The following is a 128867-nucleotide window of genomic DNA, read 5'->3' on the forward strand; positions in this document are numbered from 1 at the left end:
TAAATAATAAATATATAAATCATAAAGAGTAGCCAAATATCAATTGCCATGTCATTTGATATGTATATAAATTTCATATGTTTCCTAGGGACTGATCACATGTGTAGTTTGATTATCAGTCTTAACTAAATTCATAAAAGATCTTCAAACGATAATTAAATGAAATAATTTTGGCACACTAACATAAATGCTTTATAAAAAAATCCTTTTTTTGCCTTGGAAGTGGTAAATATTATAACATATATACGCAATATATTAATAATATTGCGTATATTATACGCAAATGTCAAATCATAATTGAAACCAATTAAACTATTTATTATGTTATTAAAACTAAATTGATATATGATGAACATTGTGCCTTTCAGCTTTCTTAAAAACTATAGATAGATGGTAATAATTAGATTAGCATTATTTAGCTATTTTGCTACCAACATAAAAAAAAATTCAAACCAGAAGCGTAGAATATAGGTTAAGAATTCAAACAATAAAAAGTACCAGTGAAAATCATTTATTTTGATTAAAAATATAATGAGTTCATTTAAATCAACGATATGGACAAACATACATCGATACTAACAATCACTCGCTGTGTTTATTTATAACTAATTTGCAAATTGTTGCAAATAAAATTATAATTCTTACAATTCGATTACTACTTATTTGCTAGAACTTTTTGGTTTTGTCTTAGGTAAACAAATATAAAACATATTTTAAATAAGCCACATAATTTTCGTAAAACCATTAGGGTGTGCAATGGTGTATAGTTCCAAAACAAATAAATAATTCGGAATAGAAGCTCCGAATTTTACACACTGCTAATAAAGTACAGCTTAGTCTATCCTTTGCGTTGGTTTTTTCCGACATCATTGTTACAAAATAATGTTTGTGAAAAAAAATTGACACCAACAACCGTCCATAGAGTATTAAGTGTCAACTGTTATCTGTCTAATGTCAAATCGACTCTAATGCGAGACGTTACTATTCACTTTTTAGTATATTTTATTACCATAGGCATTTAATCATTAGGTCATTTCTCAGTTAGTGAAGTATACGAAAAGCGTAGAACGAAGAAATTTTAAATATCACATAAAATATTTGGTATTCATATGTTAAGACAGCACTAAAAAAAGAAGATGCAGTATCATATAAATAATATAAACATCGAATGTTTTTTTTAAACAAAAGATTTCTAGTTTTAGTTCTAATATTATTAAATAATTGAGGATTAAACAAACTCAGTCTAATAATTATCTACCTCTTATATTCAATATACAATAATTGTTCCCTAACTAGAAGACACGAAATAGGCACCACGTTTGATATTTCTTTAGTATAAATAATTTACTAGAACCTATATAAACGACCAGTAATATATTTATTATATTTTAAGCAAACTCTATTAACAAGACATTTTTTACATTGTTAAAATAATTTTGTACAGTTATACAAAATGATTTGAACAGAGAAGGTCCTTCAACATGAAACTTTATTAACTGGCAATTCATGAAACGAGTTACTATTTATAATAGCATTTAACAATTGTAATAAGAATATGACCTATATTTAACAACAATTTAACTAAATCGTGTTGATAAAATAGATCCGTCGCGTCCACAAAGTACTGGAAGCAAATAGAGTTGGCAACAGTAAAGAATCTAATGTGAAAGTTGCAACATAACAGAACTTTTCCGTGTCTTCAGTTTGAGAACAACACAATAGGAAAGTTTCAATTAATATCACAGTTGTATTTAAAAGTAGGACAATATGTTCTACACGATCTAGAAACAGTAAGTCCTCGATACATCCGAACACTGGCCGATATCTTGATGTCACCCGAAATAATATTGCGCATTGGAATAGCGATATAAACTCCTCGTATTAGGATCTGTTTCTGTTTGCACTTGAACTCTTGGGAGAGTTTTGACCGCAACTCCACGACCTAATGTGCCATGTGGCATAGTTCTTAGGGGCATTTCAATAGGGAATTCTGCGACCTGTCCATACATGTTACTGCTTACGTGCGGGTACGTGTTAGGTACCGGACGACCGACGTACCTATTGATTTTTGGACTAAGGGCTAGGTTGGTGATTTGGATGTCTTGCTTTATTGAATCGGTCATATCGATTGGCCCAGATAGACTGGTTATATTAATGTCATTGTCTACTTCTGATATGCTGTCGTTGAAGCCGTTGGGGATGTCAGTTGTAGCTGACACGTCTGGGCCCTTGGGCTGGTCTGCGTTTTGTTTATGAATGATGCAGCGTATTACACCAATGATTCCACATAGTAAAATGATGGCAGCTACTCCACCGATTATGTATAAATACATAATGTCGAATTCACTTGCTGAAAAGTTACAAAAATAATTAAATTTAATGTTAGGCATCAAAATGAAAAGATGACTTTTTTGTGTGTCTAGCCTCTATACATATTTTATAGGTATATTTTATTGATCAAATACTACGCAATCTCAAACATTACTGTTCAACTATCTGTAGCAAAACAAACAGAAACGCAGAAAATCTCCAGTCTATTTTACGATATTCAATTATGTTGTAAATTCAATGAAATCTTCAAAGCGGAATTACAAATAGATGGACTTTTTCGGAGATACGGCGCAAGGTAAACGATTTTATTAAAGCCATTAAAGGTAAAAATAATTTAAACATTTACGGGCAATTTGTTAAAAATAAACAAAATCCTATAAATTCAAGTCGGACGTTTTTTGGGTAACTTTGTAAATTTAACAGGCACGTTTGCGGTTCTGTTTGGGATCAGATTCGTCATTTTATCCCCAAAATCGAGGCACGTAAATCTATATTACTTGTATCGATTAACAACTTTGCGTATTTGGGATAGAACCCCTATAACTTCGACAATCTGTTTGTGATATCTTTAGCCGTCAGCAATAAAAATATATGTGCAAATTCTAGTTACTTTCTAGAGCATGAGATATTACAGATATTTAGGATGTTTTAAAAAGTGAATAGCATTGATTCAATACGTGTTTTCTTATAAATATTCACAGGCTATTTTCCTTAAAATGATCAAGATCTAGAAAATATATAAGGCTTAGAGACAAGGGCAGTACGCAGTGACAATTGAATTAGTGATTTTGGTAGATTAATTAAGACATTATTTTTTAAATACATTTGCCTTTTATTTATTAATTCGTGGTGCGAGTGAAATCATATCATTTCTGATTTTTATTATAACATAAGTATTTTATGTGAATTTTTTTATATTGAAACTCAAATTGCTTTATAAATAAAATAAAATAATTTCTTGTCCCGCTTTTGGAATTTAAGCTTGCTTCAAATTTCATAATCTGAATTATTAAACGTCATGACATACTGTTCTTAGTCAAATGTTGTCCAGGGGGTGATGGGGATGTTTCCTCTCTGGTGATGTTAGGGGAGTGCGGCCTCTGTGGTGGAACTGCTGCAACAGCGGGCGCTGGAGGCACAGCTGATTCTCCCCACCATCTATCTCCCGGTTCATCTGTTGACAAAGAACAAATACAATTCATGATAAAGCTAGCATCCGTAACATTCATAAAAACATTCGTCCCATAGTACCTATGAAAAATAATTTTCAATGAAATTTCTGAGAATTTCCAAAATCATACAAGAAGTCAATGGATACTGATCTAGTACCAAAACTTGGAATTTTAAACGTAACGTAACGTAAAACGTAATGTATAAGTATAGTTATTGTAAAGTCTTATTAATTTATGTTATAGGGAAATGTTTGCCAAATTTTAACTAAAAAATATTTACTTCCAGCGTTACTTATACTTACACAGATTATAATATATCATTAGAAATTACACCAATCATTTAAAACAAAATATGTTGTTATAAATTTTATATAAAATACCAAATCATTACGTGGTTATTTAAATAACCTACAGATTCATGATTAATCCTTAATTTAATGGAAATGATCAAATATATTATGTCATTATTAACTAAATGGTAATCCGGCTACTAACGGATAACAATACAACGATTCTATTTAAAAAATATAATTATAAAATATATTTCAATAATTATTTAAAAATATTTACCGCCCGAGGTGATTGTAACATATTTGCTCTTCTAAACAGTGAAAAACCTAGTTGATTAAACAAAACATGTCTATGAAATTTCCTTTGAAAGTAAAATGTTATGATATCCGGGCGTTGAGTATCTAGTATGATTTGGTTAGGTTGGACAGACTGCGTAGTGGAGAAATTTTTCCATCTCGGTCGTTTTTGTAAAAGAAAACTGCCTTTGCGAAACATTGGCCAGTTTATTTGCCGGGAATTATTAACGTGTGACCAAATTACTTCATTCTTTTGTTTTATTGTTATCACTATAATTCTAGCCGTAGTATTAGTCATTTTAGCAATCAGTTTGTAAGGGAATTCAAACATTACTCAAAATGTATATAAGTTTTTAAGCCGAGTATTTTTCAATATTGACTGTGGTGGATAACATGTATTAAATTTGACTTTATTTTTTTTTACTGAGGTTAGACACATTTTTTTACCATCTATGAAACCCGTGAAATAAAATTACGTTTTAACAATAAGGAGAGAATGCGTTTCGCGTTTTAAAAACCCTTTATTTTAGTCGTGGATTATTTTTTAACAGTAACGTTTTCATAAAAAGTTTTTGATGGATTTTTTCATTAAACACTTACTAACGAATATCCAGATTCAAATACAAACTCAAAATAATTTATTCATATAGGTAACCAAGTACACTTATGAACGTTAATAGAAAAAATGTTAAATTAATTCTAAATTACCACCAGTTCGCAAATCTAGGGCGTAGAACAGGCAAGAACAAGGAAGAAACTCTTCGCCACTGTTTTTAATCGCCAATTCTTAAACTGAATCAAATTAGTATTACGATCACTTAAATAGTTTAGAAGTTTCATTGATTAATCTACGTTTAACTCAACTAAAATTACTTTTATCTTTAGAGATTTAAAAGCTATTTAATCCCTATTCAGTGAACAGTATTTCAAATACAAGTGTTCAATAATAATTTTCGTTTCAACCATAGAGTAGGAAACACCTTTATTAAAACGTTATCATAACTTCGAAATTTAATATCCCCAACGAAGAGATTAACAAAAAGCAATTATTTTTGTATTATTCAAAGCAATGGCGATATAAAAGTTGTTTACGTCATAAATTTTAATTAAAACTATTTTTTAAATAATTATATCGAACAGAACGGTTTGTTTATTTTATTAATTCCAAAGATAAAAATGTAGCTCTCTTATACAGGAGAAAATGATTTTTCTAAGAGCATTGAGATTTGATCCCTTAATCCATTTTCACGCAGACGTAATCCAGAGGAGGTAAGCAAGGAAATCAATAAGACTACTGAAACAAATTATGAGAGGATTAAAGCGAGCTTTGAAAATATAAGCTTCTATCGACGTGTTAGAGTAAAATATTTATATGAGAAATTTTAATATTGAAGGATTAAATTGTGTGTGATTTTTCTCTTGAAGATTTCGTTGTTTTGCTTAACTAATAAGGTACTTTTCATAGTCCACTCATCTCAACTTAAAATAACTTTATTCATATAGGTAACCAAGTACACTTATAAACGTCAACAGAAAAGATGTTAAATTGATTCTTAATGTACATTTCCTACCAGTTCGCAAGTTTATGGCGTAAGGAGAACAAGAAATTTTCCGCCACTCCTTTTAATCGCCAAGATTTGAGTTACCCAAATTGTTTGAGCTGGAGCAAATCAATCCCACGTTTTATAGGTAAACAAATGTCTTGCGAATATTACTAAAAATAAAATATATCAGTGGCGCTACAACCTCTTTAGGTCTTGGCCTCAGATTTTTGAATCTATTTCATGATCATTTTTAAATCTAATAGGCAAGTAGGTGATCAGCCTCCAGTGCCTGACACACGTCGTCGACTTTTTGGGTCTAAGAGGTGTCGGTTTCCTCACGATTTTTTCCTTCACCTTTCGAGCAAATGTTAAATGCGCACATAGAAAGAAAATCCATACTCGCTTAAGAAAATTACTACATATACTAAATTCAAGCCGTACGTACACGAAGGAAGCCCACAAAAATATTAAATTCTTTTATGTTGGAATCTCATTCGTCAATAGTTTTTCGGGATGCTCGTATCGATAAGGGGAATCTCGGAAACCTCGCCCTAGAGTGTTGTTAAGCAAATGGAGTTAGCTTTTTACTCATACATCAGACATTGCCAGACTGTTGTTTTTGTAATCGAATCAAACAAACAATATGAATATAATGTATTTCGTATAGATATTCTGAGCGGTTTAATTTTATTTAGAGCATATAAAACATTATATATTACACAATGTATAATTACTTCTAATATAAATATTATATACACTGCAATATAAAATGGGTTCTAGCAATGAACATAAGCTAGAGAACTCTTTTATATTCTTTATAACATTTTGGAATTTATAAGAGTAAACTTGATTAAAAGCAATGTTCAAGATGAGAAAACTATCAAAAGATATAAAATATAATATCTGAACCATAATTTTAATAAGAGCGTGACATCTAATTCTATTTTTTTATTTTAGCCTATCTTTAGAGTTTAAACGCACCTGTACTTTAATATATAATGACTGAAAAATATAAATAATATTTACATTAATACAAACTGCATAGATGAAGGGGATTACCGATATATACCTAAAGAATGTATTTTTACATTTGCGCGAGCATAAAATATAATATTGTATGCAAATCTTAAGTAACACTGAGTATTGTTTGCACAAGTTTTCTGTAATCCTTGTGTTGTGAATGCAAAATTCAGCTTTTATTTTAAAACATTAAATAAAACTTTTTCATAAATATTTTTATTCTTATAGAGGTATTGCTTTTAAATGATTAATAGTTCCTATAAAACAATGTTGTTTGCCATGCTCAGGAGATTTTTTTGTACAATCGTAAACTGTCACAAATTACATTACATTACTGTGTTTAATTTCTGGAAGTTAAGATGTTACGGCTTGGAATATGATCTTGTGTGATTTGTTCCATGAAAATTGTTTCTATCACAAAGCATTCCATACTACAAATAACAATGTTCGATGGAATTTTGTCTCCTTTATGAAACTCAGTTGATCGATTCAAACTCTTCTTTGTTTTGACCCGCCAAGATAATAAACCCTATAGAGAGAATTATTTAACGTTTAATAAATTAACTATAACTACTTTCTCTATTATTTTTGTGTAGTATAGGTGTCATAATTAATATCAAAATATTAATTATGACACCTTTACAAAAAAACAGATACAACAGTATATACTTTATTATAGACAAGAGCATATAACGCTTTTTTATTAAAAAATAATACATCATAATTGGAATTGCTGAAAAAGTAATGTAAAATAAAATAGACGAATATAGTCCCATACATAACTTTCTTTACAGAAATGCCGTGTTCTGATTGGGGTGTAAACCAATTTTACATATTAATAATCACGATTTCACCTAATTGCCTGCTTATCATCATCGAACTTTTGAAGTTAGTACAAAACAGTTCCGTTCACTCATATCTTTAAAATCTTGTTTTGAATGTTTAAATACACTTACCTAGTTCTTCGTGCTCAAGTGGGTAGGCAGCATGGGCTACCTCATCCTCTTCAGGGGCACTTTCATATCTCTCCTTCAAGACTGTCCGAGGCACTGAGAACAGATTATAGTCCTTAAAACCACTTAATAGAGCTTCAAATTGGCCGAAGGCCATTAGCAGCAAAAAAGGGACTTTAATTTTAGATGTTGGGCGATTTGGGTTTTAGGGTGCTCGGTTTAAGTGGCTTTTATTTTTACAGTATTAAGTGATGTTGCTGCGTACGTGACTTAGCTGATATCGGTTTCAATCTGTCCGTGAAAACAGATTAATCCGCTATCAATGTTAAATAACAGGACTTGAAGGATTTGTGTAATTTTGATGGTTGTAAAAAAAATATGTCTGTACACCGTCAAAGTATGTGAATATTATTAATAACGTATTGATAATTTATACAATTAGCAAATATGGCTTTAAGATTTAAATTGCTCAAAAATACACAGGTCGCATTTTAGTTGGGGAGCCCACGATGCTAAATTGGGATTTATTCGACCGTCATAAAGCAATAGATCTCTTTCAAGACCGCGAACATTAGTGCGTATTTTCATGTTCATTCTGTCGTTGATATGAAATATAAATATAAATGAATTACTGAACTATCTACTACTACCAACGAAAAATAGTTACTTCCCAAAATTGAATAAAAATCAAGTAAAAAAAAGTAAAACAATGAATTTACAACTCTAAATAAAAAAAATATAGATAAAAAGTTTTCGGTACGCTAAATGTAAATTTTCCTATGAACAGTTTAGTCCGTCCGACAAAAACGCTCGTTTAGTGGAGTTCAACTGTGAACAGTGGGCATTTTGATAATTTCATAACGACGTATCACTTTTTGAAAATTACAGTTTGTGTCGACAAATTTTCATACACATTTAATTTAATTTTCGACTTACATACACTACTGTTAAGGCATCATGATTAAGCGCCCAGGTTACAGAACTTATAAACGTTACTAAACGCCCAAACGTTTTGGCCAAGAAAAGCGGAAAAAAATATTTGATATAATATGATAGTAGGAGAGCCCACGGTGCTAAAGGGAAATAGAGCGTCATACATACCGGTGGGTGGGTGGCGAAGCTTAGATAATTATAAGAAAAAAAATTAATGTAATGTATACCTTTTCTTGACTTTCAAAAATGTAAAAAAAACTGTGCCATGGACAAACTCGAGCGCGTCAGTTATTGATAGCATCTATGACCAACGTATTTTTAATAATGTTTGTTAATCTGATTGTTTGAGTGGTTGTTATTGACATCATATTAATCACTTAAAACTACATATGAATCAACTGATTCAAAAACAAACCCACGTCTAGACAAATTATCAAATCAATGAACATTTACCAACCAAGTTTTCAAATCAAATATCTGAAGTATTGATTTTTTTATGATTCTAAGACCAAATACATATGTTTTCACATCTCGAAAACCAGCAAACCAAACCCTATCCCCCCTATTAAATTACACTCATGTCTGAACCCTTGCAACAAATGTAACTGTCCTCTCCTGGAGCCCACGAAAACAACCAAATACCTGGGATTAATTATAGATTCAAGGCTTTGTTGGAGCCCTCAAATAAACTATCTATGTTCACGAGTTCGCAAACTTATAAATGTTTTCAAACGCCTTAGAAAACCTTCTGACCCACATACAACCAAGATAGTGTATACTGCATTATGCCAGTCGATATTATCTTACTGCATATCGGTATGGGGTGGAGCGGCATTGTCCTCGATGCTGAAAATTGAGCGCACCCAACGGGCCATTCTTAAAATATCCTTCAGTAAACCTTTCCGATACTCAACCTCAAAATTGTACAGCGAAGCAGGGCTCCTAACTGTAAGACAACTTTATTTAATGGCAATATGCAGGCTTTTTTGGAAACAAACACCCCCTACACCAAATCTAACCAAACGCAAACCTTTATATAAGCATCCTAAAAAACGCACTTTCTTCGCTCAACGCTTTTTCTCCTTCCGAGGTCCATTCATCTTTAACCACCTTATCAAAAATAAAATTATTACTAACTTTTCAAAAATCACACTTCACACTTTCACTAAAAAACTCAAAAAATATCTTATTAAGCTGTCATATACTAACACAGAAAACATTCTTATCGTAAAAAAATAGAAAAGGTATAAATTTGTTAAGTAGAATTAATTAATTAAGTAACGTTTAGATGTAAAAGGAAGAGACTGGCTGCCCACAACACAGGGAATCCTAGTGTGGGGGCCAGAGCACTCTACTTTATAGAAACAATTATTGTATTTTGTGTCTAATAAAGTTATTTCTTTCTTTCTTTCTTTCTTTGGAAAAGGATTATTTATAGTCCTTGAATTTTGAATAAATTAGACAGCAGCATTATTTTAACAAATGTTTCAATTATTTACGAGTTTCAAGTACTTTCTGTCGCGTTTCTGAACTTCCGTAGCTTAGTTAAAACTCTGCAGTTGGTGCATCTATATAAAATGTGTAATGTGCTGAGTCTATTGTGAATATTCAACGAATTTACAAAACCTGATTGGGATCAAATCCCATTGGTCAGTAAGGCACAAAGCCGAGAGGAACAATGCTCAGTTAATTCACCTCAGCATACCGCTTAACCAATCCGATGTAATTTGGCTGGTGCCGGTACAGATATATCGTTATGGCTCCATTATATGCTTGAAATTATATAGGTGATATTAAGAGCTTGCAAAGCTAGTGCCGAATTTGATCGAAATGTAAATGCAAATCTATAGAGATGGATTTTAATTGAGAATTTTATTTATTTTCAGCGGCCAACTGAAGTGCTTCCGAACCAATTCGACTTAGGTCCTAGGACTATAATAATAATATAATAAAAAAGTCTTTATTCATTTTAAGTACATCTTCCTTTCAAAGTGTATATGGAAACCCTTTTAAGTAAAAAATACCTGTGTTAGGGTTCCGAACTGTTCCATAAACAAACTTAATTACTTAAAATAATGTAAAAATCAAGAAAATATCGTACCAATTCTCGATGTGAGGCATTCCATTTAAGGCTTAAAGTGCAAGGGAGAGCGAGGAACGAGCGACAAAGCGGCACAATCGGCACTCGGCAGCGGTCGTTCGTTAAAAAATTGACATAATTGTATTAATGCGTACAAATAAATGTAACTTGATCAATTCAATTGTGATTTCCATTTACCTCCTCTATATCCATTCAAAATATCTATAAAACAAATTAAATTAAATTTTTCTTTTGAAATATGCAACTATTCCATCAGTATTTTCTTATGACGTCACGTTCAACTGCCGTCAGGAAACCAACTTTACAGACAACCGATTTTTTTGCTTGATTGTACGCTTCGAATTTAGTTCGGAAATACTTAAGTGGGCAGCTGGTACCACATAGTGGTGGCAAAAAACGCTCGTTATGATAAGACGGATGTATACTTGATGGACGTCTGATGATGATATAATTAAATTCATCCGAATATTTAATAATTTGAGAATAGTAAGTTTAACCACTAAGTAACTTGTATATTTATATATAATTCATTTGTATATTTACATTTATGAGACATCAAAACAATTTCGGAGTCGTATATTTGCACCGAAATTCATATTAAAATACATATATTGTATTTTCTTAGTAACCCATACGTTTCTATCAACTATTACGCACTGACTTGCAACTCTATACATCTATTCTTGTTCGCCAGCTCAATTATCGCGGACGTTCGGAGTCTCAAATAACCAGTCACTTAGCGAAGAGAATGATATATTGTATTCACTGAGAAAGGGTTTCTGTTTATTTTATACGTTATATTTACTCGACCTTTCATGGTGTCGTAAGTATTAGGAAAGCTCAATAATCATATTGACCAAAGTTGTGCTTTATATTTATTAGATTTTCGACATACACATAACATTTATTATTGACAAAACACACACAGAAACATACAAAATAACAATAATCACAGATTTTTGTATACAAGCGAGTCTCTTTATGTTCTCTGGGATTTTAATGGAACATGTTTCATTGTTTATATACGTACGTATTTTGGATGAATTATATTCGTATAGGAGTTTTGTGAGAAACATATTCTAGAAATTTTTCCACAAGTAAAATCGATAGCTTAACTAGATAACTGAGAGCTGAGAAGTCTGAACAAGACTAGAACACGATTCTTGAGGAGGTTTTTATGTCACGTATTACGGCGCCCGGCGGACTGGATTTTTACAATTGCGTTACCTACGGGTTTTCATCTAATTTTTTCAATCATAAATTCTACTACTAAGAGTTTTAGTTTTACACTGGAAAGATGTTAGATAGTCGCTTCAGCATGCCATTCTCATGACGTAGGTCGTAGGTTCGAACCCCGGACCTCTATTTAAGGAAACGGGCATGCCATAAACCAAGCTTTCAATAATGTATTATTACTGACATACGCCCAAACCCAATAACATATCTCAATCCCTTTTTGTCCATCTGAGATAGACATCTGATAAAAGTGTAACAATAACCGATCGATGTCAGTAATAGACCTGTGTATGAAAATAACAGTTCAACTGTGCCAATATCCTATCTAAAGATTGTAACCTACACTAAGTTTAAAAATATTTATAAAGCCATTTGATATAATTTAAACATATACATTTATATTTTATTATTATTTGTACGGTTTTATTTTATTTATATTGATAATCAAATATGAGTGTAAAGAGCATTTGCATTCTATACGTCGCCAAAAATGGTTTACTTATTGGTTGCAGATAGGAGATCGATGGACTGTCACGGTCTGAGATCGTGGATTAATTATTGGGTTCGGGCGTACAACATATTAACAGGGTAGAAAAATCCGATATTTAAGCTTGAAAAGACAAAACTAATATTTAAATTTGAACGTCATAAACATAATTATTGAGAGGCACTTTTCGCTCGAAGCGCGAAGCAAAAAATTGTTTTACTGCTAAAGTTCAGTCTGGTTGTTAATGACGTCGTAAACTACAAAATATTTAACAACTGGGTATTACCATAAAATGTGTTTAACTTTCAGTATTATTTTACGATTCGCCTAAATATCTTTGTTACAAAAACGATTCAGTTGCAAGCAATCTCTTAACAGTTTTATTTAACGTAATAAAATTTACTTATTTAATGTTGCGGGATGAAGGATATTATTACATAGCATTATAAATGCATATATGTTACATATAAGACGCCCAAAAAGGTCATCGCAGCCCATGGACACACACTTTAGTGCGTTGCCAGCATTTGAAGGAGTAAACTCTTTCTTTAAAGAATTGGTTGGTTGTATCTCCCAGGAAAGACCCCCAGCTGGGGGTGATTAAAGACACACAGCTGACTAGGTCGCAAAAGAAAATGTCTCGTGAAGCGGACCGTGGAGGACATCCAGTCATGAAATATAGGTGAAGTTGTACTACATAACATCAGGTGAGCCTCCTGCCCGTTTGCCTGCTGTTCTTTAGAAAATAAAGAAGGTTCACTTAAAAAAACAAAACAAACTTGTCATGATCGTGGAACAATGTCGGATTTGAAAAATACAACATCGACTTTTTATCATACTGTGATACAACTTTTGATATGACTAAATTTTAGGCCTACATTAAAAAATGCATGTGTTTCAAATTTACACATAAATCAGTTGGTAAAGTGTTTTTTTATAGAAACATGTGATTCTAGAAAATTATGTAATTTAATGTTATTATTATTATTATTTTTTCAAAACCATCCCTTTTGTTTGTTAGTATGCCAATTTTCATAATAACAGAATATAAATTAACAGTTTTGACAAAAACTGACATGATTATATTATTTTGAAATGGCTGCCGTGTAACGTTTACAATTTGTCAGATCCGTCCACTATTCTACGACTATGACGGACTGAATGTTTCTCAAACGCCTCCATGGCTTAATTTTAGTTCACACTGTCGGCAAAAATATTCGAGTTTAAGATTTGGTAGTGTGTGCAGCAGTGTGGGGAAAGATTTATCTAACACAGTGATCAATAAACAAAGTTATCTTTTCTATGGGCGTTAACCGAACTTTAAACATAACCTTATACCAATATTTCATTTATACAAAACTATCTCGATAACCTATGAATATGTCGGGTATTTATTATAAGCCGGGGAATTTCCAATAAAGTTTCTAGTTATTTTTGTCATAAAAAGAACAGCTAACCAGTTTTCACCCCTGTGTTGCCTTGAGTTGATGATTCATTCGGTTAACGTTTCATATAAATAGACTATATAAGGACAAGGGAAGATATTAAAAAAGGATATTTTCGTCTCAATTATTGGTTTAGTTGAAATTGCTTCATATCTGTTTGCAAGCGAAAATTAAACATAATAAATCGCATATGAAAGTAAGAAATAAATAAAGTAAATAAATGCGACAACACACAAGAATATTTAGAAATATCCAATCTTAGACTGGTCTCAAACGCTGGAATTTAATTATTTTGTATTTGTTTGTATCCTATGTATTATAGTTTACATCATGCATAGGATAACGATAAATAATTCATATATGAATAATTTCCATATAGGTACGTTACATAGATAGAACATAATATAATTTTAATACGCTAGCAGACTGTCTCATTGATATTAATTTTATTTATTAATTTTGGAATGAAATATAGGCTATATTACTAAGGGATTGTGTAAGGGAGATGCATTCTAATATAATTTTTATTCATTCTAATTAGTATCTAAAGTTTAAAAAGCAAAAAGCCCACTGCACCAAGTCTGCAGTCTTAATAAACAGCAGCTTATAAACAGATGGAGAAAAAGTTTGAACACACTCTGCAAGTTTAAAAGTATTATAACATAGTTTAAGTTGGAGAACATTGTGCGATTTATTGAAAGTTGTGCTACGTTAAGTGCTTTTGTATACAAGACTACTTCAAGACGGATAAACTTTGATTTTTATATTGATATCGCGAAACTAGGTCATATTATCAATATTTTTGCGAATTTATTTGAAATTCAAAGATATATTTAAATTATTAAAGGTCGGCAAATATGATGGGATATTGCGTTGGTGTATAAGTCTAGACAATGTTTGTTATCATTTAAATTACTCGTAGTAATGTTTTTGAGTATTTGTTGACGTAGTTGATAGAAATGAAGATACTTATTATTTTTATATTTAAACTGTTATTGGCCACATATGTTTCAAAACATCCAATAACTGGCATCGGAATTTAAGATTCCTATTGGCTTATTTTTCGATGTCTAACAACGTGTGATTGATTTTTATCGAGTGACGGACCCGATAGACGTTGTCCTTTTCTGGCCTGGGGGTCTAGTCAAGACAGCGTAACAGTAGTGTATGTAGAAAGTCGAAAACTAAATTTGTATGAAAATGATAGCTAGTGTCGACAGTTGGTAGCTGTCATTTTCATACAAATTTAGTTTTCGACTTTCTACATACACTACTGTTAAGCCCTCTTGACTAGAACCCCTGTCCCGTCTTAACTATGAATTCAACAATTCATTTTAACTATGAATGTTTCGAATTGGTATAATTATCTGAAACAATATTTCAGAGGAAATGTTTATGATGTACAACATTTTTTTCCTGGACATCTGTAAATTTAATAAAACTGTTGTTTTCTTCTTTATAACCAAGTGTTATGTTAGTAACGTCTATCGTAACCTGCCAAAACTCTATATTTAATTGAAGTTTAAATATGTCGTGATAGCTCTGAACTAATGGTGATGTGCACTAAAAAAATATTTTTTTATTTTTTTATATCATAGGAACCGTCTCCTGACTATAACAAATACAAAAAAAAGAATTAGCTAAATCGGTCCGACCAAAATGCCGTGACCAAGGGATATAGGGATTCATTTATATATGTATAGATTTTTACATCCACAGTGGTAACAATATTAATTGAATTATTTCGACGACATTATCATTTCATCTAAAAAGTACTCAGCCAATATCTTAAAAACAAAGAAATTCATATCATCTTACAAATTTTACATACATACACGTGAATTACATTACAACATATAAATAATACGTAACAGACAAGGAAAAGAACAAATTGGGCTTCTGCTTTTATATATAAATTCCAAAACAACTTATGAGGTGTTTTATTTGCTACCGCTACTTTTCTCTCTACACTATAATATCATACGTATCATCTAAACTTTCAAAAGTCAATCAATAAATCGTAAAAACTCTTTTTACAAAATTTTTTTTTTTCAGAGCGGTGGTCGCTCGTTTTCAACTGAGCATATCAAATTCTTCCCTTATATTTGACGTAAACTCGTGTCGAAGTGTTGTAAACAACAATTTATTTCAGGCTTGTGTACTTTAAGGCTTCGAGAGCATTTCTGTATCGAACTTCCTTTATCCGGTGATATTAAACAGACATGGGTCAAGAGAAAAACAAGCGAAAATAGCAATAAAAATTCCTAAACACTTGTTCGGTTTAATCTATATTCCGTTAAGTCTAATACTTTGCGATGTTTTGTGTTCTTAATTTAAAATTTTCAATTAATCGCTACGTATCTCCCGCGATTTTTATTGTGCTATTAAAAAGTATTTTAATGGTAATAACGCTACCATGATGAATTTAACCGAATTTTTTTGGAAATCGTAAAACTTTTAGCAACATCTCACAGTGCGTTTCGATACCGAAACGACTGACAACTTCAATAAAAAAATTCTTATAATTTTTTTAAAATCATTTTATAAAAATCCTTTTTCTCGTTCAGCACAATCTTCATACTTTCATACCTAAGTGGTGAGCGCACACATTTAGGCTTATCAACTTGTAACATATCTGATAACTTTATTTATATTGCTTTAACAGGTAATTATTAACCAAATATGATTTTACTATTTATATTCTAAAAGAAATACTCACCGCATGTATAAACAACTTTCAAATATGTCCTGCTTCCCGTCCTGCAAGGTTTTCCAAACATTTTGCTGTCTGCTGATAGCACGCAGCGTCTTTTCCCGTGACATTCCCTCATTGCTGTCTCAGTTGCGTAAGGCTCCATACAGGCTGCAACAAATAATAAAATAAAATACGTTTCATTTGGAACATATTATGATCATCAAGGTATCACTTATTCCGCGTCATTAAATTTGAACAAGAAATTAACAATATTACTAGTCTTACTTAAAAATATGATAATTTAATCTTATATATAAAATTCTTGTGTCGCGGTGTTGGTGGTTAAACCTCTACGTAACGGCTTTCCCGATTCTTATGAAATTTTGTGTCCATATTGGGTATGTCTGAGAATCAGACAACATCTATTTTTCATCCCCCTCAATGTTAAGGGTAGTCCACCCCTAAATATTTTTTTAAATTTTTAGATTAATTTTTATGTTTTTATCAACTGTACACAGCATTAAAAATACATATAACCCTAAATTTTCAACCCTCTACGATCAACCCCTATTTTTTATTATAAATGCTATACATGACAAAAAGACGTTTTCCAGGTCAGCTAGTAATTAAATAAAATACGTTTCATTTGGAACCAATCATCAAAGTATCACTTATTCCACGTCATTAAATTTTTAACAATAATACTAGTCTTACATAGAAATATGATAATTTAATATTACATATATAATTCAACGTACAGGAAGATGTATAAGGATTTTATCTTCATGATTGGTAAAGGATCGGAAAAGAGTTGCTTTGATGATATCGTCAAGTTCCTTTTAACCTAAAAAGTTCCGTGTACTTACGTAAATTATGCACGGAAAACTTGTTGAGCCATTACTTTGAATTACTTTATTTATCAAGATCCTGAGTGTTTCAAGGATAATATTAGCCGGTATTTTTGCAAAACTGATTTGTTTCTTGATGTTTTACCGCTTGAGAAAATATTTTATTATGCCTAATTAGAGTATTATTTAACAGGCGTCTTTGAATATAACACTTTTATTTTAATTTGAGAATAAATTTACTTGTAACTTTGTAAGTCAATTATGGTTGCTTTATTTTGGTAATTTTGACAATATTAATAGACAAGTGGGTAAACGTGCGATTGCTCAATTCTAAGGCGCTGAGATCTAATTGATAACACAAATTGATATTTTTTTTGTGCTACTAACACAATATATTAAAATAACACAAAATAACTTGTGCATTAAACCAAATTAGTTTTTCAACTTTTTAATATAATAATACTAGCAATGGCTCGCGGTTACACCAGCGTAGATACCAATGTCGTGGATAGTCTACTAATATGGACTAGACATTTATTGTTGTTAACAAGAAAGTTTTATTTACTTACATTTTAAATTACTTCTTTTCAGGTTATAAGTTCCGCAATTACATTCATAATCTAATCAATACACATATTTTACTTTACAAAGAATATTTATATAATACTGTTTTTAATTCGTAACATAATTTACGTCCGACATTAGTTGATTTATAAATACTCTACATGTATTGAAATCAAGTTTTGAGCTCACATTTAAACATTTTTTTGAACAAATTAATAGGTTCTATAATATTGTACAAAATTTTTTCATTTAATCATCAATAGTTTCGCCAGCACACACGTTAACAGATCTTGTATGGAAAAAAAATCCCACCTTGGGTCATATTGTTGCATTACGGAGCGCTTTTTTATATACCTATATTATTCAGTAAAATGCAGCTTTTTAATGGTGATGTAATTTTTGCAATCGTTCCAGTAGTCTCTGTGTGATAACAAAATTTTCCTCTTAATAATATTAGAATATAAGTATAGATAACAATAAGTAGTAAAAAATGTAGTTGATACTAACGAAATTAAGAATTTTTTTAGCATTAAAAAAATAATTTAATCTCGTTGACCGTAAATTTGAATTTAATTTCTTTTATTTTATTTTTACAGTTCGTTTGTTTCTTGCAAATCATATTTACGCTGTTGAAAAAGCAATACAATATAATTTTTTATTTCCAAGTAAACAGATTTAGAAGTATAACATAATATATATATACGATATATCATGTTTAACAAATACGAAATAATCCATTAAGAATTCCCGCTTAGTAAATAAATACTCACTTTCCTCCTTCATCCCTCGAGGTTGAGGGCATTGTATCGAGTCGTATTCCGTCCTTCCATACTGTGCGGAGTATATCGCCACCCGGGAGTGTGGGTTACAGCTCAAATGAAGCACGTCGTTTTCACAGCCCACTTTGCTCCGGAATTCGTCTGCGGGATTTGCAATCGTAATGAGTGGTAATAGAGATGAATTTTAAGCAGCGACTATAGCCTATTTATATTCTCTATTTGATCTAGTGGATTGCATTTTAAAAATTTTACTCGGTTATATAAGTATTATTTTTTCAATTGATTCATCGACGTTTTCTTTATATAACTCAGGTGTGTTTTACGTAGATAAAAATAATGATGGGTTTTTATTCATGGAAGGAATAGTAATAGAATAATAATAAAATAATACCCGAATTCTGCCTTTTCTTTCAGCATATATATATTTTTCTTAAATAAATCAGTGGTGCTACATTCATTTTAGGTCTAGGCCTTAGATTTCTGTAGCTGTTTCATGATCAGTTGTTAATCTGATAGCAAGTGCCTGACGCACGCCGTCGACTTTTTGGGTCTGGGACAAGCCGGTTTTCTCACGATGTTTTCCTTTACCGTTCAAGGGAATGATAAATGCGTACGTAGAAAGTCCATTGGCGCACAGCCGGGGATCAAACCTACGATCTCAGGCATTAGAGTCGCACGCTGAACTAAGCCTACACTGCTCAAACAAACGAAAGGGATGCCCAAAAGAAGGGGGAGTCATCGCACCCGTTTTTGTGGACACGTTGACAGGCTTTTGTTTAACTTATCTACGATCTACGGCTAAAAGCACGATGACGTCATATCCTGATACAAGATAACCAAGTTATTCCGACCGTTACTCTTAATCTTAGACAGTGTGGCCTTCGGGCTAATCAGTGATTAGACAGGTCAAAGATTCCCCTTGAAGAAAGACTACACATTCATTTGAAGGTTTACCACATATTACACTCTTCTTTGTCAACTTACATGGTCGGCATTTGTAGGCAACTTCGACGAATCTTCTAGAACCAGGGCATGGATCCACGCCAAACGCCTTCGGACTTGTATGGAACTTGCACTGGCGTTTCTTTTGGCAAGCTTCCACCACCGTCTGCAACAAGGAGTACTGCAAATATAAGTTAGTATGCCGATTCTGAGCAAACATAATCATATTCGATATAGATTAATGCATTTTCATGGGCTTTTATAGAACAAATGGGCAGGTGTTAAGTGATATGCCCATGGACATTCTCAATGCCGAGAGCTTGCGAGTGCGTTGCCGGTCTTTAACTTAATATTTGTAATCATTTCGTGCTACTTCCGATTCTTATTTTGCGTTTCTTCTTTACACTCTTAACTCTTTTAGCACGCGTTGTCTAATATAATAAGAAACCAATAAGAAACAACCCTGCCTGTTCCATTTTCAGATTTATTTGTTATTATTGTTTATGTGTAAATAAATAAAAAAATTTTTTTTTAAAGATCTTGCTTTCCATATTTATTTAATGTAACTTTATTTAGTTAGATTTTATAACAAAAGAAAATTCAATTTCAATACAACACACACAGCACACACACAAGCACACATACACACACCAAAACTATTATTTTTAGAATTTGTATAGATAAGGGAAGAACCGAGTCAACCCCAACACAAATGTCTCTTGACTACTTACGGGGCTTGTCTCATACTCATTTATTGATGTAAAAATTTGAGAGACAATAAAAGTTTTAATTTTTAATTTTTTTTTAAACTAAAATTAATTTTTGTTTAAAAAAAATTGTAGTAGCAACTCCCGATTGCTCTGTAAATAATATTTATAATTCGTTGTTCAACAGTGTACTGTGTTTGACATTTACCAACAAAATTAAATAGCATATTTAATGTTGACGATATGTAAAGCTTATTAGTTGGTGGCTTTATATGAAGTAATTAACACAGCTTTAGTCAAAGTAACATTCAATTAGTTACAATCACAAAGGACAAATGCTAATTTAACAATACAGGTTGCAACTTTATGCGACATTCAAATTCAAATCATAAAAAATAATGTTAATTTACACATGACGACATGAAGTGTGAAATTAAAAATAACTAAAACAGACAATGTTCAAAATAATTTAGAAAATACTTTTCGCATAATCTTATTTTTTTTAAATATATGTTGTTTACATTAACTATGTAGGTACCATTTTGTTTGATAATTATTTGCCATCTTGTAGGTAGGGACATGATCCCTGATCGAAATACCGCGACTATTGGATTTGGCAGTTTGATGTTAACCTGACACTGCCTAAAGGATTCTGAAGAGACCGATACAGGTGGAAATCTAAACAGATACTTGTAAACTGATTTTTATTTATATGTGACTAGATCTGATCTAATTTGTTTGATTATTTTTATAAAAGTCTATCTGTCGAGATCTGATCAAACATCAAGCTTCTGCTTCTAGATCACAGGAATACAATCTAATCGATATACTACTCGCTATCGTTATATTTTAGCGTATCGTAGATACGCACTTAAAATGTACATACTATATTGTGTAGTATTTTCTATAAGATTTTGATGTATGTGGCAATATCAATACAGGACACTAAGAAAAGAAGAAAACACACGTCACTCAGAACAGACTTTAAGACGAGTGAACATGTATTTTTTCCTTGAGCATTTTTCTAGACATTTTCTATAAGAATATAATTTAATTAGTGTTGTTTGTAAAGAATAAACTAATTAACAAAGATAAAAATGGGTTGTGCTTTATAACAAGATAGAATATCCCATAATATTTAAAAAAGCTAATCACATTTGAGTTGTGAAAATCTAGTTTGCTAAGCTTAACTAAATAGCACTAATTGAAATCCAATTTCTCTAATAATATGAACGAGAAAGTTTGGGGATTTTCACGCTTTAGTTCCTAATTTAATTTAAATTTAGTTATAGTTTTAGTTAAAGTTACGCATAATACTCTTTTGACTTTAACAATTATCCACATATACACGGCAATTTTAAATACATATTGAATTGTTTCCTTGAAACCTACAAATAAAAATACGGGGGCGACATTAATTCGACGTTTTAAAAATTTGAAAAATTTCAAGGATTTTTTCAAGCCAATTTTCCAATCAACCCTATTAGAGAAAAAGAAGAAAAACATCTGTATGCATATAATAGTTACAAAAGGGCTAAACTTAAATAATAAAAGTAATATAAATCAATTAAAAATGTATACAAAATATAATAAAGACAAAATTTCATAATATATGTTAGGAGAAGAATTCGATAGTGATCGATAAGTTATTTACTATTTTAGTGAAACAATACTGATTAAACATTATTTACATTTTATCATATTTACATTATATATAGGGGTAGAAGCAATTATCAAAATAATAATTCATAGCTGTCTAAATTTGTAGATCTAATAAACACTCGTATTCACCGCAAATATATCCATCCCATTTACGTTCGTATAAATTTTGTTGTTTTGTACTGCGTTTTGCGGTCAGGACATAACGCCCGCTATTTCATGTGGATTAATTTTCTATGAAATTGTAAAATGTATATCAGATTGCATATTGAGGTCCGATTAGTAATTGCTGATTAACGCACAAAAGCTGTCAATCATAGGATTAATACATGAATTTCTAGAAGCTTATTTGTCTAATGGTATCTCGCTGTAAAGGCCCAAGTCAGAAGCTCACTGGAGCGAGCGAAGCACGAATTAAAGATCCATGACTTACCGGTGAAGGCGGTTTTTTACCCTAATCTGATTTTGACTTTTCATTGCCGCGGGTGGCTTTTAATTTGTCATTAGCTATCGTGATTGGATCATCCGGATCCGTTAGGACATGTCGGGGCCTCCCTCAAGAATTCTAAAAATACTCCATTTAAGTAATAATAATTGGTCACACCTGCAAAGCGCTTGGCCAAGTGCAGCTGGTATCTCCCAGAACCTCGACAGCCACAGGCTGGTACTCCGTGAGTTCTGGGGAGCAGGAGCTCTGTGATGCTGCGGCACCATATTGCGCGACTTGGATGCTGATCGTGGTGCCTCTCGGACAAATCAGCGTCACCATGTCTTCATCGCACGCCGCTTTTTGGTGGGTTCTAAGTGTGTCCAAGAGCAGTTCTGAAAAATAAAGAAGTAATAATTATAAGATTATAGCCAATGATTAAATATTAGTTGGTAGTTGTTGTTGGTGTAGTTGTATGGTTTCTTTTTTTATAATAGGGGGGGTTGAGTAAGCCCACAATGAAAGTCACGATAAATCTTTGTATTTGTGTTATTGTCCGAAAATTTTCTCTTGTTAGGTTAATTTTCATGTCTAACAAGAGTTTTAGATTTGCCGCCAATTCACAAAAGCAAATGACAAATGACAAATATACTGCATTAGGTTACCAAAGTGTCCTTATATTGAAATTGAAAAAGTTTTTATTAGCAATGTTTCTAACTGGCCAGTTTTAAAGATTTTCAGTGTTACCCACGTACATATCATAAAATACTTTTGTAGAGAACACATATCGCACACGTTCAAGCACTTGTTTTAATTCTGCTTACAAGTTTAAATACGCTTACTCGCTCTGAATGGAGTAAATGGTGAGTGCACCTCTTAAAATTTTACAGTGTAATAAATAGAATACAGCATTTGTGCAGTGCAGATTATTCGCGAATTAATTTGTGATATGCACTCTCACACAGCTTTAATAAATTATTTTCATTAATCAGTGCGTAGTCTCTGATAAGACTCTGCTACATTTATCTAAATTATTAAACCTAATTTTGAAAAAAAAAGAAGTCTACACCGCAAGATGCGCGTAGATGAGAAAAAAATATGTAGGCCAGTGTTTATATTAATCTAGCATTTGAATAGCCTTGTCAACCCAGGCTCATTTTTTATTAGGCTTCTTTTTTTCCGCGATTTTTTTCATTTTATTACGTATGAAAAATCGGTTTATAAATCCAAAGTAATCTTTACAAATTGTGTTAACACTGCAAGTTAGATAACTTTAGTGAGATATGAAATTGAGTTTTAATATGAAGTATAAATGTCTAAATATCCGTCGGAAGTTTCCGCTTAAGTTTATCTAGCGTTCGAGCAGTTTACCCAATCAGAGCAATTGATTAAGTCTACTATCAGTGCAAACAGCTATCAGCTAGAGCAGGCTAATGCGATGTCAATATATTATTATGCCCTAATCGTGCGAGGGCTTCTACAAACAAATTTATCGATAACTAGGTATTGTATTCTATGATTTGGTCTAGACTTTCTACGAGTATGATTTTTCCAAGGCCCTGTCATAAGTTTGATGAAGTATTTTTTATGGTTTAATGTTTTATTTTACGTATTATAACTGTTTGTGATCAATTTATATCGATACAATTTTTAGCCGCCTTTATCTTACAATTTTGAACATCGTAATTTGGCGCACAGATAGAACATTATTGTTTCAAATTGGTTACTAGGTAAAATTACGAACGATTAAAATCAATAGAATCGAAATTATTTACGTATACTTAGTATATTAGTTCACAGATCAAGGGCGTTGAGCGGACGAAAAAAACTGGCAAGAAAATCTCCACTAGTTTTTAGTCACGTACAATAGTTAACGTTTTTCTTATTGAGCACCACGCTTCGGTTGGCATATTGTTAAACAAATTGCTTCGACACTAGAGGTTAGAACAACATCAATGTTGACAATCGCACCTCTATGAGCCATTGTTCTCACACATTCATCAAACTTGTTCGTCAAACCTTTACGCAGCTTTGTGATGTTAAATAAAAATATAAAAGTTTGAAAACTCATGAAATCAAAATAATACAAAAAGTTTTTAACAGAAATATATAATACATAATATGTCCCGCGAACTTCGTTTCTCCTTAATGTGATTTTACTTTTTAGTACTGTATGCCAACATGGAACATATTGCTATGCCGTCCCAGACAATGTTAGGTTAGGTTAGGTTGGTTCAAGTTAAATTAAAATAAGTTAATAAAAAAATAATTTAAATAAGGGTATATCGTAGAGGGTAAATGAATATTGAGGGTTGTATGTATTTTTGTATGATGTATCATAAAAATAGCAAAAAACATTGTATACAAAATAATAAAAAAACCTTGGTGTGGTGGTGAAACCTAGGGGTTTTGAAATAAAGATAGTAGCCGAATCTCAGACTAACTAAATATACATTTAAAAAATCATAAGAATCAGTCGAGCCGTTTCAAAGGAGTATGGAATATTGTGACACGAGAATTTTATAGATATAAGATTAATATTTTTACGGATAAATTACTCAATATGTCTACAAAAACATCTTATGCAAAATATATATATCTATAAAAAATTTACACTTCAATTAAATACATATATTGCTAGCGAAAGTTAAACGATACATTGAGCGCGTCTTTAAAAATATTATTTAACCGTTTGGCACGTTCAATATTAAAAATACGAGGATGTTAATCATCAAAAAGAGAAAACAAAATTGCGTTGAGATTTTACGATTGATCAATTTAGATTTACGAGCTTTGAGACTTCCTTATAGCCGATTCACATTTTTCGATATTGACAAATCGCTTTTCAAAATAATTACACCGTGGGTTCGGATCTCATTCTAAGCTTTTTCAGTTAATTATAAGTGTCTCGACGCTGATACGAATTGAAGAACCTCCTATTATAGGCGAATCCCGTTTTACATTTTGCGTTAATGTGGGTACAATAATTAGTTAGTGTACCGTTCCTTATAATTACGTAGTACCTACCCGAAATTTTGTGAACCCTTTTATTCATGGAATCACTAACAAGGGCATTTGCTGCATACGAGTTGGTAAAACCTTAATGAGTTTACGCTTTATTAAAAGGTTATTTATTGATACAGCCAAGTACACTACCTACATCATATGAAATAAATATTCTTTAGCATAAGTCTATCTATTTCAAAATACGTCATGTTATAGTGACCATACATTTATAAAAAAATAAAAGAATAGAATAAATTACACTTTCAATATGAGTATTGAGTAATAAACAATGCGGATTTGGTAACAGTTAGGCGCCCACCAACGCTTAGTTTTAAATTCATAAGTCCACTACAAAATATTATATCCACGAAGAATTTGAATGATCTGCCTGAACTACTAATTTGATATAATACAGACGGGTTTTGGAAACTTCAGCTGATTTTGAACCTTGGAATGAATTTTAATATTCTATAAGAGGTTTCTGCTCGGTATTTGACGATTTAACAATTTATATATGTAACAACGGTTAGAGACGATACAGTGACATCGTTTAATTTTTCCAAGTCGCTGGTGGTCCCGTGCGATAAAAAAAACCAATAAAGTTTGGAGATTAATGATTTCTTTTGTTTCAAAAAACTACATGCACCTTGGTGAACTATTTAGTCCATGAATGCCATGTTCTTTGTTGATATTTTGGATAGTGAATAAATGTCGTCTTAAATATAATGAATAGGAATGAATACAAAGCATGTCCAATATTAATAATTATTTATTTTACAAATGCCCCATTCGATTAATATGTAGGTAATACAATACAAAACTGACAAAGAGAGTAAGAAAAACAAAAATAATTAAATTAGAATGTTTTGGTAAATTTTTAATTACGATTGTTAGTTTTAACAAGATAAGTTCTAGGATCAAAAGGTAATTATTTGTTTGCAGAAAACGTAACCTAACATTTGAGACTAGTACGAGGCACATACTGACTATATACAGGTTACTATAATCATACAGGTTAAAACTTTGGAGACAAGGTAAACCAACCAAAACCCAGTGATTTCGATGCTTTATGGAGTTTGTCGTTAAATCGATGGACGTTACATCATCATCATCAATGGTTATACAGCCCCTTGTGGGCATTAGCCTCCTCATTTACACTTCGCCATCGCGATCTATCTAGTGCTTCCCGCGTCCAATTGTGAAGCCCTATTGCTTCTAGGTCCTTGATAACTCCATCCCACCAACGCAGCCTCGGTCTACCAAGATTTGGATTTAAATTAATAAATACTTAGTTGGACTCAATCACTTCTACCACGGCTTTGGCGCTCATACAGAAATGTTGATACATTCTATAATAGTTCCAGGCAATCCCACCAACGCAGCCTCGGTCTACCGGGATTTGGATTTAAATTAATAAACACTTAGTTGGGCTCAATCACTTCTACCACGGCTATGCGCTCATACAGAAATGTTGATACATTCTATAACAGTTCCAGGCAATCCCACCAACGCAGCCTCGGTCTACCGGGATTTGGATTTAAATTAATAAACACTTAGTTGGGCTCAATCACTTCTACCACGGCTATGCGCTCATACAGAAATGTTGATACATTCTATAACAGTTCCAGGCAATCCCACCAACGCAGCCTCGGTCTACCGGGATTTGGATTTAAATTAATAAACACTTAGTTGGGCTCAATCACTTCTACCACGGCTATGCGCTCATACAGAAATGTTGATACATTCTATAACAGTTAAAAGTTTACTTGAAAAGTTTCAGTCTCTGGTAGCTGGGGTTAAATATCGAGCTTCATTATCATTATTAAGACGAGGCTCATCGTAATAACACCGGAACGTAATGACCCGTGCAATAACACGTGACTGCACAGTGCGCTAACTATTTCTGATCACCGTTATATAACTATAAACTATTGAATAAATAAACAGTAAAACAAACGTAGGTATCGACAGAAACAGACGAAGATAACGATATAAACGACAATCGAAAGAAACAATTAGGATAATTCAGCGTAACTGGTGTAAGAGAAATATGTTGTATATTTTATACTCTGTACCCAGATTTTGCAGATCAAGTTCATTTGTACCATAATATGAAATCTTTTAGTAACTCGGGTAACTGAAACGAGTCTCGGTCTCAGGACAAGTCCACCTGGTAGTTTTGCGAACGGATAGCCTAGTCTTGCTCTTTCGCGAATTTTATAAACGTTTTCGACTTAAGCATACGCTAAGACGCATCCAAACTGAATAAATGTAATTTGATTGATTGAGTGACTGTCGCCGGAGTTGTTCAGAAAGAAACGCACGTAGCGTCGAATGTTTGCAGTGTGATTCTTTTAATAGTGTGGTCAAAGAAAAGAACAAAGTTTAAAGAACTTTATGGCTCATTACAAAATGTATTTAATAATTTGTAACTTAATATGTATATACGAGCGAGATACACGTCACCATTAGCCGTACCAATTTTAGTCTACTATGTTCACTTTAATGCCTTTTTGAATTTGTTAAACACGCTAATATTGCAAATGTTAGCCGGTGATAGATTAAATAATTGAACACCCTCATACCTAATACCTCAGTGGCTACAACCGACTTCTTCAAATAAATTGTACGCGGCTCCGGCAAGATATTATCATACAATATAATAACATGTCGAATAGAAAATTTCTCCGTTGAACGCCTAATAAAAATACCGGGTTTGGGTTTAATAAAATTGTGATTCAACTCAACACACGTCACACAAGTGGATAGGCATACACTCCGAAGAGATTCCAATTATATCCCCAAGCAGGCGCTTGATTAGAACCCGCAAGAAAAGCAGAAGCGTGGCCGTCCCAAGCAAACCTGGCGTCATACAGATGGGGCATAGAGACCTTGAAAGACTTGGAACCAGGTGAAATACATCTCATGTCTGAACGAGATGAAGACTCACTGTGGACGCACTCAAATTATAGGACATTAAGTCATATCAAAGAAGTCCACGTGTCACAATCGGTAATGTGTAACGACTATGATGGTTTTACTATAATAATATAAAAATGTACGAACGTACACATTGTAAAGTTAAAACTCATATTCACCGTAAGTAAAACAATAGCGTACCACAATCTACAAACATGGCCGCGAAATATGTGCTTGTATTAAGTTGATAACGAATTTCCCCAGTCATTTAAATACCTTTAACATCGCATTATTGTGTCATAAATTTTCCGTGCGATTCCATGCATTCCAAACGCATTATCCTGACAATTTAAATATATCCCCGGTGTTAAGGTGCGTTCCCGTATTCCTCTATACGTGACAGAGACAGATGGCGTGTTAACTATGTCGTTCCTATTCAGATTTAATTATCTGAGCGCTTAAGTAGGATGCATGTTAACCGCATATGCTATCCCGTACAAGAGCGATGACTCTGCTATTTTTGAAACTTGCCCTCTTGAAAAATACTTGAGATATTTATATCCCGCTTTCAATGTGGATCTGTAGTTCTTTGAATTATAAGTGTGTTATTGGTTTTGGCTTTAGGTACAAAATATGGAATTAATAATTCTAAGTTGTGATTGTATTAATATGAACTGTTACTAGCTGATATCGACTTTTTATTTGATATAAATTTTTATATTGAAGCAAAAAGTTTAGTTCGTGGAAACTGTCGTTGATATTTATTACACATTTTATATTTATTTTATTTTTAGTTTTAAACAGTAAAGGTTGTTTGGATACCCAGCAGTATCCAAAACCTTTAGTGCTTTTGAACTTATTGTTTCATCGAAAATTTAGCCAACTACTGAGCAATGGATGACTTATAAGTTATTTTACCTTTACAGATTTATAATTAAACGTAGATTCCATAAAGAGGCCATAAAAGAAACAGAGCTATTTAAAAGGCCGATGGATAGCAATGGCTGGAAAGACTATGACGTGGACGAGATTGGTATACAATAAGAGGAAAATGGAGGATAATGGGCCTTCCCCCTTTGCCCGGAACTACAAAGAATCTGATACCATACATTAAGAAAAACAATAACTATAATGTTTATACATATTTTGCATTCTGATGAGGCTATAAATAAACAAATAAATTAAACGTAGATTACATGCTTGAACCGTGTTTGTTACCATGGTAACGATAGTAACTGTTAACTGGTAGTAAATGTAAATTTACAAAATTTTTTTGACGTTCATAAGTTTACTTGTTTACGTAGATGAATAAAGATGTTTTTTGTTGTTGTTGTTGTTATTATTTCCATATAGTAGCAATGGTTACCATACAATGCGACCATACCTTGATACACATGATGCCGTCAAAGTTTAAAAATTTAAGCCGATTTTAATATGAGGGCTAAACTATTAGTTTAGATGAAGGATTCACTATCATTAGAATAAAAGAAAGTCAGTTGTTTATGTCACTTTAGATCTGGGCCTTATTTCTGAATGACTATCATTATACAATCTACAAACGAATTAATACCAAGCACATCCATCAAAATGCAAAGAGATTACGTCTGTCAGTACCCAATTATGTTTTTTTTTGTCATATCTTGAAGGATGGGTGCACGTGCGTCTTATTACGATCCATACGCTTGCGTGTAAAAATAGCAGCCCCTTAATGAGCCGTTGTTCAGTTCAACAGTTGGCTTTTGAATTTTATTATCAGTGGTGTGTGGTCATGTGAGGATAAAAATTTTATCTCTATTTTGAGTTTCCCAATCCGATGTTTAGATTTATATCTTGTGTAATAGCTTTCACGTGTTTATCAGATTTTATTGCTACATGTATACGGACGGCTTAAAAGGGTTCTCAGACTTTGGGAATTATTATCGGGACGTGACGTCACTTTATATCCACAAATATTAGCAGTAATAATAATACCATAAAAAGTGTTTATTTATTTTAAATACATTTGCATTCCTAGGTGTAAGATTTGGTTATACCTATAGGGTTCCCAGGTCTTCCATATACAAACTTAATTCTGAATTCCTTAAAATTTCAACTGTTATCAACACGCGTAAGTGTGTGGGTGCAAAATTAGCACTATATACAGATATTAAATGAACTTAATTTCATTAGAAAATCAGTGAAATGATTAATAAGGATGAAGACGGCGGCCTTCCTATCCTCTGGACAAATATAGCATATGGAAGCATGTATAAAACTTGTACAATTTGGTCAGGTAATGTTATTAATAATTTAAAAAAATGCTGTAATTTTTTTTTAATATTACAGGAGCCTCGCCTGATGTTAAGTGATACCGCCGCCCGTGGACACACACTCACACTGGTAGAGGGCTCGCAAGCGCGCTGTTGGCTTTTTAATAATTAGTACACCCTTTTCTTGAAGGACCCTTAGTCGAATTGATTTAGAATTACTTCAGTGGGAAGCTGGTTCCGCGTACATAGTGTGCGGCCAAAATTGGCTAAAGAAATACTCAGTTATGGAACAAAGACCGAAGGTACTATCTGGTGGTATATGGTAGGTACGGTATTACGTATTGTGCCCTGAAATCCAATGATAAAACTAAGCTGCAGGTATTTGCCCAAACAACTACTCTTCAAACCGTCGTAAATATTGATCGTTATAAAAATGTTAAACCTTTTATAACCTATGAATATCCATCTGTTTCGTATATTAACGGCACTGGTTTGGTGCTTGAAATATATACAGTATTTGTATACATATGTGTATTTGCAACTATATATATACTGTTTCTCCATGTGACACTTGGAATTCCACAGGTTATACAAGGCCGAACGTTACCTGTAACTTTAATTGGACAGTCGAAACAGGTCCCAGCCCCCAGGGCCTCGACTTGGCTAAAACTGCTTAAAAACTCTTTTTGTGTTTCGTGCGTTGATCTCACACACATATACTTACACATAGTTTAGTACCTATGAATTTGTAAAAATCTTTATCAAAAACTACTGGTTCCATTTCCAAATTTCATTCTTACACTGATTCTATGTGACCATTCTTACAATTATTACATATGTAATAAAACTACTATTACTAATATTAGTATAAATATAGTAACAGCATTTTGATTACTAAGGCTCGGCTAGTAAGTAATATGGGCAATATTTATTTCAAAAATATTGAAAAAATTACAACAATGTCCAAATTCGAACCGTGACATACTTTCTACATCTTTGAAGTAAGTTCATATAATTTTATATATTTGTTTAAAAAACAATTACAAAAAGTTCAGTCACTTTCCATGCGAAACAATAGAACAATATGTACGAGATCAAAGCTAATACGGGAATAAATGGACGCCACAAAATCATAAACGAACAATACATCGTTTGAAGTGGAGCACAACGGACTAAATTCCCAGGAATCACTCGAAGCTTTATGGCTGTCAAGAAAAAGGAGGGATGACTTGACATTTATGGCACAGCGTTCGGCTATTAACATTTTACGATTGAAACATACATGTTCAATGAATGGAAGATTCAAGCTGTTGAAATGCGTTCTGTAATAACAAGACTTTTGAGTCAAGTGTATACTAACATAAAGAATTTGTGTGCCTGGCCTATACAAAAAAGTTCTGTGAATCAAGTTCAATACTCAAAAATAAATAACTAAATTATTAAAATATATTAGTACATTTATTAATAATAAAGCCACTTTAATTCCACACTGGTGACAAAAAATATATTTAAAATGGGTGTTAGTTTTTTTATTACACCTACTCTTAATGTACGTTATTGTTATTCCGGAACTTTCCATTTCGATCTGTCTTCTAGATTGATTAACGCTCGAACCCAATAATTAATCCATAATCTCAGATTGAAAACAAACTGAGATCCTACCGTGACAGTTGATCGATCTCCTATCTGCATCCAATAACCAAACCCTACGAAGACAATCTATTTTTGGCGATAGATAGAATGCAATCTCTTCGCTCTTTACACTCATATTTAATAATCAAAATAAACCAAATAAAGTTAATAAAACTGTACAAATAATATTAAAATAAACATGTCTATGTTGAAAACATATCAAATAGCATTTTAATTATTTTAAAAACTGGTGTAAGTTAATATCTTAAGAAAGGATATTGACAAAGTTGAACTGTCATTTTCATACAAAGGTCTATCCACATACACCGAACCATGCATAGCTTGTATCGACAGATGGCTATTGCAATCCGTCGATTGGTTATTGGCACACTTTTATCAATATATAAGGTGATATCTCAGATGGTAAAAAATGGATTGAGATAGGTTATTGGGTTTGTGCGTTAACAAAACTATTGGCAGTAAACTATTATTAGCAACCGCGATGTTAATTACCAAGTGTAGCCCCGTACTAATTTTCCGTAATTTTTATAAATTTCTCCTATTAATCCGTTAACATTTTAAGTAACTAGATAACTTAGCACTGCATACATAAAATGAATACATGCCTATTTTACTTAAGTTTCAAAATAAATTTAAATTCACATTCATCTAAACTTTAAACAGTTGCCTCGTCTTCACTTCTGATACATTAAGAAAGAATTATGTGTTTCCAAGTAAAGCGAACTTTCTCTACAAAAGTTAGAATTAATTGGCCTGTGAGTTTGCAACTTGAATCTTTCCATCACTTCCACACAGTTAAAGGAAACTTTCGTAGACCCAAGTAAACAACGTGTTAAACTTATGATCATCAAATAAAGTGCTTTTGACATATGCTATAAAGTTAAAACGAGTCCATTGTTGCTTATCCCACCAGTTGCTAAGTACTTTAATTTTTGATTACATACATATATTCCTTATCGTACGTACCTCGAAGAAATACACCTTTTTCTCTAATGTCCAATATTATCAGAGATAAATATGATAAGCACAATATGTATGTTAAAATTAAAATAATATAAGAAGCGTCTTTATTTTACTTTGAACGGATCATTCTTATTTTAAATAAATACACCACTTTCTTTGCAAATAAAAGATTTATTTATTTCTTATGTATTTTATTGTAAATTTTGTTTATCTAATTTTTATTGTTTCCTAATATACTACTACGTATACTGTACTCGTTAGTGGTCCTAATGCCATAAAAATAATTATGTAAGAAGCGGAGTAACTTAGAGAAATTTCAAGGCATGTCAGCGATTTGACTAATCGAGGATCTTTTCTTTTCACACTGAACTTTCCTCCACAAGGTTTATACTTTAATCGAATCTAAAGTGAAGTAAACTTTACCACACTATAATTAATTGGAAGGGTTGAGATGACCTCTAACTTGTCTATAATTTGATTAAAAAAGCAATTGAAGACCCAAGACATCACTGAAGTACAATTATTTCTATAATGCCGTTCTTTATCTAGAACTATCCAGAACGAGCTGTTATCGAATAGTATCAAACAACAATAGGTACGATTTATAAGACTATCTTGATTATCACTTATGAATTTACATAGTGTAGCTGAAACCACGATTAGTTCTTGTATTAAGGCCACTTCATATTCATATCGTGCTTACACATAATGCGAGAGGTTGGGTGGCATATGGAGGGGTTCTCGGCAAAATGTCTTTATTAGCCTTTAGATGTAGCTTTCTTATAGTTCTCTTATTGTGTATCTGACTGTACAAATGTATGTATGCTTAAGACGGCGTGAAGAAGCATGAGCTCTAAGTGACCAAACCAAAGCCTAACTCACAACGGTTCTTTGCGCTAGGATGCGATTTAAGAACAAAATTAATTTGCAAATTGCTTTCAATGTAGACAAATGGGGAAAATAATTTTAAATTTATCCGATGTTTCGCGTGACTGTGACTGAAGACAAAAGGTATTGATTGTCAAAAAAGTATCACAGCTGTAGAAAAAGTTGTATTATCTGTATTTATTTCCCCGGAGTTGGTATCGACTAAAAGAAGAACGGTTTCTGCAGAAATTGCTCACGGTGTCCACCATTTAATACATAGCTTCAATTATATATAATAATAATTATAAATATATATATATATATATATGTATATATAATTTGTTAATAACACAATCAGATTTTCAAGTCTCTGCGTTAAGTCAAACATAAGCCACCTTATAAATATATACTTAGACCAATAAATCGGACTTGTTAAAATGCAAACTATAACTTATAACTAACTTATAACTCGCGCTTAAATAAAAAAAAATGCATAATTCTGTCTCTCGTTCGTTTTACTTATTATATAATATGTAATTTCAAGTCCAATACCAACCACAATAACTAGTAACAAGGAATGACAACTGAAACATTAGCCAAGTTGTTTGCCACTTTAGTTTATTACTTGAATGTAAGTGGGGATCAATGTCCCCGTCAATTTCAACTAAAATAGGTTACATATTAAATTCACTTACTTAACAATAGTCTCATGCGGATAAGTTCATTGTCAACTGTCAAGATGAAACAATAATTTACTAACTTCACACAGCACTCGAAATATGAACAGATTAGCATTAAACAATTTTTATAATTGTATACTAAATTACATCATTAATATCCCAAAATCCAAAATTAGTCTGGAAAATTTTAATACCCTCATAAATACAAAATGAGTCTTATTACACATTTTCTAAGTATCTTTGCATTGAGCTATGATGTAAGATAACTCAGCTATTTATTACCTAGTTTTTTTGGTTGGTTCTTCTAAAATCTCATTACATACATATATAAGTTAAAAATAATCAACATAATTGTCAAAACTTGAAAGTGCATTTGACTTGGCGAGAATATTTAGTGCAATGCTTTCAAAACTCTTTCATGCGAGTGACATGAAGTTATGGGTCACAATAACGACTTTCTGTCACATTTTAATTACGGTATTGAACTGAATCATTTCAATTTAATTATGTTTTTTATTCTTTAAGAATCGTTCGAAATTAAAACATAATTAAATAAACTATAGTTTTCTCTTTTTTTCCCACTTTAAAACTATATTCTTTCTATGAATTAGACTATTTCCACAGTTTAACGACCCGCCGATTATTCTGACGTTCAAATTCTGTATTGTGTATTGAACTGTACTAACTGTGGAATTCCTTGGAGGAGGCTTTTACCATTACATACTATAAATGTCTGTGTATGAGTCTGTATTTCTTTATAGAACTGAATAAAGTTATATTATTGAATTATCTGTTATGTTTGACTTTTACTTAGTTTTTACACACATTTGACGTTTTGGGTAAAATCTTAAGTCAACATTTACGCGATTTCACAACTTCTTTCTCGTTTTTCGCGAAATTCGTACTATCAACAAAAATTGATTTAGCAAATTCAGGCCAAAGTTTTCTTAAGAATTGACAAAAGAAAGTAATTTCACGCATACTACGAATACTGAGTGAATAATAGTATAATAAAAATAGTATATTTTTTAATATAGAAAAGTTTGTGCGGTTGAATCATGGCTGTGCACCAATTGATCTTTCTTTTCATGTAATCGACTTTTCCCTACAGTTAAGGGAAATAGCAATTCGATATAATATGCTGACCGATGATCAGCTACGAAACATGGTCAAAGAAAAAATGCAATCTAAGGTCTATATCGGACCCAGTAGAGTCGCTGGGTTATTTCTGCTTTTACTAATGCACAAAATACATTTAATATAATACTGTAACATAATATAGAATATGAACAATATATAATATAATACTGAATTAAAATGGTGGGTACTTTACGATTGATATTAATAAGTTTTACAAAATAAATGGCTGTAGTAAATGTAAAAATGTAGATAAATATTTTCTTGTTTTATCCGACTACTAGAAGAAACTATTTCCTATTTACAAACCTTTCACTAATATTAACATCAGCACAGGTAAATTTAACGTACTTTAGTGTTTGAGGTACACAAATGAAAACTGAAATATTCATTGTCTTTATTGTAAGCACTGTATTACATGGCGGTTTTACGTCGTTTGCTCCACGTGCTTAATAGGATTGCAAAATAACGATAGATTGATATAATTACACCGCTACAGTACTGTCAGAGATCAAACCTTTTAAATTTGTTTTAATTTTCTATTTATGATTTATTAATAATTATTCCTATGGGGGTTAAAAGTATTGTAAACACCTACTAGTATGTGTGTTGTTAATTATATAGGGGAGCGACGCACGCTAACATTAAATTCAAAATATTAATATACATATCCCTTTAGCAATCCTAATCGGAGTGGATTTTATACTCCACAAAACTTGTTCACTTCAATGAATATCGACAATTGTTATTTGTGTTCAAATGATGAAGGATTTCGAAGGTTTCCACCTCAAGTGTTCGTTTATTTTACCAAATGTATAAATTTGTATAAACGCGACTATATATGTGAAAAATGTTCTTTGTTCACACAATAGTTGATTTATTGTCTTAGAAAAGGTATAAGACCGTTTCGTTTTGTTTGTTTACCGTTTTAGCCAAATTTTAAGAAACAATGCAGTTGTTTGTTAAATTTTGGTTAGGTGAGTTTGTGTATTTTTGTGTTTTTTAGTAATTAAACCTTACTTGACTTACAAAGTGAATAAATATAAAGTATCATTAGACACACGTTTTTCCGACTGCTGTTATACTCTGTAGTCGAATCGGGTTCGGTTGCGAAACGAGTACACAAAATGTTAGGAAATTCGGGTTGCTAATATTTATTAACAAAAATTTTTGTATTTACGAGCACTGGTTGGTCGATTATCACTCATTCGCGACAAAAAAGAACCGATACGTCTAAACGGATCCCTATGATCCGAATTTCATAATTTTTGATTTGTATTTGTATTTTCAAATAACAGAATAACGTAAAACATTCAATACAAATGAGTCTCGTAACTGTCAAACATTTAATGTCCTCTACTCTACTATATATCTCTATGTCCTCTGTCCTACCCTCGGTATGGTAAAATCTCCCCTCAAATCAAAGAATATATTTAAATAAAGGTTACGAATCGTCAAGATATATCCACAATATTTAAATAATGGTATATTTTAGATTTTAAAAATGCATAATATCTGTAACGAAAGGGACTGCCAAAAATTTTGGTGGTCAAAATGCGTGTGTTCTGATGTTTACTTCTTTTGTTATTTTTTTTAATAACTTAGTTAAATTTTGTTTTGTATTCATTGTATTAGTGTGATAAAATTATAAATAAGTTTATAAGGCCTTTTTGGAGCTTTGATGTTCGCCATGTAAGCTGGTATAAAATAGAAAAGATTTTTTTATTTCTTACTAAGACTAGGATCTAGGACTAAGATCAGGATTCACCCGTTCCACCGCATCAGAAACGCCCGTGCTGTCATAATGGATTGGTAAATCCACCGTATTGTATAAATATGAACATAATAGAATGGGTTCAATTAAAAAATATAGCGACCAAATTTTCTATAAATAGCTTAAGACATAAATGAAATAACAAACCCACAGTAATAACTGTAGAATATTCATGTGTCACATTTTTTAATAGAAAAAAAGACTAATTAATACTTAAATGCTAACGTCTGAAGTCTAATGAATAAAAAAATGTGTCCCGAGGCTTCATTTCTAGGAATCAGGTCAAGATGGAACGAATAAAAATCTAAGCAAAGAATTAGGTTCAAATCAGACTGTGCTAGATGTTAACCTTTGTTAGGAAATATAAAATACAATAAACAAAAGAGTAAAATTGTTTCCGGGTGGCATTTTGATGGATATCACGCCACCGGAAGTGAACATTGAAAAAGTTTTAACATGACTGGTAAATGATTTGCCTTTAAAATTTATTAAAATGTTTTTATGTTACTTCTAATAAAACAAATCCGTACGATAAAAATGTATTATGACATACGGGAGTCACCGCGATAAGTCACGTAAGATAAGTAAGATGGCTGGCCATGCGTCATACTCGTGAACGGGTGCTACTTGTGGTGACTGGTCGTACTTAAATTCGTGTATGCGGTGATCTTAGTTGTTTATACTACGTAATTGCGTGTTGTTCTCACGACTATGTAAGTGCGTGCTCCTATTTCACCATGCCTCCTGCTGATAGAGGACAAATCTTTGTTTTTAATTTATTTTTTTATTCTTTATTACTCAATATGTCATAATATGAGACATGGTGTAGTGGTTGCAGCTCCTTACAAACATTGTGTAAAAAAAAAACTTTGCGATTAAAAAGAGTGGCGGAGAGTTTATTGCCAGTTCTTCTCTTCCATTCTACGCCCTTGATTTGAGAACTGGCAGTAAATGTAAAATTAAATTCATTTAATATTTCTTTTTTTGACGTTCATAAGTGTACATTGTTACCTACATGAATAAATAAATTTTGAATTTTGAAATGTTGTTTCTGAATCTCACCCTTAAAGAGACTTCAGGTACTTCAAATTTTCCTGCAATTGTGGCAGCGTCTTCCCGTATTAAAGACACGTAACACATTTAACACACACACACACTTAACACACACACACACTTAACGGGTCATTGAAACGCAACTAGCATATCAGTATATATATACATTCGACTTAGGGTCCTTCAAGAAAAGAGCGAAAAAAATCTTAAAAGGCACTTGTGAGCCCTCTAGCATCGAGTGTCCATGGGCGTCGGTATCACTTAACATCAGATGAGCCTCCTGCCCGTTTGCCCCCTATTCTACAAAAAAAAAATCAAAATACAGTACAATTTTACTTTGACAAATGTTTGTTCTCGCACATACAGTAATTTGATTTTTTTATTTTGTTCAACAAATTTGTGTTGTGAAAGTCTATACGTATACAAAAATATAAATAGACACGGGGAAAGGCCCAGTGGGAAGAAAATAGAGAAGTCGACCTCCAGAATTCTGGTAAGATAGAATAAAAGGAAAAACGGGGAAGGATTAAAAAAATGGTGACAAGAATAAGAGACAGAAGAATTTGGTGGAGGCCTTCATTAACCATGGTAGTACCATGGACTCGATTTAATCCTAATTGTGTAGTACTCGAATACAGGCTATTTTTATTAAATAATTAACGTTTCCATATTTCAGATATACTGTTTGTATTATTCATATTTTGTTCATAGGTTAAATTATAATTTGTCGCAATTTATTGTGCAAAACGCGGACTTTCCATCCAGTAAGTTCTTAATTAGTTCATTGATTTTGAAGCATTCAATACTGAAACATTCGTTAGGTTTAAATGTATTAAATTCATAAATGTATAAGCAGTACTACCACACTGAATAAAGTTTTACAAAGACTCATTCTTTCAGTTCATCTGGTTGGTGAAAGGTTATCTTTTGCCTTCTGTGTTACCACGATTATTTTCTCCAAGATCTTATCGTTTCTGCGTATTGTATGGCCGAAATAATAAAAAATCACCGACGGCATATGGCAGTCAGACGAGCCCATTTGCGGTATATACTTGAGTGTAATATATAAATGTAATTATTATAACTAATATTTAAAAATAAATGCTAGATGTACCTATTGTGATAAATGACATAATTATTATCTGTTTAATATTTTATACTCTATGGTTAAAACTAATAATTCTAAACAAACTTATTTTGTCCTACCCTCATTTGTGAATCATATTTGTTTGTTAACGGGTATAAAAGAGCGGAGCTACGGTGGCGTAGTTCAGTGACTGGTTGACTTCCAAAGTGGTAATACCTAAAGTGGCTCATTGACATTCAAAGGTGATAATATCTAAGGTACGATATATTTGATTATTTTGTATATTGTCTATTTATGTCATATTGAGGAATCATATAATCTTATTATGTAACGTCATTATATACTGATGACTGGCGTATTTAATAAATATGGTTAATACAAACAGTTGTTGTAGTTGATTATGATTAGGCATATTGTTATATACACTATTGCGATAAACACTGGTTATGTACTACGAGATAATTAAAATATGATTACGAATTTAACCCTTTTATTTATATTTCCCCTTAATAACTAATAATAATAAGATTCTAGTTATATATAATATCTTTTAAAATAAAATTTATAACATCAGAAGTGGGATAGACTTACTTCACCCCTAGTAATACATTTATATCTAAGTTTCAGAATGGATCCTACTATCTTGGAAGGTCTGCTCAAGGCAATAACTGATGCTGTCTCTGGTCGTCGTCATGCCGATGACGACGTGGCACTCCCGGTCTTCGACCCAGCAACTAGTGACAGCGGTGCGGAAGGCTGGTGTAAGAGCATCGAGGAGTTATCAAAAGAATTTGGATGGAGCAGTATCACAACAGTCGCAAGAGCCGGTAAGGCTTTAAAAGGTTCCGCTTTGTTGTGGTTTGAGTCTTGGATACCGTCAGAAGGTCGAACATGGGAAAATTTCCGTACAGACCTCACAGACTTGTATCCTGAAAAACGGAACCTGTCTGAAAAACTATCCAAGGCCGTGTCATACAATTCCGATTCTGCAGATTCCTATTGCGAATACGCTAGGGAAAAGCTTAGATTGCTACGTAGTACGAAAATATCATTCACTGAAGACCAATTAATCGAACTAATCTGCGGTAGCGTAATCGATGTGAACGTCAGGATGGCTGCTTTCAACAGTAATGTTAAAACCACTTCTCAGCTAATATCCTTGTTCTCCAGTTATATAAAACCCAAGAAACGTCCAATAGAACAAAATGATTATTACAGTATAACAGGACAAAGTAAAGCCAAACGTCCAAAGTTAGAGATCCAAAATAATACTTCAGAAGGAAAAAAATGTTATTTATGTGGTAAATCGGGTCACATCAAAACTCACTGCCATTTAAACCGAAATCCGCCAACTGAAACATTGATTAGTACTCCAAAAAGTAAGGTTTCTGATAAGGTTACATGTAACTTCTGCAAAAAAATCGGTCACACTGACTCAGTGTGCTGGTATAAAGCACGTTCTGATTCAGAGAAAACCGACCCTAATAAAAGTGAGGTTAATTTTTTAGGCAAAGCGAATTAAAGCTAACAGTCGTATTTATCCACGACATTCCAATTGAATCCCTAATAGACACAGGTGCTAATTGTAGCCTAATCAGACAATCCATAGCTAAACAGCTTAAATGTAATATACTACCTTGTTTCAAATACCTTACGGGAATAGGACACGTTAGATTTGAAGTCTCGGGTAAAATAACTGTCCCTGTAAGATTCGATGATATATATATCGAACTTGATTTATTTGTCGTTAATGATCAAAAAATTCATTATAATCTATTAATCGGTAGAAATGCTGTTGAATACCCTGACATTGAGATAATAACAGATTGTGATGGAAGTAGAATTCGGAGGAAAACTCCTAACAATGTAGACTTACACGTAAATACCTTGCTCCAGCCAGATTTTTGTAATATCCAAATGGCCGAGTTAAAATCAAAATTAATTCACTTAGAAGAAAAATTGCAACACCAAATTATAGATATTTTTGAGAGACATATTGCTATATTAAACAAAACTGGGTCAGTCACAACAGGAGAATTAAAGATAAGGTTAAAAAGTGACAAAGTAGTAAATTATCGTCCCTATCGTTTGGCACCTTGTGAAAGAGATAAAGTAAAACTCATTATCCAGGAATTAATGGATAGCCATATAATTCGTGAAAGCGAATCACCGTTTTCAAGTCCTGTGATTTTAGTAAAAAAAAAAGATGGTAGTGACAGACTTTGCGTCGATTATAGGTCCCTAAATAAAATCATTGAAAGAGACACATACCCTCTCCCTCTTATTGAGGATCAGATCGACAAATTAGGGAAAGCCAAGTTTTATATCTCAATTGATATGAAAAACGGATTTTATCAAATTCCAGTATCTGAACACTCTTCTAAATATACAGCCTTCTCAACCCCTGACGGACATTATGAATTTATAAAAATGCCTTTTGGCATCTGTAATGGGCCATCCGTATTTCAACGGGCAATTTCCAAAGCCGTTTCACATTTAGATTTCCTACTTGTCTATATGGATGACATTCTTATTCCATTTTCAACTATTAATGAAGGTTTAAAATACCTAGAACTAACAGTATCAGCTCTCACCACTTCTGGTTTTAAAATTAACCCTAAAAAGTGTCAATTCTTTGTTAACTGTATCGAGTATTTGGGTAGACAAATATCTGAAGAAGGTGTTAGGCCATGTACATCTAAAGTTTCGGCCCTAATAAATTCACCAATTCCTCGTAACATTAAACAAGTACGACAATTTATGGGCCTGGCCTCTTATTTTAGGAAATTTATCCCAAATTTTGCAACACGTACTGCTTGTATTAGTAAATTAACACAGAAAAATCAAAAATGGGAATGGGGTTCTGAACAGGACATTGCGAGGAACTATGTACTGAATTACTTAGTATCCAGACCATTGTTGTCAATCTTTGATCCTACTTTAAAAACCGAGTTATATACTGATGCTAGTGCTATAGGATATGGTGCTATTTTAACCCAGAAAAAAGATAGAGATTCTAAAGTTATCGCTTATTTTAGTAAAAGAACTACACCTGCAGAGTCAAAATATAGTTCTTATGATTTAGAAACTCTAGCTATTTACAATGCCTTGAAACATTTCCGAGTATATTTACTAGGAATCAACTTTACAATTATCACAGATTGTAACGCTATTAAATCAACAATGAATAAGAAAGATTTATCACCACGTGTAGCTCGCTGGTGGACATATATGCAGGATTTCCAATTTGAAATTACTTACAAAAAAGGACAGTATATAAGCCATGTCGATTTTCTCAGTCGCAATCCTGTTGGGGACCCCATGTCTGCTGATATCACAGTAAATTTAATAAATGACCCGCAATCTTGGCTAGAACTTGCACAACAAAGAGACCCCGAAATACTATCAATTATTCATGGTGTACAAACGGGAGAGTATGATTCAAACCAATATGTAGTTCGTAATAATTTATTATATTACAAAGTTAATCCAAATGGGGAATTAAAGTTGTACATTCCAAAGGGTACAAGATTAAGTATTTTGCGTCTCTACCATGATGAAAATTGTCACGTTGGCTTCGAAAAAACTGTCTCTAAAATACGTGAGCATTTCTGGTTTCCTGCTATGACAAGTTTTGTAAAAAAATATCTGTCTCATTGTTTGGTTTGCATCAAACGCAAAAGTCACCATGGCCCTAAGCAAGGCTTCTTACACCCAATACAAAAAACCGCACTGCCTTTCCATACAATACACTTAGACTGTACAGGGCCTTTTACCCAGTCAAATGAAGGTTTTAAACATATTTTATTAATAGTAGATGGGTTTACCAAGTTTTGTTTGCTTAAACCACTCAAAACCCTTAACGCTCAAGAATTAGTACCAGTTTTACGTGATATCATTACCTTATTTGGAACTCCATCTATAGTAATTTCTGATAGGGGAACTAATTTTAATAGTGGTCCAATTAGGTTATTTTTTGATGACCTAAATATAGAACATCACTTGATTTCCACGGGTACTCCCAGAAGTAATGGTCAAGTAGAACGTTACGTGTCTACTATAACTGATATGCTTAACACTATGTGCAATGAACAGTCAGATTGGCCGAACGTTCTGTGGAAAGTACAACAATCAATTAACACAACTGTACAAAAATCCACAGGCTTTACCCCTTTGCGACTACTTATCGGTGTAGACGCAAATATTCCATCTGTCCAAGCTCGTTTAGACGACGTACTTGACGAAAATGATAGACAAAGTTCAAATAATTTAGAGAGCGACCGAGAAATAGCTAGGCTACGCCTATTACAAATAGCAGAAAAATTCAAAAAACGTTTCGACACCACTCGTCGTAACAATGTGAATTTTAACGTAGGAGATATAGTGTATGTCTCTCAAAATCATAGGCGTAATGATAAATTGGCACCTAAATTTAAAGGGCCTTATGAAATATCTTCTATCCTTCCTAATGATCGTTTTGCTCTACAAGGTATAGGTAGTTTACGAAATATTTCAGTAGCAAAAGAAAAGTTAAGATTATGGCCAGGTGAATTAATTGATGAAAATATAAATGTCGAAAATGATATGGCACATTAACTCCAAGTTATTATAATTATTAAGTACTTTACCTAATTACGTTTACATTATTGTACTGACTGTTGATTGTATAGATATTTACTTTATCTAATTAGATAGACATGTATTATTGTTCTGTTGATTGTAGAGATATATTATAAAAAATACTTTAGGTACCTAATATATGTGATTATATAATATATGTGATAATATGTGATTTTATTTATAAATTAAAAAAGATCCACTGGACAATCGTTTACTTGGTGCTTGTCTATCTCACCAGCAGTGGGTGAATGGGACTTGCATGACGAGGTAAACGGTAAAAATTTGTTTCCGCTGGTCGGTCATTTGCTTGGTGCAAGTCTATCCCACTAGCAGCGGGTGGAGGGGACTTGACACGTCTAGGCACTTGGCAAAACAAAAGTAAAATGTAATGTACTTCGAGAGCGAAGTACAGGGTAAAATTTGTTTCCGCTGGTCGGTCATTTGCTTGGTGCAAGTCTATCCCACTAGCAGCGGGTGGAGGGGACTTGACACGTCTAGGCACTTGGCAAAACAAAAGTAAAATGTAATGTACTTCGAGAGCGAAGTACTTGTCAGTATGGCCGTAATATATAAATGTAATTATTATAACTAATATTTAAAAATAAATGCTAGATGTACCTATTGTGATAAATGACATAATTATTATCTGTTTAATATTTTATACTCTATGGTTAAAACTAATAATTCTAAACAAACTTATTTTGTCCTACCCTCATTTGTGAATCATATTTGTTTGTTAACGGGTATAAAAGAGCGGAGCTACGGTGGCGTAGTTCAGTGACTGGTTGACTTCCAAAGTGGTAATACCTAAAGTGGCTCATTGACATTCAAAGGTGATAATATCTAAGGTACGATATATTTGATTATTTTGTATATTGTCTATTTATGTCATATTGAGGAATCATATAATCTTATTATGTAACGTCATTATATACTGATGACTGGCGTATTTAATAAATATGGTTAATACAAACAGTTGTTGTAGTTGATTATGATTAGGCATATTGTTATATACACTATTGCGATAAACACTGGTTATGTACTACGAGATAATTAAAATATGATTACGAATTTAACCCTTTTATTTATATTTCCCCTTAATAACTAATAATAATAAGATTCTAGTTATATATAATATCTTTTAAAATAAAATTTATAACAAGTGCATTTACTCGTGCATATATTTTAATTTTCTTTTGTACGCCGTACAAAAGCAATGGGGCCTTTACTCTTTGTAAATACGAGCAAACAAATATGAATATTTGTTTTTATTCTTATATCGTTAGATCCCGCATTGAACGTCCTAAGAGACTGTATTTGTTTTGTATAGTTATAGCTTAATGTGCTTTGATTATAATCCTACTAATAAACGCGAAAGTTTGTAAGTACGAATGGATGTTTGTAAGTACGAATGGATGTTTGTTACTCTTTCACGTACTGGATTGAAATCAAACTTTACCAAAAATTAGCTTATACATCAGAATAACAGATACGCTACAATTTATCAAAATATTGTGTGAACTATCCAAAATATCAAGTAAGTAGGAAAAAAATCGACCATCTGCGACCCAAGTTACAAATATGTAATGTACGATGCAACTGCAACTATTAGTAGTCAATATCTTTGGTAGTTTTTTCTTCCCCACGCTAATACAAGCTAATCAAAATACTAATCCTGTGTAGACACCGCGGGCACCAGTTAGGTAAAGTTAGTGCAGTCTAGTAAGTTAAAAACTTTTGGTAAATTTTTTATAGTTGAATCTACTAAAAACATTACTAAAATTCCTTGAACATTACCTCTGTACGAAGATATCATTTCAGCTGAATGTCGTTTGGGGTTTATCGACGCGTCTTGTCACGTAACTTGGTGAATCAAATACTCGATTTCGAGTGTCCGGAAGTGTGTTACGAGTGGCTGAGAGTATTATTTCTCACATGAAAAGAAATCAGTAGGCTCTGGCTCCGTTTAAGGCAATACTTGAAGCGTGTGGAGCCGCTTAAGTTACCCTTTTGACGTCTTAACAGCCCGTTTTGTGGGCTGTTTACTTACAAATAATGCATTGAGTTTCTTTATTTAACTGTTAGTTATATTTACACAAGGATTTTGGATCTATCACGAATGGTTTCAAATCCAAATCTTTCTCAAGGATGTAGATCAACAACTACTACGTATTGAAATTCTTGAGAGGTGTTGTTTGCACACATGCAACCCAACTAACCAACCCAAACCAACCCAACTATACTCCTGGGTATCTTAGTACTTATAGGATATGTGCGACGGTAAAGGCCTAGGTTATTTGCGATACCAAGGGAAAGAACCAGTCTGTTGCACAGATCCCCGTTATCCAGGATGTTGCGCCTACTGAATTCTGTCTCCGACACTATCGACATATTTATATGTTCGCAGAGTGAATTCACAGTAGCAATACTGAGTATATTATGTAGTTATTATTATTAATATAATATTATATATGAATAAACAACGAGCAGTGTTGACCAAGTCAGCGTGTGACTATCATCACGTAGGTTTGATCTCCGGCTGTGCACCAATGTACTTTCATTGTGCACATTTAACTATCATTCTTTATTATAGGCCATAGCTTATCATGTATCTCAAAGCGCAATTAGTGAAAAGTGTCGTTTGTTATTTAATAGTAATTTCACCTACCTATTTCAACTAGCTAAAATCGTAAAAATAAAATGAAAAAAATGTGTAATACGTAACTAAGGAAAGTAAAATTATAGATTAAGTTTTTTTTATAAAAAAATGTTTAACGGTGTCAATTATATTATATTATCCGGTTAAATTATATAAGTCTGGATTTGTTCTGTTGGACATTACGTTGCTTCAAACGATCTACGTTCTCGTATGGCGGACTTATGTTGGAGACTAAACACGTCATCAACATCATTCCTTTCGTATTGGGTCTTATGTAGAAGGACTATCGACTGAGAGCGTTAGGATAACAAGCTTTTCAGTATGTGTAAAATTAGATTTTATATGTCAAATCAAATCATTTATTTAAATTAGACCACCTAAAATAGCACTTTTGAACGTTATATAAAATATAAAGATGATTAATTTAGCCCCTTTCAAGGGTAGTTTCGTGTGTAGAAGAATGGCCAAGAAATTCCACACTTAGGTACTCTTTTAAACTAATGTGTACAAATATTGTAAATAGAATGTACAATATTTGTACACATTAGTTTAATAATTATATGAGAAGACAATGTACTTCTAGAATAAAATTACTATACAGGTCTATTAATGTATTGAACATCAATAAATTGTATATTTGTTAGTACTGTTAATATGAATAAAAGTGCAAATATGACTGCTGACTTTCACGAAATAAATGGCATGGAGAAGTTTATTAAGATGCTAAGCTAAGAAGGCTTGACAGGAAATTACTTTCAAGCAGTGAAAAATGTAGTCATGATACTTTAACGAAGCTGTCTAGACAAAATTAAGTAGTGCTTTTTAGATTTATACTATGTATCTTTTAAAGAACAAGCTCAATGTTTCATGGAGAAAGCATTGTGGATAAGTCAATCGTGAATGAATGTAGCATTTATTTCAAACAACCAAGTTGTTTTATATTATATTACTTGATTTGATTTACTTCCGATATATGTCTACTCCAGATCTTTCCACTGTAGTCCATCCTGGTTGGGGTTTCTTCATAAGGCGCATCCACACAGTGCGAGCAGTCTCGCGAAGCATTTGCCACGCGAAGTACGTGTGCCTCGGCCGAGACAAGCGCTGAAGAGGGCGAGCGACCGAGCGCGCGAGTCGCCGACTGTCGGCGTTTTGATTTGCTCAAAGGCACCTCATTCGTTTGCTGTGCGCACTCTGGAGGCTCGGGCTTGCGCGCGACCGCGCGATAAGATTCCTTGCGCGGCAAATGCCTCGCGATGCTACTCGCTCTGTGTGGACCCGCCTATAGGATAGCCCAGGATAATCGTGCATAAACCTGAAGTTCGTTCGGACACAGTGCGCATTCAAAAATTACGGTGTAGCAGGCACAGGACAGCTGATCCCTATTTAAAATAATATCAAGAGACAGATACAGAAATTTGAGGCGAAGACTAAGGGTTGAAACTTTTTTTCCTTTTTACCCCTTTTTTCAGCTTTTTCATTATTTTGAATTTGGAACATGTATTTAAGAAACTGATTTGATTTTGCGTCATTTCACATATTTTTGGAGTTCATTACTAAATTACAATATGAAATGGGGTGTAAAAGAAAAGGAATACAGCAATCGCCTTGCACAAAGTGCTTATGGAGCCATCGGTCATACGCTTCAAAAGTTTGGTCAGCCGTATGTTCCTATATCGTACTAACAACGGGAAGACCAACAGTTCGTCTGTCGAAGAGCAGAAAAGATAGGGGCGCCCGCGTGCTGCAGAACTACAGAATTTTTTTCTAACTGATAATTTTTTTTATTCTCCACTGAGTCTTTAATAAATATGTTGGTATAGATAATAACAAAAAACTGTAATAAAAAGACAGTGTTATTTTAATTTTAAATATATGTAGGTAATTAGGTACAGACATACAATTACGTACATAAAAAGCTGGGAAGCTATCAGCTATTTTTATTAGATTAAATATCTTTATTTTTTATTTTTTGGTAAATACATTTTCACCTGTTCACAAAATCTCACTAACTCGTCATTTAATTCAAAGTTAGTAAGTTATTTAAGGAAATATGAAAGGGAAAATTAAGCTTTCAAAGTGTTTGGCTCTAAATTTACATTTCCTTTAATTCAGTCTGAAGTATTAACATTAATTAATATCGCTAATTCTTAAGTCAAATTACAGATTTACACGGAATTTTCACAGTTTTCATTGAAAAATATTTACTAAAACTACAGGTTTAATTAAAAACTTAAAAGATGCTCCCTATACTAACCAATAAGAGTATTTTTTTGTAATCATAATATTTTATATCACCGTTTTTTAGGTTTCATGTTAAATCATTGAATATCATGTAAATAATTTTCTCTTTTCTTTTTCATCTAAAATTTTATCTCTGATTCCGCACCAGAATCTGTTACAGGTGAATATATTTTTAAGCCTTTGCTTATAAGAAGCCTGTGTGCAGAATTGTAAGCCTCAAATAACTATTAATTACCCCCATAGAAATAAATCCATCTAATTAAACTATTTTAACTTAAGTACTATAACATTCAAGAGCTTACTATTTCTTAGAAAGCCGGCAACGCACTGGGCCTTCTCGCAGTGTATGTATTAATGGATGGGCGGTACTCCTGTTAGTTGACCAAATAAATAATAGCATACCAGGACGAACTCGGGGCGTCATACCACAGCGCAGTCTATGGTTAGATAAAACACGTGCGGTATTTCTCGCTATTTGTTTTTGTCGTTGTTTTGTTAATTACCTACTATCAGGAGACTTTAGCAAATAAACATAACATTAAATAATTCATATTTTACGTAAGGGTAAATTTCTATTAAGATTGATAATACCCTATTCCTCCTTATAGAATATAAGTAATTACGTTTTGACTAACTATAGCCTTCACCGTACTAAATTTTCTTTGTAACATTATTGAAGGATCCAGTGCATGGAGACACCTCTATTACATTCTACATATTACTAGTATATGTAACTCCCAAGCGAAATTAGAGAACTATCACTAAATAAATTCAAAGCCCTTGTTAAAAGATAATTAATTAATATATAAATAAATAAAATAAATAAAATAGCCTTTATTGCTGAACTTATTTTTACAGTAATTTTTCTTACAAATACGTTTATAACTTTTAACAGTTTCTTTTCTTTCCATAAATCAGGTATCGGTAAACGGTCGTTTCTACATTTCAGCTTGTCTTTCGACATAGGCCTCCTCTAAAGATTTCCACTCTGTTCTATTTTTCGCTATGCGCGTATAGTTGCTATGTGGATGTCATTTACTTTGTTTTTCATGTTAGTGTTATTTTTTCCTTTAGAGGGTCGTGGTCATTTTTCCCCACGATGACCAGTCGGCTTGGGGAAGTATTTTGTTTTGTTATTTTATGTTGGTTCATGTTGAGCTGTTTATTTTTCCGTTTACCTACAGTTAATTGTTATTCTTTGTTAGTTGTTGTCTTAGCGGGAAGAGACGAAAGAGAATTAGCTCTAATCCTCATTACGTCGAAAGCATTTGGTCTATTGTTAATCGGCGGCATTAGAGTTTGTTGTTTCCTTGGTTGAGCATTGTTTTGTGGGGATGATGATGTTTCTCTTTTGCGCTTTTCCTTATTTATGTTAGTATTTTTTCCTTTTACTACTAGTTTGTCAAATTTCAGGTACGCGATATTTCCCTTTTCTCTCTCCTCTTTTAGCTGCGCCTGCAACGTTTTCCTTTCCTCTATTACTTCCTTTGTGTAGTCTTCTGTAACATATACATTTTTGAAGTTTTTCTTCTTTCCCATAACTTCATTCTTCTTCCATTCGCTCGTAAAGGAAATCAGAATTGGTCTTGGTTTTCCAGAAGACTTTCCCTTTCCTAGACGATATATTTTGTTTATCTCATGTTCTTGTAATTGTATGTCAAGGTCAGTTTTGAAAATATGTATTGTATTTTGTATTAATTCTTGTGTAGACCTTTCGCCTTCATTTACTCCAAACATTATCAAATTGTTTTGCTTCTTTCCTCTTTTTAAACTTTCTACTTCCTTTTCGAGATTTTCTACTTTTATTTTTAAGTTTCTATTTTCTGTTATAATAGGTTGAAGTTTTTCGTCTAATCTCTCCATTATATTATTTGTTATCGAATCTTTCAATTCTATTGTTTGGTTCAAGATTTCATTCTTCATTTTATCAAACAATAGTTGAAACTGATCCTCCATTCTTGTAAACTAAATCTGCGTGTTATGGAACGTAATTAGTGGTAGTTTTTATTTACTTGCTCTGGCAACACTAGTTAGCTGTTACTGTGACAAGTGTCAATGTCATTGATCTTTTGTCTATGCTCAATATGATTGGTGGATTTCTAACCTCTAATTATCACTTTTGGAGATACTTTTGTTGAAATTCAAGAACTTACGTGATATTGTGTGAAATCGGTAGTTCCACTACACGGACGACACTTCAATTTGTGTTTTGTGACGTCGCAGTCTCAAGAACAGTGTACGAAATTATTTTTTAGCACTCAATAATACGGAGCTACACAATTACGATGCTTACAGTATGACAGCCCATCCTCAAGATGTCGGCTATCAAATATTCGCAACAATGTCCTCTTTCTACGTACCAGTGCTCGTTATATTAATTTTGTACTGGCGGATATATCAAACAGCCTGTATCAATAATTAATTAATATAGCCCTTTATAAATGTGACGAATACTTAAATGATCATAATCCTTGGGATTGATTTGCTCTAGTTCAAACAATTTGTATTAAAAACTTGGCGATTGAAAAAGTGGCGGAACGTTTCTTGTCAGTTCGGTTGTAAATGTTAATTTACAATTAATTTAATTTGTTTTACTTGACGTTCATAAGTGTACCTGTTTATCTATATGAATAAAGATATTTTGATTTGATTTATTCCACTATGGTCAGTGATAGTTTTGGTCTGAACAATTATTGGAATACTTTCCTTTTCGCGACAAACGAACAGTATTATTCGAGCGTCTGATGGTTTGATAACTCTTCTCCTATGTTATTACAAGAGTCCTATGTATTAACATATAAATTAGTAATAGTAGTATATTAATTAGTAATTATCAAAGGACTCTTGTATTCAAGCTAATATGCAAACACATCAAATTGTCGGTGCCAACAGTCGCGTCGCGAACACGAATCTTACAGCGCATAGTAATTTACCGAGGGAAGAGATCATCCTTGATATAGTAACTAGATATCCAGATTCAGAATCTTTATTACTTACCTAAATTATCAGCACGATGTAATGGTATAATTGCCACCCAAAGGACAAGAAGAAGGCTGGTTCTTCTTTCCATTTTTATATCACAGTCCAAACATATTAAAGTTCACATAAGCTGTACCGTGTCATGTTTTATATGATTTGTCTTCCATCTCCAAATTCTGTAACAAAATAAAAATGTTTTAAACAAAATCATTTCTAGGTTTGCTACTGTTCAAAAAAATTATATTTTTTTCTTATCCTAAAAAAGTAACAATAAAACATTTAAAGAAAAACACTTTTTTACAGATTAAAGTTATGTATTATTGTATTTAAACTTATAATTATTTTAATATAATTTTAAATTTAACCGACGTTTCGCGTGCTTTACAGCGTGCGTGGTCACGGTGACTGAAGACAAAGGAGTTAAATGTCAAAAAGTATCACAGCTGTAGAAAATGTTGTTTTTTGTGTATTTATTTCCCCGGAGTTGGTATCGACTAAAAGATGTAGGGTTTCTGCAGAAATTGCTCACGGTGTCCTCCATTTTCGATTATTGTTTCATTTCAAAGTACTATTAAACCAAGACTTGTGCTTATAATTTGTCTAAATACGCCATACTATACATATAAACTACCGAACCCATATCAATCAAATCAGCTTACATCTCAATTAATACCCTTATTATTATTTTATTGCAAATATTTGATACAATTCCAACAGATGGCGCTGTGTTAAAACGTTGGTTTCACATAAGCTATACCTTTCACATAAATTCTCCTACCGTTTTCCTTGACTAGTTTACTACTATGTAATCGAGCCTGCTAGTTAGATTATATAATGTGATTTAAAGCTGCCTAGTGACATGTACTTCATTAAATTATTTAATCAACAAATATTTGAAGTTATTGGTCTAAGTCAGTTCTGCTAAATTGTCAAAATCACACAAATGCCACAACATTTAATTATCCTGGTACGAAGATCGTTCAAAACTGATATAATTAAAAGCGGTGGACCCAAGAATTAATAGCCCAAAAGGTTTAGATTTAGTATAGGGCAATTACGTATTCAATTACATTGAAATTTTATGCTGGTAAAGGTAAAATAACGAACAGAATTCAAAATGAAGCATTATTAAAGAGTTCCATTGTGCGCACTTGCTTAATTAGTTATAATTGGTTAATATCAGCTAATTCCATATTGCTATGTATACATTTTCTAATCGGACGCTAAAGTTTACATTTATTTTTCGTTTGCTAACAGAGTTGTCTAATACTGGTCGGTCTTGAACATTCTATAAAATTTTTTGCTTTCACTTTTATTTATTTATTAACTCTTTGTTACAATATAAAAACTGAACATAGTTTAATGGTGGCCTTATCGCTTCGAGCGATCTTTTCCAGGCAACCACTGTAAGTGAACAAAAAATATATTAAATTACATAGAGTAGGCAAACAGTGCTAAAATATATATTACATATAGCTATTAAGAAAAAACTAAACAGGAAAAAAAACTAAATAAACTAAACTGATATTACCTACATACAAAGAGTAAAAAGTGCACATGAATCACGAAAATCTAAATGAAGATCAGTTAGTAGTTAGTACGAATGTTAGGGATATGATGTGGACAGGTAATGTTTGTACAAAAGAAATTTAAAGGAAGATAGAGAAGAAGCTAAGCGAATAGGGACGGGAAGTGAATTTCATAGCCTAACTGCAGATACTTTAAAGGAATCGCCAAGAAAGGAGGAGAGTTATGAGATCGGATTTCAAGGGTATAGTTTTTGGAAGAGCGTAAGCTATAGTTATGGGCTCCCAAAAATTTGAAATCATTTTTGAGCTAAGAAGGAGTTTTAGGGATGTTTGTTAACACACACAGAATATTATCTGTATTTTAAAATTAAACTTACTCTACTTTATGCATAAGTGTAAATTTGACGATTGGAAGGATGATTGGAACATTTCTATTTACGGGACTTTACATAACGACCCACATTTCTGGCCATGCAGCCAATTGAATCTAAATGTATAGCTTAAAATAGAGTATGCAAAATGTCTGAGGATGTTGTATTATTTAAATTAAAATAATAAATACTTAAAATTAAGATATTTCATTAATTCAGGATAAAACTCAGATATAAAAAATACTTAAGGCCATCTGTTATTTCAATTCCTTCTACTTTCTTTGAACCCATACTTTATAAATCGAATAGGTTACTTTTATACTAGCTACAAAGAAACGATAAATACTCTTCAAAGTAGATAGATCCCTTAGGATTACTTAGGAGCTCAAGGGGAGTTTTGTTAAAGTGTGATAGATTTAAAAAAATATCTATTTGAAAAGATTATTATGTTATAAGTAAAACGATTCAACCAATTAATTTAATTCCCATTTTTTTCATAGTAATTATATAAAATTGATTTAGAATATTAATTCTTTACTAGAAAGCTTATAAGTAATTTAGGAAATATATTAGGATTCATATTTGTAATAAAAACTTTTTTGCCGATTGAAGATTAAAAAATCTCTACAAAAACAAAATTCATGCGCTGATATGAAAAGAAAACAGTCTAAGCCTATCCACACACATATTTAGAGTCTGATTTATCTGACATGACAATGACATACATTTTAGAGTCTGCTTTATCTATTTGTACCACAAGGAACGGTTCGGTAGCCGTCGATAAACAATTCATACTAAAATAATTACTCCTGAGTACACACCTCGTTATAATGTCTCCTTGCCAGGAAGAAAAGCACACTATAATATCAGCCGTATTGATTTGAATAAATTCTATTAGTTTGGGAACAAAGAGATATTAGACTGGTGCTGATTGATACCTTGCCTCGCAATAGTTCTTAGACACGCAGTAAACACTCACTATAAAATTATAAATGTGGACAAAACTATTGACAAATTAAAAAGTATGTATAAAATGGATCTATCGTAACGCGAGTAAATTTTAACAATGACTTAACAAAAAAATGTGAGGATCGGCCGGGTAAAAATTTAAAATTATGTGTTTCGAACAGTGTGTTTAACTAATTTTTTCTAACTTAATTTTTTATTAAAGTCTAGACACACAACGATCTTGAAAGGTCTGTCATCTGGAATATACATGAAGTTCTTACATTTAGTGAATTTCTACATCGTTTCAATAGTTACAATCACTTTTGAATCAGACCGAATTCTATAGAGAATTAAAAATGTGTCTTGTTAACTATAGAAATTAAATTTTTTAATAGGCATATAATTTTTTTTATATTATTTACCGCTTTTATTAGCCTTAATACTTATTATAATATAGTGAACGTTTTATCCCATTGGTGATGAAGGACCCAAAAAAAACAATTCGTCGTATAGATGGACGCTTTTATTGAAGTCCGTTGAATATGAAAATAAAGCACTAACGAAGTGCAAGCTTCTGCGTAATTCAAGTCAATATTGAGATTTTGACTTCGTTTTACGTGATTCAGCGGTTATTAAAAGAACTGCTCCCAATTTGAGCGTCGTCGTAATGACATCATTAGGGATCTTAATAAGCACATGCCAATTATTGAAATTATTACTCAGTGAAATCTAATTTAATCAAATCTAATTCGACGGGCCTTATAAAACTACGAGCAGAAACCCGTACAATTTGTAAACGGCGTTTTTTAAAAATGGAACGAAATTATTTTGCAAAAAACCTCCATACATTTTCCCTTTTCCGGTTCGGCGATATTATTTAAAAATGGAAACAAAAATCACTGTTTCCCTCTTGTCTTAAAAACAAGATATCTAATTACTCCTCAAGGAAGGACTTTAATTTCTTTCCTCTTAATGAAAACGTGTTTTTGGTGAAAAATGTAGCTGTTGGTTTGAGACGCGGTTGTAATAGCCTTGTGCTTAATTTTCATTTGAGGGACTTAGTCTCATCTTCCTTGTATTTTTTACGGAAATCTGTTGTAACTTACCATTGTATAAAGGCAAAAATGTTTAAAATGAATTTATAAGTACACAACTTTTATTCACATTATTAATAGTTGAATAAATTAATAGTTACTCTATATCTGTTAGTTTGTTTGGTTGATTTTTACTCCAGCCAAATGAATTAATGAAACATTTTAACACCAAGGTTTTACCACATATTTACACCATTATTTGCCTCGCCATTTAAATCCTTATATATATAATCCTTATATATTGATCACCTCAGAGACGGCTATTAAGGTGTATACGGTGAGCGCCTGAATCCAAACCCCAGGACTTCACAATAAAATATTTTTTAGACACATGAAACTAATTAATAACTCATTGATAGAACGAATACAATCAGGTCGATTGTTTAAGTACGACAATTTTAAACAATGTTAACATTTCACATTTGCAATTTCTATTCATTGGAAAATATTTAGCTACATTTTTGTCCGAAGTCTGTATTTACGAATAGGATTGATTTATACAAAACTATTTTAGTTATAAATAAAGTAATTCCATAATAAGTAAATCGCGTGTTCAAAGCGATAATTATGCAGTAGTTTTGATAAAATAAAGTAAAACGATTCCATTTATATAAACGAATGGAAAGACATTTTCTTGCTTTGGTGACTTGGCATAACCTATTTATTGCTTCTATTTTCATTTATTCGTTCGCACTTAGAGAATTTATTTTATATTTACATTTTATGATTCAGTATTAGGCTTCCACTAAAGCTACAAAAACCCTTTATATAAATAAAAGTAATAATTATTTTAGAAGAAAACATAAAATATCCTTAGTACTCACCTATTTCATACATTCTGATACACACCATTACACCCACACTTACACCCACCATTCACACACTATCAATGTTTTATTTCAAGTCCTTTTTTACTGTATGTTTGGAGTATTTCCGTTGGTTCAGCTTTCTTCTATATATTACACATTTTTTATAATGAATGCAGCAATGTTAGCCTAGTGGATTATGCGTGCGACTTTCATCTCTGAGGTCGTAGGTTCGATTCCTGGCTGTGCAACAATGAACTTTCTTTCTGTGGGCATTTACCATTCGCTCAAATGGAGAAGGAAAATATCGTAAGGAAACCGGCTTGACTTAGACCAAAAAAGTTGAAGTGTGTCAAGCACAGGAGTCTGATCTTGCCTATTAGATTGACTAATGATCATGAATCAGATCAGATATCTGAGGCCCAGCCCTAAAAAGGTTTTAGCGCCACTGATTTTTTAATGAATATGAATGTTTACGGTAAATTGTATTATTATATTTCCAGCGCATTCGTAAAATGGTGAAATAAATTATTTTGAGTAGTTTTTCATTATAGTTATATCAAACAATGTTAAGAAAAAAACAGATATAAGCAAATAATAATAACTGGACTTACTGCTGAATTCTGAAGCATATTACCGAAAAACTAAGTATAGCGTATATTAAAATGACTGATCGCGAAGTCAAGGATATTCATTGTACTGTATACAGAGTGTTCATAGTTATATTTCTATATGATTAATTAGTTTAGCACATTCGACTCTTATTGGGGTCGGAAAGAGTGAGTGCTTTATACAATATTAACATAAATTGTATTACATAACGCAACTACAAATGCTTTAGATAAAATAATAATAATAAAAATACAATTTAATATCTTGATAAAAGAAGTAAAATAGATATGTATTCACTGTTCTTCATTTAAATTAGATAATTTGTATCCGCATTAACATGAACAAAACAATATCTTTTTGCTAATTATTGACATAATATCCCTAAAAAGACAGAACCTTTTTGCCCTCTCAACGCTCATAGTAAATTCATACAACCTGTATAGTCTTGGACAAAGTATAGGGGTGGCTCGAGAATGATTAATCACTGTTCACCGCCAACAAGCGGAGCGTATTATGTAAATGCTGTATTACCATATTACCAAAATTACGAGCGCAGACCCTTGTACATAAGTGATAAAGTGTACCGAAACTAATGCCAAAACACTTTAGACAGAAACGCTGAAACATAGCTTTAAGGAAGTAATTGACATTTTCTGTTAAGCCCACTCATAACATTACCTACCCTACATTTTATATTATGTATTTAAGCAAGGCCGTAGCAACGTATACATACATTCGATTTTCAAATTTATGTATACGTAAGGCCTTGCTTAGTATGTTATACATATAACGCGTTGAATTTGAACAATTATTTTAGAGAATTCTCAGTTTACTGCTTTGAATTAAATGGGATTGAAACCTTCGAACCGATCGAATCTTTAAAACTGAAACCGATTAAATTTTACAAATAATGAACAACATTTAATAAGATAAACAAATACATTAATTAATTCAAATAAGATTTTGAAATATATATAACATTTGTATGACAACATTTATTTCTGTAATTCGCACCTTCCGCTTTTATTCATTTAACTACCGTTGAATGAATAATAACTGAAACAAAATCTTTAGATAATACTGAAAGCTTTAAGCTCAAGCTTTTATTTTATCTTTTGCATCAAAGCGTGTTGAAAGTATGAATAGCTTTGAGTTCCTCAAGTATAAAATGATTAACAGCTTCATACAACAGTGTTTATAAACGTAAAGATTTATAAAATATCTCTAGGTATATCTTTTAATTTATATAATTGTTGAATAATAATTTGAAACATTATGAACCAACCTTTAAGAATTTTATTATCTTAATATATATAAATCTCCTGTCACGATGTTTGTCCGCGATGGACTCCTAAACTACCAAACAAATATGAATCAAATTTGCACACCGTGTGCAGTTTGATCTAACTTAAAAGATAGGATAGCTTACATCTCAATTTATTCCCGCAATATTATTTTTTTGCAAATATTTGTTTATTATTTGATACAATTCTAACAGATGGCGCTGTGTTAAAAGTACCAACGTTTTAAATAAGCTATCTACCTTTCACATAAGTTCCCGTAGTTTCCCTTGAATAGTATACTAATATAACAAAAACCTTAGCCACAGCAAAGCTTGGCCGAGTATGATATATAAAGAAGCAGTGTTCACGGAGTAATTAAGAGTGAATTTGTCGCTTCTAGGATCCGCCTTGGAACCTTAGCAACAAACTATTTGCGTTTTTAGATGCACAATTATGCTCGTACGTTAAACGGGTACTTAAAACATCGTTAACTATCTGCATTTGTCTAGCTACCACAGAAGGTTTATAAACTACTTACATGTAAAGACGTGTGAAACGCTATTGAATTTCACGTTTTACATAAGTCCTAAAAGTCAATTTTTTTATTAGTAAAGAATAGATGACATATGTCACAAGCTGTTCGAGCTATAAAAAATATCAGTGAATTTCGAAGAACATTGTGTGGTAGAACCAATCTATAAAGTTGTTTAATCATATCTGTTCATAGTCCAATCGGCACGCTTGTGATACATAGGTAATCGTTTTAATATTTATCTTTAGGATAATCTAACAAATAGTTATATTGCAGGATTTCAAAGATGATATTAACAGGAATGCGATCACAATATTAGTACAATTGCAAATTCAAAATCAAATTACTGGATTGTGTACAGTCATGATTGAAATTACATACATTATATTCAATTGTTGATATTGGAATTATAACATCATTATTGACAACACAAATAAATCATCATGTATATTTTTCACAAGCACTTTTTACTGTAAATCAAACGAAGGTTGCATTACGTTTCTAATGCCTATTCATTATAAATAAGTAAGAAATAAACCCTAATATATAATAAACCTTTAAAAAAATAATCACGTAAATGTTAAATTAGATTTTTAAATTATCACGGCCATGATTACTTACAAATTGCCTATTTCATAATTTATCTTATTTATTTACCGATATCAGAGCATATTTTCAAATTTTATTTAAAGTTTTAATGTAAACTTGTTATTTCATATACTTCCAGAACACAATTGTAAAGTTTTAAAAATATTTTAAAGTAGCTAAGACATTTGAAACAATTTTTGCTACAGAGGTTTTCTGGTACGACTCGTAGAGGCCTACGCCGAAGGCACTAAATGATTATCGTAGCTAGTAGCATGCATGATTTACTTTCAGAAGTTAGTTAATCCGTTGAAAGGGGCTAACACAAATTTACACTTCAACAGCTTTATTATAAAAAATCAATACTTCTAAAAATTTTCCAGGTGACCTAGGATAGTTATAATTATAGTATTATAAAAAATTGTATAAAAAAAAAAATATTAAAAACTCGAATTTTTTTAATGCCCGTAAATTATAATAAATCTATTAAAATTGAACACACAACTTACATTGATTATAAATCAATCCATATTTAACGAATGGATTACACAGAAAATCCTTTACGATCACTGTCACTTCACTTATCGTAAGTTCACTTTAGGTACACCAACGCACACGACTGTCACAGACGGCGGCGCGCAGACGACTACGAACTGACCCATACAAATATTCCTAAGCTCTGAGAGACATCTCGCTTCAACTGCGCAGCCACCCGATAGCAAGGCATTACCGGCGGCATTGTTTACGCAAAATTTTATTTCTAAATCCCATGGTTTCATAAAACGCGTTGGTTCATAAAATCTATTACAAAATGTATACGTTTTTATAATTTTTGCTTACATTTAATTTCTCATAATTTTATTAAGCCCCGAGAAACTTAATGTATATTAGAAATATTTTTCTTGTCAGTGTTTTTTTTATGTTACAGGAGCCGGACGAGCAGGAGGCTCACCTGATGTTAAGTGACACCGCCGCCAATGGACACTCGTACCGCCAGAAGGCTCGTAAGCGCGCTGCCGGCCTTTTAAGAATCGGTACGATCTTTCCTTGAAGGACCTTAAGTCAAATTAGTTCGGAAATACTTCAGTGGGCAGCTGGTTCCGCATCGTGGTGGTGCGTGACAGAAATTGCCTTAAGAATCGCTTAGTTCTGGAACGATGGACGTCAAGGTGATACGGATGGTATTTTGTATTCTGCCTTGACGTCCGATGATGAAACTCAGCTGCAAGTATCAGTCCGAACAGCTCCTTCGAACAGTCTCCAGGGTAAATGCAAAATGAAAAAATGTTAGTATATTTTACTAAACTCTTAGAAGATGGCGAAAGGTTATTAAGAAAAATCAGAACGTCTTAATATTTTCTCTTATTTGATGCTAGGATCATGTTGTCTTCATCTTAATTAGAGTTTCGCTTGCGGCGATATTTTTCGTTATATCAACGTAAAGGACAAAAACGATGCTGGTTGCCACAACCAATACAATGTCAAAGCAAATTAAAAGTAACTTTTTAAATTTCTCTATACCGTCCCTGCCTACTAAATTTACATTCAAGAAACAATTGTTAACATTGTACCGTTAGACATTTTGATATTTTTACCTATGTATTTGTTTTATATTGAGTAGTTTAGTGTAGATTTTTTTTCAATTTTAATATTATGTATCTTTAGTATAAGAATTTCTCTTCTTTTAGCAGTAAACTGACTTTCATTTGTTATTTTTGTAACATATTGTGATGTTAATAAAGTGTAATAATTTAATATGATGTAATATTATTACAGTAATAAAGAAGACAAGATTTATATATTTAAAAAAAATACGGGTCACATATTATTATATATACATTATATTCATGTACATTTTTTTACAAGTGCACGCCAGAAATTATCGCAAAAGGGAGAATTTTTTCCGACTCTCTTGATACTTGATACATATTTTAACCTGATGTATTGGATAATAATGGTAAAAAATGATAAAAAAATAATATGGATATATTATTGTAAAGTCATTAAAATAATTTTAGAAGTTTTCGCTTGGAAGAGTTACAAACAACAATTGAACAATTATTTTCAAACTTTTGAGATTATTTTGTTAGGATACAGTTTAGTTAGAATTTTAATATAAACAAGTTATAATTAAAGATCATTTAATCCATATCAACTAGTTTTTATCATGTTAAACGTAAATTGGAGATTTTTAGAACATTCCCTTTCATTAAAAATATTTTCCAACTATTCAATCACGGCGTTGCCAAATCGCAATTAGTAAATTTGAACTCGTTCAAATGCAAAATTCAAATTAGATTAATAATTAAATCCATCTATTGACTACAAAATCAACGTAGTACTAATGGACAGGATTCCTAATTTATTACCTCGTTAAAGTTCAAATAATTATTTATGACTGGCACCGCCCAGGGTAATTTTAATCGATGGACGGAACGAAGGCGCGTTTCGTTTGATTGTGATTGGTCAACACGCGACATGAAGTACGTATCTCTTATTCAAACATTCTTTCTGGCCTCACTGAAAATTAGAGGTGTTGTCTGAGTGAGGCCAAATTAACACTGTTAATTTTTTTTTGTTATATCGTTCACTGTTAGTGTTTTGTGTGCAATAAATAATAATTAATAAATAATTCTTTCTGTGTTTAATTGTGTTTACAATCAAACAGACGCATTAGCCGCCTTACATTCTCGCAATCTAGATATCAGGCATCTTATCCTAGACTGGCTCAAAACTTGTATAAAGATAAGCACGCTATTTGTAAACATTCTTTTTTTATGTAATTGACGTCGTTGCTATGGTAACTAATTCGTTTAGTTAAAGATGACTTAATTTTACAAGTCTATTTAATCTGTAGTAGGTACTTAATCTAAGATTAACGAAATTCCAAAGAATTACGCAACGAGTTATCGTATTAAAATACGTATAAGCATATGGATCAAAATAAGTGCACCACAGCCGTTTATAAAATTGTTATAAAGATTATCGTTGCCAACAGTTAAGGCGTGGCAAAGTGTCTCCGATGCATTTATATTTTCATAGCAGGCGCGAAATTTGTATAACATGTAGCAAATTACTATTTTTAGTATTCTGTATCTCTATCTATCTGTTCTTATACGTCACATTACTTGACATGTCATCAAACTTAAATGCATTTTGTGTTAAATATGGTATTAAACAATCGATTCTTTTTAAAATTTCACTCGCTTGATATTAAACTTTTCATAATCTGTATGCAACAGCAAATTTAAAAAAAATATGGTTGATAGAACAGTTTCATTTCACACATAAGTATGTTTTAGCTAAAATGTTCAACTAGAAACTGTATTTATTTCTTAAAGTATATTATATGAACGTATATCATAAGTAAATTAATTTTAGGCACACGAAATTATTCTATGTAAAACTTGTTACAACAATAAAGGTTTTATTATTATTATTATATATATGAACATTTGATACTGTAAATAAATCGGTATGTTATTTTCAAGTAAAACCGATCTACTGCCTTAAAGCCTTGCATCCATTGACTAAATTGGTGTCTATGGACTGTAGTTTACCTTTAAAAGACTCGTTTACTACTAAGACAATTTTGCTATTACAATAAATACTACAATGAATTATTGTTTGTATTTACTCATTTGTTTCTTACTTTCTCCGGTCATTATAAATGAAATAATAACGTGCCATTCCAGTTGTAATAGCGTACATTAACTACCTAGATATAATTCCACGCAGTTGGCACAAGACAACAGCGAATGCTGAATTTACATATAAGATAACACTATCTGCAGCGATTGTGAATGCCAACATTTTAATATTACAAATTGTTTATTATCTTGGCTTAGATTTATTTCGGTAGTCGGCTTACTACGTTATTTATAGTAAAACTCCACAAGTAAATACCATCTGCATCACCTTGACATCCATCATTCCACAACGTTTCTTGAGGCAGTTGTCAGTGCGCGCCATTACTATGTGGAAACTGACAAGATTTCAAGAGGTCCTCTGTTATAAATTAAAAAAAAGTTTTTTTCTAGTGATTTAAGAGTGCAACTGTCATCACTGAGATCGTCACCTGGTTTGAGGAGGATCTAGGTGGAGCCTCCAAGGACCAAGCGCAGAGGAGGAAGCAAGGAAGAGAGTGCTATTGGAATATAAGATTTTGCTGTCCTTGTTTGAGTGGAGGCAGAACCTACATAGAAACGGGCGCAGTAATGTTGTTCAATAAAACAGTACTTGCTGTTCTCACTTTGAGTCGTAGTGTAGTTTAATACCATATATATCGCTCGATGAATGCACTAAATAACTTTTCAAATCGAACCAGTTGTTTCTGGAATTAGCGCGTTGAAAAAAGCTTCCATGATTGTTGAAAGGAATTATTTTACGCTGTAACAATATTTGTAGTATTTTAGTATTTTTTTTAGTTTTAATTTTAATATTGTATTTTGAAGTTATACTTCTTTAGGCGCGTTATGAAAAATTGATGAGAGTGCAATTTCACGATGCGCGCGCACCGTGACACCAAAATTAACAGAATGAAGTTGCCCACTAATTCGCTCATTAAGTTGAGGAAAAAATGCTACCAACAAAACAGAAATGGAACCTCTGTTTGTGGCGCTTGTTGGCACGCACGCCGCCGCTGTTCACTGTGTATTTATATTTATAATATTTAAAAATGATCGTGAATCAGATTCAGAAATCTGAGGCCAAGACCTAAAGAGGTTGTAGCGCCACTGATTTTTTTTATATTCGTACATAAGGTTAGTAGTATAATATTGTTGTGTTGTTGTGAAATAGTGTGAGCTTATTAAGCAGGCGATGTATTTATTTATTAAAATATAATCTAGATTCAGAATTCGAGATCAATTATCTGTCGTATGAATATTTCAATGAGTAATGAATACGCATGCGTTAATTGATGTCATGATTCAAGGGTTAATTGTACTTGAATACATGTCATTAAAATTTCATAATATTTTTTATATTAAATGAACTTTGAATGAAATATGTATTTACGAAACATCATAAGGGCATTTCTAGCATTTATTTATATCTCAAAATCAAAAATCTTTTATTCATATAGGTAACATAATGTACACTTATGAACGTCAAAAAAAGAAATATACATTAAATGATTCTAATTTTACATTTACTGCCAGTTCTCAAGTCAAGGGCGGAGAAGAACTGGCAATAAACTCTCCGCCACTCTTTTTAATCGCCAATTTTTTTTACACAATGTTTTTAAGGAGCTGCCATTGAACCATTACACCATGTTCCATATTGATATGACATCTTGAGTAATAAAGTCACATAATGCATGTTGTAACATCAATGCGAGCTACCTGCACTTTTTTAAATAATATTATACAAGTTGTTAAAAACTAATTTACTTAATTAACTTATCTTTAAATAATTTCATAACACATTTACATAACTTACCTACTCTAATTTTTCTCGCTAAGTGAATGTATTTATTTGAGAAATAAAGTGTCATTGAACCGAAACGCCGTATCTTATATGTTAGGACTTAGGAGTCAACTCAGTACTACTGATTTTACTTTTTAAAGTACAAACAAGAATGGTGGGATTTGTAGGATGTCGCCAAGAAAGGATCACAGGTACCTAAAAATAATGAGATGATAGGAATATAAATGTGTTTAAGTATCCAAAATAAAAGACTATTATTATTATCAAAGTCGTAATTCCTTAGAAAGATCATCCACTGGAAGACATTATTCACTATTTACTGTTAAAGCGACCTGTGAAAGAACCTTTAAGATAATTTGGGTAAAAACTAGAGTTTGACCCAACTAGGTGTTTGTGTCCAACACACCCTTATTTGTTGAAGTAGGTTAAAAGTATTCAGTATTAATGAAACACGCCTTTAAAACTCAAATAAACTTAAGTAATTGATGTAATTTATTAAATTAATGTCAATAATGAAACAAATATACGTACAATTCATCCGTGGCACTCACGAGTGGAAATGAAACCGTTTAATCGAAATAACCGGATATTAATTCAGCTCACACGGACCGTTTCCGGTTCATAAAAGTGGCTACGTGTGTGAGGCACTCAGGTAGGCTTCGTTCCGTTGTATTTTATAAAGATACTTATATTCTTTAAAATTTTATTTAATTAATTTTAATCGAATTCTTAACAAAAATATTAGTCTATTGTCTATCTTTGTTAGATTTGTAAAAGAGACACATTTATATATATATTTGTTTCATAAATTCTATACTTAATCTTAGATGGATTAATTATAGAATTATATAATTAAGTTTTTAATTCTTCTTCCACAATCCAGATCCATTTTATAAGAACAAGTGAACTTGTTCAAGTTGTGTCATAACATGTTTTTAGATAAACTACCTTTGAAACATTTCACAAGAACAAGCTTCTATCTTGATTTATATAAAGAATTATAATAACTAAAAAAGACCTGGTTATTGTTTATTTTGCTTTATTTTTCGAATGCATATTTCAAAGGACGTTTTGAATAGTCAATAGCTCTCAATATTTACGAAACATTTGTTCTTTTGCCTCTTAAGTGCGTAGATTGTTTGATATTTCGAAACAATATTTTCAGTACGTTTAGAATGGAAAATAAAACAGCATAGACAACTTAAGCAGCGCTCCGTGGGCATATTTAGAACTAACAAAAACATCGTATTAAATTAATAACTGGCTTAAGCTTTCATTGAAATTAGAAGCATTCAAGGTATATTTCTTTTTTGACCTCATAAGTGTACATTATTGTACTACATGAAAAAATGATTTTGATTGTATATATAATGTATTTCTGCGGAACAAAAACAATTGTTTACATATTGTTTTTTCTCTATATTTTCAAACGTTTTTTAACTGTTAACTTATTTGTCTGGCTTCAGTAACTGAAGTCAAACTATTTAATACACATACACAAAGCAAATACATTTGTCTCCGTCACTCTAATATATGTCTATATTTCGCTCACACGTCTTACTCTCGAATTATTTAAGGCCCAATCTACTACGTACATCATCTAAGTGTCGTTTATTTCAAGTTAATGTCTCTTCAGTTTCCCAACCGATCCCCAAAACTGTTCGTGCCTTATCGAGTGACAGAATATCTGATAGAGGCATATTTGTTAAAGTCGAGTTGCATTGTTACCCATTATAGTTATGGGAATGAATCGTGCGTATTCGTATTTGAAAGCGGAAAATTTACAAATAATCGCGGAACAAGTAGAAAATGTTCTAATTGACTTTACTCTTATGACAAACATAGAAATAACATCTCATATATAAAGTAGTTTACATACACTCTCTATCTTGTATGTGAATAATACTTTTTCAAATTTTTCCTAACATCGAACGAAATTAAACGAAACGAAACGAAACAACGAAATGAATTTCGTAATTTAGTATCTATTTATTATATTTACATAAAAAAAGTATGTTTAAAGTAAACAATAACAACAAAAAACTAATAGGGTAAGAAAATAATATATACGTAAACTTTTACATGTTTTCAATGTATATCACAAGTTTATAACTAATTTTAAATTCTAAAACTGTCCTGACGTTAAATAAAAAAAATAACCTGTATTCGGATACTACATAATCAGGATTAGATTAAATACATGTTATTCTGTTTAGCAATATTTTCCAAATTCTTTCACTCTCATCCTCGCCAACATTTTCTAACCCTTCCTCGCTACCGCTATTCCATCACCCCAGGTTTCTGGTGAGCGTCTTCTGTTTTTTGTTTTTCACTGGACTATTAAGGGTACGTCTTCTACTTCACCCAACTGTCATTGAATACGCTGGTAACGTGACGATGTTTCCCTTCACCGTTCGTACGAATGTTAAATGCGATGTAGACAGAAAGTCTATTGGTGCACAACCGGGAATCGAACCTACGACCTCAAGGACGGGAGTCGCACGTTGAAGCCACTAGGGCAACACTTCTCGATTCCAATAAATATATTTTATTGTATCACATAATATACACACTTTATAACACATTTAAATTTTTAACCGATATACGATTTTCTTTTAAGAATGATTTTATATCAAAACCAACAATATTATGAATAATAAATTGTGTAAATACGGTTAGCAAAAAATCTCAATCCGGAAATCCAAATCATACATACCTACCCGTCCAATTAACTCATTTTAACTTTGTGCCGCAAAACAAGCGGAATGTGCGCTGTTTTTATTTCACAAAAGATTGATCGTGATCCATTACCGTGAAATTGTATCGCGGAAACACGAAAGCTTTGCTAATAGACACAACATTTCAAGCAAAAACGACAAAAATGTCGGTTAATTTGTACGATACAAGCTTGTGTGTTGCTTGGGAAATGTTTATTTTCAAATTGTGTTTGGGGACGTTGTCTAAACAATTTTAATGACGTTATATTTGAAGGACATCAGATGATATATTTATTTTATACTTCCGTTATAAATTGTATGGTTTTTTGAAATCCTATCTCATGATTCTTGGCGAATCCTTTAAGGTATTAGCAGTGATGCTATAGTATTCAGTTCCAGTCCCTATTAGCTTAGCTCCTTCTCCAACTCCCTCTAATTTTCTTCTGTACAAACATTACCTGTCCACATCGTATCTGTGAACTTTCGTTCTAACTCATGTGACATTTGATACTTTTTATTTTTTATGAAAAAACGGTATGTCGTTAGTATCGTTACTTAGTATACACTATGTACTTTTGCACTTCTTGTTTTTCTTATATAATTAAATATATATTTTTCACAGTGGTTGGTTAGAAGAGATCGCTAGAAAGCGATAAGGCCGCCAGTTGCCCTCATTTTAATTTAATTATGTTTAATTTATATTAAGTTAATGATAAGTGTTAATAAATAAATATTAAATTTAACTGTATAGAATCTAGTATCAAAATTTAATCGCCCAGTTTAATGATAATATGTGCAAAGTCGGTTTGATTCTAAAATCGAATTTGTGAACAAACCTAGAACACAATTTTCAATAAATCGCACCATTCTACATAGTAACTAAGGTAACATTTAGTGAGATATTTGTGGTATGATCATAATCTAATATCGGCTACTGGATATTCCACTCAATGATAAGGATGGGTTGTGTGGAATGAAACCTCATTTTGCATTTGTATGAAATGGCGCAAAAAAATTCGGGTTCTGGCACTATATTCAGGGTATCGTGTGTCGGGAATTTATTTGAAATATTTCATACAGAAATTTAATTCTTAGGAATCTTTGTTAAATTTTTCAGAAATTTTTCGAGTGATCGATTGCATATAGTTTTAAACGTATAACCAACTCTATATGATTTATCATCATCATTCAACCAAAACTGTATGAAAGTATAACATACGAATAGACTGACGCGTATAACTACTACTTAGAATATTACAAGGTTTAAAATTCAAATTAATCATTCATAAGTTCTCCGGCAAAACGTTTCTTAAGCAAGCTGGCGTCGCACCACCTTACACGACGTACCTTGCTAACAAGCATGTAATACACGTCAATAATTTAAGTTGTAATAATAATTATGATTTCTTAACAAACCTGTATTTTGATTAAAAACACTGTCTCTTACAAACAAAGTTTTTTGTAAAAGGTTTGGTATACCAAAATAGAAGAAAACTATTTTAAATCCAGAATATTTTCAAAGAGATGCCTAGTTTAATATTGCTGTTCGAATATGGCTCGTATCTAGCCAAAGGCTGAGTTTACCAGCCTTTCCCAATACTTTATCAAAAGAGCAAAAAATTCGGTTGAAATATTTTTATGAAACTTAAATCTCTGTTGAACGATGAATTCTTCAGTAAATTTAACGAAAAAGGTAACTAAACTTATAAGATAAGAGGCAGATAAACGCGAAGATGATGACCATGGACTATCAGGTATTGATGTTACGCCTTTATTATCAAAACTCTTATTCTTTGTGGTCTAAGAGATGGATTAAACCTGGTTGTTTAACATTAATCGCCTTGTCGAAATGAAATATGAAAAGTGTTTGTTATACTATCCATGTAAAAATAGAATTTAGTCACCAACTTTTTAAAGAATAAAAATATCCGATGTAAGGTGTTGGAACGAATTTTCGTTTTTATTGTTGGGTATTGTGTGTTATACGAATAAAACATTGATTTTTAATTATTCGTTTTCCTATTGCAATGTGTGATAATTGGCTTAACAATGTGCTAACAGAACTAAAAGTTAGCAAATAATTATTTGTAACTGAAGCTCATAAAAATGGGACACGTCCGAAAAATATCGAAAAATGTTTGTACGTGAAATATATATATCTCTCTCTCTCTATTTATCTTATTATTTCGTACCCAAAACTTGGAATTTAATTTACTTTGTAAATGTAATATGAACTTTAAAAAACACGACACATAAAGGACTAAAAAGTGATGAATTTGGAATGAGCTTATATTTATTTATTTTATTTTATATAATTTAGATAATCAAAAAAGCTGGGTGGCCGCTGATACGACGGAAAATAATTCACGGCTCAAGTATTAGAGTTTTTCCTCGAAGTTCGATTTTGTTCGCTGTGGAGAAGAGACTCTTGGGTCGTGGGGTTCAAATGCACAGGCGATAATTAAAGAGTTAAGATGGCGCCTAGTAGAAAGTATCGGTGACCCAAGAGCTAGTGCTTTCCTCGCTCAACGTATATATTATAGCAATACTCAAAGAAAATGCTGCCAGATGCGACCAAAGTTTTTAAATTTGTTTCTATTTTATTTTTATTGATTTTTTATTATGACTAATTAGGTTAAGAAAATTATAAATTTGTTTATTATGTTTAGTAACATGAATAAAGTTCAGATAATAAATTAAATTACATATAAACTTAAGAAGATCCCATAGGACGAATGGATTATGGCTGGAAGAATTATTATGCTTCAACATAACTCTATATGATTCAGTTGCATTTAATTGATTAAATATAAATTCTTTCAATGTTGGCACATGTAGTATTGTAAACAAAATGTGCGCAAAATAAATCTAAAATTTACTGAATCGTACCCCGATCCATCTCACTCAAAAGCGACCAGGAATTTATAGGAACACCGATAAGGCTGAGGTCAGAGGCAATTCAACTGGAAGACGGAACGATAACGTGTCATTCACTACCCTTGTCAAGGTGCCTTAAATGTTTAAACGATTCATAACACAAAACAAAATCTAGTTACGAGCTAATATAGTACGTACTAGCTAGTACTAATAAATACTTGATACATACTGAGTATCTTACAGTTTAAATATATCATGTAGTAGGATTTAGTTAACAATGTTCTCTTTCGTAATATTTGTGTAATTTGATTTATAGTTTTAAATTATGTAAACGAACTAAACAGGGTCGTAGAGTTTCAATAGTTATTTTTAAGCTAACATCATCACTGAACAAATACTTTTGGCCAGAACTCGCATTAATTATGTTGTATGCCTTAATTAGAATGTATTATCATCTAGAGCAATGTTTCCCAACGTGAGGCCCACGCCCCAATTTGATTGTTAAGAGGGGCTATTTGAAAATTATTAGAAAAATATTGTAATTTTAATATGACATTTTCATTTGATATTTTTTTTAATATTAATGTGTTTCGTTAACAAATTCCAAATTATTTTTTTCACATTTTTTGTTCTAAAAATGAGGGGCATGGTACAAAAAAGATAAGGAAGCATTGGTTTTGAGTCAGTAACAGGACTTAATAAACACAGGTTCTTGCTTTAGATATTTCACATATTATGATTAAAATAAATAATAGGTAAGATTAATTTATTTATTACACATCATATTCTATCTTAACAATTATTACTAATGCGATAGAATGTCACGATAATACCCACAAGGATTAACCTACATAAAAAACATTGAAAACGTGCCTAAATCTAACTAACAATATAGCAAGCAACTCTTGAACTTGAACTCAGCCAGTGTAAAAACAAATAGGTCTCTATAGAAATGTATGGTTTGTATTGCTCATTTTCAAAAATCAGTAACTTCTTAGAAGGCGTACTGAATTTACGCTCATACTACTTAAACTGTTTTGAAGGTACATCACTATACTCAAAAGTCCAATATGCAGTAATTAATGGCTCTTGTTTGTTTGAAATCAAATAAAATGTTCATTCATGATAATAATAATAAAGCATTTATATTTCGGAACTCTGTGATCTGTGATCTTTAATAAATTTTCACTACAATATATCTCGGAGTTCGGTGTGCCTCTTGGCAAAGGCCTCCTCTACTCTATCCACTGTTCACTATCATTTGCGTCTCTCCTTCAGTTGTAGCATGCTGTTACTTTAAGTTCGTACTACCATCTATTGCTCTGTCGGCCTCTTTTTCGTTTTTACTAAGGTACCATTTCGTCAATATTTTGCTCCATTTATCATGGCAGCTTCGTAGCATATGATCTCCAATTCATTTGAAAAAACCAATATAGTTATTTTAATTAATAAAATGTTCAGTCATAGTTAATTATAAAAGTCTTTGTTAAATGATAATAATAATAATATAATATTTTTCCAAATTTAGAATAATCTGGGGATTTACAATTTTGTTGAGATGCTACATTTAATTATATTTGAATAAAATTTGTTTCATTTGCACATTTTATATTATTATTCAATCGTGTTATTATAAAATTAAACAAATTACTTTATTAAATTAGAGTTCCTTGTTTTTGCATAGTTAATTATCGTTACCTATAACGCGGTCCGGGACTACCGCGGGGGATTAATTTACACGTTAATACTACCATCAGTTGGATAGTTAAAGATAATGTTTCGAAATGCAAGCGACTTATTAAGTCGCATACATATTGCAGTATGCTCTAACTTAACACGCCCAAACAGTAATTCCGGAGCCTTAAAAGCCCATTACCAACCGTATGTTGAACCTAATGAGTAAAAATATTAATAGCCACGCTATTAATTACGATAGCTAAAATTTATTACAGCGCTAAGGCCAGCTTAATCGCCTGTTCTCGTATAACGCTGTATGTTATTTTGATAACAGGTAACATTTGCGGTTTTAATTATCTTTATATTTTAGGATCTAAAGTCTCAGTGTAGATAATACGTAGTTACTGTTACTATCTGCATTTCAAAATAAGAATTGTATGTGAAAAGGCAAATAAAGATTGATTAAGACTAATAATATATCGCCCAAACCCAATAACCTATCTCAATTCATTTTTGACCATCTGAGATAGATATCTTAATCTAAATATTGATAAAAGTATGCTAGTAACCAATCGACGGAATGTAATAGCCATCTGTCGATACAAGATATCCATGGCTCCATGGATTACATTGATCGACTGTCACGGTCTGATTTGATTGTGGATTAATTATTGGGTTCGGACGAATATAGATAATGAAGAACATTTTATTAAATTCCAATAATTTTATATTATTAAACTTTGAAATAACTCCACACGTTGTAATCCTATTATATTCGAAAAGTATATTGATAAATTATTTCAATACAATTCCTTATTCAAGTCTCATTCCGTCTGAGCGATAACAGTATGCAAATATATTTTATTATATTGTTGACACAAATTTAATACTAAAAAATCCAAACATTAAACTTTAAAGCCTCGTAAAATAAAATATTGTATGGTTTTTATTTCGCACGGAGTTAAATGTTGAATATTCATAGATGGTTTGATGCGTCGTTTCACAATTTCATATTTCTGCAGTAATTTTTTATTGGAATTAAAATAATATTCCTGTGACGTCATGCATGTACGTATTGTGAATTTTCGATTTTCCATATTAATGAAATGAAGTTGTTAATACACTCACGTAGTATAGAGAATTACTTATAGTAAGTGAATGTGGCACTACAACCTTTTATGAGTTCAGCTGCTTCATATAAGAAATATAAATACAACAGTTTTACAGCTTGCAACACCAACAGGTTCGCCCTCCCATTAAATATATAGTAAATGGAATTTCATACATGTCTATAATATATCTTCCATGTTAGGGATATAGATTGTAATAGATAAAAAATACCTTTTATGAGTTGTAGCCGTAGGTATTGATCGCTGTGTATCGAAAACACAGTGCATAGCCGAGGGTCGAATGTGTGACCTCAGAGTTAAGTTGAATGCCCTTAACTGCGAACTGCTCATAGAAAAAACTTTCAGGTTAAGAGATATGATTGCCCCATAAAAGTATATTTTTGAATTTTTAACTGTATAGTTAGTCATAATCAAATATATATCAGTGTTGTCAATTTTAAATTTCTATATGTTATGCAATACCCAAACAACATATAAAACTAGTACTAGTAATAATTATTATATATATGAGATTTATTTTTATATAAATCAAAATATTTTCACTTATTTATATAAGTGATAAGTCGTATACATACCTGTTAAATGTTTCTGAATCTCACCTACAAGTACATTTCAGCATCCAACCATCATATTGCTCACAGCATACATAGCAAATGCCGTAAGACTAAACAGCCTATTTCAAATGCTCGACGGGTTCAAGTCGGACTTCAACCTCCAAGGACAACTCCACGTTGGCAAAGACTACGCTATATTCCTAAGAAAACCGCAAGCACACGACAAGTACCTAACATACGAATTATATCGAACGAAGAACGTTGATGATGTCGATTCACAACCAAAACTATTAGCAATATCCAAAATACCCGTTTCGTACATTCGAGAACAATTGAGAATATTCCGGGATGAGTTGTATAGAACGAAGTATATAGACAATAATGTTGTACCGGGCACTCAAGTGAAAACATTGAGAGAGTGGCAAATAGAGAGGGCATTGAACTCACAGAATAAAGCCTTAATGGTCGGAGAGCCGTCGGTATTGCGAACTCTGGTTCTGTAATGATTCGGTTCAATTGTTTTAATATACTGTATATTTCTTAATATCAAAATAATATTGAATAGTATAATTTATATATTTAATTACAAAAAGATCTTCCATAAATGTGTTTTATTGTTCTTCTGGATAGCTATTTACTCCTTTCCACTTCTCCTTAGCGTAGCGTCATCAAGTGCGCATTGAACATAGGACAAAACTTTCTACATCAGTTTTGTGATCATTTGGAAGGGAAAACTAAATTAGCTTCTAAGAAGCTTGGTGTACTCAGCAAAATGAGACATCTTTTCGCGAATTCAGCACCACATGAAGTACTGTTACCGCCTATCGACTGGAGCTCCTGAGTGCCTGCTCTTTCTGTTCGTGTTCTCAGCTCAAGCCATATGATCTTGATATCCAACATTCCAACATTCCAACTTCCATTTTAATATTATTTAAATTATTTGATCTAACATTTTATCAAATTTAATCAAATTTAATCGAAATAGAAAATCGCTATACTTTAAAAGTTTAATTTGGTTTTAAAATTGGTTATATATTTGCATTTTTCAAAATTATACCCATACTAGAGAAAGTGCAGCTAGTATTAGTAAATAAAACTACTTTACAGAAAATTATCTTAAAACAATTAAAACTCACTACCACTATTCAACACGTAGAAAATTAAAAAATGCATTTCTATTACCCAAATACAATAATTTATACGGGAAAAAAACATGAGACAATATTATTCCAAATTTAATAAACTCGCTACCAGCTACACTATTTACTAATATAACTAGAATCAATATTAAATTTAAATTAAAAAATTATTACATAAACAAACAATTATAAATTACGCATAATAAAAATCAGACATCGTCATTTAATTCATATTTGAATATTACACATCCTGTAGTCGATTGAGAATTCTCGTCAAGAACAGGTTTCTTGCACCGGCTAGGTATGAAGCGGCGGTGTTTCGATTGGTTTAGTGCGTTGTTTGTGCAATTTTTGAGGGTAAAGGTGTTTTGTTGTATATTATGTCACTTTATTAAGTTAATTATAATTAACTAATTATTTTCGACGTCCTGGTTGACAGAAAAACTGTGTCCAGTTTATGTTTCCACCACACCAACTTCTACTATTTAAGATTATTTATACAATAAATAAATAAAAAAAATTACAGTATTAATCAAGCCTTGTGACCCTTCCACGTGGAGAATAAATATAAGTATTTGTTAAATAGATTTTCAATGTCCAAGACCAAACATTTTCTATATGTGGCTAGTACAACATGAAAACAGTTATTGTTACGCCAAAATCGTCTTGTTGCTTCTAAACCTATAAACCATGTTATCACATTTCCGTGAGTGATATTTTATATAGCTAGACGAATACATGCCTATATTGACTTCTATATTAAAACTTTATGGTAAAGGAATAGATTTTCATAATATTGGTATTATTCAATTATATTTGAATTGGTAAAAGAACATATTTTTATTTAAATCAAGTAAAATATTATATTCGTAACTTAAATATAAAGTGCTTTTAATCAAAAATAATTTTAAAATCACCGAAGCGTAAATAATTAAATGTATCCATAATGACGCCTTTTAACAGCGAGAAACTGAACCCGCATTCATTAAATTCACTCGGCAAATTAATCAGATTTCATAACAAAGCTATACAATATATATTTTTTAGAAAATATACGTTTGTTGTATGAAAATAATAGTCATTCTTCTTTTGAGGGATAGTTATTGATTATGTGAGACTGATGCCTGCTAAAAGCACCTGTGTTATAGGTCATCAGGCCTCCACCACTTCGGATCGACAAATAAGGAAGCCACATGGGGTATGTGTATGAGTTTGTGTGTGTACTGAATTATTAATAAAGTCTTAAGGTAATTTATACAACATTGTAAGATGGATCGCACATAAAAATCCTATAAAGCTAATATTTGTTCACCGCTCTGTTGCTTGTAAATAACATAATTGTTTGATATATTTTCAATGTTTAATAAAAGATTTGCTACAATATATTTCATATGTACTTCAATATCAAGGGTTTTATTGACTTTCATATATATTTTTCCTTAAAAGAAAGTTGAATCTGCATATGTGTCGCCAGAGACAGTCGAAGATCCCTTTTCATACAAAAAATCCTTTGTTTACTTGCTCTTAATAATTATGAAGTATATTATAATATACGGAAACTAATTTGAGACAATCTTGTATGTACAAAGGCGCTAAAAAGTGGATTTTTTTAACCGAGACGTTGCTGATAGCACGTAGCCTTCATCCTCAGAAGTCTTGCCATAAAATATAATTTAAAGCACCGCATTTTCCGAGGCATTGCCGATAAATATTCCGCGATACAGCATATTTCCGTCGCAGCATCCATCATCCCTCCCTGTACTTGCTGACAGGGAGTACAAAATCCTTCTATATCAGGCTGAATTTACATTTTTTAAAGATTCCATTTGCTTACTACATTTATATTTTTGAATATAAGAAAATATTTTTTTATTTAATGTATGCTATCATGATTGAGATGATAAAAGTTTGGAGTTTAAAACAAACTACATATAAAATTGTTACTGATAGAAAATATATAGCCACTGCAGGAGTTATGTAGTCTAAAGTACAGTGATTATTATTATTAAGTAAATTATATATATATACTACATAGATACTATACTATATTTATCATGACCAAAAATAGTATCATCTTCTTCGGAGGTCATTGACATGGCGTTTGCGGTATCGCCCATATTCAATAATTGTTTTAAAAGAATAAACATCCAAATCATAAACACTTAATATCCAGTGAGCCTCCTGCCCGTTTGGCCCCTGTTCTATAAAAAAAGAAAAAATATTAAACATAATAAATATGTTGAGGTAATGTACTCTTCCGAGTTTCAAACTTGTGTCTTTTTTTGTTTGTCTCAACTCTCAACCCTACTAAGTAATTTGTAGTTAATTTTCGATTTTTAAAGTCCCATTAATGCTTCAAGCCAACTAGTTTCAATTTAAAACTATGCTCCATAAATGGTATCATTTAAGTATTTAAATCGATAAAATTATATTAAAAAATCTAAAAAAAAATTTGACATAATATATAAACGGACTTCATTATAATGTATATATATATGTACAATAGATTTTCTCAGGTTTTTGATTCATAGATCAATAGATTTTATTGGTAATATTTTTTGTTCAGTTGGCAAGTGTTTTTATTCGCTGCTTTAAAAAAATTGCATGTTGCCTGAAATAAATGGTTCATTTACCTCTTAAAAATTGCTAGAACAAAGTTCTCTTAATAATATAAGTTCAGAGCTCCGGTGTGAATCTGGGCGAAAGTGCTCTAATGCGTTCAGAACTGCAAGTTTCTAAGTTTCTGGTATTAAATATAATATTTCACAAATAAACTAACGTAGAAACTTTTATTTTCTTTTACTGAAGATTATAATTTAAGCAAGGCGAATTTTGCTTTTGCCTAAACAATAATTAATCTGTCTTATTTCACTTTTAATAGAAACATATTTTTTTATGATAGCGATTTTTATTTGTTTGTACATTGTTCTTTAAATTGAGAGATCGGGTGGGTTTCACCCCAAAAAAAGTGACACCCGGTGCGGACTGACCCCCCTTTGCTACGCCACTGCGTACTTTGCGTATTATAGGTATGCAGAGTAGTCCGTTTGTTGGTTCTTTAATAATTTTTATTTATTAGCCTTGTGTCATTCATGTCCGAGATGAATAGATTTTTAAGATATAGTTTCCCCTTAGTAACAAAGTACGCTCATGGATTCGAATGCACAATAGGGTAGAGAGGGACACCCTACAGCCATTGAGCCAACACTGCTTTTAATTTAACACAGTTCTTTTGTGGGTTGTTCGTTTTTGGGTTGCCTTGATGTTAGCGATAAATTCGCACAAATTGTTTACATTACCAGTCGTTTCAATATATAAATTTTATGTTTATTATTATAGTTTTCTTAACCTATATAGGTAGTAATATTAAAAATAAATTATAAATTTATAAAAAAAAATTAATATGTCTGGTGCCCGTGGCAGGCCCTGGCCTCACCGGTACTATCTACACGGCACCAACTTAAATCATTAATTAGCGCCCGTGCACTTGAACCCTACGGTAAAAGTCTCTTACTCTCCTCTCTCTCTTACTCCAGAGGGACATAATCGAAGTGGAACGACAAGGCATTTATTATTTTTCGCCAGATCTGCGACCGCCCATGATTTTTTGCTTCTCCGAGGGATGTAAGACGGAGCAAACGTACCCACACAAGTAGCATCCCATACCAAAACCCGTCTTTCCAAAATGGCTGGATCATTGATGGAGGCAATGGATTACCAACCGAGTGCAAGTCGTTTTTCTGGCCAGGCTGTGGTGTCCACGGCTTAATTACTTCGACTTTAGTACTTATTTCAAAGCCTTAGACACAAATAGGGAGTGCAAAAAAGAATACGTAAGCACTATTATTTCAATAAAAAATATTTATAAATTGATATTTGAACTAATTGTCTATTATATAGACTAATATATGTGATATAATTCGTGTTTGTACTATTGTATCGATAGTAATGTGGTGAAGTTGAACAAATAAACAGTTAACGTGTTATTTAACTACGGCATTTATAAAATATTCATTCGTTTTTATTCCATCGTTGTTTTCATCGCGAATCGTCGGAAAAGGAGACAAATAACATTCCCAATAAATTTTTCTTTTGTTTTTGATGAGTTCCATTTCTTTGAGATTGTTGGATTTTCTTTAAAACCGAAGTCGCACTTAAAAGTTCATGGATTATTTATGATCCTGGGATTTTATTTGTTTGTATCTCATAAAAATATTTTTTAAGTTATTGATTTTTATTTTTTGCGTGAAATTAATTGAGAAGATTGACATTTAAATTTAAATGTCAATCTTCTCTACCTGGGTTTTGTTACTTTTTCTATGACGCAGTAGCCTTAGTTTTTGTATTTCATTATTGCATCTCAGCATAATATGATTCTGAGTAGGTAGATATCTGTGTGCTTGACACGCGTCGTTGATTTTTTAATGTAAGACAACTGCTTTCTCATGTATTTCTTACTTATATACGAACAAGTGGTACTTACGCACAAAGTATTATTATTATAATCTATTTTTTTTATGTTACAGGAGGCTAACAGGCAGGGGCCTCACCATGTTAAGTTATACCACCGCTCATGAAGATTTCGATCAGAAGACCAGCAAGCGCGCTGCCGGCCTTTTAATAATTGGTACGCTCTTTGGTACAGAACCGTAATGAGATCTCGGAGCTTCACCAAACCAACAGCTGCCAGATTCGGAAATACTTTATAAAACCATCATCCAAACTTTACATAAAAGGTGATGAATGAATTTTTTATATATACGACAGTTACAACTATGAGGCTTTTTTTTATTCTTGGAAAACGGTCGATTTCACGCTGACAAAGTTAATTGGTGTGTTACTCGCGGCGCGGTTTTTGTAGATTTTATATAAATATTTTACGAGTTTTCATGTTAACAGTGAATAGGTGTGATTTTTGTATACAAAAAACATTTGTATACAGAAAAGTTATTTCTGTATGCGAACAAAAACGCGGGTATTTTTTTTAAGATTCAAAGTTCAAATTAATACTGTATACAGAAAATACTGTAAACCACAGAGACAGTCACGTATATGTTATTTTTATTTCCACAAGAGCAACATATATATGACTATGACGACACGAAACAAAATCTAAAAATATTTCCTAATATATCTGCAACGACTATTAATTCCAGCTGTACTGTAAATACCTTGCAGAGAGTTTTCAGTTGGATTTTCTATTCAAAGGCTAGATATCCATTTATCTTCAATTTGCTGTAGCTATATGTTTATCTGTTTCACTTTATCTTTTCCTGTTCGAGCTGAGATCCCGGATCTAGCATTTGTACCGGGATGAAGCTGTATTTGCCAGAAATGCTCGCGATATTGCAATTCTTTTAGCCCGGAGATATGTATCATATAAGTTTATTTAATTTATATCGTCGATAATTTTGTATTTACTCGAGTACAAACAGTCAAGTTCTTTCCTCTCTTGGGGATCAAATAAAGTATACCTTAAATTGTTTGCATCGTAAATTGAACCTTAATACAAAGCAATAAAAATGCAACTTCAGTTCGACATAATTAATCGATAGTGTATGAAATAAACAACATTCTAACAGCAATGGCTATTACAATACATTTTAAAATAAGAACATCACAGACAGCCTTATAGAATGAGGTAATAAAGTACTCAGTGGACGGACATTCTCGTCAACGAGAGGAGCTTGCAATCGCCACAGAAGGCAAAGCTGGCGTAAGGCGGTGGACAGAATTGGCCGCAACAATAAAAGCATATTAATATATCGTCTTCGATTATAAGTAGTGTTATAAGATATATTTTTTTAAGAAAAGGGGGTAAACTAGCAACAGACCTTAAAATTCTTCATGAGGCAGCCGGTTCCATACACGTGGTGCGCAGCAAAAAGTGCCTTAATTATCGAATTTAAATTACTTATCAACCTTAATTGTAACGTTCAAAAATATTTCAGATTCGTCAAAACCGTCTATATAAACCATTATAAATTTACTAAAAATGTCGTACCCACGTCAGAATAAAAACAGGAAACTATTTAAGCGAGTGAAGATATAGAAGCTTAAAAATAATAAAAAAGATGTTTAACTATTTTAAGTAACTACATTTTCAGTCCTAGGTATAAGATTTGTAAACCCTTTTAAATAAAAAAATACCTGTGTCAGGGTTCCCAGCTCTTCCATAAACAAACATAATTCTTAATTACTTAAGATAATTACATTATTTAACCTTATTTTATTTATCTTTTTTCAACCATTATCAACACGCCTGAGTGAGTGAATAAGTAAAGTGTGTAATAACATATTAGGTCTCAGAAGCAGCTCTAACACTGCATAGAGCGTATTTATAAAGCCTTAAGTTAACGGCGCTTGATTCTTTTTAGATTTGCGAAAAGTAAGTAAACCTTTAAGCTTTTTTAAAGCTTTTAAGCGTGTATTTATACTCGTAACGTGCTACTTTCGCAGGTGATGTTGTGGTTGGGCTTGAACTTCAATCACATATTTTAAATGTATATTAAGTGTGTTCATAATCATGGTTGAGAGGAATTATTACGACCCGGCAACGCGAATATCAAAGAGGTGTTCCCCCCGAGATGGTTTCATCTCAAGATTGAAATCGAAAATTGTTTAAATGTAAAAGTATCAGAATTAAAACGCTATAGTTCTATTCAATAAAGTCTACTATTGATATTATATATTTAAACAACGGTAAGGTGATTAAAAATTTCGACTATTGTTTAATTTGATGATGCATTCATCGTTGGGAAAATACATACTTAAGAAGTGTTTAATATGTTTTTCAATGTCTGTGGTGGTTAGTATATTATTTTTTATCCGGAAACGCTTAGTATTGTTTTAGGCAAAAGCTACAGATAGATATATATACAATATACATAAATGCCGTATATTTTTAAGATGATTGTACTTTTCGGATTGAAAACATGATTTGATATTTGTAAGCCACAAAGAGGACCTCGATTTGTCCAAGATTTCAATATTACCTAAAACTAGTTCATCGTTTCTATAGAATGGAAATTACGACCGTCGAATATAAATGTTGTATTGAACGGGGATGTCTGTACCGAAATATTCAATATCAACAGCACCTGCATTGTTTTCATAAACGTTTTATTTGATTCCATTTAGCTATGAGCTTAGAGTTTTGTTAAGCAATATTATTTCAGATTTCATATTATCTATTTCGGTGTTTGTTATTTTTTAAATAATTATGTGGGCGTTTAGTCTAGCTTGGGAATAAATTACTCCGCCCCATCTAAATATAACGGGACGTTATCCATATTTAGAATAGCTAAGGACAATTTTCTTTATTAACGATTGGTATATAGGCCATTCGATACTATTACAAATAAAAGTTATTGAGAGTTATCAGTCTAAAATAAGTAGCAAATAATTTTTGTAATTTCCAACAAATTCAGAATTTTTTATTTATTTTTATATTTATTTTTACAAGTCAATCACGTGATACAAAACAGTCACACATGTAGTATAGTCGTAGATGACATAGCATGTGTGTAAATAATATGTCGACACCTGTCTAATCCGAATACCATGATACTTTAATAATATATGTGCTTATGTGTAATTTAGGAATTATAATTAGGTCGTAGGTAACTTGACACCTGTTTACGTGTTTATAGGCATGGTACGACATAGAGACATGCGACGCCATCTTGCGTAGAAATCTTTTCTACTTTCTATTTTTCGATTTGGCGGATTCTTGAAATTATAATGTTTAATTTGAATTTGTAAAGCCTTTAGATTTAAATTACATGTATAGGTTCTACTTTCACTAGTAAATTATTAAAAAAAGTATTAACTTATTACATTTGTATAAAATCTTTTGTCAATTGGCGCAATCATAAAAATCACAAAAATGATTAAAGACTTGAACTAAGTTTAATAAGAAAGCAAGTCTCCTTATTTGTAGGTTTATTTAGAAACTGGGTACGGCCCATTACGTCTTACTAGATGTTTTGTAGCCTAGAATTACTCGGTAAATGCACTAATTAACAAAAAATATTCGAGTGGATAAGTAGACCCAAACTGGGAGTCGATTCTACATGTATGAAATGTATCCTGTATGCAAATCAAATATAGTTAATCTGTTAATGGGCTGATTTCTCAATATGACTTATTATCAAGATATTGTTTGATGAAACATCTTTTTTTTTTCAGAAAAGTTTTAATTCTATAGAAGTAATAATTCCTAATATATTGAATAGTAAAAATTAACAAACATTAAAATATATTTTAAAATCTTTTTAAACTGAAATAAAAAATATTTCATAGGCACTCGACATATCGCGCTAAAAACGCAGCACCAATTTTTAGCATTCCTCAATTTAGAGAAGTGTTTTTAGTTATTTTCACCGTTCCACTTGATACATTCGAGAAGTTCAACATCGAGAGCCTAGGTTCGATTCGTAGCAAATTAATATTATACTTCAGGAAAGATGATTATTTGCATTCTAAAAAACTGTGATACTGCTTTTATATAGCAGCTCTTTCTTCTTCTCGTCTTACTCTGGTTAGCCAAATGATTTTTTTCCGAACCAATTCGACTTAGGGTCCTTCAATAAAAGAGCGTACAAATTCTTAAAAGGCCGGCAACGCACTCGCGAGCTCTCTAGCATCGAGTGTCCATGAGCGGCGGTATCACTTAACATCAGGTAGGCCTACTGCCCGTTTGTCCCCTGTTCTATAAAAAAAAGTCGAATTCGTAACAATCAAACGAAACGTTGGACGTTGAGGCCCAGGTTGGAAGCATGACTCCTGTATTATATAAACGTATTGTACTAAAGCCTCTTTATCAATATAACAGTATCGAAATCCTACAATAATATAAATCCAACCCAGTCGATTACCATTAAGGTGAAATGGCTAAAATAATTTATAGTTTAACAAGAATTTAGTTCGAGGCGTGATACCAAGCGATTTGTCTTCCTCGTGTACCTGTTACTTGTTAATTCAGTTAGCGGCGAGGAAAACATTTCTGTTGGTTTATTTGTGGAATATCTAATTGATTAGGGCTGAATACAGGTCCTTTGATAACAAGGTTTATATACTAAATAATATAATGTTAATTTCAGTAGATAATGTGGAAATTATGGACCGCTATCTTATTTAATTGAATGGCTTTTGGCGTAATATCTTGGATTGGATTACTGGCAAAAAGTGTTACAATTTAATAGGCACTAACGGCGTAAAAATGTCAAGGAGTGTGAACAGGAAAGGATGGAAGGATGGTGAACAGGTCGTCAAACCTAAAGTGAGGATCCCTACCAGTTTTACCACAGAGTGGCCCGATGGAACCCGTGGGTAAGGTCGAGAAGTTGTGTATAACCTTAGTGGCCGGAATAATTACGTATCAGGGTATGTCGTAGTGAGTTGTACCCATGAATTATAGGTGTCACTACTAGAAGTTATTGTACTGGTCCATGTTATCTGGTACCTACGATTAATGGAACTCATCGAAACTAGACATATTTTATATATTACGGATAAGTATTATATAATGTACAAACTATGCATATGTACAATATCATAAACAACTTTCCATAAATTCGGGATTGAACCCGATAAATAAGGCGAACGAATACGAATGAATGGCGCCAAACGTTCAAAGCGAGCGCGACCATAGATAAGTAACACTAAGATGTATGCCATAGACAACAAACATTTTCCGTCTCAAACTACATGAGAAGTGGTTTAAGTGATCCAAACAATATGGAATTTAAATATAATCAAAATATTTTTTTTTATTATAATGCTTTTTTTTCGATATTTTATTTAAATTTGTAAATTAATCATCACGCGTCTCTGATCTCTATTGAGTACTGTAACATGCAATTTTTTTATCTAATTATAGTTTTAGTTAATTATAGTTTATAATTCTGAAGTTTACTTGGGTAATTGAGACATTTGAAATTTTATTAGGCAACCCTGATTCGCTCATGAATTCAAAGTAGCTTCAACCTCTAATCGAGCTGTTATTGCCTACAATTTTATCGCAGCCATGTGGCTTGTAGAATTTAGAATATTATTTTTAATTTAAAAAAGGTTCTAACGTAATTTATAATTTATTAAAAATTATCTTACAAATACTTTTTTGTTCTTATGCATATTACAAATATACTTTTAATTAAATAATGCCTTTTAACTTTGCAGTGGAATATTAGTCGATGGATTTCTGAAACTTAAACTTTAAACACCAAGAAGGAAGTGCACAATTCTTTTAGCAAACCAATTTTTTATAAACTGACCTCGGCTATTTTTTACTAACAATGTTAATAATATTTTACATGTATGTATTTAAATAAATAAAACATATTTACAAGGAGTTTGCCGGTATCTTTACCGATATAGTTGTAAAGAAAAAAAATATTTTTTAATTATAGCATTGCATAAAACAAAATCTTCAAGTGATAATGTTTAATTGTTTATAATTTATTAATATATTTATTGATGCTCTTATTTAATTATTAACTTAATAACAAACACGGTTATGGTTGTTCAGTACTTGTTACAGCTGTAACAAAAACCACAGAATTAATAATTTAATTAAACATGGCCGACGTTTTCCGTAACATGATATTTGAATATTTGTGCTATACATTTTATTCATTTATGTTAAGTGTTCTTGGTGTCAAAAGTATCCTAAAGAACCGCACTACGAGTAGAAGATAAATACTAGACGATGACGGATCGTTTATTTTCGGGTCTTTGCACAAATGGTTGCAGGTTGCAATGCTTCTGAAACTAAAAGGAAAAAATGGATAGAATTCTCAAACTTATTTTTACAATAATATATTTTCTTAATATAATAAGAGGGCGAAAGAGCATACGGGACGCCCAAAAATGGCAGTCATCGCAGGCCATGGACGCCAATTTTCGGGGGTGGATTGATGGCCTTTGAGGGAGGACTATACACCAACACCAACTGGGAGTCGATTCTACATGTATGAAATGAATCCTGTAAGCAGTTTGAAAATAATACTACCCACTTTGTATCTTACAAATTTAAACGTATACAGAGGAAATATTTAAAAAATTCTTACACTATTATATTTCATATTTGGCGATGACGACAACACTATTTTTTACCTTTTTACACACACACATTCTCTATGCCTGAAAACGAAACGCATTTTTGACGATTCCTACAAAAAATTTACGTATTATTATTTTTGAAAGCGTTGCTTTCTTTTGCTGACAAGAGGAAAGGGGGCGGGGATAAATGGCAAAAGATCTTGAAAAAATCAAGAAAGTCATACATATTTAATATCCAGTGTTAAGTCGGGACTGGAATTCAGTCACTTAAAGCAAAACGCATCCCCAACTATTTTGTATTTAGAATATAGTATAAATAACAAGACTACACCCTAAACTCAGAAGAAAACGAGATACAGAAGCCATCAATTGTTCTCTAATGCGGGGAAGGCAGCTATTAATTTTATTAGCGCGATAAAATAATAATTCAGCCTGATAGCATGACCGGAAATAATATCTAAGCGTGAAACAGAGGGGAATAATGACTTCGGCATGAAGAAAAATCAGTAGGACAGTTGTGTAATTAATAACAGAAGTATATTGATTATAATATTTAACTAAAGTGATATTTAATTCAAGTTATTTATAAGCAGTGACGAAACCGACATGAGACATTAGACCCAAAAAGTCGACGATGTGTGTCAGGCACTGGAGGCCGATCACCTACTTGCCTATTAGATTTAAAAAATGATCATTAATCAGATTAAAAAAATCTGAACCAAGACCTAAAGAGGTTTTAGCGCCACTGAATTATTTATTGGAGAAAGAAAGCCATTAATAGAGTCCGTTGGAAAAAGCTGAAGGTTTAACCGCGTAGGGGTTCCGATGCACGGTAGAATATTTAACTAGGATAGGTATAGGATAAAGATAAAGATAATAACGTACCTATATAATGTAAAAAATATAAGCTGTATATTATTTTTTTTGTTATTAGACGGCTTTATTATTATTATTAGAGTCAGTCGCTAAGCATCAAATGGCATTGTCAGCAGTACCCGCTAGTGACATCTATGTCTGAACAGAATTTATCTTAAAATAATGATACAATTACGCCCCTCTGTCTTCTTAATAAACATCTCTTTGTACTAGCGTGACAAAAAGTCCCTTGTGCAAGGAATCAGTCTCCCCCTCCACTAATAAGAATTCTCGGAGCGGTGAGGGCACTCTGTGAAGCCTGCGAAGAGTTAAGCTGCCTTAATTATGCCTTATATAATATATATATATATATATATAGCTGATAATATTTAATCCTTTTATACCTTTTAAGTTACGTATATTTACAAACCAATTTAAAGAGTTCCGGGAAAAAACATGGTACAAAAAATTATTCGTTCCCTCATCATAATCATATCTCTTTTGTTACACAAAATTGGCTTTATGAAAAAGTTATATATGAATAAAAATATTATATATGAAATACAACATTAGATATGTATTTTCATGGCATATCATCGTTTTTATTGGTTTTCAAATAGTAAACTTGAACGCCTGAAGTTTTTGAAGGTCCATAACCCCAGAATGGGGCAGAGACACTGGCTGATTTGTGATCAAATTTTTCCAGGCCAGTGGATGCAGCCTCTTGTACTGTACAGATGCCGATTTTAAATCTAATTTCAGGTGGTGTTACGCTACCTTAATCGTAACCGCTCGTGCTTTCATTATAAACTCCATATATTATTAACATAGTGCTCTGTGGTTTCATCAACCTTAATCCGCTTTATGCACAATTAAAATTAATATTAGTTTCAAAGATTAAAGAGTTTATATAATAAGTTCCTTGATTTTATGTACACAATAAAATATAACGATTATTTTTGAAGAGATTACAAAAATATAATTGAATGAATCCGTATTTCCCTTGGTAAAGGTTCTTATGAAAGAAAAATATAAGAAAATTACTATAAATGCGTTCTGCAAATGTCGTCAATGCTGACGTAAGAAAAAATAATAATGTTCAAAACAAATGCTTCAATCGGAGTATATTGACAAAATACAAATAAAATAATTATGTTAATAAATTATATATAAAAAACATAAAACTTTGTATACTTATTTATAAACAGGTATCTTATAAAAATACACGAAATTCACGCAGGCGAAAAAGTCTAAAGTATACAATAATTAAAAAGAAAATATAGTTTTCTACTGTTTTATTATACTGTGGCGTCGAATACTTGAGGTGTGGTAGCTATATTTCTTGCAAAGGCCATTGAAGAATTACACTGCGATTTAACTTTCATTAAGTAAAGTAGATGGATCTTAATTAACGAAAGCTACGCGAAAAACATAAAACACGAGGCTGAATTAAAATTTGAAGCAAAATTACGAAAATGCTACGTCGGGTTAACTTAGCTTTCGATCTAAACGATTTTTAAATCTAAAAGTTAAACTTACGGCCAAACCCAATAACCTGTATGTCCGAACCAATTCGACTTAGGGTCCTTCAAGAAAAGAGCGTACAAATTCTTAAAAGGCCGGTAACGCACTCGCTAGCCCTCTAGCATCGAGAGTGCCCATGGGCGGCGGTATCACTTAACATCAGGTGAGACTCCTGCCCGTTCTATAAAAAAAAACCTCTCTCAATCCATTTTTGATCATCTGAGATAGTATATACATCTTAACCCAAATATTGATGAAAGTGTGCCAATAACAAGCTATCCATGGTACGTCGGATCGATGTATGTGGATAGACCTTTGTATGAAAATCACAGTTCAACTGGGCAAATATCCTATCTTAAGATTTTAACTTACACCAGTTAGTGAAATAATTAAAAAGCTATTTGATATGTTTTAAACAAAGACATATATATTTTACTATTATTTGTACGGTTTTATTTACTTTATTTGGTTTATATTGATTATAAAATATGAGTGTAAGAGCGAGGAGATTGTATTCTATCCGTCGCCAAAAATGAATTGTCTTCGTAGGGTTTGGTTATTGAGATGCAGAAAGGAGATTGATCGACTGTCACTGGATTGTTTTCAATCTAAGATGGTGGATTAGTTATTGGGTTTGGACGTTAGTCTGCACGTGTGTTTTGACCATGGGGTTTTGCGATCCAAACCCGGCTTGATACCGATTGTCTTTTCTATGTGTGCAATTAACACTTGGTGAAGATATAATAATAATAACAGTATATTTAGATTAGAGCAGTATTGGCGCAGTGGCTTCAGCGTGCGACTCTCATCCCTGAGGTGATAGGTTCGAACCCCGTCTGTGCACAAATGGAATGTCTTTCATTTGCTTGGTGAAGGAAAACATCGTGATGACCCGCTTGCCTTAGACCCAAAAAGGGTCCTGCGTCTGGCACAGAAGGCTGACCACCTACTATAACAAATGATCATGACACAGATACAGAAGTCTGAGGTCCTGACCTAAAAAGGTTATAGCGCCATTATTTTTTAAAACCAAACAGTTGAATAATATATTATGACAATGGATGTACGAGGGCGCTCTTTCAGATAACCCAGACATTTAGATAACTATTTAAAGGATACAGAATATAAAACCACTTCACATAAAAAAATAAATAAAACATTATTATAACAAAATATGCTTATTGGTAGAATATTCCTGTTTCTTGAATGTAAATTTTGTCTGAGAGAATTTTGTCTTACCTGCGTTCCAGACAGAACATTCCAGAATACAATTGCAGTGATGGTGAAGGGGGAATTGAAAAAGTTGGATCCTTGCGAGGGAACGGAAGTGACAGGTTCAGAGAGGAACGAAGGCCAAAAAATTGAAGTTTTCCTTTATACTGAAGTTTTGGAATCAAAAGTAGCAATGTCAGGAGAAAATGAAATCGTAAATCCGCAGTGAAGCAGACTAATTTCAGTTTTCATTTAAAATTTCTTTTGTAGTTAAGGAAATAATTATGTACGTTTAGGCGCACTGGCATTGTGTTTGTGCGTTATACTTACGAAGAAATTGCGATCACCACAGGAAACAAATGGTTCATTTTGATTGTCCTGCAGTTTGTAGTAGACCATAATATTTAATTAGAGAATCATATTATGTACCCGGAATTTTTGTTTTAGTAGCCAAAATCTCAGGTCAACACAGAACGGCATTTTAATAAAACCAAGAAATTCTACACCATAAATATTATAAACGTATTATGTTAAAAGCATAAATTATATATAACAATAAAACAAATGTACTAAAAACGTAGCCAAATAATGACAAAAGTATACCATTTAAACAAGTTTAAATATTAAAATATTAAGAAAAGTATAAATATATTTTACTCATACACCCCGTATGTAGAAAAACTTAATAATATCCTTACACGCATTTTAAATCTTTACAATAAGGAGTACCCGACCCTGGCTGAGTGTTTTACTATTTTTTTTTAAATATTTTCTCGACTTAACGTCCAGAACTCTTTCTAAAAACTATAAGGAACTATAGAAATATTGTGTGTGCTGCCAAAACTCTAATTTTTTGTTCCCTGCTGGTAAGTGCTCTGATAACTTCACATACACTCGTTATATTCCATATTATCTCCAAACGCGTCTTTTCGAAGGAAATAAGCAAATCGATTACGAATGAATTTTTAAGACCACATTAAAACGTACACTCACACACTTACACAACCTCTCCTTACACACTACCGTACACACCTTAACCAATAATTTATTCGTAATATCTTGTTTAGTACATGATGATTTCGTATATGTTGTGTAATCCGTTTTAGCCATATATTTTAACTGTAAATATATCTATGGATTATCAATATAATAAACAAAAATATATTTAAAACTGTAACCATAACAAAAACGCCATAACAAAGACTTGTTTGTATATTTCAAATAAAAGATCTAAGTTTCATACAAAAATCTCGCTCATGAGTTATACAAAGGCAATCTAATATTTTACTGTTACCAATAATCGTGGGCTGGTAAACGACACCTAGCCAATGTTATTGCCTCGACCAGGTGGCCCAAAGCTTTCCGGATCGTTTGAATTATTAGTTATGTTCTCCACGGGTTTTATTGTGTACCGAATATCTGGTTTATTTCATAACTGGAATAACTACGATTCAATTGAAATAATTTGATAATTGTCTTCGGTACGAGAGTGGTTGAATTAAATCCTGTGATGTAAAGGCGAATTAAATACATTATTGTCATAATTGACTATTCGAGAACTATACAACAAATATCTGCTTTGTCTTTTATTGGCTGTCTTTTAGAATTTCCTTTGTATTTTTTTTTATGATAACGTAAAACAAGTTTGTCTATATATCCTTAGTTATCCTGATTCTTTAAGTGCTTTCACATTAAATCAATTATTATATTGTTGTTTATGTACCAATATATCTGTTTGCCGAGCGTTGGCAAGCTTTTTTAATAAAGGGACGTTCAAGTAATGTGTCTGTTTTTATGCAGAAAAAACTACCAACAAAAACTGGATACGCCCTAGCGTGGTCGCGCTACAGTTTCGCTCGCTGAAAATGTCTTTATATAATCAGTTAAAGAATCTTCGTTTTAAGAAATTTGCACTTTACTAAATATCATAATACAGCGATGCTGCAGTCCTGACTTGGCATTGAACTGCTGCATGGGGTTTTAATAATTTTCTTGATAGGAATGTCAAATTTGTACTCTCACGACTTAACGTATAATACGTATTTAACATTCGTGAGTCAGTGAGCGCAACTTTGAATCTTACCCTAAGATGACCACTCATTATTTTAAAGTACGAGAAAGAATAAATAGATGCCATAAAAAAGTAATCAAATGTCGCAACTCCACTCGTGTAAACCGTAACGCTAAGCTAACGTAACGACAACTTATATCGAATAAAAATTACAAATCTTATACTAATCTCAAAAATAAATACATTAATATAATGAATCTCACGAGTCTATTAATATAGCTTTTACACATTTAAAGAAAACATTTTTTCCCGATTGAAGTTATATATTATAGTAAACTTATTTAATTACTTAACATAATTTTAAATTTATCCGACGTGTCGTGCGCGGTCACGGTGACTGAAAACAAAAGGTGTTGAATATTAAAAAAGTATAACAGCCGTAGAAAAAGTTGTATTATCTGTATTTATTTGCCCGGAGTTGATATCGACTAAAAGATGAAGGGTTTCAGCAGAAATTGCTCACGGGGCCTCCATTTTCGCGGATTGTTTGTTTTGAGATTTCAATTTTAATTTATGTTAAGTTAAATTACATAGTTAAGTGACATTGCCAAGTCGATATATTATGTATTTATAATTTTATCCACAGCGATGTTAAAGGGGGTCCAAAATAGCCGACTTCGACGCGTACTGCTGTAACTCCAGATGTAGAATGATATAGACAGTTATGTATACGAGTGCACATAGAAAGAAAAATCAATTGGGACAATACTGTGGTTTGAGCACCCAAACTAAGCTATTTATTTTATTAAGAGTAGTTTTAAGTAAACATAACTCAGTGTTGAAACGGCAATAAACGAATTAAATAACGTTTATTTATTATTAACATTGTTATTCGTTTTACATCAAATTTTGGCGTTTCACATACTTGAAGCCTGTCAGGGGTGGATTTTCCTATTAATAATATGAAAGTTGAACATCTGACTTTGATGTACCTAAAATATGATGTACCAATTCTTTATAATACGCAACCAAACAGAAATCACCTTACACAGTTTCTTTCATTTGGATTCGTTGTCTAAAATATCGCTTATAAGTGCTTGGTAGTAATATTTAATATTAACTACTTATAAATATTTTTTTAGAATGTAACTAGTGACCCGCCCCAGCTTCGCACGGGTGCAATGCTGATGAAAAGCAGGTTTTTACTATGTATGTATTGTTATTTCCGTCGCTGGAAAGCTCCGATAATATACGCGTTCGATCGCTGCTAAATAAGCTGTAACGGGCTGTATAGATCAATATTAAATGAACAATGTATTGAAGGTATTTAATTGGTTAAGGATTAATGCTGTATTGGTTAAAATCGCTTCGAAAATTAGACATTATTTGTCGTAAATGACAAAAAAAAGTTATTGTGGGTTATCCATAAGAGATAGACATATACCATCATGGACTTTTCTGTAGACCTTTTCAATGTGTACAATACTTAGTACATTATTTTGATAAAACTCGTAGGTTTCAGCTTGCGTTTGCAATGTAAGCGGAAAAAATTTAATTATTTACGATATCACATTAGAAACCTTAAAAATAACAGTACTTTTCCACTATTTAATGGATGTTACATACATACATATAAACCTTCCTCTTGAATCACTCTATCTATTAAAAAAAACCGCATCAAAATCTGTTGCGTAGTTTCAAAGATTTAAAGCATACAAAGGGACATAGGGACAGAGAAAGCGACTTTGTATTATACTATGTAGTGATGAAGAATAATTGATTTCAATTGATTGATGAAGAATAAAATCGTTAATAATGTACTAAAGTGGCTAAAAATTCCACGAGTGAACTCAATAAATATTTACTTCGACATCTCAGTGAAATAGATTGAACGTTTCAAATAATAACATCATTTAAAAAACATAAACACAAACCCCGAAGGACTGATTAATAGGGTTCTTTATCCTAAAAATGTGCATTCCGTACAAAAAAAGACAGCGGTGATAATTATAGGACAGTCAACGGCGGGGTGTCTAAATTTATCACAAAATCTGATGCTTAAACGCGTTGAAGATATTTTTTCTTTGACAAAATGGAAGAAAATAATTAAGAGACGAGGCGGACCGAAGCCGCGGCGTAATAAAATACTTTGTGTTGAGTGACGTAGATGTATTGGCATTGTTTACTACTGTCATGCGAAACTATAAGACTTCACCATAATATAGTCCATAGTCTCAGCTATACCAGAACATTTTGTTTTTAAGTACTTGGTCACGTAAGAATAGAAGTATTTTCACTCTTTATAGATGCTTCTTTTAAACGTTATATTAAGTGGGAATGCCTTGCTGTAGCTTTTGATCTTCAATCACGTGGCAGGTACGAGTGGAGTACAACTCACAGAAACTAGTGTGAAGTGATGCACTTCTAAAAAGCACGAAGGTTCAATTTGGCTTGAGACTACCCCAAAATAAGAGCGAACTAATTACTAATACACCGGCAATGCTCTCGTAAGCCTTCTAGCAGGATAAGCCTCCGTGGGCGGAAATATCACTTAACACGGGTGAAACTCTTGCCCGTTTGCACCCTGTTATATTAAAAATATAGGCACCTAGAGTAGGATGCATCTTCTGAAAGTAGTTCTGGCACCAAAATATTATAAAAAAACATGCACTTGGGGTCTGCCGCGATAAATTAAAAACAATGATAATTATTTATGCAGTAACTTTTTATCTCTCGTATTAATCTACTCTACCACTCTACCAGACTCGACTAACACGTAGTGAGATATCGTCTGTCTCACTCCAAAGCGCACCTATCACCACGGCACGTCATATTGTGTTAGTTTTATTTTCGTTACGGAATTTCTTGATTAGGTCGCCGCGCTCAAAACCCTCGATAAAATCTAAACAATAGCTTAAAAATATGAATTTGTTAAAAGTAACAAAAGTAGTTTTTCGAAAACGTATTTAAAGTAATAAATGAATTTGTACACTTCAATAGAAACTCAAATCTTTGCACTCATGTTCAGTGTTGCTTTATTCAGGTACGTACTTAAACTATATAAACAAATTATATTATCCAATAACTATTCTGTATTCAAAGAAGAATTGTTAATTTAATATCAATATTATAACTTTTACACCTATTATATTATTATATCTATTGCTATTTTTACTGACAGGATTATAGCTCTTACTTCACTGTAGTTAACAACCCTTATAGATAATACAAAACTACTATATACGAGTATGTTCAATGACATAAAACACCTGTGAAAATCCACACAAAACAAAATTGTTTTATGAAGACAGTGTAATAATAGATCGTGTTTTATTGGTCATTATTGTTCAAGTATCAGCAAGATTTATGTTCACTTAAAAGCTTGTAAAGCCATCTTGCCAAGTTTATAGCTGAAATATTGTTCATAAAAATATGATATTTTCTTTCATGTCATCAATAAAATTTGAATTAATTTGTTTGTTTTCTTATTGAAGCTTAAATTTGGGCATTGGAAATAATGAGTTGACAACATACGAAACCAGGCTAGCTACTTTAAGATGCTGTCATTGGAGAATCGAAGAAAATTAACTGATGTATGAAGATTTACGTAATAACAATCAGATCGAGTTCCCCAATCACCCAGGCATCCCACGGGAGCTTGATCTGGATATCCATAGTTGCTCTCCTAACACTTTAAAATCGATCGTCGTTTGGTTTTTATTGTTTAATTTTTTTGTTTAATGTATATTTATTCTCTCTTTGTGTATGAACTAGATCGTGTGTCTCATTATACTTTTTAAAGTAAGTAATTCTGTATTGGGAAAAGGGATACTTTTCTTTACTAAAATCCCAGAGACTTCTTTATCTCAGCCTTTTAATAAATTTAAGAAATGTATTAAAGAAAAGCTGTGTAAAAAGGCTAACTTAAAAGTTAACTAGTTACTTCTGACTATAAAGTTAGTCTAGTTGATAAAGGGGTCTGGGACTAGTGCTAGACAGGCTACTTCTAATTAATTTGCGATATTTGTTTTAAAATAAGTGTTGTTTGATGATTTGCTTTAAAATAGTGCCGAGAGTTTTTTACGTCGGATTTTTCTCTCGGCCTACACCCTCTGTCTTCTTTGCCGATGAGTAGGGATGCCTACAGATTATTTAAAGACGTTGAACAAGTGATACCTGTATATTATTATCCAATGTAAATATATGTTATCCCTTGAAGTTGCCTATTAGTGCTTGTTACATTAAAAATTGTATTTTATTGGTCCAATGTAGTGTCTCGAGCATTTGCAAGTTGTTTAAAAAAAATTAATATATCAGTGAAGTTTCGGTGGAATTAATAATTTTATTAATTCGGTATAATTATTATATTGATTAAGTTGTTGAATGTTATAATCGATTCGTCATTTCGTTGTTTAAAATATTTTTTGTAACCACAAAATATTACAAACAATTACAAACTTATTTCACCTCACATACTTTATGCAACCCAGTTACATCTACTGAAGTATTTATTATAGAATATTTAAACTAAATTCCTCTGTACTCCAAGGACGTGCATTATATTATTATCCAAAGATAAAGTAGAAAGGTATTACCACGATGCACAGCTAAGCTTCACTTTAATTTCACTAGTTTAACGGTCGAAGTTAAATGACTGGTAATGGACGCACTTTGCAAATGAAATTTCCAACGGTACTTAGACAGCGAGGGTTAACACAGGTAATATTTTTGAATTAGGAATTGTTTATGTACTGTATACTGGCAATGGGAATTAGAAGATTTGTTTAATATAGCTAGTATAGCAGAAATTATGCTGCGTTGCGATGATATTTCTAACATATTACATAAGTATTTGTACTTGTTTTAACATGTCTGATTATTGTGAAATTTAAAACATATATGAAGGAATAATTCTATTATTTGTTAGTGCTAATTAGTTTGTTACTTTTCATATGTTTTATATAATTTTATTTTTCCGAAATAAATTTTGTTTTGTCTGTAAATTTTGTTCGCTTATTGTGCACTCTTGTCAATTTAGGGTCACCTGTTAGGACATGATTATTTCATGATCATTATAAAAAATAACAACCTTTTTTTATAGAACAGGGGGCAAACGAGCAGGAGGCTCACCTGATGAGGGCTTCCAAGTGCGTTGCCGGCTTTTTAAAAATTTTACACTCTTTTCTTGAAGGACCCTAAATGGAATTGGTTCGGAAATACTTCAGTGGGCAGCTTACTCCTAAAACCTAAAGTTAAACGTCATGTATTACGGAGTATCTTCTGTGTTAGAGTATTTAAATGGCTGTGTTGCGTACTGTACTTTTTGTATAGTTAAATTCAATTAAGGCTCTACTGTTCAGTTCCAGGCGCAACCTTAGCCTTTCTAAAAGTCTAATTCCCCCTAAGTAACAATTTTTAACAGACTTTTTTCTTTTTACTTAAGATATACAAATGTTAACGAAAGTAAGAAATATTCAAAACATATAATCAAAAACTTCCTTAACACTTAATCATTAACAAATTGGTAAACGTTGCTCCACACGTTTGATAAAATTTGGATAGATAGGTTCAAATCAATTTAAAAAATAATTACGTTACACAAAAATGTTCATATCTAGCAAACATTCTTTTCTAGAATGTACTAAGGATAGATAGATTAGACATTACACTCTACAAGATGTTTCAGGATATCTCTCACCTGGTAACCCTAATGTTAGCACTCAAGTAAGAACTGAACTGTGAAGTTAAATTTATCTGTAGTAAAGCATTTCAATCGAATAGATACCACCAGTAAACTTTATGATGCGTTTACGTGCAGATAAAACGTATTTCTAAAATATTAATTACAACTTTGAAATTGCCGCTTCACTATTAACGAACTGCCTTTTAACATTAAATTATGACGGAGTAATATTATCTCCGTTGTATGATTTTTTTGTGTAACAGTAGGAAAACGGGCAGGAGGCTCACCTGATGTTAAGTGATACCGCCGCCCATGGACACTCTCAATGCCAGAGGGCTCGCGAGTGCGTAGCCGGCCTTTGTTAATTGATACCGTTCACTTACTTTGCCAGAAATCGCAAGTGCGTAGTGCATGCGTAGCCGGCTTTTTAAGATTTGGTAAGCTTCTTGAAGGGCACTAAGTCGAATTAGTTCGGAAATACTGCAGTGGGCAACTGATTCCACATAGTTCTAGTATGCGAATACAAGACATAAGCAAAGACATTCATTAAAAAGTTACCTACCAGTTATATATCCGATCCTAATTTTAAATTGTAATCAAATTTTCTTTTAATTTTATTTTATTGTAAGTTCTGTACACAGTTACCAAATAGACACAGGCAGTCCAAATACACTCACGAACTCAGCGATATACTTTATTGTAACTTGTTTTGTTGCTAATATTTTTTTCTATATATTTTAATATTATAATAATGAATTTAAAGAGAAATACAGCAGTTATAGCTTTAAACCACAATTTAAAGCTAGTACACATTTAATACACAGGCAGGCATTTTAAGCCCGTAACTTCCAATACACTTTAACTGACCTTTAAATAATTACGGATGGTGTGGAATCTGCTTTGAGAAGTCCGAAATTTGCTGACGCGCTAGCACGTTCTTAATTTGATTGCGTCTTGTTACTACTATTGCATGTAGGTTGATGTGAGGTTAAAAAAAATGTCATACAAGATACAAAGGTTAATAAAATTACTGAATGTAATATACTGTGCCTTATTATTATACAAGCCACTAAGGTATCATCAATATCGTGAGGATGCTATAAGGCTTTGACAGATTCGCTCCGTGAAATTTCTGCATTTACCAACTTGACATAAAGAGATTTTTTTATATATTATAGTTTGCAGTGAGGTCAAGGATTTTATACCATTACTTCGTACCTAAGTTTTTAACTTCATACAGTTTACCAAACCCACATGATAATTAATTAAAATTACTGAATACAATATTATATAATACTTATTATTATATAAGCCACTAAAGGTTACTTGTATGTGCGTGCTCCTATTTCACCATGCCTCCTGCTGATAGAGGACAAATCTTTGTTTTTTATTTAATTTATTATTCTTTATTACTCAAGATGTCATATGGAACATGGTGTAATGGTTGCAGCTCCTTACAAACATTATGTAAAAAAAACTTGGCGATTAAAAAGAGTGGCGGAGAGTTTATTGCCAGTTCTTCTCTTCCGTTCTACACCCTTGAATTGAGAACTGGCAGTAAATGTAAAATTAGATTCATTTAATGTATATTTCTTTTTTTGACGTTCATAAGTTTATATTATGTTACCTATATGAATAAATGATTTTTGCATCGAAGTGATGATTCTATAAGGCTTAGACAGATTCGCTCCGTGAAAGTTCTGCATTTACCAAATTAACATTAAGAGAATTTTTTATGAGTTTTCAGGTCAAGGATTTTATAGCTTTACTTCGTTCCTCATATTTTCTAACTTCATACAGTTTACCAGACCCACATGATAACCTAGTTACTAGGCTCTCCTAAAAATCCCGACGAATCTAAAATTGCATTTCGCTTCGAGGCAAATACGTTACAGCTCTTTCAGAATAAAAATCAAATTCCTATAACTCCGAGAGCAAACTTAATAGTCTCGGATCATTCAAATTAAAGTGTGTCTTTAATAACATCATAGCGATTTGGCTCATATAAGTAGGCTTCTCCAGACAGACGTGCCCCTCGATAGGCTGAATCCCAATTTAGAAGGGATTGTGATGAGATCTAGTATATGCAACTTTGCAGAAATTTGTTAAATAAAGTTAAATTTGATAAAGTTTTACAAAAGGCTTTTATTTAGACATGAATGTAAACTATACAATTGTTTCAATTTACCTTATTACTAGTAAGATAATAACAGAATTTAATTATAATATATAATAATTTAATAGAATTATTACTACCGTTATTATCGTTAGTAAGTATTTTTTTTAATTCTCTTTTACTATGAATGGCAGCAAATTAAAAAATATATATTTTATTCATTCATAAATCTAGCCTTATATTAAATTATTTCAATCGTTTTTAAGCCCAGATTTTAAATTATAAAGGAACTCGATGTTTTAACTACAACAATAAACTTTTATACAGATACATTAAAAAATTAATTGAGGTATCAATTAAAATCTTATTTTTAAAAGAATCTTTGCAAAATAATTACAGTAACAAAAAGTTGCCGCTTCTTCCTCGCGAGTAATTAAAAATACCACGGGAAATGCCGTGAGAAAAATTAATTTCATCTTCGCTACTTTCTTGGAAAATATCAAAATACCATTAAAATAAAAAAATAAAAAACTAGCCAGTATTCATAAAATTTATTAACGATTTGATTTATTTTCAGTAAAACTAGAACGGTAATAATACGTTTAAAAATATTAGAGCCTACATCATAACTGTTATAATAACATGTGTCATTGTTTGAATTTGGAACACTAATTCGATTGTACCGTACCTGTAACGATGTTCAGTACATTAACAATGTTGATATTAATAGTTGGAAACTTGGAACGATTGAAATCGCTTGAAGTTCAACTTACTTATACGTGCAACTACGAAAAGCTTTGTGACAATTATTATTACTGAATATATCCTTGATTTATCTCAATCAGACAAAAGACCTGCAACTGTCAATCGCTAATGAAAAAATAGATACAAGAACAAGTAACATTGTTAATAATATAAATATATCTTTCAGTACTAACATAAAACGTTCACAGGACACACAGAATGTTTGATGCCTTAATTAATGATTAAAACCAAGTATTGAAAAATATTATTAATTAATTAAATAGGTTCGTATAACCATACTATGTGTAATATCTAGATAAATGTGAAATCAAATGTGGCGATTGGTCGGGTCAAAAAATCTTTAACAGAGTTTAGTAAATACATCATTTAGCAAATACATTTCTATAATACTGTAAATAATTAATTCTATTGTCTTTAAGATTTATATAAAAACAGTTATAATACCTTGACCGAAACACCTCGTTTAAGAACAAAATCAGTTGTAAGTTCAGACATGTTTATTTGATCTAAGTATATTCTATATACGGAGCTACTGCATTGCCTCAAATTCAATTTAATACCTCTGCAGAGAACGGAATAAAATATTCCCTTTTGGCTTTTCTATGATTCGCGGCTACCTCGTAGAGAAAAGAGATTTTAAGATATTTCCATTTTCAAATTGTATATCTGAGTTTGGTAGACTGCTTAATACCACAAACAAAAAGTTTTTATAGTGTGAGCTGTTGGGTTCAATGGTTCGAATGCACTTTTGTGAAACGAACTTTTCTATTAGTGTGAATAATACTAGTACTCGGAAATAGACACTAGGGCCTTTACTCTATAAATTTCAAAAGCAATGCCAATCAATTTTGTTCCGACCGATCCCAAGTTTAGGAATCGGAGATATTTAAAGAACCACATACAAATAAAAACATCAGGATCAAAGTCAAATAATTTATGTATTTTAATTAGGCCTATATAAAAGGCAGTTTTGAAAGTCAAAATTAGAAGTTAATTTTTTTTTTTAATACTAGTGGCTCCATCCAAAAGGTAATTTCATATAGAGAAAAATTTACAAGAAACTGTATAGTATATGTGATTTACCCAGAATAAAAATAATATACTAAAATAAAAAAAGGCTTTATAAAAATCAATGTAGCTAAATTGACATTATTACACACACACACACATGACCACAAAATAACAATAATAAAAAAATAATAATATGAGAGTAATCAAAAACAAAACAAAATCCCTTTACCCATTTAGCTTCAAATGTAATGCGTGTGTGCTGTGGCTATAATTATTGGCACTGGCTCGGCATGCTGAGGAGCGGAATTAGTTTAGTGCTTACATAGAGCATCATGTACGGGTCGGTATCGGAAGTTAAAGAGTACGAGCAATTGTTACAAAAAAAATAGTTCTCTCACTATCCGTAACGCTGAAATGGCATTGAGATTAGATAATATAGCAAACGTCGGGGTGTCGATTGCCAAAAATATAAGAGCTGGTTGGACATGCTTTTGAACATAATAATTTACAGTATATATAAATTTAAGACATTACATATGGACAATGAATGACAATAGATCATTCTATCAGAGATCTAGCTCCTTCCAGAAGCACAGAAGTCTTCTGCGCACTTCGAAGGCTTCACGAAGCGATCTCAAGGGGAACGTAGTAATTGTTGATTTAGTTTTTGTCAATAATGTAAGTGTTTTTCCTCTTTTAATATATTTATAATAATTAATATTCTTTTAAGAACCAAAAGAAAATGTTTTTGATAAGATTAGTCAATCCTTATTTCATAAATGGAACTATAAAATAAATGTAAGAGGGTACATTCTTTATACGACTTCGGCAAATATAATAAAATATTTAATAATAAAACATAAAGTTTTTATATGTGTATGTTTGCGAATGTTTAGTTTTGAACAAATTAAATATCTACAAGAGCAGTTTACATCTTAAAATGTAAACTCATGCAAAGGAAATGAAATTGGCTGAATCAAAGCAAAACATTTTATTAAATACGTTGAATGCAATATTCAAAAGTGCCTTGGCGTAGTAATAACATTTTTCTATTTGTTTATTCTCATCTTGCTTAGTGGTCAAACGATGTTTGTAATATGTTGGCTAAAATAACCGCTTTTATTAATACAAAACTATTTGTCTATTTATCTAAGTAACCAAAGCTCCATTTTATATATGTCAAACGTTTACTCAGTGGTGGTTAAACAGTATAAACTCGTTGTAATTTTGAACTATAAAGCAGCCTATCTAGTTGGTAATTTAAGTTGAGATGTTATCTTGTCCAAAATGTTTTAATTAACTGGCAACACGACGTAAGTGGCCAACCGTGAGTCTGGATAAGAAACGTTGGACCACGTCCAAACCTGTTACCGTATTATTGGGAAAATTTCATACATTTCTAAGGAAATTCAAAGCGGTGCCTGGATAGCGTCGCTACGCCACATTTGTCCCGATTCTAATCCGTACTTCTTAAAGTTTCGGATATTTCTTCAACCGCATTGAAAATTGTATTGCAATAGGTATTTTTATATGACTGCCATATAGAATTTAGATAATTATTTATTTCATTATAAGTAATCTTACAGTTCGCAAGATTACTAACTGACAAAACACTATTATACTAACAATACAGAAAGACAAAACAGATTATATAGATAAACAATATATGTATAATGAAACAGAAAACAAGTAAGTACATTAATAGGGGAAGATACACTAAAAAAAATATAAAACTGAAATTTAATATTAAAACCAAAAAATCAAATCAATTTTTTTTATCTTTACTTGTGCGTACTGTTTGTGATAAACAGTGACTGAACTTTTAATGTGGAGTAACGCACTAAATAAAGTTGCTATATTCACTAAAAAATAAAATGTATCTTTGGAGCCAGATTCAGACTCGTATTGAAATTGAAAAATGTGCCCGACCAAAAAGGTTGTAATCTCTGACATGTCAAAAAATGATAGCTGTCAGAATTCTACGAAATTAAAAATCAGAGTATAGACTTATATTTCAGTTGTGTTGTTCGCGGCTTTGTCGGGCCGTATTATAATTTCGCAGGTACAATGCCACACACTCCATTGTTAGATGAAAGGAAATGCAATCTGTCAATGCTGTCGCAAGTCGAATAGGTGTATTTGCAAGTGTTTGAGACAGTTGTATAATATGACATATTTATACTCAACTGCCTGATGCTGTAATTCCAGATAAGTATTTAGTTGAAAACCTGGCCATCCTTTTATCCACTTTTTTTTATTTTAGAAGTAGAATGTGTAAGAGTGTCAAACTTAACATATTATATTTAATGTAATCGTTTATCACTTATAATTTTATTAAGACTAAATTAGTTGTGCTGTTTAAAACAGATTTCTTATTTCATATCATCAAAATGTAAATATAATATATAACTCGAAATCACACTTTATTTAAAACAGTTCAATTAGACTAATGAAGATTCTTCACTGAATTCAATATTCTTGAGTGATGGCAGAATGCACGAAGAAAATGCGTCAAAATATATTTATATATATAGTATATTTCTGTTTTTGAAATTTAGATTTAAGCAAAATCTCTAAATATAATTTTAGGTCAATATAAATATTAAAAGAATTTCTTTATGACCTTATTTTTTTAATTATGCAACTTTACAGAAATTTGTTAAATAAAGTTAAATTAGATAAAGTTTAACAAAAGGCTTTTATTATCAAGGACATGAATATAAATTATACAAGTATTGTATTTTACATCTTACTACTAAGATTATTACAGAATTTCATTAATTGAATTACAATTATTACTATCATTGTTATCGTTATTATATATTTTCATTATTGATGGTTTCGAATCCATTTGAACCAACAGTGGCAGGGATAAGAATAATATGGCGCGTAACGGAAAAATGTGACGGTAATTTTTTTTCAACGCCACGCGCCGATAAAGAAGTTTCACTTCATAAATGTGATTGCATAACAAAATCTAGCTGACTTGAATAACAAAATTTTCCCTCAAAAACTGTTAAGTTTAAACCTAGTTAACTAGAAATACTGTATGTAGTTAAAGCTCAATCATACAAAACAAGACAGCGGAGGTGAGGGCGGGGTACGAAATTAATTTGTTCCATGTAATCCGGTAAATGGAGGCTGGATTTGGATTTCTGAATATTAAATTGATTGCTAAAGACGTTCACGGAGAAATTACTATGTTGTCATAATTTACTCACACGTAAATAGAATTCTGAGAGTTTCCTAAAATAATTGAATGCAAAGTATAGCGATAATAATTTAAATGATGTGTTGGGAAAGTCGTCTGGTAACTGTAAATGTCTTAATAAAAGTATTAAAGAGAGTTTTACTGTGCTATCGAGAAGAAACACGCTTGTCTAGCTAGGGCTAGCTCTAGAACTTGACTTGAAACTACTAGAAGATCTGTCAAGTATTAGATTGAGGAGATGAAAGTACCGTTAGCGATATCGATTTTAAACATTATTATATCGCACAGTAGACCATCATCATTGGGTAACATCTGATGCAACCTAGTGTGGAATACTACGAAATTATTATTTAATTAATCGTTGATTGAAATGTGAAATGAAAATAGATTATTTGTAACCGATGTTCAAATTGATACAATAATTTTTAATTAGTGGAATTTACGCATAATAATCATATTACTATTTTTTATTAGGTTATGATTCAATTTCAGGCATTCGTAAATATAATATTAATAATTTAATTATTTATTTCGTTATAATTTTAAGTGCATTTTAAATTATTTACATCAATGCTTTGGCCTAACAAACAAAATTATCATAACTCTATTTAAATTTTCTTGGTACAATTTATTTATATAGAAAGACCAATGGGATTCGCTGAAGTTAAACACTTTCGAAAGCGTTTATAGGTTAAACTTGAGTGTCATTAAAAGTTCTAACCAAAACTGTCATATTTCAACAGATAATTAATGTTATCAAAACCATTCTGCATGGAACAGATGCTTATTATAACGTCAAAGATGGTTTGAAACACTCGTGAAAGTGTAAAGTGTTTGAAAGTGCCTAATGGGCCATAGGCACACATTTTCACGTCTGTAATTTTCACAGCCGTGATTATTCTCACGATAATATCAGTCTTAGGGATGGTGGAGTACAATAAATTAGAAACAAGACGGGCCTTACAGTTGCCCTACTAACTCGGTTTCTTGGTACCTAGGGGATTTTGTTTTGGGGGGCAAACGGGCAGGAGACTCATCTGAAGTTAAGTGATACCGCCTCCCATAGACACTTTCAATACAAGAGGGATCGAAAGTGCGTTGCCGGCCTTTTAAGAATTAGTACTCATTTCTTGAAGGATTCTAAGTGGAATTGGTTCGGAAATACTTCAGTGGCAGCTGGTTCTACAAAGTGGTGGTGCGCGGAAAAAAATATGTACGAAAAGCAAGATTTTTTGCAATACCAGTCAGTTGCATGGATAACAATATATTGTTACCGTTATAATATATTAGACTAATGTCGCTACCCAGAGAAGGCTTTACCCAATTGGCTCTGTGCGGCTGGTCTTTACGAGGCCCTTTGTTCTTGGTGAAAAGAAGGTATGTGAAGCGAAAGTAGGTTCTTTGCTTTAGGTATTTGTCATGTTATGTCAATTAATTTTGCAATTATATTTTGAGTGAATGAATTAGTTAATTAACTTTATTTTAATTTACCGATATGTTATAAGCTTTCTTAGTAATTAAGGATCAAATTTAAAGGTTTAAAATAAAATAGTAAAAAAAATCGATTTATTTTAAATGTACTTGGGTTGATGCGGTCCTTGTAAGAGCGAGGCTCACGATTGCCTTGATGCCAACCCCATAGGCCGCCGCTGCTCGTTACATCCTCTAGAATTTGGCCTCAGATTTCTGTATCTATTCCGGGTTCATTTCTAATAGGTATATGATCAAACTTCTTGGATCTAAGGCATACTAGTTTCCTCATGATTAAAGAGAGAATTTCCTAATTAGCGACAGAAAGTTCATTAGTACACAGGCGGGAACCTGCGACACCAGGAATGAGAGTTACCCATTGAAACCAATTTCCATCAGCCAAATTTATCTAGCCATAATTTTTGCCACTGATTTGTTGTCCTAGACATATATTCCATCACATATATTCCTGTTATATAGTGAGAACGTAAACACGTTTTCTTATAAAGTGTACTATATATATCTTATATATATACAGTTATATATTTGGATGAGGGTGGACAGTGAACTGGCATATTAAATTATGCGTAACGCTCAAGTAAAAAGGGATAATCCCACAAAGTTGCTCTTTTTCAGACAAGCTGTGCGATGTTTTTTCCAAATGTCATCAAGAACATTCAAATATTTTATAAGCTTAGAGTAGATACATGGGCGTGAGGTTCAATGTAATGCGCTAATTAATGATTTTAATTTGCGCCTGGTAGACAATGCCTGAACCCACAGTTGATGTTTTCTTTGAAATGCTACCAGCTTTAATGGTCATATTGTCGCTGTAGAATGATGAACTCGTATGTCCAGAGAACCAAACATTACATTACGAAAAAATGTTTCATTTCATCAATGTTCGTTAAAATATTACTGTGTTTTGATCCCCTCTTATCTACATGGAACCAACAACAGAGCTGGTGCGGATTGTGATGCGACTAAAAAAGGTATTGTATGGAAGAACAGGGTTCTAGGCTCCGAAAATGATTTTGTCCCATTCGGTGTCAAGACCCTTGGTCCGTGGGGTCCTAGCGCTATAAGGCTTTTTAAGGAAAAAGGTTAGTCGACATCACAGGAGACCGAAAAGCTGGCAGCTACACCTAGGACAAAGAATTAGTCTAGCTATTCAAAGGGGGAACACTGCTGCTTTAGAACCTTGCCTAAAGAGACTCCTTTCAATAATACTTTTTAGTTATTATATTTTAAGGTTGGATATTGTTTTTTGTTATATTTATGTAATAAAACAAATAAGATTGTATTTGGATTATTTTTAAATAAGTTTAATACAACTCCAACAATAATAAAGCTTTGAAAAGCTTAATTCAAATGTTTACAAGCAAGAGTTATCCTAAGACAATAGCGGTATATTTTTCTTCATGTAAATTGAACGACCAATGAAAGGAAAACAGTAGGCGAAGCGTTTACGAAACTTAATTTGTCGTTTGAGACAAAGGCCCACTGTGTTGCTTTATTAACTACCTGAATAGCCATTTTAGTTTGGCCCACTGAATCCTGTGATCTGTATAGTACTAAAACTGGTAATGAAATAAACCTCGCATTACAATAATTATTTAGTTAAATGTACGAGGCGTATAATGGGATTATATGAAGGTTTAATATTAATTGACATTTATATCAAATTGTTATATGGCAACTTCATACGGCAGTCTCTCACTGGCGGGTCTTAGTCAAGATGTCTTAAACTGTACAAAGAAAGTAAATTGTATGTAGAAAGTGGAAAACGAAATTTCTATGAAAATGACAGTTCAAAGTTAAGTAGTGTCTAATGTCATGTTTATATCTGTTTTAGCCTGATATTTAAATTTATCGAATTAGTGTAAAAGATATGTAATTTTTAATTTGATATTGCCTATTTAAAAACATTTAAGCATTAAATAATAATTATATTTTTAAGTGTCTTATATATTAACTAATAAATGCATATATTGTTTCGACAATATTATAATTTAAAGGTCCCTTTATTAAATGCCACATATAACCATATCATTTTTAATATAAATATCTACGACCCGATAATAGTGGATTCAATTACCACTCAATTTTTCATTTATGTGGTGAATTTTTTGTAGTTTTACACACTCTTACACTTTATAAAAAAAACAGTTAAAATTATAAATATAGTTGACGGAAGATAGAGATTTTAATTTGAAAAATTATGTTATAATAATTAAGGAATGACTTTTGGAAGAGGGGTAATTAGGACGGAAACAAACAATGTAATTAGAAAATCTCTCCCTTACAATTAAGAACGTAAATATTTATATTGAAATTGCTAGAATACAAGAATAATGAAAATGTTTATGATATAATTTACTTAGGTGAATCATTAGGATTCACCTGAGTAAAATTGCTTTAATCTAAAACATAAATTATTTAAGCACTTTACCTTAAGTTTTAGACTAAACTTTATCATAAACAAGCGAAATCTTAAGTAACTCAACAATACTGACAAAGAGATTTTCGCACGTAATATATAAGGCACTAAATAAGCCAAGGTAAACTTAAGACGTAGACTATAACCCTAACTTTACAAGCACATATTTATCCTGAATACAAATTACCCTAAAGTTGGATATTTCAGCGTGAATGCCCCGCTATATCAATCCACGTCACGAACTTCCACGGTTGTAATTTACAAGACAATTCCACCTTGCTTAAGATGAAGATGACCGGTACCACGAATTGCGGACATTAATTACAACACCTACAGTGAAATCGTTACAATGTGTATATCTGTTTAAACTAAAGTGGAGCAAGAGAATTGCTTTGCGTTGTGCGTCTGTGAAGTTCATAATCATATAATGACTTCGTCCAAACTTTTTATATGAATTACTTGATAGGCCATTGAAATGTTACCTGATCTGAGCTAGGCTTTGGAGTCAATACTAGATAAGCTTCCTGCTCATTGTTCTATAAAAAATCCGAATGCATTTCTATAGAAGTTAGTAAAGATTTTTTTTGTGAATTTCACAAAAAATTATCGGTTGATCAATCGATAGGAGACAAAATTCTAAAAAATATATTAATTAAAATTAAAATTTTAACTATGTCTGTACCATATTAACTTACGTTACCCACGGAATCAATATATTCATTATAACACCTGAGACACCTGTCTCAAAATAAAGTTAACATTTATTTAGCTGACGTTATGTAACAATGTTATACGACAGGGTTCCTGAACTTCAAAAATTTCCTGGCTTTCATCATATAATATAATCAAAGAGCATGGTTCCAAAAAGACGGAGCAACGTCACACACTTCCAGGACGTCTCTGCCACAAGTTCGTGAAATCTCAGGCAAATTGATCTTCATGAGAGGTGACATAAATTGGCCTAACTCATTGCTGATTTGGATTTTTATATGATAACCTTAAATCTAAAGTCTACGTCAATAAGCCGACTTCTTTGGCGCCAAAGAAAATATTCGCCACGAATTGGTAGCCATCACTGACTTCACCTACCGAGCCGTCATAAGTAATATTATTGTCCGATTAAATGAGTGCCGCGTACGCGAGTGTCTATTGACGGAATTATTTTTTAAAAAATAAATTCCCAAATCATATACTTTAATAATAAATAAACACTTTTTTGAAACATGACTTAATTTTCTTAAATCGGCTAACTAAATATGCACTTTCTTTTGAGACATCTTGTGCATAAAACAAAGTTGTGTTAGTTACACCACATATAACTCTAAATCAAATCAAATAGCAGAATAAGTAATAAAATATCGGATAACAAGAAATAAATGAAGTTTACGAATGCAAACAAGCGGTGCCATCTGTTGACAAAACTGCGCATCATTTTACATCGAATTCGTGGCAGTTCAAGAAATTCCGAATTTGAGGTGAATAAGAAAATGCATAACCAGGCATTAATCTTGATCGACCTGTGTTACCTGGTCAAAAAATCTTGTATTTCAGAAAGTGCGTTAACATGCAGTATCTCAATGTTGGCGCTAGAGAGAAGAGGCTTCTTTCGCGATGGCAAGCAATAAAACATTTTGGTATTTACAAAGTTAACAGGGACAGCTAGTTCCTTATACATAATTAGACATCTCTAAAATTAGGATTAGGTTATTTGGGAGTCATTAGCTAAGTTCATTTGTTTTGTAATGATTTTGTTTAGTCTATTAAAATCATTTTTAATTCCTGTTTTTTGCAAAACTTATGTTTACATATATTGTCATACATATTAGATTGAAGATTTTATAAAATTATCAGTAGATTTCGTAATATGTATGATGTTACGGACTTAATAAATAAATAAAAAAAAACAGAAATTTACCAACTAAAGTTTATTTATACCTACAAGAGTTTTAATGGAATTCAAACCATTCACTTGTTGACTGATTCTGTTTAAACTATAAGGAGATATGTCTACAATTAAGATGTTATAGCTTATAAGTTAAATTAATTGATAATCATAAAATTTTCTAGTTATTGGTTAAGCTAATTTTTACAATTGTGTATGTTTACTAACTGATTCTACAACCAAATTTCATCTTAAAATGGATTCTTAGAAGGAGAAGTAAAAATATATTGTTGACTAATTACCCTGTTGAAGAACGTGGTTAGCATAAGTTGACAAACTTCAAACTCTGAGTAGTCGGTAAAGTTTGATTGAAATCAGCATCCCTTTACCTTAAATTTAAACAACCCCCAGTTATAAGAAAACTTTTAATACCTCTCATTATATACATATAATAAATACGCTTTAGTGTAATGTTTATCACTAAGAACTATTTCCATGTATCAGATAATATCTAAAACAATAATTTTCATTTTAAAGGCGTAGGCGTAGGCGTTACTGAACAGTTATTAAATTTTTATTTTTTAATCTTTTTAGGTTCCATGTTAAATACTACGTTCGCTGGTCATTATCAAACCACACTGTCAAATGTCAATTTTGACAAATCGGTTTCTTAACGAAATGTAAAATGAAAATGAAAAAAATACCGATTTTATAAGGGTTTGCCAATATAACTGTTAGCCTACTGTATTATTATATATGATATAGAACTAAACCCCATTTGAAATTGGCACACGAATTCCTTACTGTTTGCTCTTCTTTCCTACATCTGGATTCGTTGGTCGTGCGTAACGCATATTTAATATTTATTCATTCATTCACGAACTTATTATAAAACTTCAACGAACATTTTAAAAAAGAATTGGCCAAATTGGTCAAGGTGTTGCTGAGTTATGCGCTTACCAACACATTTCGCGATTCATTTTTATATTATAGACTAGCGGATCCGACAGACGTTGTCCTGTCTATACGCCTTTAATTTGAAAATTTCAAACTTTTTTTAATAAGCTAAAACATTCTGGACCATTTTGATGAAAATTATTATTCAAATGTTATGACAATATCTAACGATCCAGCACATGGTCTACAATAACACAATGATAACAAAACTTTTTTTTAATTTGATCGCAGCGCTAACTGTCGGGACAGACTAAAATTAAAATTCGAATATTATTTAAAATTTGACAGTGCGATGGTAGCGCCGTCTGTCGGATCCAATGTAAAACATTCCAAAATCAACAACTACTAATTAATTAAAAAAAACATTGTCCAGCGGACAAAATTGTGAATCTAAACCATTCTCGAATCTCCACGAACACACACAAAAAATTTCATCAAAATTGGTCCAGTCGTTTAGGAGGAGTTCAGTCACATACACACGCACACAAGAAATATATATATTAAGATAGAGCTAAGATTCTCCATACATATATTTGACACAATCTTATTTCAAGATAGCATATTTTATTACGGCAAATTAAATTTAGCAAAACATAAATGATCAGGAAATGAAACGGCGTGATTCGCTAGTATATTAATAAAAGGTTAACGGATCAAAATTTTCGCAGAATATTGTTTGATCCAAATTGAACTTCGGAATCGGATTTAGTTGAGCTTGTTTAACAATTTTATGAGATTATAGAAAATTTTGTTAATCTTCTTATTGAAGGCTTATGGGTGAATTAATTTTATCTACATATTTAGCTAAGTGTAAGTATGATCATGCTTCTAAATATTAAACGTTTATTTAACCTGAAGAATGTTAAATTCCAATATTGTTTCGAAGAGAAAAAATATTTAGTACGAGGAGTGCTCAAAAAATGGTAAAGATCTATTAATGCATATATATAGATCTATAATGACCTACAAGACTGTCTAGTCTGTAGATCTAGATGGATCTTCGACTGTTTTTTTTTTATATCTGAAAAATAAAGACTTCTATAGGAATTGTCCATAGTAATACAACATGTCGGTACGGTAATAAAGAAGGAGAAGAAGAAAAGAAGCTGTTTGGCTATGTACAAAATACGTCACGTGATCTATGTTTAGCTCAATTCATATCCATAGATAAAACATGTTTTTATCATTACGACCCAGAAACGATAAATAAACAGTACATGAGGAGAAAACCTCAACAACAAGATATCCTGGGTGGCTTTTTTTCTGCAACAGCCTGATGATAAATTAATACCTTAATTATTAAATCATTATATGGTACCTTAATACGCAAAACAAAATTATATGAGGATATACGCAACCAACATCTTGGCAAGCTCGCTAAAATTGCTTTGTTTTACAAAGATAACGCTCCCGCACACAAGTCTAAAGCTGCGATGGCTTCTATTCAAGAAGCTTCTCTTCTAGCTTCGTATTGTTACAACGTCCTTCATATTCACAGGACCTCTACTTATCTCAGCAGTTAAACAGGGGTCATAAATTTGAAGATGATGACGCAGCAGACGCGGTACACGATTTCTCAACGGATCAGGAAGTAGATTTTAAAAAAAGGGAAGCTTTAAAACAAACTTTTATACAGTGAACAGCGACTACGTCTCAAAAAATAACAAAACATGCATGCATCATACTCATTAACACTTTATATCGAACACCCCTATATACCGGGCCCTGATTATTTGAAGCATTAATTACAGTTTGATCTCCTAATCTATATCCATCTCATACATTACTCTAGCCTCTAAGTCTAATCCTAGAGCCTGATACGCATCTATTAAGCAACTCAAACTAGGTCGGTATTACACCAATCCCTTTATTCTCACCAAGTCACGTCTCGGAATTCAACGAAAACGGATTGCGAAGGGCTTACGTTACAGTTGATGTGAAATAGGGTGATTTAATTTATTACCGTGTTTGTATTATACAGTATTTATTTCTTAACCTACATAGAGATAGTTAGAATTAAATTGATAAATAGAAAATTAACACAAATTTAACAAGTTTGGTCCCTATGACAGAGTATCTTTGACGCTGGCAGAATTTCCTTGCTGTATTTGTGTACTTATTGAGCTGAGAAATCACCGGCTTTGGGGCCACCGGTATTATCTACCACTCCACATTACCAAGCGCCAACTAAAATCATTTTAATAACAATTAACGTCTGTGCACTTGAACCCAAAGTCTCTACTCCAAAGGCAAACAAATCAAAGTTGGAGGAAAGTTTCTTATATTAGAGCTAGATATTTTCCGCCTCCTCTACGGACGTGTTTTTATGTATTATATTATTACGGAGATTTTGTGTATTATTAATATTGATAAGACGGTTTTAACAAATAAAGACTTGAAACGTAATGTTTAGTTTTCATTGATATTCGTTGTAAATAGTTTAGTGTGGAATCTTGGTAAGTACTTGATTTTGTGTATATAAATGAGGAAACCAGATTTCAAAAGCTAGTATTGTTAGGATTTGAATACGTGTTTGTCCTTACCACAATTCACCTGATTCCCACCAAGTGCTATCTACACAAAAGTAGATAGTGAAATGAACTTTTTTTACTTTCTACTTTTGGCTGGTTTTAAAATCTTGAATTCCCTAAAAGCACGTGTTTTAAGCTGGTACAAAGTTCATAACGGGCAATATCAACAACATCAGTGTTTAGTGTTTACTACAGCATGCGTATTCACGACGATTCTAATTAACATTGACCTGACAGTTCTAAACTTTGATCTACTGTTTGTCTTGATTTGGTAATATGACTATTGAAATATATATGTATGAATAGTATTGTATGTAAGGTAAGTTGTAGATATTACTCAACCAACTAGGTAAAGACATTCGCGCTTTGACCTCTTCAACAATAATCTTTATATTAATAGTTTCAATAAACTATTAATATAAAGTTATATGTGAATACATAAAACCTAAACCTTACCTAAAATTCACAGTACAAAAGTCAATTTCTTTTGTTTTCTAGTTGATTCATACAGATGCATCATGATATAAATTCTGTAATTCGAAAACAACTTTCATTTGAAAATATGTTTTTTTTCATTTTGAACTTACCACTATTCATTGTTTTGTTTGAAAAGTTTAAACACGTTTATAAATTCAAGAATTGCCCTGCTTTAGCGTGTAACTCTCATCCTTGAGGTAGTAGGTTCGAGACCCAGCTGTCCACCAATATGTATGCTATTATAAAAAAACAAATGATCACGACACAGATACACACATCAGGTACAACCTAATGCCTGATTTTATATAAATTAATAACGATTGTTGATAACAAAACAAAATCAATAATTTCACTGTTTTAAATTAAGAATTTACTTGTCACGATCCGTCGTCCTACGAACAATCGAAAAGAGCACAGTATTCGTCTTTTGTTTAATACCTGCATCGGTTCACATCACGGGTAGTCTAAGTTCTAAGTGTCTTAACCCTAGATTAATTATGCAATTAATTACACCAATAGTATAATTCTAATGAAAAAAAAATAATTAAAGTTTAATAGATAAACGTGAAAACTTAGCAGAAGGATAGAAAGTCAAAAAGGCATTACTTCTTTGTTTAAATGAATTGTTAAAACTATCCAATGGTATTTAAATGTACATGTTAAAAACACGTGTTAATGAGGAGAAAATTTCTTAAAGCCTAAAGCTTTATCCACGTTCTCACCCCACCTTCAAGAACGTGAACACCTGCGCGCAGATTTGGTTACGTCTAATTGCAAATTCTCAAGAAAAATATCACAAGGAATATAAAAATAGAAAATGTAATAAAGAATTTTAAATTAAGGCGATATGAAAATATGCGTAAATTACGAAAATTCATCATAAAGAAATTTAATTTTATGCTTTTTTACAAAGAGACTAACTAACTGTCTCGAGATTTTTAGTTGACTTGTCAAAGAACGAAATATAATAAATATTTCGGTCCCCGTTGATGAAATGAATTATTAAATTGACATTTTATTCTATACAAAATTTATCAGCCTTTATATAAATCCTACTATTTTGATCGACGAAACCGACGCGTATGAATTCGGGAAGTCAAATTCGTCACAATCTTTACCATTACTTTTATTATAGAACAGAAATACCATAAGCTCTCTTAAAATAATACAGTTGAGATGCTGATGAGTTTAGATACCTAAAGTCAATATTTTATTGGCATCGGAAAAACGAATGAAAGAACGATAATTTTGTTTGAGGTTTCTATGTAATTTAATTTAACCATCAATCCTGCTTCGACGGATTTTTTTAGAAAAATAAATAAAGTATAAAATTAATTTTAATAATTCTTTAGTGTTGGAGATGTAGACTGACACTGAGACTGACTATCTATAATTAGTATATTATTTCCTAATATATATTTATTTAATATAAAACAATTATTTTCATATATATTTTAAACGTAAAGTTTTCTGGTGCATACATTATGTGTTTACAAAATTTCAGTTTTATAAATATAGTTTTACAAATTGTTTAACTTATAAGTATTGTTCACAATTTTTTTTCTAAAAATAAATACCTATATCTAATTGAATTCCTGAACGGGGGGCAAACGGGCAGGAGGCTCACCTGAAGTTAAGTGATACCGCCGCCCATGGACACTCTCGATGCTAGAGAGCTCGCGATCCGGCCTTTTAAGAATTTGTACGCTCTGTTCTTGAAGGACCTACTTCAGGGGGCAGCTGGCTCCTGATAGTGCTAGTGCGCGGCAGAAATGCCTTAGAAAACGTTCAGTTGTGGTACGGCAGACGTCGTATTCAGATTTTTCGAACGAGTCCGTACGAGTAAGTGTTCATGCAACGCACCTCATAATTGACAACACTTATTCACTAGCCGCACTCCTCAAAGTATACCGAACACACTAGTTTTAATTACCGTTGTAACACACAGCAAGTTTTAACGACGTAGAACTTACATTTACTTTCAAACGACAAAGTCTGCCTTCAACCACAATGGGTAACTTTAGCTGTATCACACCGGTTTTGTGTGTACATTTTGTCAGGGAAACTTGGAATATTAGATATATCTTTGCTTACCGCTTTACTGTCCCTCTCTTTGCAATATGTGTGAGGGAGACGATGGATCATGCGTCGTGCTGGTGATATTTTATAAGCTTTGAACCTTTTAATGTATTCCATCTTTGGCTATAAAGAGTATGAAAATTATCTTCTAATTAACTTCAACTGGTTATGTTTTAGGCTTTATTGATTGTGTTTGTGTTTTGTTATCTAATGTAGGAGTAATGTAGGAGTAGTGTATGGTTAGTAGCTTCTGTGCGACTTTTATCCCAGAGGTCGTAGGTACGATTCCCTGTGCACCGAATGGACTTATATTCTATGTGCGCATTTAACAACTGCTAGAAGGTAACTATCGTAAGGAAACCTTAGGGCAAAAAAATATTGACAAATGATCATGAAAATGTTACAAAAACTTGAAGCTCAAACCTTTTATTTATTTCTCCTAATACAAGAGTATGTTTTTATTTTGCCTGTTGGTTTACTTTATTATTGTGACATTTTTTATCAATATGTCAAGTTAACACATTGAATGCTTAAACAATGGATACAAAGTAATAGCCCGAAACCAAAACTCATTATGGCGAATTTTGATCAAGTAAATACCTATGAATGTTCGAAAATATGTATGAATTTATATTACTTTTTTTTATTAAAAAATACATTTTTCGGAGTCATGGTCGGCATACATACACATTCGGTGCCGAATACTCGGATCCAAGATCTGGCGTTGGCAATGGTTTAAAAAGATGAACGGGATTCTCGCACGGATCCGAGCATACGGCACCGCTACTATGACCCTCCTCCACTCGGATCCGAGAAAAGAGCACTTAATGTGTTAAGCGTCATGATTACAGCTCCCTAGAATTTTCTAATAGAACAGGAGCCATTTTTGTATAGTTATTCAGCACATTACTATACAGCCTCTTATATTACGGGCATACAATTTTATCTCAATTTTTGGTTTATTGGTTATTTAGTTTCATTTTACTTCAACCTCGGAGGATCACCTACGACACAGGAACGCCCAAGTAGCGGGTGAACAGTAGTTGTAAATAATCCAACAATAAAATAAGGTTTAATTAATCTTCTAACAGATGTACTATGGAGAGTGATCATAGCAGTTGCTCGGATTAATACCTGCAGGTGAGTTTCATCATCGGACGTCGAGGCGGAATACGAAATTCCAGCCGTATCTTCTCAACGACCGTCGTTCCAAAACTGAGTATTATTTAAGGCAGTTTTTGGAATTATGTGGAACGTTAGTTAAAGAATTAAAAAAAACAGTGGCGCTACTACCTCTTTAGGTCTTGGCCTCAGATTTCTGAATCTGTTTCATGATCGTTTTTAAATCAAATAGCCAAGTAGGTGATCAGCCTCCAGTGCTTAACACACGTCGTCGTGGACTTTTTGGTCTAAGACATGTCGGTTTCCTCCTGTTCTATAAAAAAAAATCCTACTTAAACTTGATCATTGTCATAACCGCCCCACAGATGACGTATTTTTAATTACGACTTATGCACGTCCAGATATTTTCACACACTTTAAAAATATGCTAACTGCCGCCAATGACCCACCACTGCGGTGATTAATTCATTATTAAAATTTACAGAATAGGGCAGCTGAAATAAGTTTGTTTAGGTAATAGGAAATAATTTTTTTTCGAAACACGTAATCCAATCGATAGGATGCACTATGTATCAATAAAAACACTAGGTTTTTCATCTTCCCATATTCGCACTAACCTAAATAAAACGTTTTATCTTTTACTGACTCAGCTGCATAATAGATTAACGACCTTGCCTGTCAAACATCAAAATGCGAATATTTCTTTCCATTTTTAAAGTCTCAATTATCGTGACATGTGACCCGTGAACGAAGGTTTAATGCAACCAGGTCACCTGTTCACATTGATCTGACATTTCAAACGCATCTCGTTTAGACTGCAATATTTTTGCTTTTATTTGCAATACATTGTTCCTCGGCGATAATGCCTCGGCGTTGCTTGCAAATGGATACTTCTAGCTCTCTATTCTGTGCTTTCATTTACTAACGCTTCGGAATTTTTACAAAATTATGAATGTTGGAAATATGATTAAAACAGTTTTTAGACTGTGTTTTATTTCCTACAAGCCGATAGAATAAAAATGATACAAAATATTCATGCATGATGCTGTTCTATTTCGGTTCCAAATTTAAAATAAGAAATATCTAATAGAAAAACTACCTTACACGAATATACCGAAACAAGCTTCCAAATTCAAATTGCATAATATTTCAAATATATTCGAATTTTAAAATCTCTATAATTGAAATTCAAGTTTATTTTAGCTTCCACATCTTTGAAAGTATAAAGTTATGAAAAAATATTACTATAAATTTCGATCGTGATTAAATTACTCGTAAAAACAGTGTAGTATTTAATGTTACCATAGAATAAGTGCTCAAAAGACTGCTTTTTTGTGTTCAGTAAATACCATAGCTTGCTTTTAAATCATTTTCTAACTTTTTGGGCTAATTAATGCAGTTGAATATTAATTACTTTCCAGAAACATTACACGTTAGACTTGGAACGTGCTCAAACCGAAATAACTGTGCTGTAATGTTAGTAATTATACAGTAGTCCGCTGTACCGAAACGACTGTGTTTTTTTAAGCACGGTTTGCAACTTCTACTTGAAAATAATACCTATTTTTTTATCAAGTAACTGATAAACATGTGTTCGTTTCTAAATAATTTAACAAAGTTATTTAGAAATGAACATTTTTACATATTATGCTAGTGCGTAGTTAAAATAATGTTGAAAAGTCTACAATGGTATGTATTAAAAATTATGCTTTATAATATATACTAGCTGCCCCCGCGAACATCGTTTCTCTTTGTGAATGTGATTTTTTTATTTTCTTACATGAAATCATACCAACATGGAACATTTTGCTATGCTACCCCAGACTGTTCTGTTTTCCGGAATGGCTTTTAGATTTTTATGTGATTTTTTCTCAATACAAACGTCACAGTTCAAGTAATAAGTTTTTAATTATCAAATAAAAATAGGATTTGATAGTAGAGGAATAAAAATTAAGAAATATGTATTTTTGTATGTTGTATTATAAAAAAATACATTTTTTTGTCTATACAGTAAATTTAGGGTGAGTGAAGTGAACCACCCTTAACATCTAGTGGGATTAAAAATAAACATCATATTCGAAGACCTAACCGATATGCATACAAAATTTCACGAAAATCGATCGAGCTATTTCGGATGAGTTTAATTACAAACACCGTGACACGAGAATTTTGTATTTGCAATTTTATCTCACTTGACGACTTACTTAAATAAAATTTAAATTTAACAAATCTATAAAAAACACCACATGTATCTTAAAATTGATTGCTCCAATTAATTCTTGATTTCCTCAATGAATCCTCAAGATCCCCAAATAAAAAAAATAGAAACAAAAATGTATATACCTCGTGACTCTCTGAGTAAACATTAAATTGGGAAGTCACTGGCGAATAATTCACACCTGGTTTATTATAATCTATGTGACGTCTTCGATCTTTGGTCCAATGATTGATGCCCGTATTAATCAATCTTACTCAAGTACCGCAGCTTAATTAGTTGATGTGAATTTGTCATTGTAGATTAGTTCTTTAAATATAGTTTGAGTAAAACACAACGAGCCAATGCTGTAATTTTTGCTCACTAGTATTATTTATTTATAGAGTCTACAAAATCATACTACGAAATCCACTGATTATTTTATAAAATCTTCTATCTAAAATGTATGACAATTTACGTAACAATAAGTTTTGCAAAAATAGAAATTTAAAAATACAATTAAAAACATATACAAGACAAGACAATCAAACAATAAAATAAAATTACCAAGAATTTTTGGCACTTAAAGCAGAAAAAAAGTCATCAATCATATTATTGTAAATAACGGTTTTATTTATTGGTTTAAAAAATAAAGTAGGAATTAGGAACCGTACTATAAGGCACTGGAAAATAGCTTACTATAAAGATGTATCTTAGTTGTTTCAAGTTAAACTTATATTTAAGCTTCTTAATGTATCTTGCAAGTTCGAAGTTTCATTTCATTGAAAGTTACTGGATAAATACATCGCAGTGTGAAGTTTTGAATTCCAGTTAACTATTCATGGTTTAAGATAATTTCTACAGTTAATTTAAGTTTTACTGCTGTAAGCTCTAAGCAAGGCCTAGTGGTTTTAGCGTGCGACTCCCACCCTGAGGTCGTAGGCTCAAACTGTCTCTTGTACGGTGAAGCAATTGATGGCAAGTTGATGGCGTGTGTCGGGCTCAGGAATATCACTATAGGAAAAAGCCAAAGATCTCGTAACAGATACGTGAAACTGAGAGGTTTTGTTTTTTAACTGGACTAATTTCAAAAATTGTTATGCCATTAGAATGTTTGATTGTCCTTAAGTAACAAAGGCTAGATATATTTTAATATTACAAAAAACACTGCTAAGTCTCATTGACTTAGAGACAGACTAGAGACTTGGCAAAAAATAATATTAATTCTATCTAGCAGGTTTCTTTCTACGATGAGAAAAACGTAATCCGTTTGAAATATACTTTTTATGGGTAAAAGATACTGAGCACTGTTGACTCGTTTAATTAAGAGACTGACTTTATAAACTACTAGCGATCTAATTCAGACATCTGCTTTTTAAAACTGACTTAATACAGACATACAGACAAACATACATATTTATAATATTACAGATCTTAAAAGCGTGACTGAAGAATTGTACTAAGTATTGTATTTAAAAGTTAGCGTTTTTGGCTTGAAAGAAATTAAATTAGGCTTTCTGTGTGTGACATACTTTGTAAAATTCTAGGCGTAAGACATGCATGGACGCTCTTTGTTGAAGAATGTATACAAAACATATGAAACGGTAATGTTGTTTTCTAAGTAGAGTGTATTTTGCAGTATAAATAGAAAAATATTATTTTAAAACTAGGAATATTTTACTCAGTTACAATTAATTCCAATAAGTTTAACCACCGCTCTAAGTTGTCTGTTTTCAGTATTCAAAACTTCCACATTTAGTAGACAATATTTCGAGTGGCAGAGTTGAATGGCAAACTATCTCAGTCTCAAGACCGCATACATTAATTCTCCACGTGTGACTGTTTTATACTTTTCCTAAGTAATAAGAAATTTGTTATATTTAGCTATAGTGATATAGTTTTCATACTTTTTTTACAACATTAGTTGAAGTTGACACTATGTTCTTAAATAAATAAAATAAATCAGTTTTCAAGTTAGTTTTTTGTTATTCTAGCGTCACAAACCCACTACCTACCCTTAATTGTATATAAGTGTTAAGCTTAGATTTAGAATGATTAAAGCCAGTTAACATCTAGCTTTAAACAAATAAATAAATAAATCAGTGGCGCACAACCTGTTTAGGTCTTGGCCTCAGATTTCTGATTGTGTTTGAGTCGGTTTCCTCACGATGTTTTCCTTCACCGTTCGAGCAAATATTAAATGCGTACATAGAAAAAAAGCCCATTTGCTTGGTGCACATGCAAGGTGCACAGCCGGGGATCGAACCTACGATCTCAGGTGTGAGAATCGCACGCTGAAGCCACTAGGCCAACACTGCTCTTTAAACAAAATGTTTCATTTAACATTTATTTGAGCATATCTACAACCGCCACAGAAATTCCAACTCTCGACTAGTTAAAATTTTAACCCTTACAAAATATTTATTTTTTCATTGTTTCCGCTCTCTGCGCTCAATCCCAGTTTGATTGATGATGTGGCGTATCAGCTCGAGTGGCAGCGAATCATCCAATGTGATGGATTACTTGCCACACGTACGTTGCCTCTTGACGTATAGGTATCTCTACTATACTAGAAAAAAACCAGCAGTGTATTAAGTTTTTATAATGAGACCTTAGCACCGACATGACACTCAAAACGTACGCACTAGCTTAATTAAAAAATATTTAATTAAAACTTATACGAGAACACTCTTTCGTATCATGAAATGTAATAAAAAAAAGAAACCTAAAAATCGATTTTGTAATAAATTGCGCCTGCCCATAGACAAATTTTATAATAACAATTCTTACAAGGCTGGCAACGCCCTCGCGAGCCCTCTGACATTGAGAGTGTCCATGGGCGGCGGTATCACTTAACATCGGGTGAGCCTCCTGGTCTTTTAAAAAACGATCTTGCCTAACTTATCGCATATACGAAAAAGGATATTTAACATAAGAAAGTGTACACTACTTACTTGTTCTAGTGACCAGTTTTTCACACTTACCACTGTTTTGCACTAAGTAACGTGCACTCACACTAATTCACTAATTCGAATGTAATTGTCCTTTTAAAAATCTTCTTACTATTCTCTAAAAATTTTAAGAAAAAATTAGAAAACGAAGAGTAACATAAACCTGATCAATAGCTGCAGACCTATCTAAATCCAAAACTTGTCAAAATGTCAGAAATAAACCTAATTATGTCAGAGATACGTTTAGGTATCGTAATATCGTATCACAAGTTTAAAAAGCAAGTTTTAAAACTTTTAACGGCAATATAAAACTTATTAAAATTGTCACGTCTACATTATTTACAAAGTTAAGAAAGTATTAATTGCCTTATAATTACATCCCGTGTTAGAACTTTATTCAAATACCTTTGACCTTTGAATGAAATGGAATATCGCACGAGTAACTTATTAAGGTCAAAGTTCTGCAACAGTCGTTTGATTAAAAGTAGTGGTCTAAAGAAAATATTAATTTTTCCGAGATAGGGAATGTTTATAAGCACAGAGAGTGCTTATGTTTTTACACTGTTTGAAGGTTAAAGCTATAACTTTTCATAAGCATAAAGCATATCTCCTATGTAACACGTACATCATTAAAACCCATTTTACACTCTGATAAAAATGATTAAGATACTCTCAATAGTATATTATGCAGTTTATAAACTCAATAGCTCTACAACATTTGTAGGTATGGGCATTAGATTTCTATATCTGTTTCAAAACATTTGACAATCTTATCGGCAAGTTGGCGATTCCTGTGCCTGACACGCTGTCGCCGTTTTTGGTCTAAGGCGGTTTCCTCAGGATGTATTCCTTCACCGTTCGAGCAAATATTAAATGCACACATGGAAAGAAAGTCCATTGGTGCATAGCCAGGGATTGAAATTACTTCCTCAGAGATAAGTGTTTCACACTGAACCCACTAGGGTGACACAGCTAATAAAACACCTACACAAACATTTAGAAATAAATAAAAATGATTGAGGAAATTCTCTCTGGAGGAATTAAACGTGCAGTCTTCGCTCTAATTGATAAAAAAAATTGTTCGTGCAGTAATTGCTCAAACAACTCAATATCGTAATACCAAGAAACTACCGATAGAACATATATATACATTTCTAATCACCTCACCTATGCCTCTATTCAAACCTATTCTAGGCTTTCTAATAATTGCCTCTATGTAACTATACAACTGAATCCCTATAGGTATATTAATATGCGGCAAGCACCCTCGACCAGGACCACATCAAACGACGAGTCCGCAATCAATAGGTGTTAATTAATCAACCATATACCCAACAGATTGGATCAACACAATTGACGTCACATAAATGTCCCTAAATCAGGTTGGTATCCTATGAATATTTACGAGAGTACGATTATATCTGTGCATTAGTAATCAATCTGTGGTTTTTTACTTCTCTTCTTCTTCTTCTTCTCTCTGATGAAGCCTATCAATCAGTTTAGCATGTACATATTGTAATTGAATTATTTAATACTAATTTACATTTACTTTTACTTAATCTGCTGGTTCTGCGACCCAAAACGTGGTTTGGCCTCCAGAATGAGAAGCTTCCAGTGCCCTGTCCTGTGTTACCTCCCAATCCATATAAGAATAATTACCACTAAAACATACCGAGACAATTTACTTATAATGAATTGGTTAAAGTGTGTGTGGGAATGTGTCATGTGTGAGCGTGTTTAAGTGTATAAGGGTACGTTATAATGTAATCTTTAAAATCCAATCGATTTGCTTATATCCTTCGAATAGACGCGGAATTTATCTAACATATTAGTGCAATATGCAACAGGTGTATTGATTGATGAGTGATTTGTTGAATCATATCACATGGTTTTTTTAATGCAAGGCTTGAACTCTTAATACTTTTGCTACTTAAATAAAACCATATTCTGAATAGAAACAAAACTTTTACACGAATGAAATCTTTGACTAACATAAACAAAAACTAATAAATAATAATTATTTAAAAATTACCTTTATACTCTTTTGTTTGATATAAATAATTAAATTTACTTCTTTGTATAAGATAGAAGATCTTATTTATGTTATCTTAAAAATGTAAAAAAAAACTCTTAAGTCAAAGAATAATCTGTCTCTAGAGAAATCTTCGTGTTCTTGCAAATTATCCTGCGAAAATATTCCAAGGCTCAAACTATATCATTGCGATATTCGGATAAAACTTTGTCTTCCGCATTTATCCATAATGTTATTATAACACACATGTCCACAAGCGTATACAAGGAACGCAATAAAAAATACATACTAGTGAACATCAAATATTGCTTCCAGTAAACCGAATTGGAAGATCCCAAATAAATGTCAAATATCAAGGCTTAACTAAAATAAACAACGCAGTACCAGAGCACAGACTAAACACTTACAGTTGGACATAAAATTGCCGCAGTACGAGGGAACAAGGTACATTGTTCCTTTTTTTAGGAACTGCATAAAATAGTACAATGTAAACCGATGATTTATAAAGAAAACTATTTAATACTTAGTCAAGTAGATCAATTTCGGCATATTTCATGATATATTCATTAAAATAAGTGTAGCGATCGTAATGGCATGTAAAGTTATTATTTATATAACAGATGCATAAATTTTCCGGTTAAAGAAGTTTATTGTTTACCACGTTAGCAGACTCTTTGTTATATTCACTTAAAAATATATATTTAGATTTTCGTATTATAAATTAATAAAATACCTAAGACATTACTATATTCAACATTATCACACACTTCTTAGAAGGTAAAAATCAAACCAGGAAGAGAGAACCAGTTTTTCCTATTATTGTGAACCGTTAATAATAATAATTATACGTATAGGTACTTATTCGTTCTGTTATCTACTGACTATCCATAAAAGCCGTTCTGTTTCATTTCCAACTGTTTAGTTTACGCTTTGATCAATTCGGCCGAGCGGTGGAAACAATAACAATAAATAATGATAGCGAAAGGAACTAGGACGAATCAAATCGCTCGTTATTCTGCCTTTTCGAGATAAAGAGTGAATGCCTAATGTGTTCAGTCCAATACCAGAATCGAAAAGCACGAAATGGCGGTAGCCAAAAACCTTTTATGACTATAATTATAATGATCTTTATTTCGTCAATGCTTTGCATCGTTAATAAAACATGGGATTCCGTTCAATAAATTAAATCTGGAATCTAAATGGTCTAGGATAATTTTAATAAATTAACGTACGTAATGTAAAACGAGGGCTAGTAAAAAACCACCGCATCGCCGTTTCAACGTGCAACGCGTTACATAATACCGGGCAGGCAGACGCTTCAGTAGGGAAACAGGGATTAATGCGGGTAAAAAAATTCGAAATCGTAAAAATTAATTAGGTATTTTACAAATTTTGTTCAATATATATCATGATTTGCATATGTCTGTATTGAAAGTGTTAATTAACATCTCTTAAATTTTCCGAAATTAAATCCAAAAATAATTTGAAACGGTTTTTTTTAATATCCTAAACTTGAGAAAGGCCCCTTGATAGAATTTGCTATAGGCCATGCGTTGGCTTAATCCGGCACTGGGCTGATGTGAGTATGGCCCGTTGCTAACAACTAGTGGTCTTTCGATAATCTAATAAGTTCTTCGGCGGTTGGGATCTCTATAATATTTATAATTAAAGTAATCCATAACCCTGTGAAGTATGTTTATAATGTCACAATATATAGACAAAATATTGTATTTCGTAAGGAAAATTATAATTTAAAACAAAACAATAAGAAATACATTAAACATATTTTCTATTCAAAACCACAACGAAGGGACACCAACGATTTATTACAATAACAATTTTGTATGAAACATTTAATAAACACGAAGCCTACATTAAAAGTACAAGGTAACAGCTGGCAACACCATAAAGCACAATTAAGCTATAATTTAATGGAGGTTGTGAAATGAAATAAATGGTAACCCTTTCAATGCTGTGAGGGAATTATATCCTTGGAACTTTCTGTTTACTTCGGACCCCACTGTGAAAAAAATTTTTCTACCGAAAAGTGTCTCTGTATTAGAAGTTGGCGCATTTAATAGCGATTCTGAAAAGGTATTACACAGGCGTGAGTGGCTTTAATATTTTTCTTGGAAGAATTACAAACCATGACTTTGGCCAATCTCCATATCTTTGATAATATTTATATAGGTAAGTCAGCCTTCTGTGCCTAACACGCGATTTATGTTTAACACTGACAGCTGCTTAGGCAGGGTTGCTTATGTCAAATTTAATTCACCAGCCTCTCTTAGGACCATTGCATCAACTTCATAGTTCATATTAAATCGAAGCAAGAGTTGTTATGTGATTCACAGATGGGCGCTTTTAAGAGACAAAGCTTCCCACAAAGGGGCGTAGGGTATGCGGGTCGCTGATTGTGTCAATTTAGGAAGTTGTATTTCTGCATATATGCATTATGTTGACAGTTTTTAGAACCCTATAAGTAGTGTAAAAATATCTTAGTTGGTTATTATGCAGGACGTGAGGCAATATAGTTAATTTTATATTCAACAAATTTATAAGTCTATAATAATAATTAATTTATATTATTTTTTTCTCCTACACTAAAGTTCACAAAAGGAGCGCGACTAACATTAATTACAATCTAGCTAATACTTATGTCTAATAAGTAATATTGTATTGACTTAACTAAGGTAATGTTTATTACAAGTCTTAGTGTTCTATAATGTTTTGACACCATGTTTGTTTGTCGGAGATACCGCATCTGCACTTATATTGACGACACTAGTTTTATTAACACAAAAGAAAGTTCTCTTAATATTGCCTGTTTACAAATTTAATTTGATCGCCAATTTGTTTCTTTTATCTGGTAACTCATTGAACACACTACACTTGGTTGTTTAATACAACTTAATCATTTCAATATAGGTACATACTTTAGATATGTTATTTTTATGAGACGTGATTGTATCGTACCACTTTCGTAAAACAAATTCTATGAATAATAACAATATGATTTCCCACAAAATACACATAAAACAAGATCACGAAGCGGCGTAAAAATATAAATTCAACATAATATCAAGATCTGACAGGGAAATAGGGGATCGGGCCACCTCTTTTACCCTTAATTCATACAAAAAACGTGACGGGACTTTATAATCTGTGGCCTGTAATAAGCCTCAAATGAAGATCTTTTAATGTTTCAGTAAAGGTCGGTGAAACTGCTTCTCAAATATTATACTATTACGTATATGTATATATATTATTTCATAAGCGGCCTACCCCGCCTTTATTATTTAAAATTTTTATTAATAAATAAAGCCTTGGTACTTAATGGTGAAATAATATTGGTCAAATAGTATTTTTTTAATTAGTTCGTTTTTTAAAATATTAGCATCGGTTTCATTTGTTTATTATTACCACGAGCGATTCATAGCCTCTTTATGTAATGAATGCTACTTACAAAGTACAGGAAAACATAACAAGGTATCAACCAAGTGACGGTCCAATTTTTAATAGCAGGAAAATAATGAGACAACTAAAGAAACCGGAGGCCAGTACATTCTCAATTTCTAGGTTTTGGTCCACTGGTATCCAGCCTTTTTGATGATGACGTCAGTGTAGTCGGTGGGCGGGCGCGCAGAGTTTTCTGTCTCCATTCAAGGAGCCTGCG

At 32.1% G+C, this 128867-nt stretch overlaps 2 protein-coding genes across 2 annotated transcripts; one reads left to right on the plus strand and one right to left on the minus strand.

The window, feature by feature from the left end:
• Positions 1–509: 509 nt before the first annotated feature.
• LOC110999538 lies at positions 510–60725 on the minus strand. The gene is made up of 9 exons (XM_022268634.2): positions 60590–60725; positions 52339–52496; positions 22608–22825; positions 19680–19818; positions 18687–18836; positions 16529–16672; positions 7611–7703; positions 3359–3505; positions 510–2350 (listed from the first exon to the last, which is right to left on the minus strand). Exons 2-9 carry the CDS (start codon positions 52409–52411, stop codon positions 1833–1835), a joined length of 1482 nt encoding a protein of 493 aa, XP_022124326.2. The 5' UTR covers positions 52412–52496; positions 60590–60725; the 3' UTR covers positions 510–1832.
• A 12974-nt stretch (positions 60726–73699) lies between these two features.
• Positions 73700–75012, plus strand: LOC123689919. Its single transcript, XM_045631959.1, has 2 exons — positions 73700–73849; positions 74528–75012. Exons 1-2 carry the CDS (start codon positions 73844–73846, stop codon positions 74966–74968), a joined length of 447 nt encoding a protein of 148 aa, XP_045487915.1. The 5' UTR covers positions 73700–73843; the 3' UTR covers positions 74969–75012.
• The last annotated feature ends 53855 nt before the right edge of the window (positions 75013–128867 follow it).

This window comes from Pieris rapae, chromosome 17, assembly GCF_905147795.1.
Source record: "Pieris rapae chromosome 17, ilPieRapa1.1, whole genome shotgun sequence".
In the NCBI taxonomy this organism is placed as follows: domain Eukaryota; kingdom Metazoa; phylum Arthropoda; class Insecta; order Lepidoptera; family Pieridae; genus Pieris; species Pieris rapae.

Bases quoted from the DNA above. Each gene is read 5' to 3' on its own strand.
- LOC110999538 (XM_022268634.2), bottom strand. From the start codon at position 52,411: ATGGAAAGAAGAACCAGCCTTCTTCTTGTCCTTTGGGTGGCAATTATA. The intron at 16,673-18,686 runs GTGAGTATTTAT...TATTTGTTGCAG, and splicing joins TCGAGGGATGAAGGAGGAAA to CCTGTATGGAGCCTTACGCA. The intron at 7,704-16,528 runs GTGAGTATTTCT...ATCTGTTCTCAG, and splicing joins GAAAGTTGTTTATACATGCG to TGCCTCGGACAGTCTTGAAG.